We start from the raw sequence: 144179 nt of genomic DNA, 5'->3' as shown, positions 1-144179 counted from the left end.
GAGCATTAAGATTGTGATACACTACGACTTGACCTAAATTGTTAAACAGATATTGACCAACATATATATATATATATATATATATATATATATATATATATATATATATATATATATATATATATATATATATATATATATATATATATATATATATAGTGGTAGGATCAAGAGGGAAGTAACCATTCGGGGGGAAGCGGGGGGAAGCAAAAACTTTTTTTTTCTTTTCGTTTTTTGAAAAAACTTTGTTCACGAACATTATAGATGAGATGAAAATATGAACATTTAGTAGAGACACTTTGTGATAAATGTTTTTATTTTGGCGGGAAAACGCTCGAAGAAGTAATATATAATAATTATCGTGTTTTTCAAGCGTATTTTGAGGTTTTAGCTATTGGGGTTTAGATATTAGGGTTTAGATATTAGGGTTTAGATATTAGGGTTTATAGGGTTTAGATATTTGGGTTTAGAAATTTAGAGTTTAGGGTATAGATTTAGGGTTTAGATTTAGGATTTAGATTGAGTTTTTAACACGAACGGTTTAGAGTTTAGGGTTTAGATTCCATAAACCCAAAACACCAAACCCTAAACCCTAAACCCTAAACTCTAAATCGGGCTAAATTTTACTTCACAAAACATGGAAAAAAACCTTCATATTCTTCACGAACAATATTATCTTGAATGTTATTTTTGTCGATCGTTTTCCCGCCTAAATAATAACATTCATCACGAAGTATCTCTTCTAAATGTTCATATTTTGTGTGATCTTGATGCCGGAAAAAAAAAATTCAAAAAAACGAAAAAAAAATTGCTTCCCCCCGCTTCCCCCCGATTGGTTACTTCCCCATTGATTCTGCCCCTATATAATATATATATATATATATATATATATATATATATATATATATATATATATATATATATATATATATATATATATATATATATATATATATATATATATATATATATATATATATATATATATATATATATATATATATATATATATATATAGGTTCGTGAATCCGAGGCCAACCTTGCACTTGTTCAATGCCATCATATGCATAATTACTACGAAATACAGTATTGTGAGTTTCATTTGCTCCCTTTTAAAATGCTTTTGCAATATATATTTTGGGCTGAGAATAAATGCGCTACTTTTATAACTGTTTTACGAAATAGACACAAGTACTTGAAACTACATTCTATGGTTGAATTATTATACTGGATATCACCCTTTTAGCTTGGTAGCCTAAGAATTTGGGAACAGACCCCCAAATTGATGCTGAAATGACCAGTTCATATCGATTATAAACGATTCACAATAGTTGATTACATCGCGAGGTACTTGACCTCTATATGATACATTTTACAAACATTGCATTCATTTTTGAAAGACAAACTTTCATTACATCGAAAGTTGACGGCATGCATACCATTTCATAATATATCCAACTATAATTGACTTAATAATAATCTTGATGAACTCAACGACTCAAATGCAACGTCTTTTGAAATATGCCATAAACGACTCCATGCAATATCTCTAAAATGAGCAAATACACATCGGAAGATTTCTTTCATACCTGAGAATAAACATGCTTTAAGTGTCAACCAAAAGGTTGGTGAGTTCATTAGTTTATCATAAACATTCATTTCCATCATTTTAATAGACCACAAGATTTCATTTTTATATTACACATAACATGTGTAATAAAATAGTACGCATAACCTGCGAATTAAAAATCATTCATATGGTGAACACCTGGTAACCGACATTAACAAATGCATCTAGAATATCCCCAAATACAGGTACACTCATCTGTATATAAAATCGAAGTACTAAAGCATCCATAACATGGATGGGGTTTATTAGGTCCAATACATCTATCTTTAGGATTCGCGTCAATTTGGGGGTCTGTTTCCAAATTCTTAGGCTACCAAGCTAAAAATGGTGATATCCGGTATAATAATTCAACCATAGAATGTAGTTTCAGTACTTGTGTCTATTTCGTAAAACAGTTATAAAAGCAGCGCATGTATTCTCAGTCCCAAAATATATATTGCAAAAGCATTTAAAAAAGAAGCAAATGAAACTCACTCTACAATATTTTATAGTAAAAACATGCATACGACGATACTGAACAATACAGGGTTGGCCTCGAATTCATGAACCTATATCATTTGTATATATATTAACACACATAATTGTAAGCGAATAAATTTATATATATATATATAAATTTATTAGTTATATTATTTTTATATTAATAACGTATATACTTCATATATTTATTTTTATATATAAATTTTGTTATGTTATAAGTATTAAATATATTTTTATATATATTATTTGTTTGTTAAGATATTTATGATAATAACTTTAAAATAATATTTGTAATGATAATAATGGTAATACTGATTATAAAAATATTAATAGTACTAATATTTGTAAAATGGTACTAATACTAATACTAATACTAATGCTAATACTAATACTAATACTAGTAACTTTTATTATTTTCATATTAGTAATAATAATATATATATTAGTAATAATAAATATAATACTTGATTGATAAAATTTAACAATAATAAATATGTTAATAATAGTTAAAAGAATGATATTAATAATAACAGTTATAATACCTATAATTATGATAATAGTAATAATAATTACAATACTACTAATAATTATAATACATAGTAATAGTAACAATAAATATTAATAACAATAATAATAATAACAAATCTTAATAATAATAACAACAACAACAACAATAATAATAATAATAATAATATTAATAACAATAATAATAATAACAAATCTTAATAATAATAATAATAATAATAATAATAATAATAATAATAATAATAATAATAATAATAATAATAATAATAATAATAATAATAATACTCATTAATAATAATATTAATGACATTAATATTATTTGTCATACAATAATTATAATAACAATAATTTTAGTAATTATATTATAATATTACTAATAATAATAATAATAATAATAATAATAATAATAATAATAATAATAATAATAATAATAATAATAATAAGAATTAGAAAGGCTACCTTTGTGTAATAGGCCCAAAAAAAAAATAACGTCCCTGCACAGGCTCGAACCCTCGACCTCCTGTTCACACCCCACACTCTTAACTGTCCCTCTGATTCTGTTTAACTGTAAAAATATGAAACTTATTTATGTTTAATCTATTATCTCTTTTCCTCTTCTTCTTTAACAATTCCAATCGACTGGAGTACCAAACAATTATCAAGACAATCAAATTAAGTTCTATAATCGAAATAGAAAATGATATAAATAAATGTATCAATTAACTGACATGAGAAAGAAGAAAAAAATATGTATATATATATATATATATATATATATATATATATATATATATATATATATATATATATATATATATATATATATATATATATATATATAAAGATCAGTGTCTGTTCGTTCGAGAAAAAAAATAAAGAAGTCGAATTGTATTTTCGTTTTTCAATCGTTTTTAGACTCTAGTTTCTTCATGAAAGATGTTATAAATGGCTTACATAACACACAACATCCATTAATTCAACCAAAAACATAAACCTGACTTCGAATTTCTTCAAGAACCCATCAGTTGCCTAGCCAATGCCCATCAACATTTCACAGACAAATTTGCAGCTAGGTCTACACCATCTGTCCTACTAGGTTACCCATCTACTCAAAAGGGTTACATTCTTTACAATCTTCTTACACATAAAATCTTTATTACAAGAGATGTAACTTTCAATGAAAAAGTCTTCCCATTCAAGCTCAACCAATCATATCAATCATATCATGACCCTACACCATCTACAAATTTCACCCAAACTCTATCTGATAACACATCCACAACCTATCCAATTCCAGTGCAGCCATCAACCACACCAACTACATCCACCACCTCTACACCCACCAACAACACGCCAGAAAACCAACATCCCACAGCATCAAATGAATCCACATCTACACACACTCAAACAGAATCCCCAAACATAACTCAATCCATACCACAACAAACCATAAATCAACAACCTTTAAACCCTAGAAGATCCAATAGAACACATAACCCACCCATCAAACTTAAAGACTACCAATGTCAAATTCCACACAAATCAATTAATTCCATATCCAAATTTCACTATTCAAAATACATAAATTACACCAACATTCACACACAACTCACCAGAAAACTCATTTGCACAATCAACTCCTTAACTGAACCACACTTATAATCAAGCATCCAAAAATGAGCAATGGAAAGAAGCAATGAACATTGAACTTAAGGCTCTTGAAAATAATGACACTTGGGAGATCACAACTTTACCACCCAACAAATCTGTGGTTGGTAACAAATGGGTTTATAGAATAAAACTCAAAGCTGATGGTTCTGTAGAAAGATATAAGGCAAGATTAGTAGCAAAAGGGTACACTCAACAAGAAGGATTGGATTACAAAGAAACCTTTGCTCCAGTTGCAAAAATGGTCACCATTAGGGCACTTCTTGCCACAGCAGTACACCACAATTGGCATGTTGAACAATTAGATATCAACAATGCCTTTCTCCATGGTGACTTACATGAAGAGGTTTATATGCAGATTCCTCAAGGTTATAATAAACATGTTCCACCCAACTCTGTATGCAAGTTAAATAAATCATTTTATGGACTCAAACAGGCAAATAGACAGTGGTTCAACAAACTCACTGAATTCTTACTTAACTTTGGTTTCAAACAAAGTTATGCTGACACATCTCTCCTTACTTATAATCATGGTTCAAATTTCCTGGCTATAGTCATCTATGTAGATGATCTCATACTCACAGGTAATGACAATGCAATAATTAAAGTAGTCAAACACCAACTTGATGAGACCTTCAACATAAAAGATCTTGGAGCAATTCACTATTACCTGGGAATAGAATTCCTCAGGAACACCAATGGCATCACAATGACCCAACGAAAATATGAAATGTCCCATTCTTATTGATTAAAAATGTTCCATATTAATTGATTTAGTTGCGAGGTTTTGACCCCTATATGAGACGTTTTTCAAAGACTGCATTCATTTTTAAAACAAACCATAACCTTTATTTCATAAATAAAGGTTTAAAAAGCTTTACGTAGATTATCAAATAATGATAATCTAAAATATCTTGTTTACACACGACCATTACATAATGGTTTACAATACAAATATGTTACATCGAAATCAGTTTCTTGAATGCAGTTTTTACACAATATCATACAAACATGGACTCCAAATCTTGTCCTTATTTTAGTATGCAACAGCGGAAGCTCTTAGTATTCACCTGAGAATAAACATGTTTTAAACGTCAACAAAAATGTTGGTGAGTTATAGGTTTAACCTATATATATCAAATCGTAACAATAGACCACAAGATTTCATATTTCAATACACATCCCATACATAGAGATAAAAATCATTCATATGGTGAACACCTGGTAACAGACATTAACAAGATGCATATATAAGAATATCCCCATCATTCCGGGACACCCTTCGGATATGATATAAATTTCGAAGTACTAAAGCATCTGGTACTTTGGATGGGTTTGTTAGGACTAATAGATCTATCTTTAGGATTCGCGTCAATTAGGGTGTCTGTTCCCTAATTCTTAGATTATCAGACTTAATAAAAAGGGGCATATTCGATTTCGATAATTCAACCATAGAATGTAGTTTCACGTACTTGTGTCTATTTTGTAAATCATTTATAAAACCTGCATGTATTCTCATCCCAAAAATATTAGATTTTAAAAGTGGGACTATAACTCACTTTCACAGATTTTTACTTCGTCGGGAAGTAAGACTTGGCCACTGGTTGATTCACGAACCTATAACAATATATACATATATATCAAAGTATGTTCAAAATATATTTACAAAACTTTTAATATATTTTGATGTTTTAAGTTTATTAAGTCAGCTGTCCTCGTTAGTAACCTACAACTAGTTGTCCACAGTTAGATGTACAGAAATAAATCGATAAATATTATCTTGAATCAATCCACAACCCAGTGTATACATATCTCAGTATTGATCACAACCCAAACTATATATATTTTGGAATCAACCTCAACCCTGTATAGCTAACTCCAACATTCACATATAGAGTGTCTATGGTTGTTCCGAAATATATATAGATGTGTCGACATGATAGGTCGAAACATTGTATACGTGTCTATGGTATCTCAAGATTATATAATATACAATACAAGTTGATTAAGTTATGGTTGGAATATATTTGTTACCAATTTTCACGTAGCTAAAATGAGAAAAATTATCCAATCTTGTTTTACCCATAACTTCTTCATTTTAAATCCGTTTTGAGTGAATCAAATTGCTATGGTTTCATATTGAACTCTATTTTATGAATCTAAACAGAAAAAGTATAGTTTTATAGTCAGAAAAATAAGTTACAAGTCGTTTTTGTAAAGGTAGTCATTTCAGTCGAAAGAACGACGTCTAGATGACCATTTTAGAAAACATACTTCCACTTTGAGTTTAACCATAATTTTTGGATATAGTTTCATGTTCATAATAAAAATCATTTTCCCAAAATAACAAATTTTAAATCAAAGTTTATCATAGTTTTTAATTAACTAACCCAAAACAGCCCGCGGTGTTACTACGACGGCGTAAATCCGGTTTTACGGTGTTTTTCGTGTTTCCAGGTTTTAAATCATTAAGTTAGCATATCATATAGATATAGAACATGTGTTTAGTTGATTTTAAAAGTCAAGTTAGAAGGATTAACTTTTATTTGCGAACAAGTTTAGAATTAACTAAACTATGTTCTAGTGATTACAAGTTTAAACCTTCGAATAAGACAGATTTATATGTATGAATCGAATGATGTTATGAACATCATTACTACCTCAAGTTCCTTGGATAAACCTACTGAAAATGAGAAAAATAGATCTAGCTTCAAAGGATCCTTGGATGGCTTGAAAGTTCTTGAAGCAGAATCATGACACGAAAACAATTTCAAGTAAGATTTCCACTCGAAATAAGATTGTTATAGTTATAGAAATTGAATTAAAGTTTGAATATGATTATTACCTTGTATTAGAAAGATAACCTACTGTAAGTAATAAAGGTTTCTTGATCTTGGATGATTACTTGGAATGGATTTAGAAAACTTGGAAGTAAACTTGCAATCTTGGAAGTATTCTTGATTTTATGAAACTAGAACTTTTGGAATTTATGAAGAACACTTAGAACTTGAAGATCGAACTTGAGAGATATCAATTAGATGAAGAAAATTGAAGAATGAAAGTGTTTGTAGGTGTTTTTGGTCGTTGGTGTATGGATTAGATATAAAGGATATGTAATTTTGTTTTCATGTAAATAAGTCATGAATGATTACTCATATTTTTGTAATTTTAAGAGATATTTCATGCTAGTTGCCAAATGATGGTTCCCACATGTGTTAGGTGACTCACATGGGCTGCTAAGAGCTGATCATTGGAGTGTATATATGTTGATGTAGCGTGAGGGTACGAAATAGTATTATTTTTACTAGGAAATACTACAAAATATGACACAAGTTTTATTAATTTACGGATGGGATATACCTAAACCTTGCTACAACACTATAGGCAGTGTACCTAATCGTAGAGTAGTGTAGTTTTTAGTAAGTCCGGTTCGTTCCACAGGGAGCTCGTGAAGTATAACACTATATTTTTTTACACACAATAATTGTAAAAATACAAATATATATATATATATATAAGTAATATTATTATTATAAAGGGGGGTTTTTACCGTTTAATGACCGGTTTGTCGATTTTAAAACTTTAGTCACAGTTAAAACCAAATGTAAAATATTAAAAATAAATACAAGACTTAAATTAAAGCATAAAGTAAATAACGATAATGAAATTGCGAATAATAAAAGTGCGATAAAATAAACTTGCGATAATTAAAAAGTACGATAATTAAAAGTGCAATTAAATAAAATAACAATAAAAATGCGATAATTAGAAGTGCAATTAAATATAAAATAAAAGAAATTAAATATGAAATAAAAGAATTATGCTTATTTAAACTTCCGTAATCATGAAATTTGACGTGTTGATTTTAGTTTTATGCCCATGGGTTAATTGTCCTTTGTCCTGGATTATTTAATATGTCCGTCTGGTTTTTGTCCATAACAGTCCATCAGTCATAAATATAAAGTGCGAGTGTCCTCGTCAAATTATTCTTATACCCGAAGTTAAATATTCCAACTAATTGGGGACTTAAACTGTAACAAGATTTTAATACTTTGTTTAATAATTACACCAGGATGTCGACTGAGTGTAACCCAAGGTTTTAATATTTTGTTATCAATTATACCAAGTGTCATTGTACATAATTTCACCCCTGTTTTAATTATTCTAGTGGCTATTAATCCATTCCCGTATCCGGTTAAATGAACGATTATTCGTACATATAAATACCCCGCCTATCGTGTCCGATTGAGTGTATATGGTAATTTATAGGGACGCCCAATTGTAAATCTTTATATTAATATTAACAAACTATCATTTAGTTAAACAAATATAAAGCCCATTAATAGCCCATAGTCTAATTTCCACAAGTGTCGTTCTTTTGTCCAAACCCCAATTATGGTACAAAGCCCAATTACCCAATTTTAGTAATTAGCCCAACATCATGATTACTTCATTTTAAATAAGCATAATAATAACTTAGCTACGAGACATTAATGTAAAAAGGTTGAACATAACTTACAATGATTAAAAATAGCGTAGCGTTACACGGACAGAATTTCGACTTACACACTCAAACGATCTCTATCATAAATCTTATTATTATCATAATTTAAAATTAAAATTAAGATTATTGTTATATCTTATTAAGTTAACATTATGATAGAGATATAGAATATAGATATTGATAATTGATATAGATATTTGATCGATATATAGATAAAAAAAAAGGATAGAAAAAGTTCTCGTTCAATTGATCGTTACATAGCCTTTTATAGGCGAAATTAGAAATTGAATTTTCATTTACGACCCCTGAACTATGCTCAATTAACAACTTTTTATTATTTAATATTATTCTTATTATGAATTATTTAAATATTATATTTTATTCTTGTGCATAGTTGACTCGTAATTTTTACACCGTTGCGTCGAGCGCTGAAAGTTGGTTCATGCCCAGGTTCCGGATTTTTGAACGTCCTTTCGTACAATTTTATATCTTGTACTTTGCGTTTTGTAACTTGTACTCTTGTCATTTTTAGACGTTCCTCATCAATAATTTGAACCTTTTTGATTGTATCTTGTACTTTTGAGCTTTTTGGACCTTTGTGTCTTCAATTCGTCGTTTTCGCCTTTTGTCTTCGCACTTATTTAATATAAACGAATATTACTTGAAAATGGAACAATTGCAACTAAAATCTTGTATTTCTTGGGGGATAATGCTATGAAATATATGTTCCTTTTTAGCCTTATCAATATTCCCACACTTAAGCGTTGCTTGTCCTCAAGCAATATAGTCTTGAAAAACACTTGAATCACTTCTTTATTCTTCACACTTTGTACATCAGTGATTTCAATACGGCGGTATAAACAATGGTAGTAACGATGTGGTTAAAGGTGGGTGTGTCTTTTATAGTTGCCTCGGGTTTAGGTCAACGACACTGGCAATCAAATAGCCGATTTACTTTTGGTTTCCAAAGCAAAGTGCACATTTGAAAGGCGGTTTACAGTCCCACATGACTATAAAAATTTAGATCCTTTAAGGAAATTGGATCTTTATGAAAATATTTGATCTTTTGAAAATTCAAGCTAGATTTTACCCTAGACAAGTTTTCTGATTTGATCCATCATTGATGTTGCAAAATATATTTGTGGATCATTATTTTGGCTAAAACTTTTAGGCTCGTGTAATCCACTGCTATCCCGGTATCGGAAAGCACACATCCAGTTTACTTGTTCCGTATATTACCTTTCGGTAAACTACCGTCCGGTTGTAAAGGAAAGCGATGAACAAGAAACTGTTAAGGCAATGTCTAATGACATGCATTTGTTCATGGTCTAATTACGTGTCAGATGCTAGTACTATCCTTGGTAGGAGCAATAGTAAAGATCATCCTATGATTTTTCGGTCTGGCACAAGGTCCTGTCTCCGACCATGCTATGCAACCACCGTTCTTACGGTTGACACCCGATTTGGTTCAGGTGACCTAATGAATTCTGTTGAATTCCCAGGATTTTACGTTCAATGGTAATGAACGCATTGAAAATGGATTTTCAGAAAACAAATCGGTTTTAATTTTGATCAAAATATTTTCTCGTTCAAGCTCGAGTTTAGATATCATTGAATTCCATGAGTTTGAATTCTCAATCTTTAAGGTCAATCTCTAGGATTGAGTAATATCAGTCTTAAAAGCTGATTTTTAATCTTTAAGGAGATTATCCTTTCTGGGGATCTGATTCATTAGTCTTATCAAGCTAATTTGCACGGTGCCCTCCCCATTTTACAAGACAGACCCTCTCATGGTTAGGATAAGTCTGACCACTTGGCGACCCTGTTTGATGCTGAGGTCCGTGGATTTCCTGCTGATTTTAGTGATGACTTTTCTAGGTTTTTCGTCAACCTACAGCTGGTCTGGACGACAACTTCATGACCTAAATCAAGAAGCGCGTTTCTTTTTCGGAAGACTTTACTTCCTTTTAATGATGGAATTGATTCATCGTGTAGATCCATCTTTCTTTCAAATGTATTACAGTAAACCGGGTAAAACTGATTAGTATCGTCCAAAGCAAAAGTACCTGCAATAATCTTGTACAAAAATATGTGATATATGTTTTAAATTGAATAACTTGGTACATTCTTCCCACACTTAGTTTCTTTCTTTGCCTTTTTATTTTCTTCTATTTCATTTTAAATGAATTCAAGCGTTTTAGGGTGTTTCTCAATTTATGTCCTTTTCGAGGTAACGATAATTTCGGTATTATCACCTAGTTTTCATCGTTCATAAATATGTATAAACATGATTTTGAGTTCATTTAGTTGAAAATTTTTCAAATTTTCCCAAAATTTGGCAAATAAACCAAGTGTAAACCCGAGAGAATTTATAACCCTTCCCCACACTTGAGATCATGCAATGCCCTCATTTGCATGAAATCAGACTATAATTATAAATTCATGAGGGTGATTAACGTAGAAAAGTGAATAAAAATACCGAGTTTGTAATTACAAAGCTCGTCGAATGATAGATGGCGCCTCATCGTTCATTCCTTCATTTGTTATATCATATTTGTTGTTTTGCGTCTTGTCGTCAAAATTAGTACCTTTTGCTGAACTTTAATGACAGTCTTTGAAAGTGCGTTGTTTTACCCTGTTTTGTACATAAGATAAAATACAAACATATATATATATATATTTTTGAAGTTTGGTTTATAACCCCACTTTTCAAAAATTTATAAAGTATAATATTTTTGGTATACTTTAAATCAATAAAATTAAAAATAATGATAACAAAATTTGTCGCCCCGCCCTCGGGTAAAGTAATTTCGGCTTAATGACCTAGTCTTCAACTCACGACGAATTTTAGAAATCATTTTTTCAACTTAATGAATTAAAGTAAATTTTGTTTTTAAAAACTTAAATTAAAATGCATATTAATTTCATAAAAAACCTACAAAACAAAAATTCAGAATGGAGGGAGAAAACTAGTTCTTTAGTGTCTGCTAGCGAAAAAGACCAATCGGATTCCATTCTCGGAACTACACGAGAACAGAACAAATAACTTTAGACAGCATTATCTTTTTAGAACATTCGAATCTCCCCACACTTAGGTAGCTGTGGTGTTGAAATTGTGATTAACTTCATTGTCAATTTCTCTTGGTCCATAATCAACTTGCCTATCTGTGACTTTTTCTTTAAGCCAGTGTCCGGCTTCTTCCGTAATATCCCATAATTCAACTAGCTTCGCCCTTTCTTTAGGCGACAGATTGGATACTAACCGGTTACATAACTTAAAGTTCCCCTTACTTCTAGCATCAATAGCCCGTTTAAAAAGTTTCTTCATTGAACTGTTAATAATGGGGTCATTTAATTTCGTATCAATAACGGGGTTCTTTGTTATCATGTCATCATTAGGTGTTACTTCATTTTCCCCACACTTAGGCATTTTATTATTATTAAGCACTACCGTTGGAGTTGGTAAAACAACATGGTTCTTACCAATCATTTTTTCTGGTTCAACGGTTTTGGTTGGTGGAGATTTAGACTTTCGAATCATAAAGGTGATAGATTTGTCACCACTTTTAAGTGTCATTCTTCCATTTCCTACATCAAATAACGCCCCGGTGGACGCAAAGAATGGTCGACCTAAAATTAGAGGAATGTTTGGGTCCTCTTCTATGTCAATGACAATGAATTCGACTAGAAAGGTTAAATTACCTACTTGAATGGGTAGGTTGTCAGCAATTCCAACTGGGTGCTTAATGGTTTGATCAAAGAGTCGAACACTCATATCCGTTGGACTTAACTTACCTACACCTAATCTCTTATATAAGGAAAGAGGCATAACACTTACACTTGCACCTAAATCTGCTAGTGCATCATACATGACACAATCACTAAGTAGACAAGGAACAATAAATTCACCCGGATCACCTACCCTAGGTGGAGGTTTTGGTGGAACTGTCTTCACCGGGTTTATATTTACGGCTTTTGTTTCTTGCACTTTCTTATTCTTTTTCTTCTTCTTCTTTCCAGAGGTATCACAATCTTTATTACCTATCACTTGCTCATACTCAACTCCTTTTCTTGGAAACGGGATGGGTGGTTTGTATGGTTCCACCATTGGCTTTACATACTCGGGTGGTGGTGGTGTAACTTCTTCATTGTTACTCTCATCTAAAACCTTCCCATCTTCTGGTGCTGATTTTTCAGAATTCGTTGAAACCATATTAACATTCTCATTCCGAGGATTTACTTTAGTATTACTCGGTAGCTTTCCTTGTTCCCTCTCACTCATCATGCTAGCAAGAGCACCTACGTGTTTTTCTAGATTCAAAATGGAAGCTTGTTGAGTTCTTAATGACTGATCAAACCTCTCGTTCGTTTGGGTTTGAGATGTAATGAATTGTGTTTGAGATTCAATCAGCTTTGCCATCATTTCTTCTAGATTTGGCTTTTTCTCTTCGGGTTGTTGTGGTGGTTTATACAAGCTAGGTCTTTGTTGATTGAAAGTGTTGTTTTGAGTCGGTTGGTTATTCGGACCTTGTTGGTTATACCAGTTATTTTCGGGTCCTTTTGGATTGTAAAGAATGTTTTGATTTCGATTTAAGTTTAGCCTTGGCGGTTGATAATTATTTTGATAATTATTTCCCGGCCTTTGGTTCATATAGGAAACATTCTCTCGTTGTTCCATCGTTGGTTCAATGTGACAATCTTTCAATAAGTGTGGTCCACCGCATTGCTCACAACTGATTCGTATTGCGTGAATATTTTTATTCATCTTTTCCATTCGTCTTTCGAAAGCATCTATTTTTGCGGAAACGGAATCAAAGTCATGGCTAGAATCGGCTCTAGCCGCTTTAGATGATCTAACGATATCTTTTTCTTGGTGCCACTCATGAGAGTGGGAGGCTGTGTTATCAATAATTTTGTAAGCTTCAGTTGCGATTTTCTTCATAATGGAACCACCGGCTGTTATGTCGATGTCTTTTCGTGTAGCAACGTTGACACCTTGGTAGAATATTTGTACTATTTGATAAGTATCTAAACCGTGTTGAGGACATCCTCTCAACATCCTTCCGAATCTTGTCCACGCCTCATATAATGTTTCATTTGGCTTTTGCGCGAACGTAACAATTTCTCCTTGAAGTCTCACGGCTTTGGATGCCGGAAAGAATCGTTTAAGAAATTTTTCAACTAAAACATCCCATGTGTCAATCGCCCCTTCAGGTAACGATTCTAACCAATCTTTGGCTTCTCCCTTTAAAGTCCAGGGAAACAACATGAGATAGATCTGCTCATCTTCCACTTCTCGGATTTTGAATAGTGTACAAATTCTTTTAAACGTACGAAGGTGTTCGTTAGGATCTTCATTCGGTGCACCACTGAATTGGAATTGGTTAGTTACCATGTGTAGGATTTGTCCTTTAATTTCATAATCTGGAGCATTAACTTCTGGTTTAATAATTGCATGACCTTGGCCGGTGCGTTTGGCTCTCATTCGGTCTTCCATACTTAGAGGTTCTAGATTTTCCATGATTGGAAGTGTTGTATCCGAATCACTAGAGGTTTCTGATTTAATGGTTTCTTCCTCAGCAATCTCCGGATTCTCAATTGTGAGGTTGGTTTCAAAAACTGGATTATCGGAAATTTGAGTATTTGGTCGACTAGATGACGATTCTAAAGAAAAATCAACGGCGGCGATATTCGTTAAACGATGTCTTGATCGAGTTACAGGTGGTGAACGTATGACCGGCGACGAACGTCTTGCTCGGTGCATTCACTGAATATCCTATTAGTTTTTAAAAAGGAAAGAAAAATTATAATAAGTTATCCAATTAATAGACTTTTCTGATTTTGCCCACGTTTCGAATAGCCAAAAGATGCAGCAGAGGGGCAGGATTCGTTTGGTCTCAATATAATTGAGTACTGTTTGGCTCCAATAACCCGGTCCACGTACAAATCCAACTATTACTACGAACCAGAAAATTTTGATGTCTATCAATTTAACCACTTAAAATAAATTTTCGTAATTTTAAGAAATTTAGAGAAGAAGTAGAAAAAATTCTAAGTCCTAAAAACTAGAATGGCGAGAAATAAGAGAGAAAAAGATTGCGCGTCGAAAAGTGTTGAAAAATGAAAAAGACGAAGAGTGGTTTGTAAACACGCGGTTAATCCAACCTTATAACTATCACTATCTTAAAATTAAAACTACAAATAGAGATTACTAATTGGAATTGTAATTGATACATAGGTAAACGGCGTCGAAAGATAAATAAAAATAAGAAAGTAGCACGAAAAATAGCGTCGCAAAATTTTAAGGCACCTAAATCTTAGTCTAAAGAAAAAGCACTTAAGGGATTTTACGGCAAAACTAAAAATTCTAGAAGTAAAAATAACTATGGCAAAACTAAACTTAATACTAAAAGTTGCGAATATAGTTTTTTTTTTATAATTTTTTTTTTTTTACGTTTTTTTTTTTTTTTTACGTTTTTGTTTTTTTTTTTTTTTACGTTTTTGTTTTTTTTACTTTTTTGCAAATATAAATTAAAAATATATCGTTTTAGTGCTCCCCGGCAGCGGCGCCAAAAACTTGATGATGTAGCGTGAGGGTACGAAATAGTATTATTTTTACTAGGAAATACTACAAAATATGACACAAGTTTTATTAATTTACGGATGGGATATACCTAAACCTTGCTACAACACTATAGGCAGTGTACCTAATCGTAGAGTAGTGTAGTTTTTAGTAAGTCCGGTTCGTTCCACAGGGAGCTCGTGAAGTATAACACTATATTTTTTTACACACAATAATTGTAAAAATACAATATATATATATATATATATATATATATATATATATATATATATATATATATATAAGTAATATTATTATTATAAAGGGGGTTTTTACCGTTTAATGACCGGTTTGTCGATTTTAAAACTTTAGTCGCAGTTAAAACCAAATGTAAAATATTAAAAATAAATACAAGACTTAAATTAAAGCATAAAGTAAATAACGATAATGAAATTGCGAATAATAAAAGTGCGATAAAATAAACTTGCGATAATTAAAAAGTACGATAATTAAAAGTGCAATTAAATAAAATAACAATAAAAATGCGATAATTAGAAGTGCAATTAAATATAAAATAAAAGAAATTAAATATGAAATAAAAGAATTATGCTTATTTAAACTTCCGTAATCATGATGTTTGACGTGTTGATTTTAGTTTTATGCCCATGGGTTAATTGTCCTTTGTCCTGGATTATTTAATATGTCCGTCTGGTTTTTGTCCATAACAGTCCATCAGTCATAAATATAAAGTGCGAGTGTCCTCGTCAAATTATTCTTATACCCGAAGTTAAATATTCCAACTAATTGGGGACTTAAACTGTAACAAGATTTTAATACTTTGTTTAATAATTACACCAGGATGTCAACTGAGTGTAACCCAAGGTTTTAATATTTTGTTATCAATTATACCAAGTGTCCTTGTACATAATTTCACCCCTGTTTTAATTATTCTAGTGGCTATTAATCCATTCCCGTATCCGGTTAAATGAACGATTATTCGTACATATAAATACCCCGCCCATCGTGTCCGATTGAGTGTATATGGTAATTTATAGGGACGCCCAATTGTAAATCTTTATATTAATATTAACAAACTATCATTTAGTTAAACAAATATAAAGCCCATTAATAGCCCATAGTCTAATTTCCACAAGTGTCGTTCTTTTGTCCAAACCCCAATTATGGTACAAAGCCCAATTACCCAATTTTAGTAATTAGCCCAACATCATGATTACTTCATTTTAAATATGCATAATAATAACTTAGCTACGAGACATTAATGTAAAAAGGTTGAACATAACTTACAATGATTAAAAATAGCGTAGCGTTACACGGACAGAATTTCGACTTACACACTCAAACGATCTCTATCATAAATCTTATTATTATCATAATTTAAAATTAAAATTAAGATTATTGTTATATCTTATTAAGTTAACATTATGATAGAGATATAGAATATAGATATTGATAATTGATATAGATATTTGATCGATATATAGATAAAAAAAAGGATAGAAAAAGTTCTCGTTCAATTGATCGTTACATAGCCTTTTATAGGCGAAATTAGAAATTGAATTTTCATTTACGACCCCTGAACTATGCTCAATTAACAACTTTTTATTATTTAATATTATTCTTATTATGAATTATTTAAATATTATATTTTATTCTTGTGCATAGTTGACTCGTAATTTTTACACCGTTGCGTCGAGCGCTGAAAGTTGGTTCATGCCCCGGTTCCGGATTTTCGAACGTCCTTTCGTACAATTTTATATCTTGTACTATGCGTTTTGTAACTTGTACTCTTGTCATTTTTAGACGTTCCTCATCAATAATTTGAACCTTTTTGATTGTATCTTGTACTTTTGAGCTTTTTGGACCTTTGTGTCTTCAATTCGTCGTTTTCGCCTTTTGTCTTCACACTTATTTAATATAAACGAATATTACTTGAAAATGGAACAATTGCAACTAAAATCTTGTATTTCTTGGGGGATAATGCTATGAAATATATGTTCCTTTTTAGCCTTATCAATATTCCCACACTTAAGCGTTGCTTGTCCTCAAGCAATATAGTCTTGAAAAACACTTGAATCACTTCTTTATTCTTCACACTTTGTACATCAGTGATTTCAATACGGCGGTATAAACAATGGTAGTAACGATGTGGTTAAAGGTGGGTGTGTCTTTTATAGTTGCCTCGGGTTTAGGTCAACGACACTGGCAATCAAATAGCTGATTTACTTTTGGTTTCCAAAGCAAAGTGCACATTTGAAAGGCGGTTTACAGTCCCACATGACTATAAAAATTTAGATCCTTTAAGGAAATTGGATCTTTATGAAAACATTTGATCTTTTGAAAATTCAAGCTAGATTTTACCCTAGACAAGTTTTCTGATTTGATCCATCATTGATGTTGCAAAATATATTTGTGGATCATTATTTTGGCTAAAACTTTTAGGCTCGTGTAATCCACTGCTATCCCGGTATCGGAAAGCACACATCCAGTTTACTTGTTCCGTATATTACCTTTCGGTAAACTACCGTCCGGTTGTAAAGGAAAGCGATGAACAAGAAACTGTTAAGGCAATGTCTAATGACATGCATTTGTTCATGGTCTAATTACGTGTCAGATGCTAGTACTATCCTTGGTAGGAGCAATAGTAAAGATCATCCTATGATTTTTCGGTCTGGCACAAGGTCCTGTCTCCGACCATGCTATGCAACCACCGTTCTTACGGTTGACACCCGATTTGGTTCAGGTGACCTAATGAATTCTGTTGAATTCCCAGGATTTTACGTTCAATGGTAATGAACGCATTGAAAATGGATTTTCAGAAAACAAATCGGTTTTAATTTTGATCAAAATATTTTCTCGTTCAAGCTCGAGTTTAGATATCATTGAATTCCATGAGTTTGAATTCTCAATCTTTAAGGTCAATCTCTAGGATTGAGTAATATCAGTCTTAAAAGCTGATTTTTAATCTTTAAGGAGATTATCCTTTCTGAGGATCTGATTCATTAGTCTTATCAAGCTAATTTGCACGGTGCCCTCCCCATTTTACAAGACAGACCCTCTCATGGTTAGGATAAGTCTGACCACTTGGTGACCCTGTTTGATGCTGAGGTCCGTGGATTTCCTGCTGATTTTAGTGATGACTTTTCTAGGTTTTTCGTCAACCTACAGCTGGTCTGGACGACAACTTCATGACCTAAATCAAGAAGCGCGTTTCTTTTTCGGAAGACTTTACTTCCTTTTAATGATGGAATTGATTCATCGTGTAGATCCATCTTTCTTTCAAATGTATTACAGTAAACCGGGTAAAACTGATTAGTATCATCCAAAGCAAAAGTACCTGCAATAATCTTGTACAAAAATATGTGATATATGTTTTAAATTGAATAACTTGGTACATTCTTCCCACACTTAGTTTCTTTCTTTGCCTTTTTATTTTCTTCTATTTCATTTTAAATGAATTCAAGCGTTTTAGGGTGTTTCTCAATTTATGTCCTTTTCGAGGTAACGATAATTTCGGTATTATCACCTAGTTTTCATCGTTCATAAATATGTATAAACATGATTTTGAGTTCATTTAGTTGAAAATTTTTCAAATTTTCCCAAAATTTGGCAAATAAACCAAGTGTAAACCCGAGAGAATTTATAACCCTTCCCCACACTTGAGATCATGCAATGCCCTCATTTGCATGAAATCAGACTATAATTATAAATTCATGAGGGTGATTAACGTAGAAAAGTGAATAAAAATACCGAGTTTGTAATTACAAAGCTCGTCGAATGATAGATGGCGCCTCATCGTTCATTCCTTCATTTGTTATATCATATTTGTTGTTTTGCGTCTTGTCGTCAAAATTAGTACCTTTTGCTGAACTTTAATGACAGTCTTTGAAAGTGCGTTGTTTTACCCTGTTTTGTACATAAGATAAAATACAAACATATATATATATATATTTTTGAAGTTTGGTTTATAACCCCACTTTTCAAAAATTTATAAAGTATAATATTTTTGGCATACTTTAAATCAATAAAATTAAAAATAATGATAACAAAATTTGTCGCCCCGCCCTCGGGTAAAGTAATTTCGGCTTAATGACCTAGTCTTCAACTCACGACGAATTTTAGAAATCATTTTTTCAACTTAATGAATTAAAGTAAATTTTGTTTTTAAAAACTTAAATTAAAATGCATATTAATTTCATACTTATAATAAAATCATGTTAACTATATATATAACCATATATATGTCATCGTATAGTTTTTACAAGTTTTAACGTTCGTGAATCACCGGTCAACTTGGGTGGTCAATTGTCTATATGAAACTATTTCAATTAATCAAGTCTTAACAAGTTTGATTGCTTAACATGTTGGAAACACTTAATCATGTAAATAACAATTTCATTTAATATATATATAAACATGGAAAAGTTCGGGTCACTATAGTACCTACCCGTTAAATAAATTTCGTCCCGAAATTTTTAGCAGTTGGAGGTGTTGACGTATCTTCTGAAAATAAATGCGGGTATTTCTTCTTCATCTGATCTTCACACTCTCAGGTGAACTCGGGTCCTCTACGAGCATTCCATCGAACCTTAACAATCGGTATCTTGTTTTGTTTAAGTCTCTTAACCTCACGATCCATTATTTCGACGGGTTCTTAAATGAATTGAAGTTTTTCATTGATTTGGATTTCGTCCAACGGAATAGTGAGATCTTCTTTAGCAAAACATTTCTTCAAATTTGAGACGTGGAAAGTGTTATGTACAGCCGCGAGTTGTTGAGGTAGCTCCAGTTGGTAAGCTACTGGTCCGACACGATCTATAATCTTGAATGGTCCAATGTACCTTGGATTTAGTTTCCCCCGTTTACCAAATCGAACAATGCCTTTCTAAGGTGAAACCTTAAGCATGACCATTTCTCCAATTTCAAACTCTATATCTTTTCTTTTACTGTCCGCGTAGCTCTTTTGTCGACTCTGGGCGGTTTTCAATCTTTGTTGAATTTGGATAATTTTCTCGGTAGTTTCTTGTATTATCTCCGGACCCGTAATCTGTCTATCCCCCACTTCACTCCAACAAATCGAAGACCTGCACTTTCTACCATAAAGTGATTCAAACGGCGCCATCTCAATACTTTAATGGTAGCTGTTGTTGTAGAAAAATTCTGCTAACGGTAGATGTCGATCCCAATTGTTTCCGAAATCAATAACACAAGCTCGTAGCATGTCTTCAAGCGTTTGTATCGTCCTTTCACTCTGCCCATCAGTTTGTGGATGATAGGCAGTACTCATGTCTAGACGAGTTCCCAATGCTTGCTGTAATGTCTGCCAGAATCTTGAAATAAATCTGCCATCCCTATCAGAGATAATAGAGATTGGTATTCCATGTCTGGAGACGACTTCCTTCAAATACAGTCATGCTAACTTCTCCATCTTGTCATCTTCTCTTATTGGCAGGAAGTGTGCTGATTTGGTGAGACGATCAACTATTACCCAAATAGTATCAAAACCACTTGCAGTCCTTGGCAATTTAGTGATGAAATCCATGGTAATATTTTCCCATTTCCATTCCGGGATTTCGGGTTATTGAAGTAGACCTGATGGTTTCTGATGCTCAGCTTTGACCTTAGAACACGTCAAACATTCTCCTACGTATTTAGCAACATCGGCTTTCATACCCGGCCAACAAAAATGTTTCTTGAGATCCTTGTACATCTTCCCCGTTCCAGGATGTATTGAGTATCTGGTTTTATGAGCTTCTCTAAGTACCATTTCTCTCATATCTTCAAATTTTGGTACCCAAATCCTTTCAGCCCTATACCGGGTTCCGTCTTCTCGAATATTAAGATGCTTCTCCGATCCTTTGGGTATTTCATCCTTTAAATTTCCCTCTTTTAAAACTCCTTGTTGCGCCTCCTTTATTTGAGTAGTAAGGTTATTGTGAATCATTATATTCATAGATTTTACTCGAATGGGTTCTCTGTCCTTCCTGCTCAAGGCGTCGGCTACCACATTTGCCTTCCCCGGGTGGTAACGAATCTCAAAGTCATAATCATTTAATAATTCAATCCACCTACGCTGCCTCATATTCAGTTGTTTCTGATTAAATATGTGTTGAAGACTTTTGTGGTCGGTATATATAATACTTTTGACCCCATATAAGTAGTGCCTCCAAGTCTTTAATGCAAAAACAACCGCGCCTAATTCCAAATCATGCGTCGTATAATTTTGTTCGTGAATCTTCAATTGTCTAGACGCATAAGCAATCACCTTGTTTCTTTGCATTAATACACAACCGAGACCTTGCTTTGATGCGTCACAATAAATCACAAAATCATCATTCCCTTCAGGCAATGACAAAATAGGTGCCGTAGTTAGCTTTTTCTTCAATAACTGAAACGCCTTCTCTTATTCATCCTTCCATTCAAATTTCTTCCCTTTATGCGTTAATGCAGTTAAGGGTTTTGCTATTTTGGAGAAATCTTGGATGAGTCTTCTGTAGTAACCAGCCAATCCTAAAAATTGACATATATGCTTCGGAGTTTTTTGGGGTTTCCCACTTTTCAACGGTTTCGATCTTTGCCAGGTCCACCTGGATAGCTTCTTTGTTCACTATGTGACCGAGGAATTGAACTTCTTCCAACCAAAATGCACACTTTGAAAACTTAGCGTACAATTTTTCTTTACTCAATACTTCTAGCACTTTTCTCAAATGTTCTTCGTGCTCTTGATCATTCTTTGAGTAAATAAGTATGTCATCGATGAAAATAATGACAAACTTGTCAAGATATAGCCCACACACTCGGTTCATAAGGTCCATGAATACAGCTGGTGCGTTAGTCAATCCAAACAGCATAACCATAAACTCGTAATAACCATAACGCGTCCTAAAAGCAAGTTTTGGAATATCATCCTCCTTTACTCGCATTTGATGATATCCAGAACGTAAATCGATCTTCGAATAAACCGACGAGCCTTCTAGTTGATCAAATAAGTCGTCAATTCTCGGCAGTGGATAACGATTTTTGATGGTAAGTTTGTTCAACTCTCTGTAGTCAATACACAACCTAAATGTACCATCCTTCTTCTTGACAAACAAAACAGGAGCTCCCCATGGTGATGTGCTTGGTCAAATGAAACCACGTTCTAATAGTTCTTGCAGTTGGCTTTGCAGTTCTTTCATCTCGCTGGGTGCGAGTCTATAAGGAGCACGAGCTATTGGTGCAGCTCCTGGTACAAGATCTATTTGAAATTCAACAGATCGATGTGGAGGTAGTCCCGGTAATTCTTTCGGAAATACATCGGGAAATTCTTTTGCGACGGGAACATCATTGATGCTCTTTTCTTCAGTTTGTACTTTCTCGACGTGTGCTAGAACAGCATAGCAACCTTTTCTTATTAGTTTTTGTGCCTTCAAATTACTAATAAGATGTAGCTTCATGTTGCACTTTTCTCCGTACACCATTAAGGGTTCTCCTTCTTCTCGTACAATGCGAATTGCATTTTTATAACATACGATCTCTGCTTTCACCTTCTTCAACCAGTCCATGCCAACTATTACATCAAAACTCCCTAACTCTACTGGTATCAAATCAATCTTAAATATTTCGCTACCCAGTTTAATTTCTCGATTCCGGCATATATTATCTGCTGAAATTAATTTACCGTTTGCTAATTCGAGTAAAAATTTACTATCCAATGGCATCAATGGACAACTTAATTTAGCACAAAAATCTCTACTCATATAGCTTCTATCCGCACCCGAATCAAATAAAATGTAAGCAGATTTATTGTCAATAAGAAACGTACCCGTAACAAGCTCCGGGTCTTCCTGTGCCTCTGCCACATTAATATTGAAAACTCTTCTGCGGCCTTGTCCATTCGTGTTCTCCTGGTTCGTGCAATTTCTAATAATGTGGATCGGTTTTCCAAATTTATAACAAACTACATTGGCATAACTTGCTCCGACACTACTTGCTCTGCCATTACTCGTTCCGACACCATTTGTTCCTTTCGTTCTGTTAACCCCTGGTCCGTAGACCTCACACTTCGCCGCGCTATGACCATTTCTTTTACACTTGTTGCAAAATTTGGTGCAGAACCCCGAGTGATACTTTTCACACCTTTGGCATAGCTGCTTCTGATTGTTGTTGTTGTTGCGGTTGTTATTGTTGTTGGGATGATTGTTGTAGTTGCTGTTGTTGTTGTTGTTGTTGGGTCGTTTGTTGTAGTTGCGATTGATGTTGCGATTGTTGGGATAATTGTTGCGATTATTATTGTAATTGCTGTTGTTGTTGTATTGGTGATTCTTATCACCGTTTTCCTCCCACTTTCTTTTGACTTGCTTCACATTGGCCTCTTCAGCCGTCTGTTCTTTAATTCTTTCCTCAATCTGGTTCACTAGTTTGTGTGATGACCCGTCCTAATCCACCTGGACGAATACATCAACATCTGGTCCCATTGCGAGGTATTTGACCTCTATGTGATACATTTTGTAACATTGCATTCGTTTTAAAAGGTAATTCATAAATGAATATATAAATTCCAGGTTTTTATCATCTGATGATTCCTACGTATAGACAATCACCATTTAAATGGTTTACAATAATACATTTGTTGACAATACAGTCAAAATAAGGTACATGGTAATGGTTTGGTGAATGCAAGTTTCTTGTATATAGCATGTATGACTCCAAGCACATAACTTGTATCACGTATCAGCAAACAGCGGAAGACTTCTAGAAACCTGAGAATAAACATGCTTCAAGTGTCAACACAAAGGTTGGTGAGTTCATAGTTTTAATATTACACATAATCCGTATATCAATGTGGATTACAAAAGTTCAGTTGTTTCATTCAAAACTTTTATCAATATGTTTTAACATTTCAAATCATCTGTATGTAAAGGTTGATCACAAGATCTCAGTTGTTTTATCCAAAACGTTTATCAATAGGTTTTACATAAAAGGTGGACCACAAGATTTCAGTTGTTTCATCCAGAAACGTTTATCAAAATATTCTACAAGATTGAGCACCCTGGTAACTAAGCTTTAACGTTATAATAAGTACCCCTGTTTTAACATACATGCAACCAACATGTACAATACACGCAAACCAGCATGTACTAAACTCAAATAGCATACGTCTGTTTTATAGTTCAGGCTAGGGTTTCTATACCTGGAACAGACGGGGATGTCAAGCCCTATGGATCCATATACAACTACTCGCGCCCACCAGTTCTTATAACTGGCAGTTACTAGTTACCAAAGCTAAGGGATTTTCGGTTCAAACTTAGTGTAGAATTAAGTATGTACTTGTATCCATTGCGTTTAAAATAAAGTGCATGTATTCTCAGCCCAAAAATACATTGAGTAAAAGGGATCATATGAAACTCACACATATAAATATTGTATATCGGTTAATAAAGCATTTGCATGTATTCTCAGCCCAAAAATGTAGAGAGTAAAAGGGATCTTATGAAACTCACACATATAAATATTGTATATCGGTTAATAAAGCATTTGCATGTATTCTCAGCCCAAAAATGTAGAGAGTAAAAGGGATCATATGAAACTCACACATATAAATATTGTATATCGGTTAATAAAGCATTTGCATGTATTCTCAGCCCAAAAATGTAGAGAGTAAAAGGGATCAATGAAACTCACTGTTTAATATTGATATACAATATTGTAGGAAAGTACGTAGACGCATCGGAGATGATAAACACGAGGTTTGATTCACAAAAATACCCCCGAACATTACCCATAATTTCCTTAGCTCTAGCTCGCTTGGAAACCATTTTGAAAGTGACAAGCTCATAACCTCGTCGTAGTATTTTATGTATAATACTACTAATAATAATAAGATTAATAATAATAATATTAATCTTAATAATAATAATAATAATAATAATAATAATAATAATAATAATAATAAATATTATACGGAGTAATATATGTGTTTTACAAAACAGATTTCGATCTAATTTATAGATGTGGTCAGGCCAGGTCTGCCATGCGATCGCATGGCTCCCAAGGCCTTTTCCCATGCGATCGCATGGGGATGTTTTACAGCTCACATTTGTTTAACTTCTTGTTTGTCGACATAATTTTATATTAATATAATATATATAATTTAAATAATTAATTATATATTATATTAAATTCACGTGCATAGTTGACTTGTAATTTTTGTTCCGATAAGTCGTACGTCATCACTCGACTTATGTCCCGGTTCCGGTTTTTCAAATGTCCTTTCGTACGCTAAGAAAACTTGCATTTTACATTTCGTGACTCGTACCTTTGTTAAAATATAGCCTTAAATTATCCATAAACTATGTCACTCAAAGTGTATCTTATACGTTTGAGTGTTTTGGTCATTTACTTCTATAAATCATCGTCTCACTATTTGTTAAAATACATTTTAAAATCGTCTCACTGTAGCAATTCACTGTAGCAATTCACTGTAGCAAAGTCAATTTCACTGTAGCAAATAGTGATTTTCGAAAAAACTGTAGCATTTTGAGTAATGTGGCAATTTGAAAACACTGTAGCAAATTAGTGTTTTACTGGTTCATCTTAAACGCTTTAGTTAACTTATCTAAATATCAATCGAATAAATAAACGAATGTTACTATCGTTTACTAAATAACTTGAAATCATATATATTCAAATAGATATATAAACCAATACGATTAATGTACGGTATCATGTAATTAAAACTTTGTTACGTTTTCAAGTTATAGTATATATATGTATTTATTTACATATAATGGTTTGCGAATCGTTGAGAACAACCGAAGGGTAATTGAATAGTTCAAAATTTTGAGATTCAACTTCATAGGCTTTGCTTATCGTGTCGGAAACGTTAAAGATTAATTTTAAATTTAGTCGAAATTTCCGGGTCACCACAGTTTGTGAGCCATTTTACATGCCTGTTGTATGGAGGCGGGCTCGTGTGAACTTATATCTTCTTGGATTCTTTCCGGTAATCCTTTCACAAACGCGTCGATCTTCTCTTCCTCATCTTCGAATGCTCCCGGACACAATAGGCACAATTCTGTGAATCGTCTTTCATACGTGGTAATATCAAATCCTTGGGTTCGTAACCCTCTAAGTTCTGTCTTGAGCTTATTGACCTCGGTTCTGGGACGGTACTTCTCGTTCATCAAGTGCTTGAATGCTGACCACGGTAGTGCGTACGCATCATCTTGTCCCACTTGCTCTAGATAGGTATTCCACCATGTTAACGCAGAACATGTGAAGGTATGCGTAGCGTACTTCACTTTGTCCTCTTCAGTACACTTACTTATGGCAAACACCGATTCGACCTTCTCGGTCCACCGTTTCAATCCGATCGGTCCTTCGGTTCCATCAAATTCCAAAGGTTTGCAGGCAGTGAATTCTTTGTAGGTGCATCCTACACGATTTCCTGTACTGCTAGATCCAAGGTTGTTGTTGGTATGTAGCGCAGCCTGTACTGCGGCTATGTTTGAAGCTAGAAAAGTACGGAATTCCTCTTCATTCATATTCACGGTGTGTCGAGTAGTCGGTGCCATTTCCTTCAAAATAGTTAAATGGAACAAGTTAATCATACAGAATATTAAGAGTAGTTAATAGTATTTCGTAGCATAATATGAACTCATTTATAAAAGCTTTTTCTTCATATTAACGTTTTATAAGTTTAAATTCGGGTAGTACCTACCCGTTAAGTTCATACTTAGTAGCTAATATACAATTCAACTACTACAATTCTATATGAAAAACTGATTATAATAATATTTCGCGTTCAAACTTTTATACAATATTTTACAAACTTACAATACCGCTTATTTTACATAAAGCATGAAATATAGCACACAATAACTTTGATACAAGATAGTTGTGAAGATAATTCTAGCTAGTACACAAGTCGTTCAGCAAAGGTAATAAAGACACGTAATTCATACGTCTAGAAACAAGTCATGCATTCTGGTTTTACTAGGACTACTTCCCATCCTTGGTCTTGTGGAACATAACCGTTATGGCCGTTGATAAGACAGCGTGTTGTAACGTCGTCAAAGGGATGAGGGTTACGTAATGACCAACAGTCTCGTAATAACCTAAAAACCTCATTTCTTACCCCAATTACCGACTCCGTCACTTGTGGGAACGTTTTGTTTAATAGTTGTAGCCCGATGTTCTTTTTCTCACTTTGGTGAGAAGCGAACATTACTAACCCGTAAGCATAGGATGCTTCTTTATGTTGCATGTTAGCCGCTTTTTCTAAATCATGAAGTCCTATATTCGGATACATTGAGTCAAAATAATTTCTTAACCCGTTGCGTAAAATAGCATTTGGGTTCCCCGCAATATATGTGTTAAAGTAAACACATCGTAACTTATGGGTTTCCCAATGTGATATCCCCCATCTTTCGAACGAGCCTTTTATAAACCAAGGTTCTTCGAATGTCTTACAAACTGATCTCGCCTTAAATAGTTGTGCCGAGGAATTCTGACCGACTCTAGACAAGATTTCATCAATCATGTCTCCGGGTAGGTCTCTTAAAATATTGGGTTGTCTATCCATTTTGTGTTTTTATACTGTAAAATAGACAAGAGTTAGATTCATAAAAAAAATTACTTATTAATACAAGCAATTTTTACATATATCATAAAGCATAAGCACAATATATTACATATATTACACCACACGAATACAACTATCTTATTCCGACTCGCTCGTTTCTTCTTCTTCGGTTTTGGTTCATTTTGCCAAGTTTCTAGGGATATATGATGTTCCCCTAATACGAGCCGTCATTTTTCACATTGGTTTAGAAAAACCTGGTGGTTTAGAGGTTCCCGGGTCATTGTTACAACTTAAGGACTTCGGGGGTTGACGATACATATAAAGTTCATCGGGGTTGAATTTAGATTTCTCTATTTTTATGCCCTTTCCCTTATTATTTTCTTTTGCCTTTTTAAATTCAGTTGGGGTAATTTCTATAACATCATCGGAATTCTCGTCGGAATCCGATTCATCGGAGAATTGGTAATCCTCCCAATATTTTGCTTCCTTGGCGGAAACACCATTGACCATAATTAACCTTGGCCGGTTGGTTGAGGATTTTCTTTTACTTAACCGTTTTATTATTTCCCCCACCGATTCTATTTCCTCCTCCGGTTCCTCCTCTTCCGGTTCTGATTCTTCTTCCGGTTCTGATTCTTCTTCCGGTTCTTCTTCGGGAACTTGTGAATCAGTCCAATATATATTCGACTCTTCGTTATTATAAGGTAAGTCAATGGGATTTGTGCTAGAGGTAGACATCTATCACACAATATCAAACATGTTAAGAGATTAATATATCACATAATATATACATGTTAATAATATATAGTTTCCAACAAAAATGTTAAGCAATCATTTTTAAAGAAAACACGGTCGAAGTCCAGACTCACTAATGCATCCTAACAAACTTGATAAGACACACTAATGCAAATTTCTGGTTCTTTAAGACCAACGCTCGGATACCAACTGAAATGTTCCGTTCTTATTGATTAAAAACGTTCCATATTAATTGATTTCGTTGCGAGGTTTTGACCTCTATATGAGACGTTTTTCAAAGACTGCATTCATTTTTAAAACAAACCATAACCTTTATTTCATAAATAAAGGTTTAAAAAGCTTTACGTAGATTATTAAATAATGATAATCTAAAATATCCTGTTTACACACGACCATTACATAATGGTTTACAATACAAATATGTTACATCGAAATCAGTTTCTTGAATGCAGTTTTTACACAATATCATACAAACATGGACTCCAAATCTTGTCCTTATTTTAGTATGCAACAGCGGAAGCTCTTAGTATTCACCTGAGAATAAACATGTTTTAAACGTCAACAAAAATGTTGGTGAGTTATAGGTTTAACCTATATATATATCAAATCGTAACAATAGACCACAAGATTTCATATTTCAATACACATCCCATACATAGAGATAAAAATCATTCATATGGTGAACACCTGGTAACCGACATTAACAAGATGCATATATAAGAATATCCCCATCATTCTGGGACACCCTTCGGATATGATATAAATTTCGAAGTACTAAAGCATCCGGTACTTTGGATGGGGTTTGTTAGGCCCAATAGATCTATCTTTAGGATTCGCATCAATTAGGGTGTCTGTTCCCTAATTCTTAGATTACCAGACTTAATAAAAAGGGGCATATTCAATTTCGATAATTTTACCATAGAATGTAGTTTCACGTACTTGTGTCTATTTTGTAAATCATTTATAAAACCAGCATGTATTCTCATCCCAAAAATATTAGATTTTAAAAGTGGGACTATAACTCACTTTCACAGATTTTTACTTCGTTGGGAAGTAAGACTTGGCCGCTGGTTGATTCACGAACCTATAACAATATATACATATATATCAAAGTATGTTCAAAATATATTTACAACACTTTTAATATATTTTGATGTTTTAAGTTTATTAAGTCAGCTGTCCTCGTTAGTAACCTACAACTAGTTGTCCACAGTTAGATGTACAGAAATAAATCGATAAATATTATCTTGAATCAATCCACGACCCAGTGTATACGTATCTCAGTATTGATCACAACTCAAACTATATATATTTTGGAATCAACCTCAACCCTGTATAGCTAACTCCAACATTCACATATAGAGTGTCTATGGTTGTTCCGAAATATATATAGATGTTTTGACATGATAGGTCAAAACATTGTATACGTGTCTATGGTATCTCAAGATTACATAATATACAATACAAGTTGATTAAGTTATGGTTAGAATATATTTGTTACCAATTTTCACGTAGCTAAAATGAGAAAAATTATCCAATCTTGTTTTACCCATAACTTCTTCATTTTAAATCCGTTTTGAGTGAATCAAATTGCTATGGTTTCATATTGAACTCTATTTTATGAATCTAAACATAAAAAGTATAGGTTTATAGTCAGAAAAATAAGTTACAAGTCGTTTTTGTAAAGGTAGTCATTTCAGTCGAAAGAACGACGTCTAGATGACCATTTTAGAAAACATACTTCCACTTTGAGTTTAACCATAATTTTTGGATATACTTTCATGTTCATAATAAAAATCATTTTCCCAGAATAACAACTTTTAAATCAAAGTTTATCATAGTTTTTAATTAACTAACCCAAAACAACCCGCGGTGTTACTACGACGGCGTAAATCCGGTTTTACGGTGTTTTTCGTGTTTCCAGGTTTTAAATCATTAAGTTAGCATATCATATAGATATAGAACATGTGTTTAGTTGATTTTAAAAGTCAAGTAAGAAGGATTAACTTTTATTTGCGAACAAGTTTAGAATTAACTAAACTATGTTCTAGTGATTACAAGTTTAAACCTTCGAATAAGATAGCTTTATATGTATGAATCGAATGATGTTATGAACATCATTACTACCTCAAGTTCCTTGGATAAACATACTGGAAATGAGAAAAATAGATCTAGCTTCAAAGGATCCTTGGATGGCTTGAAAGTTCTTAAAGCAGAATCATGACACGAAAACAATTTCAAGTAAGATTTCCACTCGAAATAAGATTGTTATAGTTATAGAAATTGAATTAAAGTTTGAATATGATTATTACCTTGTATTATAAAGATAACCTACTGTAAGTAACAAAGGTTTCTTGATCTTGGATGATTACTTGGAATGGATTTAGAAAACTTGGAAGTAAACTTGCAATCTTGGAAGTATTCTTGATTTTATGAAACTAGAACTTTTGGAATTTATGAAGAACACTTAGAACTTGAAGATCGAACTTGAGAGAGATCAATTAGATGAAGAAAATTGAAGAATGAAAGTGTTTGTAGCTGTTTTTGGTCGTTGGTGTATGGATTAGATATAAAGGATATGTAATTTTGTTTTCATGTAAATAAGTCATGAATGATTACTCATATTTTTGTAATTTTATGAGATATTTCATGCTAGTTGCCAAATGATGGTTCCCACATGTGTTAGGTGACTCACATGGGCTGCTAAGAGCTGATCATTGGAGTGTATATACCAATATTACATACATCTAAAAGCTGTGTATTGTACAAGTACGAATACGGTGCATACGAGTAGAATTGTTGATGAAACTGAACGAGGATGTAATTGTAAGCATTTTTGTTAAGTAGAACTATTTTGATAAGTGTCTTGAAGTCTTTAAAAATTGTATGAATACATATTAAAACACTACATGTATATACATTTTAACTGAGTCGTTAAGTCATCGTTAGTCGTTACATGTAAATGTTGTTTTGAAACTTTAGGTTAACGATCTTGTTGAATGTTGTTAACCCATTGTTTATTATAACAAATGAGATGTTAAATTTTTATATTATCATAATATTATGATATATAATATATCTTAGTATGATATATATACAGTTAAATATCGTTACAACGATAATCGTTACATATATGTCTCGTTTCGAAATCATTAAGTTAGTAGTCTTATTTTTACATATGTATTTCATTGTTAATACACTTAATAATATATTTAATTATCATTTAACATAATTAACCAAGTGTATCAATATCTTAATATGATTCATATGTACCTAGTAAGACGTTGTTATAACGATAATTGTTATATATATCGTTTTCGAGTTTCTTAAATTAATAGTCTCATTTTTATGTATATAACTCATTGTTAAAATACCTAATGAGATACATACTTATAATAAAATCATGTTAACTATATATATAACCATATATATGTCATCGTATAGTTTTTATAAGTTTTAACGTTCGTGAATCACCGGTCAACTTGGGTGGTCAATTGTCTATATGAAACCTATTTCAATTAATCAAGTCTTAACAAGTTTGATTGCTTAACATGTTGGAAACACTTAATCATGTAAATAACAATTTTATTTAATATATATAAACATGGAAAAGTTCGGGTCACTACAAAATATGCCCTTGAGCTTCTAAATTTGGCAGGGGTTTTAGATGACAAACCTTCAAACATCCCACTTGACCCCAACATTAAGCTTTCAAACAATGATGGTGAACTCTTACAAGATGCTACTTTATACAGAACATTGGTAGGTAAATTAATTTACCTAACCATAACCAGGCCAGATCTGGCATATGCTGCACAAGCCCTCAGTCAACATAGTCAACAACCTAGAACAAGCCACCTACAAGCCCTTTACAAAGTGCTCAGTTACATCAAACTTTTCCCAGGCCAAGGTCTACACTTTCCCAGCTCAACCACACTTACACTCCAGGCTTTCTGTGACAGTGATTGGGCTAAATGCACCACTTCTAGAAGATCTATAACAGGCTATTGCATCTATCTGGGATCATGTCTTATCTCCTGGCAATCAAAGAAGCAGAATGTGGTCTCCAGATCTTCCACAGAGGCAGAATATAGGGCACTTGTAGATACTACTTGTGAGATTACATGGTTACAGAGTTTACTGCATGATCTACACATACCAAAAACAACTCATGTTCCAATACTTTGTGACAATGCCTCCTCCGTAGCCCTAGCAGATGTGAATACCCGTCCTAATCCATCCAGACGAAGTCCATATCGATTATAAATGATTCACAACAGTTGATTACATCGCGAGGTACTTGACCTCTATATGATACATTTTATAAACATTGCATTCGTTTTTGAAAAGACAATCTTTCATTACATCAAAAGTTGACGGCGTGCATACCATTTTATAATATATCTAACTATAATTGACTTAATAATATTCTTGATGAACTCAACGACTCGAATGCAACGTCTTTTGAAATATGTCATGAATGACTCCAAGTAATATCCCTAAAATGAGCAAATGCACAGCGGAAGATTTCTTTAATACCTGAGAGCAAACATGCTTTCAAGTGTCAACCAAAAAGTTGGTGAGTTCATTAGTTTATCATAATAATCATTTCAATAAATTTAATAGACCACAAGATTTCATATTTCCATTTCTCATAAACATACGTCCCATGCATAGAGACAAAAATATCATTCATATGGATTGAACACCTGGTAACCGACATTCACAATATGCATATTAGAATATCCCCATCACTCCAGAATCCTCCTTCGGACATGATATAAATTTCGAAGTACTAAAGCATCCGGTACTTTGGATGGGGCTTGTTGGGCCCGATAGATCTATCTTTAGGATTCGCGTCAATTAGGGTGTCTGTTCCCTAATTCTTAGATTACCAGACTAAAAAGGGGCATATTCAGTTTCGATCATTCAACCATAGAACATAATTTTGATTACTTGTGTCTATTTAGTAAAACAGTTATAAAAGTTACGCATGTATTCTCAGCCCAAAAATGTAATGAGTAAAAGGGAGCAAATGAAACTCACTGTATTGTATTTTGTAGTAAAAATACATATAACGACATTGAACAACTAAATAATGCAAGGTTGGCCTCGGATTCACGAACCTATATCAATAATGTATATTAATACATGTAATGGTAATCGAACAAATATATATTTTATATCCTTAAATTATATATCATGTATATATTTATCTGGTTAATATTATATTAAGAATACCTAATTCATTATATATGATTATTTATACAAAATTTGATAATATTATTAATACATACTTATGTGTAATATAAATATATTCTCACATGTATATTATTCACTTGTCATAAAATTAATAATTATAATAAAGTAATTTTTAAATAAAAGGATAGTTTTAATATCATGATAGTTTTAGTAATACTAATAATATAAATGATATTACTAATAATAAATTTATTAATGATAATAAAAATGATAATTTTAATACAGTTGGTAAAATGATAAAAAAAATAATAATATTTGTAACGATATTATTAATGTTAATAATAATTATAGTTTTAATAGTAATTTTTAGTGATCGTATTAGTAACAATACTAATAATGGTGTTTAGAAAATAATTCTATTACTAGTATTAATAATAATGATACTTAGTAATATTTATAATAATAACTATAATACAAATTTTAATAAAAGTGATAGATTTAAGATAATAGTACTTTTAGTAAATAATGATAGTAATGATACTTAGTAATAACAATAATATTAGTTATATTAGTGATAAATAATAGTAGTATAATTAATATTAGTAATAATACTAATTTACATCATAACAACAATAATTATTAATAATGATAATAATGATCAATAACAATAATAATAACATTAATAATAATAATAATAATAATAATAATAATAATAATAATAATAATAATAATAATAATAATAATAATAATAATAATAATAATAATAATAATAATAGAAATGAAATAAAAGATTTATACCCTTTTTTTAGAAGCTTTATTAAAAAGAATGCCCACGACGGGACTCGAACCCTAGACCTCCCGCTCACCGCTAACAACCATAACCACTCATCTGTTTCTGTATTTCTGATTATAACCATAATTAAATTCTATTAAATCCTTGTTTTATGTTTCCTCTTCATCTTCCAAATTCAATCAACTAGACACAAATCAATCTCCATAAATATTGAATTTCCAGCTTATTTTATAACTTGAGTTGAAACAGAAACATTTAGCTTTAGGTGTACTGATTAACAGAAAAACGAAATCATAAAAAAAATACTAATAAAAAGACTGCTGCTGTTATCGGTTTTAAAAAAAAATATATGAACCTCAAATTGATTTTTGAGTTCCAGAGGGTTTTAGACCAAAGTTAAAACATGAAATAGGTTCCAAATTGTTTCTAAAAACTTTATCAAACACCAATTTAACTTAAATCTTACCAGTAAACACGAATTCGACTGAAGAACACTTGTTGACTTTTTTTAATTTGAAACTTTGACCTCAAAATTAGAAGTCGATATGAAAAATTGAACCTTGAAACTTTGCAGAAAGTTTAAATGAACGATTTCTAATAACTTTGCATTTTTACATTTTGAAATTTCGTTCAAATTCGAGTTTTGACAAAATTAATGAAGAACAGAGGTGTTCGTTAATGGAAATAAAATTTGATGAAATTAGTGATTGTAATCTGTTATGAAATAATTGTAATTGATTCAGAAGGGGGGTAAAAACGAGTAAGTCTTCCAATGAAACTGAAAATCGATTGTTTTATCACCAATTGGTGTTCGACATAAAGGATCATCATATACAGAAAGGAAAAAAAAATAAATAACTAAAGGATATAAAAAAAACGTACAAACAAAAGGGAACAAAGCAGATATGTAATGACCATTGATTTCATACGATCCAGATTTGATATCTAATAATATGGGAACAACAGACAAAGTTTAATAAAGCATGATTACGGTATTTTTTCTTTATTTGTATATTTAATCGCCTTCTATATAAATATATACTTCTATATATGTATTTATATATATACATCTGTGTTTTATATAATTATATGTATTTATCTTCATATATCTGTATTTACATATGTTGTTTGTATATATTTTGTACGTATATATCTAGTTTCTATATTATTTTTTTAACTAACATAATCATCTTAATACTATTAGCAATTCTAATAATTATATTATTAATAATATTATTATTAATAATTTCTTATAATAATAAATGAAAATTTATAATAGAATGATATTACTACTACAATAAATGATAATAATAATTTAAAAAAAAAATAGTAATATTCTTATTAGTTACAATAATATTAATGTTATTAATGATGATAATAGTATTAATAATATTATCATAACTTTTATATTTATCAAATTTTATATGCATATATATAATTTATATCAGATTAAATATTATAAATGATACATATATTAATGTTACTATTAAAAATAATACGGAATTTAATGCTCATGTTGTTAATATAACATTTATACTTTATCTTGAAATTACATGTAATATATTAATCTTACTTTTCATTAATTATGTATTACTTATATAATAACATATTCAATCTTTATCATTTATATATTTCATATATATATTACAATATAATAATTATTAATAGCAATTATATATATGTGTATATATATAAATTTATTTTAAATTATACTTAATTATCTTGTATCTTATTTTACATTATTAATTACACACACTTGTTCGTGAATCGTCGGGAATAGTCCAAGGTCAAATGATAGTTGAATATGTAAACATAGTTCCAAGATTTTTGAGACTCAATATTATCGACTTTGTTTATCGTGTCGAAATGAATAAAGATTCAAATTTAAATTTGGTCAGAAATTCTCAGGTAGTCACAGTACCTACCCGTTAAAGAAATTTCGTCCCGAAATTTGAGTGGGGTGGTCTTGGCTAACAATAAAAATGTTTTCATGACGAATATGAGTTGATAAATAGAGTTTTATCATTATTGAGTAATATGGGTAAAACAATTCGATTATTCGAAGAATACGAATGAAGCTATCATAAAATAGTGAAATGAGGAGATTAAGGATTTGTCTTAACTTTTGACGTAGTCACGGTTGATTTTAGAAGATAAGGTGCATCTTAACTTTTGATAGAGACAGGGTTAAATTCCGAAATTCAAGGAATTAAAGAAAATCTTCGAAATCTAAAGAATTTGATTCTTCGGTGAGTAAGGAAAATTAAGATCTCTATAATTAAATGCGATGATCTGCCTTGATTGCTCGATCCGGTATTTCCACTATAAATGAATTCTTTCGTTCCATTACTTCTCACCACTCCTATTTTCTATATTTTAATTCCTACTTTCAAATCATCAGTCAATATGCTTCATCCAGTTTTAATTCTGGATATACTCCTGACTTTCATATCTGTCATCCTTCCTTTTAATCTTAGACCAGAAGAATCTGTTTACTTATACTATTGCCTTGGGTGATACTATTCTTAATTATACCGCGTCTTTATATTGCTATTCGTATTAATATCCACGGTTTGTAATTTCTGTGTTGTTGTCGAGTTTTGTATCTTCCATTATGTTTCGGAGCTCTTTGCCTTTTTATTCTCCTCTCGATTACTAGTAAAATGAGTAATGGTCCAGAATTTGTAAGTATGGAGTTTCGAATGAACTTAATGTTTTAAACAAGAAAGAACGTAATAGCACGATTTGATTTGTCAAATTACCAGAGTCACTGAGAATAGAACTATCAAGAATATACTTTCTTGATATGTTCAGAAGTTAAGCAGAATGAAAGAGTTATATAACATGGCACGTGATGACGTTAGGATCTGTGAATCATCACGTCCCATTAGAAACTCGGCATGGCTTACTGTAATATAATCACGTTGATCAAGTGTCATTATATTATACTAACTCATGCATCAGTTCCCAACATTACTTCAATAACATTCATATTTTAAGCTCGAAAGTTTACAGAATATAGAAACTAACAGTTTCTATATGATGTAACACTGATAGCACGAAGAGATTAATGATTTCAGATAAGATTAGTTATGAAAATATATTCAGAAATATCAAGGATATTTATAATGAAAGATACGATAATATCTCAGAATATCTAAGATCAGAGGATGATAGAAACTATTGTCCGCAAGGGTTTAGAGTAAAGAGCAAGATATTCGCTAAAAACTTTAACAGGCATTGAATCATTTGGATTCTTTGAAGTCAAACTTATTCTTTGTGATTTGTCCACAGTTTCCTTCATAGTTTCGCATAATCCGCTTTTCGGTACTAAATTTTATATTGAGTGTCTCCAATACTCCATTCTTTATCATCAAACTTTTGACGGTTAAGGTCGTTTACGGTTGTCTATGGTTTCTCCTGATTCATTCTGCTTTTTCAACATTTAGAGTATTGATTTGTAGACTGAGTGCTTTTTAGAATTTCAGAATGAAAGATCATAATTCTAAGAGATAAATGTTATACATATAACTGTTATGTAGATATGTTGTGAGTTTTCAAAGTACTGATTGCTGATTCCCGATAATTGGTATGGCAATTATTGTTACAAGATGTAGATGAGTAAATGATGCGGTTTTAATGAACAAATATAATAGTTCTTCAGAGTAACTTAAGTGAATGAGTAATGAAGTTGTTGGTAAGTTTACTGCTAATGTAGTGGAATATAAACAGTTCTTCGGTAATGATAACGAAGGGCAAACATATATATCAAGGTTATAATAAGATTTATTCGAATGAAAGGTCGAAATTAATTTGCTGAAGCTGTGACAAAATTGGCTAATTGGAAAAGGAATTGCAAAGTTATTTTCGGTAATAACAATGCCAAAGGAGCTAGCACAAATACGTGTTAAACGTTTACTCTGGTTCCAAGAGTTTTTCAGGTGCATAACTATATGTATAAATATTTTCTTCCGTAGATGAAGTGCGGTTGGTTTATCCTCTCAATTGAGGTGTTTTCAAGATTTTTGAAAGGTTTGAACGCAGATTGTAATCGTCATGATACAAATGAGGTTTAAGATGAAATCAAGTGGCAAACTTGAAGAATTGTTTAGTTTCATATGTTATAATCAATATTTTAATTCATTTTAATTGTCCAATGTTATTAGTCCACAGTCGATAGTCCACAGTTGACAGTGCAATAATTCATATATAGTTTAATATATAATATTCGAATTAATTAATACGTGTCGTGACCCGTATACGTCTCAGACTCGATCACAACTCAAACTATATATATTATTGTAGAATCAACTTCAACCCTGTATAGAGAACTCGATCATTACTACATATAGAGTGTCTATGGTGATTCCAAATAATATATATAGATGCGTCGATATGATATGTCAAAACCTTGTATACGTGTCCCGATATTTAAAGGGCGTAAAATAAATAAAAGAAAATTAAATAACGATAAATAAAGTGCGTAAAGTAAATAACAGAAATTTAATGACGATAAATAACATTGCGAGAATGTAAATTGCGATAAAATAAATTGCGATAAATAAAATGTAATCAGTTAGCTAGGAACAGTTAGCTAGGATTTTGTTAGCGTGGATTCTTAACAAAATTTCTCAAAGTTAATTTGTTTGTTTCTAACAAATTTTATTTTGTCCAATGTTTTCTTCATTATGCCACTTGTCGGATTCTGATAGGTTAAAATCCAAATATGAAATTGAATGAAAATGGTTATTCTGTGATGAACGGATTCGTATAGCTGTGGTTGCAAGTAGGATAGTAAATGACTGTTGAATCAGATTCAAAGAATGTACAGTGTAACTTATTAATGTGAAATCTAAATATTCCTCAGGTATTACCTACCCGTTAAAAATATTTTCACCATTACCAGTTTGTACGAAAGAATTTTTTTTTTTCAATTACAATCTTTATGAAAATATATATACATATATATTTTCTTCAGACGTAATCATGGATTTAATGAGTTAATATGTTATTAAACTCATTTGATTTTCGTTAGAATAAGAATATATAATCTCTAAAACATTAGAGATTACATATTCGCCATGTTGAACGAAGATAAATGATGCAGAACGTCATGTAGAACGATGATTATGCTCGGGGTACCAATTGTAATGTTGAAGCGTGTGTTGTTGTGGTTTGTGTTGTTGCTGGTGGTACAATTGATGTCGTTGATGTTGTTGAAGCTGGTACATTTTGCACCATATTTTCCTAGGCTACAACTCGAGCGCGAAACTCATTGACTTTATTACTCCGGGATGATTGTCGGTATGAACGAGCGAATGAATAAGGTTTTGAATCTGACTTGTGATATAGTCGTGGCGAGATACTCTGGAAATGAGAGAAAAGATGGTGTTTCGAACAGGTTCACCGGTAAGTGCTTCAGGTTCTTCGCCAATAGGGCAATGTGGCGGATGGAAAGGATCACCTTCTTCTTGTCTCCAATGATTGAGGAGGCTACGAACCCATCCCCAATTCATCTAGAATAGATGATGACTGATTGGTTGATCCATTCCGGTCACACTGCTTTCGGACCTTGAGTGGGATTCCATTTCGGAATCCGAGTGACTTGAAGTAATGACGAATTCCATTTCGTACGATTGAATAAAGAATTTTTAAATATGAAATGATTTTCTAGCTAACGGATGATATTCTTAATTGCATAGAATATCCATATATATAGAACAAAAGGTTTCGTAGATTACGGAGGAATTTACGGGATACGCCAGGTAAGGTTTATAGTAACAGATACGCTAAGATATGAATCTTGTCTATACACTATTCATGCAATCAATGCAGCAAGACGTGTCTAGACTAAGAATGATAAGCAGATAATTTTCGACACAAAATGATAAGCAAAACTTTTTGACATGCAGAACAGGTCGAAGTCCAGACTCACTAATGCATCCTAACAACTACTAGTTAGACACACTAATGCAATTCCTGGTTCGCTACGACTACCGCTCTGATACCAACTGTGAATACCCGTCCTAATCTATCCGGACGAAGTCCATATTGATTATAAACGATTCACAACAGTTGATTACATAGCGAGGTACTTGACCTCTATATGATACATTTTACAAACATTGCATTCGTTTTTGAAAAGACAATCTTTCATTACATCAAAAGTTGAAGGCGTGCATACCATTTTATAATATATCTAACTATAATTGACTTAATAATATTCTTGACGAACTCAACGACTCGAATGCAACGTCTTTTGAAATATGTCATGAATGACTCCAAGTAATATCCTTAAAATGAGCAAATGCACAGCGGAAGATTTCTTTAATACCTGAGAACAAACATGCTTTCAAGTGTCAACCAAAAGGTTGGTGAGTTCATTTGTTTATCATAATAATCATTTCAATAAATTTAATAGACCACAAGATTTCATATTTCCATTTCTCATAAACATACGTCCCATGCATAGAGACAAAAATATCATTTATATGGATTGAACACCTGGTAACCGACATTCACAATATGCATATTAGAATATCCACATCACTCCAGGATCCTCCTTCGGACATGATATAAATTTCGAAGTACTAAAGCATCCGGTACTTTGGATGGGGCTTGTTGGGCCCGATAGATCTATCTTTAGGATTCGCGTCAATTAGGGTGTCTGTTCCCTAATTCTTAGATTACCAGACTAAAAAGGGCCATATTCAGTTTCGATCATTCAACCATAGAACGTAATTTCGATTACTTGTGTCTATTTCGTAAAACAGTTATAAAAGTTGCGCATGTATTCTCAGCCCAAAAATGTAATGAGTAAAAGGGAGCAAATGAAACTCACTGTATTGTATTTTGTAGTAAAAATACATATAACTACATTGAACAACTAAATAATGCAAGGTTGGCCTCGGATTCACGAACCTATATCAATCATGTATATTAATAAATGTAATGGTAATCGAACAAATATATATTTTATATCCTTAAATTATATATCATGTATATATTTATCTGGTTAATATTATATTAAGAATACCTAATTCATTATATATGATTATTTATACAAAATTTGATAATATTATTAATACATACTTATGTGTAATATAAATATATTCTCACATGTATATTATTCACTTGTCATAAAATTAATAATTATAATAAAGTAATTTTTAAATAAAAGGATAGTTTTAATATCATGATAGTTTTAGTAATACTAATAATATAAATGATATTACTAATAATAAATTTATTAATGATAATAAAAATGATACTTTTAATACAGTTGGTAAAATGATAAAAAATAATAATAATAATATTTGTAACGATATTAGTAATGTTAATAATAATTATAGTTTTAATAGTAATTTTTAGTGATCGTATTAGTAACAATACTAATAATGGTGTTTAGACAATAATTATATTACTAGTATTAATAATAATGATACTTAGTAATATTTATAATAATAACGATAATACAAATTTTAATAAAAGTGATAGGTTTAAGATAATAGTACTTTTAGTAAATAATGATAGTAATGATACTTAGTAATAACAATAATATTAGTTATATTAGTGATAAATAATAGTAGTATAATTAATATTAGTAATAATACTAATTTACATCATAACAACAATAATTATTAATAATGATAATAATGATCAATAACAATAATAATAACATTAATAATAATAATAATAATAATAATAATAATAATAATAATAATAATAATAATAATAATAATAATAATAATAATAATAATAATAATAATAATAATAATAATAGAAATGAAATAAAAGATTTATACCCTTTTTTTTAGAAGCTTTATTAAAAAGAATGCCCACGACGGGACTCGAACCCTAGACCTCCCGCTCACCGCTAACACCCATAACCACTCATCTGTTTCTGTATTTCTGATTATAACCATAATTTAATTCTATTAAATCCTTGTTTTCTATTTCCTCTTCATCTTCCAAATTCAATCAACCAGACACAAATCAATCTCCATAAATATTGAATTTCCAGCTTATTTTATAACTTGAGTTGAAACAGAAACATTTAGCTTTAGGTGTATTGATTAACAGAAAAACGAAATCATAAAAAAAATACTAATAAAAAGACTGCTGCTGTTAGCGGTTTTAAAAAAAATATATATGAACCTCAAATTGATTTTCGAGTTCCAGAGGGTTTTAGACCAAAGTTAAAACATGAAATAGGTTCCAAATTGTTTCTAAAAACTTTATCAAACACCAATGTAACTTAAATCTTACCAGTAAACACGAATTCGACTGAAGAACACTTGTTGACTTTTTTTAATTCGAAACTTTGACCTCAAAATTAAAAGTCGATATGAAAAATTGAACCTTGAAACTTTGCAGAAAGTTTAAATGAACGATTCCTAATAACTTTTCATTTTTACATTTTGAAATTTCGTTCAAATTCGAGTTTTGACAAAATTAATGAAGAACAGAGGTGTTCGTTAATGGAAATAAAATTTGATGAAATTAGTGATTGTAATCTGTTATGAAATAATTGTAATTGATTCAGAAGGGGGTGAAAATGAGTAAGTCTTCCAATGAAACTGAAAATCGATTGTTTTATCACCAATTGGTGTTCGACATAAAGGATCATCATATACAGAAAGGAAAAAAAAATAACTAAAGGAAATAAAAAAAAACGTACAAACAAAAGGGAACAAAGCAGATATGTAATGACCATTGATTTCGTACGATCCAGATTTGATATCTAATAATATGGGAACAACAGACAAAGTTTAATAAAGCATGATAAGGATGTAAAACAGATTACGGTATTTTTTTTCTTTATTTGTATATTTAATCGCCTTCTATATAAATATATACTTCTATATATGTATTTATATATATACATCTGTGTTTTATATAATTATATGTATTTATCTTCATAAATATGTATTTACATATGTTGTTTGTATATATTTTGTACGTATATATCTAGTTTCTATATTATTTTTTTTTAACTAACATAATCATCTTAATACTATTAGCAATTCTAATAATTATATTATTAATAATATTATTATTAATAATTTCTTATAATAATAAATGAAAATTTATAATAGAATGATATTGCTACTACAATAAATGATAATAATAATTTAAAAAAAAAAATAGTAATATTCTTATTAGTTACAATAATATTAATGTTATTAATGATGATAATAGTATTAATAATATTATCATAACTTTTATATTTATCAAATTTTATATGCATATATATAATTTATATCAGATTAAATATTATAAATGATACATATATTAATGTTACTATTAAAAATAATACGGAATTTAATGCTCATGTTGTTAATATAACATTTATACTTTATCTTGAAATTACATGTAATATATTAATCTTACTTTTCATTAATTATGTATTACTTATATAATAACATATTCAATCTTTATCATTTATATATTTCATATTTCATATATATATTATAATATAATAATTATTAATAGCAATTATATATATGTGTATATATATAAATTTATTTTAAATTATACTTAATTATCTTGTATCTTATTTTACATTATTAATATTAATTACACACTTGTTCGTGAATCGTCGGGAATAGTCCAAGGTCAAATGATAGTTGAATATGTAAACATAGTTCTAAGATTTTTGAGACTCAATATTATCGACTTTGTTTATCGTGTCGAAATGAATAAAGATTCAAATTTAAATTTGGTCGGAAATTCTCGGGTCGTCACAGCAGCTAATCCAGTTCAGCATGCCAGGACAAAGCACATTGAAATTGATTGTCACTTTGTAAGGGACAAAGTCAAAGCAGGTCAAATAGCTACCCATTTCATTTCTTCTCAATCACAAGTAGCTGATGTATTCACCAAACCACTCAGCAAATTGCCATTTCATAAATGCATCTCCAAGTTTGGCATATGTGATCCATACACATTGCCAACTTGTGAGGGGATAAAGAGATGACTAAAGTCAACAATGCAGTCAAACCTATGGTCAACATGGTCTCCTCTCAATATCTCCAAAGGCACAAATACCTAATGGCTTGTAATTATATTTAGTATAAGGTAGTTAGTGGATGGTTAGTTAGTTAGAGAAGTTGTTAATTAGTTAATTGTATTTTTGTCTTCTAGTATGGCATATATATAGGCGTATTTTGTACGGTTCATGTAAGCTTTTCAGTTCAATGAAATCCTATTCAATTTGATCTCTCAATCTTATAGAAATGTTAATATAAATACAAATATACAATATAAGCTCGAAAAGACTTTACTAAGTAAATACAATTACATTATTGCATAGTTTTAAACATTGAATCATAATCTAGTTTTTTGGGTGGGTTTAAGAGTACCTAAGTTTTTTAACGTACAACATTAGTCATCTCAACTGATCTCATATCCATGAAAACAACTTTATCTTTATGATTAATTTAACATTGAAACGAAAGTTTTAATGTAATAGTTATGACATAAACAAAGTAAAAACCTATAGAATGAAGTGACATCAAGTAATCAAGGAATGTACATAACAAAGTAAGGTATATTTATTAACACCAGTCTAATGACACTTGTATACAATGCCTTCAATTCAGTTACATGACATGCGCAATACACATATACTATCCATAGTTGCAATTACAAAACATACATAGATTAATTTACTACTCCTTAATATATTCACATACTAACATAACATATATGTTTGCTATTTTTAACTATATAATTTAATAGTTATATATACAGCTATATGTATGAAATACAACAGCAAAAACAGTATAATAGCAAGAGTAATACCCATGATATTCTACTACGAATATCTACGATTACGTTACTATACGTACATACATAATATTACTATACTATGCACAGAAAATTAATACTTACTTCGTCATATTACAAGTGTTCAGTTACTTTTTGCACACATTTTTAGAAAATCTCTCTAACTTCATTCTCCATCAATTAAAAAATTTCTGTCCAGAATAAAATCTTCTCATTGCTTGAAATACGAAGTAAATGCTTGTAATCAGACATTCCTAAATGAAAATGTGAACACTTCTTATGAGAAGAAAAAAAGTACAATATATGATTATTTGAAACTATATAATTAAAAATTTGTATATTACATATAAACACTATCAACCCACGAATATCTGCAAATTACAATGCATGCATATGTTACATTACTATAATCAGCACAGTTCAACTACTGTTCATAACGATTAATTATTCGATTAGTAGAAGTTGGTATACCCCTCTATCCCATATTAATATATCCAGACCTATATTATGGTTAAGTTATACTACGTATTATGTTACTAAATTTAATTTTTTTAATTAATCGGCATTTAAACAAATTATGTATTTAAGATTTAATTTTTTTTTTTGCTTAAAATAAACAAAATAAATACTAAAATTATCTGATTACCAAATGATAACAAGTTAAAAAATTATAAATGAAAATATATATTAAACATAAATTATCAGATGAAATAGACTTATATTAACCAAGGAATTTAATTTCAGTACCAATAAACACTGTTATCGAACTAGAAACTTATCGATGAAATCACTAGATTATGAAAGAAAACTATACAAGAATATTTATCAAGATAATGTTATTATAATTTACCGATTTCACGTCTCTAAATCACCCTTAACGGTTGAAAATGTAAATGAAAACTGTCATATGAACTAACCAGGTTCAACTCGGTGAAAATTTTAGTTTGAATCATTCTAAAAAATCATCTATCCTAAAATCGAAATTTCATAGATTTGAATAGTTGGATTGATTTTTGCTCTTGTACCAATTTTTAGTTCGAATATTTTATCGTTAAAATACTCAAAGTTGAACAATTTATTTGTAACCTATTTTTGATCCTTATTGATGAAATCAATAGATTATGAATGAAAACTATACAAGAATATTTGTCATGATATGGTTATTATAATTTATCGATTTCACGTCTTTAAGTCATTCTTAACGGTTGAAATTATAAACGAAAACTATCAGATGGACTAACCAGGTTCAACTCGGTGAAACGTTTAGTTTGAATTATGCAAAAAATTCATCGATCCGAAAATTGAAATTTCATGATTCCTGCTCTTGTACCGATTTTTCGAACGAATATTTTATTGTTAAAAAACTCAAAGTTGAACAAATTATTTGTATGCTTTTTTGGGATGAGAAAGAACGCGATCATATGATTAGAGCAAGTTTTTCTAACTTTTGTTTAACGAAATTAAATTACATTGGACGATATATTTGTTTTTGTTTATGACTATTTAAATTGAATAATAGATTATTATTTTTTTCGACACATGTAACCTTCCTTTAAAGATTGACATATGAATCGAAGCAATCTCCAAATTTGACACTTGTTATTTTAACATTATATTTTATATAGATAGATAGATAGATAGATAGATAGATAGATAGATAGATAGATAGATAGATAGATAGATAATGAGTTTGGGTTAATTTAATAAAACATAATAAAACGTTGAATAATTCATATTTAAAATATTTTAAAACATCGAATTTCTCGTTTTAAATGGTAATAATTTGTTGGTAATTATTTTTAATGAAAAAAGTTATTGAACTATGATGTACGGAGTAATATTTTACATTAATAAATAAAAATATATAAGAGTTTAATAACTGTTCTAAATATAACTTTTCAAAAGGCAAACACATTAAATTTAACTTAAATAGGGTATTCAAAGAAAATAAAAGTTTTTTTTTTTTTTACATCAGTTTGGGATATCCAGGGGGACTAAACCACCTACGAGTTCATCTCCCGTAGTTGCATAACCCGCCGCCAACTACTGCCCCAGAGGTAACCCGTACAAATCCGAGGGCATGGCCGGTAAAACCCACATCCCTGTTGCCCACCACTAAGCTAAAGGCGACCTGGTGGATACTTCAGGTCAGGGAGAACATTGAGTGCAATATTGTAGCATAGCAGAGTAGAACTCCTGACCTCTCATTAAAAGAGGCAGACCATTACAAGTTGAACTAAAACTCAATATTAAAGAAAGTTTCTTTCTATCTGAAGTAACTTAAATGACTAATCCTTAATCCTAATAAAAGAAATACGGAGTAGCTTTTTAACCGCCAAGTATCGATATATGAAACCGGGTTTAGATAGATAGTTGTCGAAATTTTATTCCCATGCAATGTAGGTTTGATGTAGCAGCCTTAATTAATTTGCTTAACCTAAACAATGGTTAAAAGATAATTTTAACTTTGAATGATTTATCACATATTTTTTATTTTATTCAACACCACTTATATTAAGTATAATTTAACGTGTTAAGTGATAAATAATTTAACATTCACAATGAACCATTCCATTAAGAAACAATTAAACACAACCTTCTTCGATATAATATTTTTTTTCGAAAAGCCAAATTTCATTAACACAAAAAGGCCAAGGGGGCCCAGCCCAATACACACGATACAGGAGGCTGCACAAGATTGCAGTTCACAACATACATGCACACAAAAACAGAAAACACGAGATACAAAGGTGTTGCGGAGAATGCAATAGAAAAATTACAGAAACATCATTAGGACTTTAGGAGCATGAATATGCAATTAAACAACACAAGTCCAGGGATCATGAATCCAAGATAGCCAATCCATCTTGCGGTTCTTGATACGATTTGAGATCCACTTGAAAGATTTAAGTTGGATTTCCATTAGGGCCGATGCGCTACTCCAACAACGATTCTTGAAAACTTTTTGATTACGATTACTCCATAATAACTACACACAAGACCACTCCAATGCTTGCCAAATACTCGAGTTTAAGGGGGATATAGTACGATTACATTTCCCGCAAAAGGCGTCGCTTAAGCTAAGATTTGCAACCGCACCCAAACCTCACCACTTGTATACTTTTTCCCAAATATCCAATGAGTGTCGACAAAAGAACATAATATGGTCGATTGTTTCCACATCATCATCGCATAGAGGACATCTAACGGAGTCAAGATCTATACCTCTTTTATCAAGTTCGGTACGAACCGGAATTCGTCTTTTTAGAAACCTCCAAATGAAAATCTCCACTTTTATCGGAACAAAATGGTTAATGAGTGTTTCTTCTCTTGAATTAGAGCTCTAAAGAAGGCGATCATCAATAATCCTAGCAAGTTTTGTTGTTGTAAACATCCCATTTGAGGCTAAGTTCCAATTCCACGTATCCCTGTCCCTGTCATGTTTAACATACATATTCAAGTCAAGATTAAGCTGCACGAGGTCGTGTAGTGCTCTGCCCGTGGGGGGGCCGTAACCAACTCCAGTTTAGATCACGATTTTGCTCGAACCAATTAACCCGACTCTGCACCGTGCACTTCTGATCAGACTCCAAGTGATAAAGCCACTTGTACTTTTCTTTGATGGGTTTAGAAAACAACCATGAGTCTTCCCAAAATTTAGTGTCTGCCCCATTCCTAATCAGCTTCGCAAACGAGCTAACAAAAGGAACGCCCAACTTCTCGATGTCATATCCTGCACGCAAAATGTTAGACCAAACGCCACTCTTCCCTTTCGGGCGATTTAAGCCCGAGGGGGGAGTAGCCCGTTAGAACCATGTATGCTTTTTAAAACCGCCACCCAAAGTGAGTTTGACTCGATTTTTGCTCTCCAAAATCATTTCCCCAAGAGTGCAAGGTTTTTACCTCGCAAAGACCCGATATTGAGCCCTCCTTCACCGTAAGGTAAAAGAGTCTCGTCCCATTTAACCCAAGATAATTTAGACCCCTCACCCGTCCCACCCTAAAAGAATTTCCTTCTAATACTCTCAAGATTATCAATAACACTCAAGGGAGTACGAAAGAGCGAGAAATAGTATAGCGGTAAACTACTTAGGACCGATTTAATTAGCGTTAACCTTCCACCATAGGTGTAGTGACCTGAACTTTTCCATGTTTATATTTATATATATATTAAATGAAATTGTTATTTACATGATTAAGTGTTTCCAACATGTTAGGCAATCAAACTTGTTAAGACTTGATTAGACAATTGACCACCCAAGTTGACCGGTGATTCACGAACGTTAAAACTTGTAAAAACTATACGATGACATATATATGGTTATATATATAGTTAACATGATTTTATTATAAGTATGTATCTCATTAGGTATTTTAACAATGAGTTATATACATAAAAATGAGACTATTAATTTAAGAAACTCGAAAACGATATATATAACGATTATCGTTATAACAACGTCTTACTAGGTACATATGAATCATATTAAGATATTGATACACTTGGTTAATTATGTTAAATGATAAGTAAATATATTATTAAGTGTATTAACAATGAAATACATATGTAAAAATAAGACTACTAACTTAATGATTTCGAAACGAGACATATATGTAACGATTATCGTTGTAACGACATTTAACTGTATATATATCATACTAAGATATATTATATATCATAATATCATGATAATATAACAATTTAACATCTCATTTGTTATAATAAACAATGGGTTAACAACATTCAACAAGATCGTTAATCTAAAGGTTTCAAAACAACATTTACATGTAACGACTAACGATGACTTAACGACTCAGTTAAAGTGTATATACATGTAGTGTTTTAATATGTATTCATACACTTTTGAAAGACTTCAAGACACTTATCAAAATACTTATACTTAACAAAAATGCTTACAATTACATCCTCGTTCAGTTTCATCAACAATTCTACTCGTATGCACCCGTATTCGTACTCGTACAATACACAGCTTTTAGTTGTATGTACTATTGGTATATACACTCCAATGATCAGCTCTTAGCAGCCCATGTGAGTCACCTAACACATGTGGGAACCATAATTTGGCAACTAGCATGAAATATCTCATAAAATTACAAAAATATGAGTAATCATTCATGACTTATTTACATGAAAACAAAATTACATATCCTTTATATCTAATCCATACACCAACGACCAAAAACACCTACAAACACTTTCATTCTTTAATTTTATTCATCTAATTAATCTCTCTCAAGTTCTATCTTAAAGTTCTAAGTGTTCTTCATAAATTCCAAAAGTTCTAGTTTCATAAAATCAAGAATACTTCCAAGATTGCAAGTTTACTTCCAAGTTTTCTAAATCCATTCCAAGTAATCATCCAAGATCAAGAAATCTTTATTACTTACAGTAGGTTATATTTATAATACAAGGTAATAATCATATTAAAACTTTAATTCAATTTCTATAACTATAACAATCTTATTTCGAGTGGAAATCTTACTTGAAATTGTTTTCATGTCATGATTCTGCTTCAAGAACTTTCAAGCCATCCAAGGATCCTTTGAAGCTAGATCCATTTTTCTTATTTCCAGTAGGTTTATCCAAGGAACTTGAGGTAGTAATGATGTTCATAACATCATTCGATTCATACATAAAGCTATCTTATTCGAAGGTTTAAACTTGTAATCACTAGAACATAGTTTAGTTAATTCTAAACTTGTTCGCAAATAAAAGTTAATCCTTCTAAATTGACTTTTAAAATCAACTAAACGCATGTTCTATATCTATATGATATGCTAACTTAATGATTTAAAACCTGGAAACACGAAAAAAACCGTAAAACCGGATTTACGCCGTCGTAGTAACACCGCGGGCTGTTTTGGGTTAGTTAATTAAAAAATATGATAAACTTTGATATAAAAGTTGTTATTCTGGGAAAATGATTTTTATTATGAACATGAAACTATATCCAAAAATTATGGTTAAACTCAAAGTGGAAGTATGTTTTCTAAAATGGTCATCTAGACGTCGTTCTTTCGACTGAAATGACTACCTTTACAAAAACGACTTGTAACTTATTTTTCCGACTATAAACCTATACTTTTTCTGTTTAGATTCATAAAATAGAGTTCAATATGAAACCATAGAAATTTGATTCACTCAAAACGGATTTAAAATGAAGAAGTTATGGGTAAAACAAGATTGGATAATTTTTCTCATTTTAGCTACGTGAAAATTGGTAACAAATCTATTCCAACCATAACTTAATCAACTTGTATTGTATATTATGTAATCTTGAGATACCATAGACACGTATACAATGTTTCGACCTATCATGTCGACACATCTATATATATTTCGGAACAACCATAGACACTCTATATGTGAATGTTGGAGTTAGCTATACAGGGTTGAGGTTGATTCCAAAATATATATAGTTTGAGTTGTGATCAATACTGAGATACGTATACACTGGGTCGTGGATTGATTCAAGATAATATTTATCGATTTATTTTTGTACATCTAACTGTAGACAACTAGTTGTAGGTTACTAACGAGGACAGCTGACTTAATAAACTTAAAACATCAAAATATATTAAAAGTGTTGTAAATATATTTTGAACATACTTTGATATATATGTATATATTGTTATAGGTTCGTGAATCAACCAGTGGCCAAGTCTTACTTCCCGACGAAGTAAAAATCTGTGAAAGTGAGTTATAGTCTCACTTTTAAAATCTAATATTTTTGGGATGAGAATACATGCAGGTTTTATAAATGATTTACAAAATAGACACAAGTACGTGAAACTACATTCTATGGTTGAATTATCGAAATCGAATATGCCCCTTTTTATTAAGTCTGGTAATCTAAGAATTAGGGAACAGACACCCTAATTGACGTGAATCCTAAAGATAGATCTATTGGGCCTAACAAACCCCATCCAAAGTACCGGATGCTTTAGTACTTCGAAATTTATATCATATCCGAAGGGTGTCCCGAAATGATGGGGATATTCTTATATATGCATCTTGTTAATGTCGGTTACCAGGTGTTCACCATATGAATGATTTTTATCTCTATGTATGGGATGTGTATTGAAATATGAAATCTTGTGGTCTATTGTTACGATTTGATATATATAGGTTAAACCTATAATTCACCAACATTTTTGTTGACGTTTAAAGCATGTTTATTCTCAGGTGACTACTAAGAGCTTCCTGATAAGGCTAAAAAAGAACATATATTTCATAGCAATATCCCTCCTAAATAATAGGTTTTCATTTGTAATTGTATTATATTTTCATTGTAATTGTTTAAATAAATAAGTGCGAAGACAAAAGGCGAAAACGAAGATTTGAAGACACAAACGTCCAAAAAGCTCAAATGTTCAAGATACAATTCAAAAGGTTCAATTTATTGATGAGAAATGTCTTAAAATGACAAGGGTACAAGTTGCGGAACGCAAAGTACACGATATAAAATAATACGCAAGGACGTTCGAAAATCCGGAACCGGGACATGAGTCAACTCTCAACGCTCGACGCAACGGACTAAAAATTACAAGTCAACTATGCACATAAATATAATATAATATTTAAATAATTCTTAAAATTATTTATATATTATATTTATTTATATATTATGTCGGCAAAGCTAAGATCCAAATTGATGTGAGCTGGAAAATCAAACTCCACGACTCGCGGAGTTTGAAGGCCAAAAACTCCACGACTCTAGGAGTTTGAAAAATCAGAAATCCTTATAAAAGGCCATGCATTCTGCCGAGTTTAATAATAAAAATAATAATAATAATACTCTGTAATAAATATATATATATATATATATATATATATATATATATATATAATATATATATAGTATAGGGTAGTTTTATATTAGATTAGTTCGGGTTATGTAAAGGTTATTTTACGGGTTTTTGAAGTCGAAATTCTGTCCGTGTAACACTACGCGATAAATACTCAATGTAAGTTATGTTCTCCTTTTTAAATTAATGTCTCGTACTTAAGTTATTATTATGCTTATTTGAGCCAAAGTAATCATGATGTTGGACTAAATATTAAAGACGGGGTAATTGGGCTTTGTACCATAATTGGGGTTTGGACAAAAGAACGATACTTGTGGAAATTAGACTATGGGCTATTAATGGGCTTTATATTTGTTTAACTAAATGATAGTTTGTTAATTTTAATATAAAGATTTACAATTAGACGTCCCTATAAATAACCATATACACTCGATCGAACATGATGGGCGGGATATTTATATGTACGAATAATCGTTCATTTAACCGGACACGGGAATGGATTAATAGTCTATGGAATTATTAAAACAGGGGTGAAATTATGTACAAGGACACTTGGCGTAATTGTTAAAAAAGTATTAAACCTTGGATTACACGCAGTCGATAACCTGGTGTAATTATTAAACAAAGTATTAAAACCTTGTTACTGTTTAAGTCCCCAATTAGTTGGAATATTTGACTTCGGACATAAGGATAATTTGACGAGGACACTCGCACTTTATATTTGTGACTGATGGACCGTTATGGACAAAAACCAGATGGACTTATCAAATAATCCAGGACAAAGGACAATTAACCCATGTGAATAAACTAAAAATCAACACGTCAAACATCATGATTACGGAAGTTTAAATAAGCATAATATATTTTATTTCATTTTTCCTCGTACTTTTATTTATTGTCATTTTAATTATTGTTATTTATTTTATATTGTTATTTAAATATCGTCATTTACTATACGCTTCGTTTAAAAAATAAAATCGACAAACCGGTCATTAAACGGTAAACCCCCCTTTTATATATTATTATATATAATTATATATATTTTGTACAAATATAGTTAATTAAAATATAGTGTGAAATAAGCCAGCTCCCTATGGAACGAACCGGACTTACTAAAAACTATACTACTCTACGATTAGGTACACTGCCTATAGTGTTGTAGCAAGGTTTAGGTATATCCCATCTGTAAATAAATAATTAAAACTTGTGTAATTTGTATCGCTTTTCGTATCAAAAATATATAGTATTTCACATACACCTCGCAAGACATCAAGTTTTTGGCGCTGCTGCCGGGGAATCGGTGAAACGCTATATTTTTAATTTATTTTTGTATAAATATATTTATATATCATTTTAGAAAAACAATATAAAATTAAAAAAAAAAACTTAAAATGCAAACTCCACGACTCGCGGAGTTTGCAGGCTTAAAACTCCACGACTCGCGGAGCCACCCTGACAGACGCACCCAGAACCCTAATTTGGCATTTATTACGAGTATAATTTAATTATTATTATTAAAACTTAATTAGGTTTATATTTAATATTAATATTTAGTTTTAGTTTTTAAATTAATTTGTATTTTAAATATTAATTAGTATTATTAAATATATATATAAATTAATACTTTTATAAAATAAATAATATAAAAATAATATTTTTATAAAAATAAATAATTTTTATAACTTTAAGTTTATTTTTATATTTTGTATCTTTTCATTTGTTTTAGCGTAATATTTGTATATTTTTCGTTCGTAGCTAGTTTTAAGACATAGTTTTTGCCGTAGCTTATTTTTATTTTCTAGATTTTTAGGCTTTGCCGTAAAATCCCTTAAGTGCTTTTTCTTTAGATTAAGATTTAGGCGCTTTGGAATTTTGCGACGCCGTTTTTCGCTTTAGTTTTAAATAGATTTTAGTGCCTTTAAGTAATTGCCGTTTTCTGAATAAAATTGCATTTACCTTTAGACCTTTAGGCGCAACTTTTTAGATATAATTTTTAGACTTTTAAGTTTCGACGTTTTTCTTTCTTATTTTTATTTTTCTACATTTTTCGACGCGCTCTTTTTCTTTCTTATTTCTCGACATTCTAGTTTTAGGACATAGATTTTTATTCTATTTCTTATCTAAAATTTCTTTAAATTACCAAAATTTATTTTAAGTGGTTAAATTGATAGACATCCAAATTTTCTGCTTCGTAGTAATAGTTGGATTTGTTAGTGGCTGAGTTGTGAGCTTTCGATTTAAAGGGTTCTGGCTCCCTGCTGCATCTATTGGCTATTCGAAACGTGGGCAAAAGCAGAAAAGTCTATTAATTGGACAACTTATATAAGTTTTTCTATTTTTATAACTAATAGGATAATTAAAATTTGGTAATAAGCGCATTATGAAAAGTCTCGAAGATATTTTAGAAACTCTTTATGAAATACAAAATCAATACTCTCAACCGAGTGTTGATGACAATTCATTCAGTCAATCTTGGATCACGAATGACGAAACAATAACTGGTTGTGAAATCTGTGGAGATTATCACTCAACATGGGAATGTTATTATTACGTTCCTATGGAAAATTATGCACCCATGGAACCTGAATGGAACGATTATGAAGAATACAATTCAAATTGGGATTATTCCCAAGAATATTTCCAAACTCAACAACCAGTAGACGAGGAAAATTACGTGTCTGAAAATTTATTAGACAAAATGAAAATCAAACTCGAAGAACTCAATGCTCAAAATGAACAAATGAGAGAGTTTGTAAACCGGCAAGCTGAAACTCTATCAGACTACACACCTGTTGATCTGAGGAGTCGTGTGCAAGAAAATCTCATATCATCGAATTTTGATGAATTCGAGAGCTCCGAAATCACCAACTATCCCGATGATACTTTTTATTCAGTCTTACCAATTTCACAACATATCGACACATTAGCCTCTACCGACGAAATCATCGATCCATCAATGGATAAAGAAGAAGTAAGGGTGACAAATTGGTACTCTTGGGAATACGATAACGTTGAAAATTTTACCCCCGAGGCCAAACCGAACTTCACCATTCCACAACCTTCCAACCCAATATTCTCAATAGACGAGTCATCCACCGGAAATGAACTACGAGCTGTAATAGATAATGACACCTCGAATTTCACCCAATTGGGTAATAGAGGTGAAAACTTTGATCCTAAGAATAAAAGGGAGGAAATATTAGGAATTGTCCACCCTATAGAAATAAGTATGTCGGTGTATATCGATCCATTTGACCAAGAACCAGAAAAGAGACATATCCATTTACTAAAAGCTACACTTAAAAAAGAATTAAGTAGTGATATTCGGGTGGGTCTAAACTTTAAACCCATTGATATATTTTATACCACCCGAGATGTAAATAACTGGCTCACTATTTTAATTCGTGGAACTTATTCTACCGACTTCACATGTCGTCAGCTAAGTGTGGGGAAGTCTAACCCCACTTAACGTTAAATTAGGGGTTCGGGGTAGTGCATAACTCGTTAATAAAAATGCATGATGAGTTAGGGTAAAGACGTATTTTCAAAAATTAACAAACAGTCCAGAAAAGCAACCGTTTTTGAAGAAAAATATGTGTGATAAAACAAGAAGGAATGAACGATGAGGCGCGCCATCTATCATTCGACGAGCTTTTTAATTACAAACTGGGTATTTTTAATTACTTTTCTACACTAATCACCCTCATAAATTTATAATTATAGTATGATTTCATGCAAATGAGGGCATTGCATGATCTTAAGTGTGGGGAAGGGTTATAAATTCTCTCGGGTTTGCACTTAGTTTATTTGCCAAATTTTGTGAAAATTTTAAAAATTTTCAAATAAATGAATTCAAAATCATGTTTATACATATTTATGAACGATAAAACTAGGTGTTAATGCCGAAATTATCATTACCTCGGAAAGGACATAAATTGAGAAACAACTAAAACGCTTGAATTTATTTATTAGGATATAAAAAGAAGCATGAAAAAAGCCAAGTGTGGGGAGAATGTACCTAGTTATTCAATTAAAAACTATCTAGCACATGTTTCTGTAAAGTTTATTGCAGGTGCTTTTGTTTTGGACTAAATTAACTATTTTACCCGATGAAAGAAAAGAAAAGATGGATCTACACGATGAATCAATTCCATCATTAAAAGGAAGTAAAGTCTTCTGAAAAAGACACGCGCTTCTTGATTTAGGTCAAGAAGTTGTCGTCCAGACCAGCTGTAGGTTGACGAAAAATCTAGAAAAGTCATCACTAAAATCAGCAGGAAATCCACGGACCTCAGCATCAAACAGGGTCGCCAAGTGGTCAGATTTATCCTAACCATGAGAAGGATTTATCTCGTATAATGGGGGACACCGAGCAAATTAGCTTGATAAGACTAATGAATAGATCCCCAGAAAGGATAATCTCCTTAAAGATTAAAAATCAGCTTTTAAGACTGATATTACTCAATCCTTGAGATTGACCTTAAAGATTGAGAATTCAAACTCATGGAATTCAATGATATCTAAACTCGAGCTTGAACGAGAAAATATTTTGATCAAAATTACAAACCGATTTATTTTCTGAAAAACCATTTTCAATGCGTTCATTACCATTGAACGTAAAATCCTAGGAATTCACCTGGAATTTATTAGGTCACATGAACCAAATCGGGTGTCAACCGTAAGAACGGTGGTTGCATAGCATGGTCGGAGACAGGACCTTGTGCCAGACCGAAAAAATTATAGGATGATCTTTACTATTTCTCCTACAAAGGATAGTACTAGCATCCGACACGTTTGTGGACCATAATCAAATACATGTCATTAGACATTGCCTTAACAGTTTCTTGTTCATCGCTTTTCTTTACAATCGGACGGTAGTTTACCGAAAGGTAATATACGGAGCAAGTATACTAGACGTGTTGCTTTCCTAATACAAGGTTAGCAAGTGGGTGACACAAAACCATAAGTTTTGAGCTAAAATTTTCAAATCTGAAACCCACAAAACCCACAAAAATATTTTGCAACACCGGTGAAGGGTTATTCCGGAAAACTTATCTAGGGTAAAAGCTAGATTGAATTTTCAAAGATCAAATGTTTTCATAAAGATCCAATTTCCTTAAGGATCTACATTTTCATAGTCATGTGGGACTGTAAACCGCCTTTCAAATGTGCACTTTGCTTTGAAAACCGAAAGTAAATCGGCTATTTGATTGCAAGTGTCGTTGACCTAAACCCGAGGCAACTGTGGATGACACACCCACCTTTAACCATGGTTCTATCGTTACTATCATTGTTTATATCACCATATCAAAATCAGTGATGTACAAAGTGTGATGAATAAAAAAGTGACTCATGTATGTTTTTATTTCAAGTTATGTATTGCTTGAGGACAAGCAACGTTTAAGTGTGGGGATGTTTGATAAGGCTAAAAATGAAAATATATTTCATAGCAATATCCCTCCTAAATAATAGGTTTTCATTTGTAATTGTATTATATTTTCATTGTAATTGTTTAAATAAATAAGTGCGAAGACAAAAGGCGAAAACGAAGATTTGAAGACACAAACGTCCAAAAAGCTCAAATGTTTAAGATACAATTCAAAAGGTTCAATTTATTGATGAGAAACGTCTAAAAATGACAAGAGTACAAGTTGCGGAACGCAAAGTACACGATATAAAATAATACGCAAGGACGTTCGAAAATTCAGAACCGGGACATGAGTCAACTCTCAACGCTCGACGCAACGGACTAAAAATTACAAGTCAACTATGCACATAAATATAATATAATATTTAAATAATTCTTAAAATTATTTATATATTATATTTATTTATATATTATGTCGGCAAAGCTAAGATCTAAATTGATGTGAGCTGGAAAATCAAACTCCACGACTCGCGGAGTTTGAAGGCCAAAAACTCCACGACTCGCGGAGTTTGAAAAATCAGAAATCCCTATAAAAGGCCATGCATTCTGCCGAGTTTAATAATAAAAATAATAATAATAATACTCTGTAATAAATAAATAAATATATATATATATAATATATATAGTATAGGGTAGTTTTATATTAGATTAGTTCGGGTTATGTAAAGGTTATTTTACGGGTTTTTGAAGTCGAAATTCTGTCCGTGTAACACTACGCGATAAATACTCAATGTAAGTTATGTTCTCCTTTTTAAATTAATGTCTCATACTTAAGTTATTATTATGCTTATTTGAGCCAAAGTAATCATGATGTTGGACTAAATATTAAAGACGGGGTAATTGGGATTTGTACCATAATTGGGGTTTGGACAAAAGAACGACACTTGTGGAAATTAGACTATGGGCTATTAACGGGCTTTATATTTGTTTAACTAAATGAAAGTTTGTTAATTTTAATATAAAGATTTACAATTAGACGTCCCTATAAATAACCATATACACTCGATCGGACACGATGGGCGGGATATTTATATGTACGAATAATCGTTCATTTAACCGGACACGGGAATGGATTAATAGTCTATGGAATTATTAAAACAGGGGTGAAATTATGTACAAGGACACTTGGCGTAATTGTTAACAAAGTATTAAACCTTGGATTACACGCAGTCGATAACCTGGTGTAATTATTAAACAAAGTATTAAAACCTTGTTACAGTTTAAGTCCCCAATTAGTTGGAATATTTGACTTCGGACATAAGGATAATTTGACGAGGACACTCGCTCTTTATATTTGTGACTGATGGACCGTTATGGACAAAAACCAGATGGACTTATCAAATAATCCAGGACAAAGGACAATTAACCCATGGGAATAAACTAAAAATCAACACGTCAAACATCATGATAACGGAAGTTTAAATAAGCATAATATATTTTATTTCATTTTTCCTCGTACTTTTATTTATTGTCATTTTAATTATTTTTATTTATTTTATATTGTTATTTAAATATCGTCATTTACTATACGCTTCGTTTAAAAAATAAAATCGACAAACCGGTCATTAAACGGTAAACCCCCCTTTTATATATTATTATATATAATTATATATATTTTGTACAAATATAGTTAATTAAAATATAGTGTGAAATAAGCCAGCTCCCTGTGGAACGAACCGAACTTACTAAAAACTATACTACTCTACGATTAGGTACACTGCCTATAGTATTGTAGCAAGGTTTAGATATCCCATCTGTAAATAAATAATTAAAACTTGTGTAATTTGTATCGCTTTTCGTATCAAAAATATATAGTATTTCACGTACACCTCGCACGACATCACTTCCGCTGTTGCATACTAAAATAAGGACAAGATTTGGAGTCCATGTTTGTATGATATTGTGTAAAAACTGCATTCAAGAAACTGATTTCGATGTAACGTATTTGTATTGTAAACCATTATGTAATGGTCGTGTGTAAACAGGATATTTTAGATTATCATTTTTTGATAATCTACGTAAAGCTTTTTAAACCTTTATTTATGAAATAAAGGTTATGGTTTGTTTTAAAAATGAATGCAGTCTTTGAAAAACGTCTCATATAGAGGTCAAAACCTCGCAACGAAATCAATTAATATAGAACGTTTTTAATCAATAAGAACGGGACATTTCAGTTGGTATCCGAGCGTTGGTCTTAGAGAACCAGAAAATTTGCATTAGTGTGTCTTATCGAGTTTGTTAGGATGCATTAGTGAGTCTGGACTTCGACCGTGTTTTCTTTAAAAATGATTGCTTAACATTTTTGTTGTAAACTATATATTATTAACATGTATATATTATGTGATATATTAATCTCTTAACGTGTTTGATATTGTGTGATAGATGTGTACCTCTAGCACAAATCCCATTGACTCACTTAATAATAACGAAGAGTCGAATATATATTGGACTGATTCACAAGTTCCCGAAGAAGAACCGGAAGAAGAATCAGAACCGGAAGAGGAGGAACCGGAGGAGGAAATAGAAACGGTGGGGGAAATAATAAAATGGTTAAGTAAAAGAAAATCCTCAACCAACCGACCAAGGTTAATTATGGTCAATGGTGTTTCCGCCAAGGAAGCAAAATATTGGGAGGATTACCAATTCTCCGATGAATCGGATTCCGACAAGAATTCCGATGATGTTATATAAATTACCCCAACTGAATTTAAAAAGGCAAAAGAAAATAATAAGGGAAAGGGCATAAAAATAGAGAAATCTAATTCCAACCCCGATAAACTTTATATGTATCGTCAACCCCCGAAGCCCTTAAGTTGTAACAATGACCCGGGAACCTCTAAACCACCAGGTTTTTCTAAACCGTTGTGGAAAACGACAGCTCGTATTAGGGGAACATCATATATCCCTAGAAACTTGGCAAAACGAACCAAAACCGAAGAAGAAGAAACTAGCGAGTCAGAATAAGATAGTTGTATTCGTGTGGTGTAATATATGTAATATAGTGTGCTTATGCTTTATGATATATGTAAAAATTGCTTGTATTAATAAGTATTTTTTTTATGAATCTAACTCTTGTCTATTTTACAGTATAAAAACACAAAATGGATAGACAACCCAATATTTTAAGAGACCTACCCGGAGACATGATTGATGAAATCTTGTCTAGAGTCGGTCAGAATTCTTCGGCACAACTATTTACGGCAAAATCAGTTTGTAAGACATTCGAAGAACGTTCCAAGAATGTCTTGGTTTATAAGAGACTTTCGTTTGAAAGATGGGGGATATCACATTGGGAAACCCATAAGTTACGATGTGTTTACTTTGACGCATATATTGCGGGGAACCCAAATGCTATTTTACGCAACGGGTTAAGAAATTATTTTGATTCAATGTATCCGAAAATAGGACTTCATGATTTAGAAAAAGCGGCTAACATGCAACATAAAGAAGCATGCTATGCTTACGGGTTAGTAATGTTCGCTTCTCACCAAAGTGAGAAAAAGAACATCGGGCTACAACTATTAAACAAAACGTTCCCACAAGTGACGGAGTCGGTAATTGGGGTAAGAAATGAGGTTTTTAGGTTATTACGAGACTGTTGGTCATTACGTAACCCTCGTCCCTTTGATGACGTTACAACACGCTGTCTTATCAACGGCCATAACGGTTATGTTCCACAAGACCAAGGATGGGAAGTAGTCCTAGTAAAACCAGAATGCATGACTTGTTTCTAGACGTATGAATTACGTGTCTTTATTGCCTTTGCTGAACGACTTGTGTACTAGCTAGAATTATCTTCACAACTATCTTGAATCAAAGTTATTGTGTGCTATATTTCATGCTTTATGTAAAATAAGCGGTATTGTAAGTTTGTAAAATATTGTATAAAAGTTTGAACGCGAAATATTATTATAATCAGTTTTTCATATAGAATTGTAGTAGTTGAATTGTATATTAGCTACTAAGTATGAACTTAACGGGTAGGTACTACCCAAATTTAAACTTATAAAACGCTAATATGAAGAAAAAGCTTTTATAAATGAGTTCATATTATGCTACGAAATACTATTAACTACTCTTAATATTCTGTATGATTAACTTGTTCCATTTGACTATTTTGAAGGAAATGGCACCGACTACTCGACACACCGTGAATATGAATGAAGAGGAATTCCGTACTTTTCTAGCTTCAAACATAGTCGCAGTACAGGCTGCGCTACATACCAACAATAACCTTGGATCTAGCAGTACAGAAAATCGTGTAGGATGCACCTACAAAGAATTCACTGCCTGCAAACCTTTGGAATTTGATGGAACCGAAGGACCGATCGGATTGAAATGGTGGACCGAGAAGGTCAAATCGGTGTTTGCCATAAGTAAGTGTACTGAAGAGGACAAAGTGAAGTACGCTACGCATACCTTCACAGGTTCTGCGTTAACATGGTGGAATACCTATCTAGAGCAAGTGGGATAAGATGATGCGTACGCACTACCGTGGTCAGCATTCAAGCACTTGATGAACGAGAAGTACCGTCCCAGAACCGAGGTCAATAAGCTCAAGACAGAACTTAGAGGGTTATGAACCCAAGGATTTGATATTACCGCGTATGAAAGACGATTCACAGAATTGTGCCTATTGTGTCCGGGAGTTTTTGAAGATGAGGAATAGAAGATCGACGCGTTTGTGAAAGGATTACCAGAAAGAATCCAAGAAGATATAAGTTCACACGAGCCCGCCTCCATACAACAGGCATGTAGAATGGCTCACAAACTAGTGAACCAGATTGAGAAAAGAATTAAAGAACAGATGGCTGAAGAGGCCAATGTGAAGCAAGTCAAAAGAAAGTGGGAGGAAAACGGTGATAAGAATCACCAATACAACAACAACAGAAATTACAATAACAATCGCAACAATTATCCCAACAATCACAACATCAATCGCAACTACAACAAACGGCCCAACAACAACAACAACAACAACAGCAACTACAACAATCATCCCAACAACAATAACAACCGCAACAACAACAACAATCAGAAGCAGCTATGCCAAAGGTGTGAAAAGTATCACTCGGGGTTCTGCACCAAATTTTACAACAAGTGTAAAAGAAATGGTCATAGCGCGGCGAAGTGTGAGGTCTACGGACCAGGGGTTAATAGAACGAAATGAACAAATGGTGTCGGAACGAGTAATGGCGGAGCAAGTAGTGTCGGAGCAAGTTATGCCAATGTAGTTTGTTATAAATGTGGAAAACCAGGCCACATTATTAGAAATTGCCCGAACCAGGAGAACACGAATGGACAAGGCCGTGGAAGAGTTTTCAATATTAATGCGGCAGAGGCACAGGAAGACCCGGAGCTTGTTACGGGTACGTTTCTTATTGACAATAAATCTGCTTACGTTTTATTTGATTCGGGTGCGGATAGAAGCTATATGAGTAGAGATTTTTGTGCTAAATTAAGTTGTCCATTGACGCCGTTGGATAGTAAATTTTTACTCGAATTAGCAAACGGTAAATTAATTTCAGCAGATAATATATGCCGGAATCGAGAAATTAAACTGGGTAGCGAAATATTTAAGATTGATTTGATACCAGTAGAGTTAGGGAGTTTTGATGTAATAGTTGGCATGGACTGGCTAAGAAGGTGAAAGCAGAGATCGTATGTTATAAAAATGCAATTCGCATTGTACGAGAAGAAGGAGAACCCTTAATGGTGTACGGAGAAAAAGGCAACATGAAGCTACATCTTATTAGTAATTTGAAGGCACAAAAACTAATAAGAAAAGGTTGCTATGCTGTTCTAGCACACATCGAGAAAGTACAAACTGAAGAAAAGAGCATCAATGATGTTCCCGTCGCAAAAGAATTTCCCATGTATTTCCGAAAGAATTACCGGGACTACCTCCACATCGATCTGTTGAATTTCAAATAGATCTTGTACCAGGAGCTGCACCAATAGCTCGTGCTCCTTATAGACTCGCACCCAGCGAGATGAAAGAACTGCAAAGCCAACTGCAAGAACTATTAGAACGTGGTTTCATTCGACCAAGCACATCACCATGGGGAGCTCCTGTTTTGTTTGTCAAGAAGAAGGATGGTACATTTAGGTTGTGTATTGACTACAGAGAGTTGAACAAACTTACCATCAAAAACCGTTATCCACTGCCGAGAATTGACGACTTATTTGATCAGCTACAAGGCTCGTCGGTTTATTCGAAGATCGATTTACGTTCTGGATATCATCAAATGCGAGTAAAGGAGGATGATATTCCAAAAACTGCTTTTAGGACGCGTTATGGTCATTACGAGTTTATGGTTATGCCGTTTGGATTGACTAACGCACCAGCTGTGTTCATGGACCTTATGAACCGAGTGTGTGGGCCATATCTTGACAAGTTTGTCATTGTTTTCATCGATGACATACTTATTTACTCAAAGAATGATCAAGAGCACGAAGAACATTTGAGAAAAGTGCTAGAAGTATTGAGGAAAGAAAAACTGTACGCTAAGTTTTCAAAGTGTGCATTTTGGTTGGAAGAAGTTCAATTCCTCGGTCACATAGTGAACAAAGAAGGTATCCAGGTGGACCCGGCAAAGATCGAAACCGTTGAAAAGTGGGAAATCCCAAAAACTCCGAAGCATATACGTCAATTTTTAGGATTGGCTGGTTACTACAGAAGATTCATCCAAGATTTCTCCAAAATAGCAAAACCCTTGACTACATTAACGCATAAAGGGAAGAAATTTGAATGGAAGGATGAACAAGAGAAGGCGTTTCAATTATTGAAGAAAAAGCTAACTACGGCACCTATATTGTCATTGCTTGAATTGAATGATGATTTTGTGATTTATTGTGACGCATCAAAGCAAGGTCTCGGTTGTGTATTAATGCAACGGACGAAGGTGATTGCTTATGCGTCTAGACAATTGAAGATTCACGAGCAAAATTATACGACGCATGATTTGGAATTAGGCGCGGTTGTTTTTGCATTAAAGACTTGGAGGCACTACTTATATGGGGTCAAAAGTATTATATATACCGACCACAAAAGTCTTCAACACATATTTAATCAGAAACAACTTAATATGAGGCAGCGTAGGTGGATTGAATTGTTGAATGATTACAACTTTGAGATTCGTTACCACCCGGGGAAGGCAAATGTGGTAGCCGATGCCTTGAGCAGAAAGGACAGAGAACCCATTCGAGTAAAATCTATGAATATAATGATTCACACTAACCTTACTACTCAAATAAAGGAGGCGCAACAAGGAGTTTTAAAAGAGGGAAATTTAAAGGATGAAATACCCAAAGGATCGGAGAAGCATCTTAATATTCGAGAAGACGGAACCCGGTATAGGGCTGAAAGAATTTGGGTACCAAAATTTGGATATATGAGAGAAATGGTACTTAGAGAAGCTCATAAAACCAGATACTCAATACATCCTGGAACGGGGAAGATGTACAAGGATCTTAAGAAAAATTTTTGGTGGCCAGGTATGAAAGCCGATATTGCTAAATATGTAGGAGAATGTTTGACGTGTTCTAAGGTCAAAGTTGAACATCAGAAACCATCAGGTCTACTACAACAACCTGAAATCCCGGAATGGAAATGGGAAAACATTACCATGGCTTTCATTACTAAATTGCCAAGGACTGCAAGTGGTTATGATACTATTTGGGTAATAGTTGATCGTCTCACCAAGTCAGCACACTTCCTGCCAATAAGAGAAGATGACAAGATGGAGAAGTTAGCATGACTGTATTTGAAGGAAGTCGTCTCCAGACATGGAATACCAATCTCTATTATCTCTGATAGGGATGGCAGATTTATTTCAAGATTCTGGCAGACATTACAGCAAGCATTGGGAACTCGTCTAGACATGAGTACTGCCTATCATCCACAAACTGATGGGCAGAGCGAAAGAACGATACAAACGCTTGAAGACATGCTACGAGCTTGTGTTATTGATTTCGGAAACAGTTGGAATAGACATCTACCGTTAGCAGAATTTTCCTACAACAACAGCTACCATTCAAGCATTGAGATGGCGCCGTTTGAAGCACTTTATGGTAGAAAGTGCAGGTCTCTAATTTGTTGGAGTGAAGTGGGGGATAGACAGATTACGGGTCCGGAGATAATACAAGAAACTACCGAGAAAATCATCCAAATTCAACAAAGATTGAAAACCGCCCAGAGTCGACAAAAGAGCTACGCGGACAGTAAAAGAAAAGATATAGAGTTCGAAATTGGGGAAATGGTCATGCTTAAGGTTTCACCTTGGAAAGGCGTTGTTCGATTTGGTAAACGGGGGAAACTAAATCCAAGGTACATTGGACCATTCAAGATTATAGATCGTGTCGGACCAGTAGCTTACCAACTGGAGCTACCTCAACAACTCGCGACTGTACATAACACTTTCCACGTCTCAAATTTGAAGAAATGTTTTGCTAAAGAAGATCTCACAATTCCGTTGGACGAAATCCAAATCAATGAAAAACTTCAATTCATTGAAGAACCTGTCGAAATAATGGATTGTGAGGTTAAGAGACTTAAACAAAACAAGATACCGATTGTTAAGGTTCGATGGAATGCTCGTAGAGGACCCGAGTTCACCTGGGAGCGTGAAGATCAGATGAAGAAGAAATACCCGCATTTATTTCCAGAAGATACGTCAACACCTCCAATTGCTTAAAATTTCGGGACGAAATTTATTTAACGGGTAGGTACTGTAGTGACCCGAACTTTTCCATGTTTATATATATATATTAAATGAAATTGTTATTTACATGATTAAGTGTTTTCAACATGTTAAGCAATCAAACTTGTTAAGACTTGATTAGACAATTGACCACCCAAGTTGATCGGTGATTCACGAACGTTAAATCTTGTAAAAACTATACGATGACATATATATGGTTATATATATAGTTAACATGATTTTATTATAAGTATGTATCTCATTAGGTATTTTAACAATGAGTTATATACATAAAAATGAGACTATTAATTTAAGAAACTCGAAAACGATATATATAACGATTATCGTTATAACAACGTCTTACTAGGTACATATGAATCATATTAAGATATTGATACACTTGGTTAATTATGTTAAATGATAAGTAAATATATTATTAAGTGTATTAACAATGAAATACATATGTAAAAATAAGACTACTAACTTAATGATTTCGAAACGAGACTTATATTAACCAAGGAATTTAATTTCAGTACCAATAAACACTGTTATCGAACTAGAAACTTATCGATGAAATCACTAGATTATGAAAGAAAACTATACAAGAATATTTATCATGATAATGTTATTATAATTTACCGATTTCACGTCTCTAAATCACCCTTAACGGTTGAAAATGTAAATGAAAACTGTCATATGAACTAACCAGGTTCAACTCGGTGAAAAGTTTAGTTTGAATCATTCTAAAAAATCAACTATCCTAAAATCGAAATTTCATAGATTTGAATAGTTGGATCGATTTTTGCTCTTGTACCAATTTTTAGTTCGAATATTTTATCGTTAAAATACTCAAAGTTGAACAATTTATTTGTAACCTATTTTTGATCCTTATTGATGAAATCAATAGATTATGAATGAAAACTATACAAGAATATTTGTCATGATATGGTTATTATAATTTATCGATTTCACGTCTTTAAGTCATTCTTAACGGTTGAAATTATAAACGAAAACTATCAGATGGACTAACCAGGTTCAACTCGGTGAAACGTTTAGTTTGAATTATGCAAAAAATTCATCGATCCAAAAATTGAAATTTCATGATTCCTGCTCTTGTACCGATTTTTTGAACGAATATTTTATTGTTAAAAAACTCAAAGTTGAACAAATTATTTGTATTCTTTTTTTGGGATGAGAGAGAACGCGATCATATGATTAGAGCAAGTTTTTCTAACTTTTGTTTAACGAAATTAAATTACATTGGACGATCGATTTGTTTTTGTTTATGACTATTTAAATTGAATAATAGATTATTATTTTTTTCGACACATGTAACCTTCCTTTAAAGATTGACATATGAATCGAAGCAATCTCCAAATTTGACACTTGTTATTTTAACATTATATTTTATATAGATAGATAGATAGATAGATAGATAGATAGATAGATAGATAGATAGATAGATAGATAATGAGTTTCGGTTAATTTAATAAAACATAATAAAACGTTGAATAATTCATATTTAAAATATTTTAAAACATCGAATTTCTCGTTTTAAATGGTAATAATTTGTTGGTAATTATTTTTAATGAAAAAAGTTATTGAACTATGATGTACGGAGTAATATTTTACATTAATAAATAAAAATATATAAGAGTTTAATAACTGTTCTAAATATAACTTTTCAAAAGGCAAACACATTAAATTTAACTTAAATAGGGTATTCAAAGAAAATAAAAGTTTTTTTTTTTTTTTTTTTTTTTTACATCAGTTTGGGATATCCAGGGGGACTAAACCACCTACGAGTTCATCTCCCGTAGTTGCATAACCCGCCCCCAACTACTGTCCCAGAGGTAACCCGGACAAATCCGAGGGCATGGCCGGTAAAACCCACATCCCTGTTGCCCACCACTAAGCGAAAGGCGACCTGGTGGATACTTCAGGTCAGGGAGAACATTGAGTGCAATATTGTAGCATAGCAGAGTAGAACTCCTGACCTCTCATTAAAAGAGGCAGACCATTACCAGTTGAACTAAAACTCAATATTAAAGAAAGTTTCTTTCTATCTGAAGTAACTTAAATGACTAATCCTTAATCCTAATAAAAGAAATACGGAGTAGCTTTTTAACCGCCAAGTATCGATATATGAAACCGGGTTTAGATAGATAGTTGTCGAAATTTTATTCCCATGCAATGTAGGTTTGATGTAGCAGCCTTAATTAATTTGCTTAACCTAAACAATGGTTAAAAGATAATTTTAACTTTGAATGATTTATCACATATTTTTTATTTTATTCAACACCACTTATATTAAGTATAAGTAAACGTGTTAAGTGATAAATAATTTAACATTCACAATGAACCATTCCATTAAGAAACAATTAAACACAACCTTACTCGATATAATATTTTTTTCGAAAAGCCAAATTTCATTAACACAAAAAGGCCAAGGGGGCCCAGCGCAATACACACGATACAGGAGGCTGCACAAGATTGCAGTTCACAACATACATGCACACAAAAACAGAAAACACGAGATACAAAGGTGTTGCGGAGAATGCAACAGAAAAATTACAGAAACATCATTAGGAGCAAGGTTGTAAAAGTCGCGAGTCGGGGACGCATCGGTCGAGATCTAAAAAGGATGCGTCGGCCGAGTCGGGGGACGCGTCGGGAACGCATCGGTCGTTGACCAACGTTGACTTTATTAATAATTTCTTAAATATATATTTATATATATGTAAAATAATTGATTATCTACCATAAATTTCTTAAATAAGAACTTGAATTTAAAAACAATCAAACTTCAAACTCAATTAATGTTACCGAGTACATAATCAGTAAGGACACAGAGAAAAGAGCGGCCCAAAATATGAAAACAAACCCTAATTTTAAAATATATCAGATCTTGACGAAAATTTTACTGACTTTGACCGTTTTTGACCGTCTTTGACAGAATTTGACCGAACTTTTAGCTCTGACCGTCTTTTGAGTCGTTTTCAGAAAAAACGGGACGGAGAACCCAAAAAAATGACGCATCGGCCGACGCGTCGGTCAAGTCGGACGACTTTTACAGCAATGATTAGGAGCATGAATATGCAATTAAACAACACAAGTCCAGGGATCATGAATCCAGGATAGCCAATCCATCTTGCGGTTCTTGATACGATTTGAGATCCACTCGAAAGATTTAAGTTGGATTTCCATTAGGGCCGATGCGCTACTCCAACAACGATTCTTGAAAACTTTTTGATTACGATTACTCCATAATAACTACGCACAAGACCACTCCAATGCTTGCCAAATACTCGAGTTTAAGGGGGATAGAGTACGATTACATTTCCTGCGAAAGGCGTCGCTTAAGCTAAGATTTGCAACCGCACCCAAACCTCACCACTTGTATAATTTTTCCCAAATATCCAATGAGTGTCGACAAAAGAACATAATATGGTCGATTGTTTCCACATCATCATCGCATAGAGGACATCTAACGGAGTCAAGATCCATACCTCTTTTATCAAGTTCGGTATGAACCGGAATTCGTCTTTTTAGAAACCTCCAAATGAAAATCTCCACTTTTATCGGAACAAAATGGTTAATGAGTGTTTCTTCTCTTGAATTAGAGCTCTAAAGAAGGCGATCATCAATAATCCTAGCAAGTTTTGTTGTTGTAAACATCCCATTTGAGGCTAAGTTCCAATTCCACGTATCCCTGTCCCTGTCATGTTTAACATACATATTCAAGTCAAGATTAAGCTGCACGAGGTCGTGTAGTGCTCTGCCCGTGGGGGGGCCGTAACCAACTCCAGTTTAGATCGCGATTTTGCTCGAACCAATTAACCCGACTCTGCACCGTGCACTTCTGATCGGACTCCAAGTGATAAAGCCACTTGTACTTTTCTTTGATGGGTTTAGAAAACAACCATGAGTCTTCCCAAAATTTAGTGTCTGCCCCATTCCCAATCAGCTTCGCAAACGAGCTAACAAAAGGAACGCCCAACTTCTCGATGTCATATCCTGCACGCAAAATGTTAGACCAAACGCCACTCTTCCCTTTCGGGCGGTTTAAGCCCGAGGGGGGAGTAGCCCGTTAGAACCATGTATGCTTTTTAAAACCGCCACCCAAAGTGAGTTTGACTCGATTTTTGCTCTCCAAAATCATTTCCCCAAGAGTGCAAGGTTTTTACCTCGCAAAGTCCCGATATTGAGCCCTCCTTCACCGTAAGGTAAAAGAGTCTCGTCCCATTTAACCCAAGATAATTTAGACCCCTCACCCGTACCGCCCTAAAAGGATTTCCTTCTAATACTCTCAAGATTATCAATAACACTCAAGGGAGTACGAAAGAGCGAGAAATAGTATAGCGGTAAACTACTTAGGACCGATTTAATTAGCATTAACCTTCCACCATAGGTGTAGTGACCCGAACTTTTCCAAATTATATATATATTAAATGAAATTGTTATTTACATGATTAAGTGTTTCCAACATGTTAAACAATCAAACTTGTTAAGACTTGATTAGACAATTGACCACCCAAGTTTACCGGTGATTCACGAACGTTAAAACTTGTAAAAACTATACGATGACATATATATGGTTATATATATAGTTAACATGATTTTATTATAAGTATGTATCTCATTAGGTATTTTAACAATGAGTTATATACATAAAAATGAGACTATTAATTTAAGAAACTCGAAAACGATATATATAACGATTACCGTTATAAGAACGTCTTACTAGGTACATATGAATCATATTAAGATATTGATACACTTGGTTAATTATGTTAAATGATAAGTAAATATATTATTAAGTGTATTAACAATGAAATACATATGTAAAAATAAGACTACTAACTTAATGATTTCGAAACGAGACATATATGTAACGATTATCGTTGTAACGACATTTAACTGTATATATATCATACTAAGATATATTATATATCATAATATCATGATAATATAACAATTTAACATCTCATTTGTTATAATAAACAATGGGTTAACAACATTCAACAAGATCGTTAATCTAAAGGTTTCAAAACAACATTTACATGTAACGACTAACGATGACTTAACGACTCAGTTAAAATGTATATACATGTAGTGTTTTAATATGTATTCATACACTTTTTAAAGACTTCAAGACACTTATCAAAATACTTCTACTTAACAAAAATGCTTACAATTACATCCTCGTTCAGTTTCATCAACAATTCTACCCGTATGCACCCGTATTCGTACTCGTACAATACACAGCTTTTAGATGTATGTACTATTGGTATATACACTCCAATGATCAGCTCTTAGAAGCCAATGTGAGTCACCTAACAAATGTGGGAATCATCATTTGGAAACTAGCATGAAATATCTCATAAAATTACAAAAATATGAGTAATCATTCATGACTTATTTACATGAAAACAAAATTACATATCCTTTATATCTAATCCATACACCAACGAACAAAAACACCTATAAACACTTTCATTCTTCAATTTTCTTCATATAATTGATCTCTCTCAAGTTCTATCTTCAAGTTCTAAGTGTTCTTCATAAATTCCAAAAGTTCTAGTTTCATAAAATCAAGAATACTTCCAAGATTGCAAGTTTACTTCCAAGTTTTCTAAATCCATTCCAAGTAATCATCCAAGATCAAGAAACTTTTGTTACTTACAGTAGGTTATCTTTCTAATACAAGGTAATAATCATATTCAAACTTTAATTCAATTTCTATAACTATAACAATCTTATTTCGAGTGGAAATCTTACTTGAAATTGTTTTCGTGTCATGATTCTGCTTCAAGAACTTTCAAGCCATCCAAGGATCCTTTGAAGCTAGATCCATTTTTCTTATTTCCAGTAGGTTTATTCAAGGAACTTGAGGTAGTAATGATGTTCATAACATCATTCGATTCATACATATAAAGCTATCTTATTCGAAGGTTTAAACTTGTAAGCACTAGAACATAGTTTAGTTAATTCTAAACTTGTTCGCAAATAAAAGTTAATCCTTTTAACTTGACTTTTAAAATCAACTAAACACATGTTCTATATCTATATGATATGCTAACTTAATGATTTAAAACCTGGAAACACGAAAAACACCGTAAAACCGGATTTACGCCGTCGTAGTAACACCGCGGGCTATTTTGGGTTAGTTAATTAAAACCTATGATAAACTTTGATTTAAAAGTTTTTATTCTGGGAAAATGATTTTTATTATGAACATGAAACTATATCCAAAAATTATGGTTAAACTCAAAGTGGAAGTATGTTTTCTAAAATGGTCATCTAGACGTCGTTCTTTCGACTGAAATGACTACCTTTACAAAAACGACTTGTAACTTATTTTTTCGACTATAAACCTATACTTTTTCTGTTTAGATTCATAAAATAGAGTTCAATATGAAACCATAGCAATTTGATTCACTCAAAACGGATTTAAAATGAAGAAGTTATGGGTAAAACAAGATTGGATAATTTTTCTCATTTTAGCTACGTGAAAATTGGTAACAAATCTATTCCAACCATAACTTAATCAACTTGTATTGTATATTATGTAATCTTGAGATACCATAGACACGTATACAATGTTTCGACCTATCATGTCGACACATCTATATATATTTCGGAACAACCATAGACACTCTATATGTGAATGTTGGAGTTAGCTATACAGGGTTGAGGTTGATTCCAAAATATATATAGTTTGAGTTGTGATCAATACTGATATACGTATACACTGGGTCGTGGATTGATTCAAGATAATATTTATCGATTTATTTCTGTACATCTAACTGTGGACAACTAGTTGTAGGTTACTAACGAGGACAGCTGACTTAATAAACTTAAAACATCAAAATATATTAAAAGTGTTGTAAATATATTTTGAACATACTTTGATATATATGTATATATTGTTATAGGTTCGTGAATCAACCAGTGGCCAAGTCTTACTTCCCGACGAAGTAAAAATCTGTGAAAGTGAGTTATAGTCCCACTTTAAAAATCTAATATTTTTGGGATGAGAATACATGCAGGTTTTATAAATGATTTACAAAATAGACACAAGTACGTGAAACTACATTCTATGGTTGAATTATCGAAATCGAATATGCCCCTTTTTATTAAGTCTGGTAATCTAAGAATTAGGGAACAGACACCCTAATTGAAGCGAATCCTAAAGATAGATCTATTGGGCCTAACAAACCCCATCCAAAGTACCAGATGCTTTAGTACTTCGAAATTTATATCATATCCGAAGGGTGTCCCGGAATGATGGGGATATTCTTATATATGCATCTTGTTAATGTCGGTTACCAGGTGTTCACCATATGAATGATTTTTATCTCTATGTATGGGATGTGTATTGAAATATGAAATCTTGTGGTCTATTGTTACGATTTGATATATATAGGTTAAACCTATAACTCACCAACATTTTTGTTGACGTTTAAAGCATGTTTATTCTCAGGTGAATACTAAGAGCTTCCGCTGTTGCATACTAAAATAAGGACAAGATTTGGAGTCCATGTTTGTATGATATTGTGTAAAAACTGCATTCAAGAAACTGATTTCGATGTAACGTATTTGTATTGTAAACCATTATGTAATGGTCGTGTGTAAACAGGATATTTTAGATTATCATTATTTGATAATCTACGTAAAGCTTTTTAAACCTTTATTTATGAAATAAAGGTTATGGTTTGTTTTAAAAATGAATGCAGTCTTTGAAAAACGTCTCATATAGAGGTCAAAACCTCGCAACGAAATCAATTAATATGGAACGTTTTTAATCAATAAGAACGGGACATTTCAATAGGAAATCGTCCGGGCTTTCCATTCCGCGAGTCTTGTGTTGAATTTTTCAATCACGGGTTTCCAATTCTCTACCCTATTCATGTTTCGTCCAACGGGGAGACCTAGATACGATAACGGGAATTCACCGACTTTACACCCCACTTTACTAGCCAAATATTCAACTTCACCATTCGACACCCCTAAACCAAATAATGAACTTTTGTGATAGTTTATTGCAAGTCCCGACACATTCTCGAACACTTAAGTAACTTCATGAGGTTACCAAAGTTATGTCTATTCCATTCACCAAGAAAGATAGTATCATCCGCATATTGCAAGTGCGAGATTAAAATATTTTCCGCGCCAATTTCCACCCCTTAAACAAACCACAAGCAGTCGCTTTTTTAGTGAGATAGTTCAATCCTTCCGCTGCGATTATAAAGAGGAACGGGGACAAGGGATCTCCTTGTCTTACTCCTCTCCCGATGGAGAACTCGTTTGTAGGCAATCCGTTAACTAAGATCGAGATTGTTGCCGACTTAAGACGTGCGAAAATCCATTTCCTCCATTTCACCCCGAAACCCATTCTTTTCATCATCTCTAAGAGGAAATCCCAGCACAAACTATCGAAACGCCTTTTGGAAGTCCACAATATGTTCCCGTGGTTACCACTATATTAACCATTCCATTAAGAACCGTTTTGATAGTATGATGATGTGTATGGCCGAGAGTGAACCGATCACGGTTAATATCATTAATTATAGCAAAATCCCGTGTCCATCGATTATGAAGAAGAATCAACAAAAGCAAAAAAAGAAAAATTAGTTTAAGGTGCTGAAATGACAAGGTTTGGGTGTTCATTAAGGACATCTGATTTCTTATTTTTCGGTTTCATGTAGCGTAGCAATCTTTTTTATTCGTAATTCGTTGTAATCGGTTTCTTTTAGTTTTTTGTTGTGTTTCGGTGTACGGTTTGGTGATGTTCGATATATATAGTTCTTTAGGTTACTGCTTTTCGAGTACGAGTCTCATCAAGGTTTTCTATTGTACTTTTTATTGAATTCGTTTTTTTCTCGAAAATATTTTCTGATGTTATAAAAGGCTCTCTTATTTTTGAAAAAAAAAAATACAGTCTATATTAAAAAGCTTGTAAATCGTTAAATGAAAAGTTCAAACCGAAATTTGACCAACAATTTTTCTATTTGAAGTAAAATAATTACTTGTCATCCGTGTCTTTCTAGATGTTCTACATTTTCTTTTTGTATATTTTAGCGTTTAATTAAATGGTGTAATAGAGTAAATACGGATATATTGTTGTCACCGACACATCCTTATGAGTTGTGACGAAACTACTAATTCTAATTAAATTAAGATTAAGAGCTACTTCTAGCTAAATTAGCTCTAAACCAACTTTGCTTTCAACTTGGTTTACATCTAATGATCCACACGTAAGTACATTAATAAGCTTTTTTTTTTTTTTTTTTGGGATTTAATAAAAGACTTGGTCATGGTCTTTACAAGGAAACCAAAACTTTGAATTACAATTTCTGTAAATATATATAGGAATTCAATAAGTTAGTTGTTTGTGTCTTGAAAGACTTGGTCATGGTCTTTATCCAGACTAATTAATAATTCTGTACGATGATACATTATTGATTTTGATGGAGTGACATACCAAATGCGATGTCGAAACTATGTTGTAAAATTAGCAAAGCACATTTAATAAAAGATAACATGTCAAAAATATAATCCTTGTATTATAAAATAACAATGACATTAGATCAAATTAAACAAAAATATCAACTAATATATCTCTTAAACACAAACACATTGACACAAGTACTCTTGACCTAATCTTAGTACATATCCTAATCCTAATTCACGAAAATATGTAAATGGTTAATATGCTTCTATCTTATCTTATACATCATATAAAGCACAAGGACACTGCCACGTGTCATTTTGCTAATCACCTTCTAATTATTAAATCCACGTGTTAATTAAGGATTAGTGGAATAATTAGGCCTAATACTTCTGAAATCACGACAAGTGTCAATCATCCATTCGTCATTCTAATTAATCTTCAACTCACGCGGCCGAAACAAACCCCTAATTCATCTGCAGAAATCAAAAATCGACATTATCTCTCTCTCTCTCTCTCTCTCTTCAAAATTGAGCAAACCCAGATCCTTTGGTCCGTCGATTATGGCCTCATGTCGCCTTTATAGAGAACGGCGGTACCACCAATTAATCGTTAACAATTTACTCTTCATAACGGTATAGTATAAATTTTATATATTTTTGGGTTCTATTCGAAATTCATCTTCAACTCAGTTAGGGTTCATAATTTATGTTCCTATTAACGTGACAAAATCGAAACCAATAAAGTTGTTAATCTGCAAATGTATCACGATGAGTGGCAGGTATCCGTTCATCTATGCATTCGATTTCAATAAATTCAACATTGTTCATCAAAAAAACAACGGTGTTGTGCCTTAACCACCCACTACACATGTTAATTTTTACCATCGTGACTTTAATTTCAGTAAAATTTCGTTCGATTACATACACTCCAGTTATTGATCTGATCTTTCACGTATGTCAAATTCAAAAATAGTCAATTCATAGTCTTTTTCAGTTTATTTGTTTATACTTATGTGATACATTTTTTCATAATCAATTTTCAGTTATTTTCATCGAAACACTTTATTTTCTGGAGATTATGTTTCGTGATTTCATAATTTTAATCACTTTTCTGTATGTGTATGTGTTTGTTAGTGTTTGGATCATCGGTTTTGTAAAGGTATTAAGATTTTCAATTGTTATGTTATTTCTTTTATCTATATTATCATGTATATTGTATGTATTTTTTTAAAGGTTTCATATTATAACTGATACCATATGATTTTCTACAGAAGGTATACGATGTGATTTATACTTGTGGCGATATATTTATTAAACAGTTGTATCAAAGAATGACAATTGGGTAGAGGTAAGATATCCTTCTCTTTTAAGAGATTTATTTCATTTTTTAGTAATGCCTAATTTTAAATTACTCTGTAAGTTTAATACAAGCTGGTAAAACATATGTTTCATATAGTATATTTGTTTGGTAGCGGCAAAAATGGACATGCTAAAAGTTTTGGGTAACGGGTCAACCAGTTATAATTAAACATGCTGAAATAGAGTACTTTTCATTACGCAATATGCAATATTGACATATATGGGTTGATGATTCTACTATATGGGTTGATCATGACTTTGTGAAGCTAGGATATTCTCCAAGTATAAATTACTATTTACAATGGAATTACTGAATAATGAACCCCAATTTGTGAAGCTAGGATATTCTCTATGTGTTGTAGATCAACTTACATCTTGTTAAACAATTGATTTTGGAAGATGATAGAGTTTCTTGAATAGAGAGTTAGGTGGATGAAAATCTTTGTGTGTAAATGTGAGATTTCTTGAGTTATGTGTATCAAGTTATTTTATATTAATCTAATGAATGGTTTGAGTAAGGGTGCCGGTTGGGCCATTGAAAATGTATTTGGGCTTTGCAAAACGTTTAAAGAATATGATTGATCCGTGATTTGGCCCGTTAAATAAATTGTATCTGTTTTTGAGTTACGAATAAAAATGTTATGCAATATAAGTAGCATCACAAATTTAGTTATGGCTGGTATAACCAAAAAAATAAAACAAAGATTATAAACGCATATTTAAAAATTGTATAGTTTAAGATATATATTTATATTTATAACATAATAAAGAGAATATATAATTATGGTAAATAAGTATGAAACATTTAGTAAGTTTCATAAATGTATTTGTGATGACACAGTGTTGTAAATTTTGTTACTGGTGTAACTTTTTAAGTGATTAAGGAATATTGTTAGCATGGTTTAATAATAACTACAACAACAACAATAACAATACCCAATCCCATATGCGTGGGGTATGGGGAGGTTGAATGTAGATAATCATTCATCTATCCTAGAATAAAGAGAAATCATTTCTCCACCCCGAGTTAAACACTCACAAGAGCGAAGAAAGTCCTCCCTCTCTCTATTCGACGGGTAAAGAGATTGCTTTCAAGGGGACCTCCGGCCATGAAGAATGAGAAAAAGCAATATAAAAAAAAACATGAAATAAATAGATAAATATATAAAAAAGTAATAATAAATAGGAAAATAAAAAATAAACAAAATAAACAGAGACGCCATGAAATGGTAGAATCAAATTTTTATGGGTTTTACATCGTGCCTGGAGTTCAATTTAGGCTCTAAGCGGCAGTCAAGTCGCCAATAAATAGACGCTTGCTAAGCCTATAATATACTGAAACACATAAGGTATAAACACATAAGGTTTAATAATAACTGTATTATGTAATTTTTAAATAAAATGAAAAGACTATAATATAATGAAAACCATTCTTTAAATTAAATAGTTCAAAGGAAATAAATGATAACTTCAAAACACCAACAAATGAAAATGATAATCAAACATATTGTCAAAAAAAGCATGGAGTAGAAAAAACAGATCAACTAAAATGAAAAATTTAAACATCGCCAAGGTTGATAGACTTCTTAGCTTTGTTGGTGCTGCAATTGACTGAAAGTGGACTTTCTTTGGGTTCTTGCTTCACAACTTTTTTCGGTAGGGTGAATCTTGTGTTAAGTGAAAGATCGATAGCATGATTTTTCTCAGTTGGCAGGGATGACGATCCACACTATACAGAAACAAGATAAACTTGTTAGTAGACTGACTAATGTCTATTGATTTAGTTTGTGTACTTTATAGTTGTCATTCATGTGTAATTGAATGAAGAAATGTATAACAAATAAATAAAAGCTTGTGAAAATGTTGTATATGCAAGGATTAATATAGAAAAAGTGTAGTAAAACCTTTGCAGACATTGAAAGTTCACTGATGTCTTCTTTTATTGAGAGAGTGCTTATCTTTGATTTGTCAATCTGCAAAATAAGATAACGTGTAAATGTAGATATCTGATAAAAACTGTATAAATGTTTTTGATTTGTTTCAGAAATAGAACGGATAAAGGTATAGCGTAATAACGTAAAAATGTTAATTAATTTTCAACCTTGAGTTGTTCATTGTATTTCTCAATAAATGCAGCTTCAGTGGTCGCATCCTTAACAGTGTAATTTGATGTTGAGTATTTCTTGTTATAGCCGCTAACCTCTAACTTGAAAAGCAGTGTATTATCTAAAAGGGCATCTAACTCAACAGGGAAATCTTGATCTTCTAGCAATGACTTTGTTAAAGTATACGCTGATTCTTTGACATACTTTAAAACCTGACTCTCGAAAAGAGTAAGAGTTGCAACTCCGTTTTCATCCGCAACACGAACACTGACTTTGAACCTAATATATGCAGTTTGGTACACTTAGATAGGCATGAATATATTTTATGTAATTTATAAAAGACATTAAAGGTTGATTGGCGTAGGATGTTACGTACCTGACCACAACATGAGGATTTTCACATGCCGAACATTTACGTTTCAATGCAAGTTGTTCATCTACGTCGATGGTCAAATCAACTTCCTTACTGATGGTGTTTGCTTTTTTGTGGCACTTTTTACATGCAATGTATGACCATTGTTCATCAGGCTCAATTGCAATGATTTCAGCGTGTACAATAAAAATCCCAGTCTGTTGTCAAAATCAGATGAAGGTGTGTGCTTACTTACAAACACTTATATATTAAACATAATTTCTTTGATAAAGGAATCTAAGTGCATAATATTCGGTATAACGTACATTTTCGAAGGACAAGTCACAACATTGAACACACAAGGCACTGGTAAACCAATCATCAAGTGATTTAACAGGTGGTGTCAGTGCTAGTGTCAAAGAAGGTCCTAATGTCTGTTCTGAATCATCTTTGTTGCACATTGCTTCAAGACTACATATTTGTGGTACAGAGTAAGTGACAATCCAAGTTAACTTATGAGGAGTTTTTAATTTGTGAAAGTGTACAAACCTTTGTTTGAATTCTTTGATAGCTGGAAGGTCAGTGTCAATATAAATTCTGCTGAAATTCCAATCTGTACCTACAGTCAAATGATCTTTCGAAAATACAATGAAAAATTAATGTCAGAAAACTTGCATTCTCAAAACAAAATGGTGTGTTAGTATGGAATGGCTTAATAGTTATTTTTAATTTTTTTTTTACTTACTTCCATATTTTGCAGTAGGGCCAAATTGAATAATGAGCACAACACACTGATTGTCTGGGATATCTTTCATCAAAGTTAGAAACTTGGTCATGTACTTGGAAAATAAAGTGCAGCCAACAATTTGTCCACTATTAATTGTAAAATAAAAAAGATATGTTAGTGAGGATATTTATTATACTAAAATATACATTGGATGTGATGGATATGATTGATTAAAAGTGGTTGATAATACTCCAGATTTTTTAATTCCAGGTTGATATATTGAGACTTTTCTTCAGCACTGCCACCATAAGACTTAGGTTCGCGATTATCAAAATGGACTCTTCCAATTACATCTGCATAGTGAAAGATATTTTTATGTCAGTTGAATAATATTTATTAATGAAACAACATATGAGGATGTTTAGTAACATCTATAGAATCATAAATTAAGGATTGAATTAAGGACCTGCAGTTGCCTTCTCTGGTAGTCGGCAAGTTATTAGATCAGAAAAATGGATGAACTTGAAACCATCACTGCCATTCCATTCTGTTGAAGGAACTGAAATCAAAGCAGATTTATTGATAATCATGACCTTCGATTGATGAAGCCAATGAGCAAGCTTGTTTTTATTAGGATTGTTACAAACAAAGGCGTTTTTGATCAAATATTGGTCCTGTTCTTTTAAAAGCTATTCATATTTATCCTTGTTCTGATTTCTAACAACAATGCCAATACGATCACCCTAAAAAAGATGAGTAAATCAGTATTTACTAAATAGGAATCTACCATTTGCAATATAACTAATCAAATAATAAAAATTAAAAGTATAATAAACTAAAAACAAAAGAAAGTACCAGTTCATCAACTGCTGTTATATCAAGAAAAGGCAAACCATTGTCTAAAGCCGCCCTTGTCATGGTTTCAATGCTCAAGATTTTAAGGCGGATATTGATGTTTGGATTCCTTTGATTAATAGATCCAACCATAACCATTCTGGATTCCATTGTCTTTGAAAGAATGCATTGTATTATGAAACTGTGTTGAAAAAATGAAATACTGAAGTTGGATTTATAGATGGATGTCTGCAGATAAATTGTAAAAAAAAAACTGATTTGCTCTTTTTTAAGGAATGAATTTCGTGATAGCAGTTAACTAAGGAAACAGTTATAGACAATTGATTATTTTGAATTTTTGCTTAATGTATAAAACTATAGTAATTTATATTTTACAAAAATAACAACTCAATATTGGCTTTAATATAGTACAGTTTGTTGACTTTTTACAAAAATTAAAGATAATACTGTAAAATGGGAAACAAATTTGTTATTGTACTATATCATTTGCAAATTTGTATAAAAAAAATACAGATTTTCATTCCAATAAGCATTAATAATCCGAAATTTGGTAATCTTAGATTTTTTTATAAAATTTGATACAGATATTAAGTAGTTAAATGTGAATCAAACAACATATTTTTTCTCTTTGACATATAAATCATATATTTTGAAATAAGGAAACATGTTGAAATGGATAGAACAGTTTTGCAGGCATAAACAATTAAACATTTATTCAAAAATGGTAAAATGTATAAACAACACGACTAAATAAAGTTAAATCGAATATAAGTAACCCTAAAATTTGTGCAATGCGATTTGAAAGAACTGTAAATTTAAAAAGAATTCATAATTTACCGTGAAGATCAAAAATACCAATCTCCATTTGTATTTGATAATCATCATTATCAATATCATTAACGGCATTGATAAAATAAGAATTAGGGTAAAACTTACAAACATGTTGCATATTGAAGATCGAAAAATCGTTGCAGATCTGATAGCCTTTGACAAAATTGATGTTAAACATCCGAATGAAGACCAAAATTAGGGTTCATTATTCAGTAATTCTTTAACATCGGGTTACGATTGAACCCAGAATTGCTTAACCACTTTGCCGAATTATTCATCATTTTTCAGTAGTTAATACATCATTTTATTCAGCAAATTGAGTCTGAAATTATGGTATGTGAGTGGCGATGAAAGGATTTTGAATTTTTCTGATGAATCGAAGAAGAACATGACGGATAGAGGGGTGAAGCGGATTAGGATTGTGTAGTTTTTTGTTCGTTTTTTTCCATTAAAAACTGAGATGTTAATCAGGACACGTGGCATTTGATTAGGGTAGTATTAGTGGATTAATCCCACTAATGGTTGATTAACATGTGGATTACCTTAATTAATGGGTGATTAGTGGAGCGACACCTAGGATTAACCCTTGTGCTTTATATGATGTAATAGATAGTTATACTTATAGTTACTATATTATTAACTTTAAATGGTTTAAAAACTAACTAATTTATGTTTATATTGACAATTAGGAATGACAATGGATCGGATATAGTTTAGGTGACGTCATATCCATATTTATATCCATTTAGTTTTTGTTCATCCATATTCATATCCATATCCATTTAATTTCAGTTCATCCATCTATATCCATATCTAGTGGATTAAGCGGTTAATGGATATACATTGGTTATACAAAATTTTTTATAATATTTCCTCATATGTAATAGACTTTTTTGCTCCGTTGGTCCTTCAATTATACATGAAATTGCAATCAGAGTCCCTCAAGTTTTTTTTGGATTTTCGAGTCCTTTTTATTTGCAAAATTTTGCAATCCGAGTCCCTCCGTCTAACTTCCGTCTAAATTGGCCATTAACCTTTGACATGTGCCATGCATGTGAGGGTAAAATCGTCTTTTTACTCTTTTCTTTGACTTTTTTGCTTCGTTGGTCCTTCGTTTATACACAAAATTGCAATCCGAGTCCCTCAACTTTTTAATTCGAATTTTTATCTTTTTTTTATCTTTAAATCATACTTTTTATCTAACTTTGACTTTTTATCATCGTCATCTCTCATCTTCTTCTTCTAACTTTCTCCGGCGCTTCGCATCGCCGTCAAGGAATGGGTAGGGTTTGTCCGATTTAAAACGCTTGTAAGTTCATGTTCTTCGTCATCTTGTTTGTTCACCATTGTAATGACCCGGATTTTTTCGATCGATCTATACTTATAAGATTAATATTTACATAAATTAAACCTTACCAACATGATAAGCAACCCAAATTGTTGAGACTTATGTTTTTGAAAAGAGATTTACACAACGTTTGACCGTCTAGTTTGACCGATGATATCACGAACTATATAACATATGATAATTATACGTTTGTGTATATATATGTATATATACATATTTAACATGATCTAAGGATGTTTTAATATCTCATTTTGTATTAATAACAATAAGTTATAAGTATATTTTGAAACTACTAACTTAAGTTTTCAAAACGATAACTTTAAGTAACGTTTTTTGATATAAATACTTATAACCTATAATGTTTATACATATATCGTATATGTAATGTATTTAATCACTTTTTAAGGACTTAAATACATAAAACAATATAAGTATATTCACAAAAGATAATTATATTTGAATCCTCGTTCCGTTTTCACAGGATTTCTATACGTATATCTAGAGTATATGTACTCGTATCATACCTAGCTTCTATACGTATTTACTATTGGTATATACACATCAAATCACCACCTAACCAGCCCTTGTTCATGCCTTATGTATAAGGTAATTACTTTTGTATTATTGTATGACTAATTAACAAGATTACAAACTTGAAAATTGTCTTTGTCTCCCCCCCATTCACGTTTTTAAAGGGGTTAAGAGTACTCCATTTTTGATTCATTTTTACCTCAAATCTCTAGCTAAATACACACACACTTATGAACCCTAAACACCTTAACCATCTCAGCTCACAACCATGAAGATCTAGCTTCAAAAACATCACTTAATCACCATAAGAAAAACCTTACAAAAACACTTCAAGAATCCTTTCAAGAACACAAGTTTACTTCCAATCTTTCATCCAACTCCATCACTCTTTTGGTTCTAGATTTTTACTTCTCTTTTACAGCAATCTTGTCCAAGTAACTTGAGGTAGTAACTTTGTTCATAACCTTATTCGATTCATATATATATATAGCTATCTTATTTTGTGGTATAAAATTTTAACAACAAGAACATAGTTTGAATGTTTTCAAACTTGTTTGCAAACTAAATAGATCCTTCTCACTTAACTTTTAAAATACTTCAAGACCTGTAATATATCATAAATATATGCTAATTTAACAAGGTATAACTTGGTTTTTCAAAGAACACCTTAAAAACTGAATTTACGACGTCGGAGTGCAACCGGGGGCTGTTTTGGGTTGGATAATTAAAAACCATCTTAAACTTTGAATTGGAGGTTTATTTTCTGGAAAAATTATTTTTACTATGAATATGATAACACATAAAAATTTCATGATTTAACTCAAAGTATAAGTATTTTTAGAAAAATAATCATTTAAGGTTGTTTACATGATGGAAAATGATTAACTTCATAAGTTTCACTAAAGTTTGACCTATGACCTGTGATTTTGAATACAAACTAAGGTATTTACAGTTCATAGTCTTAAAGAGGGACTCGATCCAAGGAAGTGGCAAGTTGAATCAACGAAAACGGAGTTGTAACGAAGAAACTATGACCAAAACGAGATCGGATATCTAAGACTAGTTTAGCTACGAAAATAATTGGAGAAAATTAAATAAATCACATCTTTTTAAAATAACATGATATTTTATATATATGTACTCATAATTTAATTTTATATGGTTCAGGATCACCCGTAAAAAATACGAGAAGATTAATCATAAGATCCCATGATTGTACGCAACACGTCATTTGACAACACCGGTACTTTATGTACGCAACACGTCATTTGACAACACCGGTACCGTGGGTCAAGATTAATCTCGACCAATACATATACGATGGGGGTTTTTATTTATTTCATTGGGGGTTTATTAAACACCTAAAAATGAACCATTAAAATTGAATTACTAACATCGGACTGCTAACTACGGACTAAGGAATTATTAAAAGTATTAAAAGTATTATAAGTATATATATGTGACGTTTGTTTAAAAAGAAAAGGTATTGATATATTATATATGGATAGGTTCGTGATATCAATCGGAGACCAAGTCAAAATTACATATCTTCAAGACGAAAGTGAGTATATAGTCCCATTTTTAAACTCTAAGTATTTCGGGATGAGAATACATGTATTTTATGTTTTACGTTATGGACACAAGTAACTGAAATATATATTCTACGTTGAGTTGTACCACTGGCATACTTCCCTGTAGCTTGGTAACTGTTATTTACAGCGGTATTGTAAACGCGAATCCTGTTGATAGATCTATCGGGCCTGACAACCCCAACCGGACTGGACGACCAGTATTCAACGGTTGCACAGTACTTCGTTTTGTGACTACACTTGGTACGGTGTAGTAAGATTTCATAATAAAGGGAATATGCGACGTGATTAAATGTTAAGTATGGTTACCAAGTGCTCAACCACTTAGAATATTTTTATTAAAATGTTTACATATGAAATCTTGTGGTCTATATTTATACCGCTGCCGGCATTAAACCTATATCTCACCAACTTTATGTTGACGTTTTAAACATGTCTATTCTCAGGTGATAACTAAAAGCTTCCGCTGCAACATGTTGAATTTAAGCAAGATCTTGAGTATGCATATTTGTGTCAAAAATAAAACTGCATATCCGAGGAATTGTAATGTAAAATATGCTAGAAATCGTATTGTTATCATCACATATAAAGTTTGTAAGTCTAAGATTATCGCTAAACGATAATCATCTTTATATTGTCTAAAGCTTGTATTAACATAAGAGTTATGGTTTGTAATGTAAAATAAATGCAGTTGTTCTTTTAAAAATGTCGCATATAGAGGTCAATACCTCGCAATGAAATCATACGTTATCTAACTCGTTCTTATGGTTAAGGACGGGTTATGACATGTGGTATCAGAGCAGTGGTCTTAGCGAACCAGGTTTGCATTAGTGTGTCTAACTGATAAGTCGTTAGGATACATTAGTAAGTCTGGACTTTGACCGGATCTGATTTAACAACCATTGCTTATCATTGTTGGTTAAAATTTATATGTAAATATTATGGAGTACTAATGGGTTAGTTGTTGTGTGATAGATGTCGGGCTCAAAACTTATTATCACATTCAGCGACTCCGAATCAGAATCTTCAGATGGTGTTTCAGTCATTAACCTATCCGATGACGAAAATAATATCTTTGGGGAAGACTCACAAATTCCGGATGAACCAACAATAAAGAACCCGGAAAGTGAACCCGAGGAGGAAAGTGAACACGAGGAAGAAATACAAGAAATTACGAAAGACAAGTTCGAACTAGGAAAGAAACGAAAGGCTAATGAATTAGAAAATTCAAATCCCGAGTTTAGTAAGGATGATGTGGCACCAACTCCACTAGACACTACCACCCCTATTCCCGCTATTCCTATTCATTCTATCCCGGCATCTAGTTCTTCAGTCCCACAGCCAAAATATAGGCAGACAGCTAGGATAAGCGTTAGGCGATTCATTGAACCTAAACGTCTTAGAAAATAGACCAAACGATGCGCTGCCGTATTAAACAATGGGATCATATAATGTTTTGTATAATATTATTAGTGTGGTTTGCTTAATGTTCGATGTAAGATAAGCATATGTAAAATAGTGAAGTGTGAAATGCAATAATTTTCCATGGTTAAGTATTATTTAGATGGTAGTAATTGATTCTGTACTAAGCTATTAAGTATGGACATTAACGGGTAGGTACTACCCTAGATATAATTATAAAACGCTAATAAGAAGAAAAGGCTTTTATAATAATACCTGGTTCATATTATTAATAAGCTATAATGTACTGTAAATATACATTACATCTATAATATTCCATGTGAATAATTATTTTCTTTTCATTCTTATAGAAGAATATGGCGCGATTGAACCGAATGACGGAACAAGAAATCCAGGAACTCATCAATCAGCGAGTGAACGACAGAATGTTATGGGTCGAGGCTGCAAGAGGTGCTGCAGTTAACCCAAATCCTCGTGTGGGGTGCACTTACAAAACTTTTCAAGCTTGCAAGCCCTCAGAATTCAGTGGAACAGAAGGACCGATCGGTTTAACCCGGTGGATAGAAAAGATGGAGACTGTGTTTAAAATCAGTGGTTGTGTTGAAAAGGACATGACCAAGTATGCATCGTGCACTTTACAAGATAGTGCACTCACGTGGTGGAAAAATTTTGTGAAGGCTGTAGGAGGAGATGTAGCTTATGATACTCCATGGGAAGAATTCAAAACAATGTTAATCAACGAATATTGTCCAAGGAACGAGGTTAGGAAGTTGGAAGATGAATTACGAAGTCTGAAGGTTATTGGTACTGAAATCACCAACTACAATCAGCGATTCATGGAATTAGTTTTGCTATGTCCTGAATTGGTTCCAACCGAAGAACGGAAGATTGAAATGTACAAAGATGGTTTGCCCAAAAAGGTCAAGGCAAATGTTACAGCATCGAAACCTAAGACAATTCATGAAGCTATAACCATGGCAAACGAGCTAATGGATCAGGTCATCATGGATAAGAAAGTATCCAATACTGATGTGAAGGTATCAGGTAACAAAAGAAAGTGGAATGGAAATTATGATCGAGGTAACCAACAACAATCTTTTAAGAAACAAGAAATCACGCAAGGTGCGGGTAGTGGTTTAAGCTTTGGTTATAAAGGACAAAATCCTTTATGCAACCGATGCCACAAACATCACTCTGGTTACTGTAATGTGGTATGCAACAAATGTAATCGAAAGGGTCATCTTGCTGAAGATTGTAGGGCTCTCGTTACAAATACAAATGGTACCAAGACTCCTGCCACTAATGCAAATAGAACTGTTTTGGCTACTGTTACTTGTTATGGATGTGGGAAACAGGGTCATTATAAGAGCCAGTGCCCGAATCCAGAGAAGAATATCGGACCTGCACGAGGGAGAGCATTTGTTATTAATGCTAGAGAGGCGTGTGAAGACCCGGAGCTTGTTACGGGTACGTTTACCATTAATAACTTATCCGCATCTATTATATTTGATACTGGTGCCGATAGAAGTTACGTGAGTAGAGGCTTTTACGCTAAATTGAATTGTTCATCATTACCTCTAGATGCTAAGTACATGATTGAGTTAGTTAATGGTAAACTAATTAAAGCCGATAAAATTTGTCGTGATTGTAAAATAAATTTAGCCGGAGAAACGTTTAAAATTGACTTGATACCCGTAGAATTAGGAAGTTTTGATGTAATAGTCGGCATGGACTGGATGTCCAAAGTAGGAGCTGAGGTTGTGTGTGCCAAGAAGGCAATTCGCATTCCTTGTAAGGATAAAATGCCGGTGATGATTTATGGAGAGAAGGGTAACTCAAAGTTAAAACTCATTAGCTGTTTGAAAGCCAAGAAGTGTTTAGAAAAGGGATGTTATGCTATTCTAGCACATGTTAATAAAGTCGAAAAGAAAGAAAAAGAGAAGTGCATCAACGACGTGCCTGTGGCAAGAGATTTTCCTGAAGTTTTTCAGGAAGAGTTGCCGGGATTACCTCCATTTAGATCTGTAGAATTTCAAATAGATTTAGTACCAGGAGCTGCACCAGTGGCTCGTGCGCCATATAGACTTGCACCGTCCGAGTTAAAAGAACTTCAGAGTCAGTTAAAAGAATTACTGGATCGTGGATTCATACGACCAAGTACTTCACCGTGGGGAGCTCCGATTCTATTTGTTAAAAAGAAAGATGGATCTTTTAGGATGTGTATAGATTATCGTGAATTAAATAAGTTAACTATCAAGAATCGGTATCCACTACCGAGAATTGACGACTTATTTGATCAACTGCAAGGATCATGTGTGTACTCAAAAATTGACCTAAGATCGGGCTATCATCAATTACGCGTCAAAGAAGAAGATATACCAAAAACTGCTTTTCGGACACGTTACGGTCATTACGAATTTTTGGTCATGCCGTTTGGATTGACGAATGCGCCAGCTGTATTCATGGACCTCATGAATCGAGTTTGTAGTCCATATTTAGATAAGTTTGTTATTGTTTTCATTGATGACATTCTTATCTATTCCAAGAGTGAGCAAGAGCATGAGCAGCATTTAAGGTTAATATTAGAGTTGTTGAGAAAAGAACAGCTATACGCTAAATTTTCTAAGTGTGCTTTCTGGTTGAAAGAAGTGCAATTTCTTGGCCACGTTGTTAGTAGCAAAGGAATTCAGGTTGATCCAGCAAAAATTGAAGCCATTGAAAAATGGGAGACTCCTAAGACACCAATGCAGATACGCCAATTTTTGGGTTTAGCCGGTTATTATAGAAGGTTTATTCAAGATTTTTCCCGAATAGCTAAGCCGTTGACAGCGTTAACGCAAAAAGGGAAGAAATATGAATGGACTTCTGAGCAGGAGAGTGCATTTCAATTACTGAAAAAGAAGTTGACTACGGCGCCTATTTTATCGTTACCAGAAGGGAACGATGATTTTGAAATATATTGTGACGCTTCGCGACAAGGTTTTGGTTGCGTTCTTATGCAACGGAAGAAAGTTATTGCATACGCATCCCGACAATTGAAGATTCACGAGCGGAATTATACGACGCATGATCTAGAACTGGGAGCAGTCGTGTTTGCATTGAAGATATGGAGACACTACTTGTATGGGGTTAAATGCACTGTGTTTACTGATCATAAAAGCCTTCAACATATTTTTGATCAGAAACAGCTGAACATGAGGCAACGTAGGTGGGTCGAGTTAATAAACGACTATGATTGTGAAATTCGTTATCATCCCGGGAAAGCGAATGTGGTGGCTGACGTACTAAGCAGAAAGGAACGAGAACCAATTCGAGTACGAGCGATGAACATAAAAATGCGCATGAATCTCAACTCACAAATCAAAGAAGTTCAACGAGAAGCACTTACTAAAGAAAATATAGGAAATGAAATAATGAAGAAGTATGAGAAGCAACTCGTTATGCGGGAAGATGGAATTCGATATTTTGCAAATCGTATTTGGGTACCGAAGTTGGGTGGATTAAGGAAGTTGATATTGAACGAGGCACATAAGACAAGATATTCGATACATCCTGGAGTTGGAAAGATGTACCAAGATCTTAAGACACATTATTGGTGGCCTAATTTAAAGACAGACGTTGCAACATATGTTGGGGAGTGTTTAACTTGTTCCAAAGTCAAAGCAGAACACCAGAAGCCGTCAGGATTACTTCAACAACCAGAAATCCCAGAATGGAAATGGGACGGTATTACCATGGATTTCATCACGAAGTTACCAAAGACTGCCTGGGGATATGACACCATTTGGGTAATTGTTGATCGTCTTACCAAATCTGCACATTTCTTGCCTATAAAGGAAACGGATAGAATGGAGAAATTATTACGATTATATATAAAGGAAATAGTTTCAAGGCATGGAATACCTATTTCCATTATATCTGATCGTGATAGTAGATTTACCTCAAAGTTCTGGCAATCACTACAGGAGGCACTAGGAACTCGTTTGGATATGAGTACCGCATATCATCCGCAAACCGACGGGCAGAGTGAAAGAACAATTCAGACTCTTGAAGACATGCTCAGGGCATGTGTGATCGATTTTGGAAACGGATGGGATAAATATCTACCATTAGCAGAATTCTCGTATAATAATAGTTATCATGCGAGCATTAAAGCTGCGCCATTCGAAGCATTGTACGGAAGGAAGTGTAGATCTCCTATTTGTTGGAATGAAGTAGGAGATCGACAATTAACTGGTGTCACGACCGGGAAAATTTCGACTAATTTTAAACCAAACTCTCGATACGATATTGTATTTTCAACACGAAAAGCAAAGTCTGATAGGTTGAGTCTCGAAAATTTTTGAAACTGTTTCATAAATTAATTTGACCTGTGACTGTTCCCGACGACTCACGATATGACTGCTTGTAAATAGACATGCATCTATATATATAAATGTATATAATAATATGAAATATTATATACTGTAATTGTTAGAATTAATTATTTTAAAATAATAATAATATATAATAATTACTATTTAAGAAGTATTTACATGATTAAATAAAGTATATAAAATATATATTTTGTGGTTTCGAATTTATTTAGGAAACGATAGTAACACCCAGTTATCATTCGAATGACATTACACGAGTTAAAAATGAACTGTATAAATTTTAGTTTTTACTTAAAAAGATATCTAGAAGCTATTCAATTAATTTTAAAAATATTTAATTTTTAGTTGGGACGAAGCTCGAATGACAGATCAAAATCTACGATTGATATTAAGCAAGTTAAATCCGAACTTATATGATCCTAAAATAAATGGTTAGCCAAAAATGAGATTTACAAATTATAAGCTTATTAAAAATATGTTTAGAAACTATATGTTAAATTTTAATTTTTTTTTTATTTTACTTAGCGGTTGGTAGTGACTAATTAATGTCATTTTTATTTAACAGTTAATACTAGAATTTATACCATAATGACTAAAATAAATAAAGATATTTACTGTAAAAATTTGGGATTTTTCTGAGAACTTTTATCCGCCACTGTTTAATAACGGAAGACGAAACCCAGTCCGTGTAAATGTGTTGGTAGAACACTCCAAATAAAGGAGGTTGCTTCATCATTGGATTCTGTTTCCAATTTTTCTTCATGCACGATCTTTTCACAATCTTTAAAGTAATACTATATTATATTATTATTATTATTATTATTATTATTATTAATTATTATTATTTATATCATAATTTCTATATATCTATGTGTATATATATATTTATATACAAGAATGCAGAAAAGATATATGAGATACACTCATCACCTCCCTCACTTCACCTTCTCCCTCACAACCACAGCCGCCCCGCCACTTTCCACCACTATTACCAAACCGCCACCACCACCCTTCATCTCCACCATCACCGAGGAGAACCACAACCTTTAATCACCATGAAACCGCCAACTTTCACTCTTTCTCACTCCCTCCCTTCAATCGATTACAACCGACACCCTAGTCTCACCTCCAACGACTTTCAACCCCACCACCTACAACCGCCTCCGTCAGCTATTTTTTTTCTGATTCAGGCCGTCGAGAACCACCAAAGAACGTTACTGTGTTGCTGCTATTTCTTGTTCTTATTTACGGAAACAACTATCTTTCTATTTCTGTTTTCACAGTTAACCACAACCAACATAATCCATCGAACACCACCTTCTTAATTGTTGATTTCCCCGCTGCTACAATTTGAATTAAACCTTGCTCGCTACATAACCTCCTATTTCTGTTATAAACCATTTATAACGATGATGAGTTATATTTTTTTTGGATTCTATTTTTTTTCTAAACAACGATGATAGGATTGGTGATGATGATTTACGGTTATGGTTAAGATTATCATGATGATGACGATATTATATGATGATGATGATATGAATTAGTTGATGAATGATACATAATATGATAAGTATTACGATAGTAATAATAAATCGATGATGATGCTAATGAATATAGATGAAGATGTTGAAAAGTAATCAAATGGGTTTTGAAGAAGATGAATAAGAAATATTTGTTTAAGTAATTAGGAATTCAGTTTATTCCAGAAAAGCACAAATGGAGGAACGGTTATGAGGGTGTTTGGTTAACGAGTGGTGTTGAGTTCGAATCTTGGCTACAATGATTTATTTTTCTTTTTCAACTAATACTTACACCAGTGGGCTAAGAGTTGGGCCGTGTATATGTTATTGGGCCGTAAAATATGTTCTAGTAACGGGCCGAGACATAGCTGAGACCCAGGTACATTTGCTGTTGAAAATAAATTAATGATGCTGAAGGAGAAACAGAAATATAGTGTATAGACATTAAAGTGGTGATATTTAATAGAAAGCAGAATTGGGTGAATTGGTTTGAGTGTCGTTTGTGTTTACGAGTGGTCATGAGTTCAAACCTTGTCTGCGGCATATCGTTTTTGAAAAAGCTTTTAAGGTAGTATCTATATTATTATTATTATCTTTAATATTAGTATTTTATCATTTTTATTACTAATATTATTATTTTTACTATTATTATTATTATCATTAAGATTATTATTACTATTATCATTATTATCATTACTTTCATATTAACAATATTATTATTACAAATAAATATTTATATATAAGAGTATATGTATACTATTACAAATGATTATATATTATACAAAACAAAATATTGATTTTTACTATAATATTAATCATACATATATATAAAACTATATAAATATTAAAAATTTTATATATATATATATACATATATATATATATATATATATATATATATATATACAAATTAAATACATAAGATATATAATTTAAAATATAATATATAAATTGTCTGATTACGATTATATGTATTAATATATATACCTAATATAGGTTCGTGAATCCGAGGCCAACCTTATACGTGTTCAATGGTGTTATATGTATTTTTACTACAAAATACATTAGGTGAGTATATAGTCCCACTTTTAAACTCTAAGTATTTTGGGATGAGAATACATGTATTTTATGTTTTACGTTATGGACACAAGTAACTGAAAAATATATTCTACGTTGAGTTGTACCACTGGCATACTTTCCTGTAGCTTGGTAACTATTATTTACAGCGGTATTGTAAACGCGAATCCTGTTGATAGATCTATCGGGCCTGACAACCCCAACCGGACTGGACGACCAGTATTCAACGGTTGCACAGTACTTCGTTTCGTGACTACACTTGGTACGGTGTAGTAAGATTTCATAATAAAGGGAATATGCGACGTGATTAAATGTTAAGTATGGTTACCAAGTGCTCAACTACTTAGAATATTTTTATTAAAATGTTTAAACATGAAATCTTGTGGTCCATTGTTATAACGCTGCTAGCATCAAACCTATATATCTCACCAACTTTATGTTGACCTTTTAAAGCATGTTTATTCTCATGTACGAATTAAGTCTTCCGCTGTGCATTAGCTCATACTAAAGACATTACTTGGAGTCGATCATCGCAATGGAACCAAATGTTGAAGACCTTGTCTAGGTGGATAAGGACGGGTCTTTACAGGTGGTATCAGAGCGTTGGTCTTAGCGAACCAGGCCTTGCATTAGTGTGTCTAACGGGTAGTTGTTAAGATACAATAGTGAGTCTGGAATTTGACCGTATCTACCTGCCAAAAAGTTTTGCTTATCATTTCTAGTCGGAAACCATCTGCTTATCATCCTTAGGGAATTGCCTGCTTATCATTCATAAGTTTAGACACGTCTTACTGCATTTAGTGCATCGATAGTGTATAGACAAAATTCATATCTTGGCGCATCTGTAGACTTGCCTGACATATGCCGTAGGTTCCTCTGTAGTTTATGAAATCTTTAGTATTATATATATAGATATTCTATGAAGTTAGAATATCATCCTATAATCGAAAATCATTTCACATCGAAGATCCCTTCCATCCACCAAATTGTCCTCTTGGCGATGAACCTGAATTACTTATCAGCGAACATGTTCGAGAAACCATTTTCTCTCTTATTTCTCGAGTATCTCGTCACGATTATATACTATCCTACATTTTGGATCTTGTTCATTCGCTTACTCCAACTGTCAATCATCCCGATGTACTAGCAGAAATTAACGAACTTCGCGCTCGTGTGACGACTTTGGAGAACCTGGTGCGAAGGTTACGAACACCAGCAGCAGCACCAGCAACATAATCAGTACCACCATCATCGACGTCGACAGTACCCTTATCATCCCTAAACCATAACCGCGCCGTAACTCTCAACATCACAATCTGTACCTCGAATATCAACATCACACGCCTCAATATTACCATCTGTATTTAGAGTATGATCTTCGTTCTACATATCGTTCTACATCGATTAATCTCGTTCTACGTATTGTTCTACCTCATTTACCTTCGTTCGACATGGTGATTATGAAATCTCTAATGTTTTAGAGATCATGTAATCCAGTATTAACAATAAATCAGATGAGTTTAATATCTTATTGACTCATTAAATCCATGATTACATCCGATGAAAATATATATACAAGTATATTTTCATAAATATTGTAATTAAAAATTCTTTTGTACAAACTGTTAATGATGAAAATATTTTAACGGGTGGGTAGTACCCGAGAAATATTTAGAATTCACATTAATGAGTTACACTGTACATTCTTCGAATCTGATTCAACGATCATTTACTATCCTACTTACAATCACCGATAAAGGTATCCGTTAACCTCAGATTAACCATTTTCATTTAAATTTCATATTTGGAATTTTTACTTATCCGAATCCAACAAGTGGCATAACGAAGAAAACATTGGACAAAATAAAATTTGTTAGAAACAAACGGATTAACTAATTGAAATTTGGTTAGGATTCCACGCTAACTGTTCCGGCTAACTGTTCCCAGCTAACTGATTAACATTTAATTTATCGCAATTTACATTCTCGCAATTTAAATTATCGTCATTTAATTTCTGTTATTTACTTTTACGCACTATAAATAACGGGACACGTATGCAAGGTTTCGACTTATCATATTGACCCATCTATATATATATATATATATTTTGGAACAACCGTAGACACTCTATATGTGAAGGTGGGAGTTGGCTATACAGGGTCGGAGTTGATTCTAAAATATATATATACTTTGAGTTGTGATCGACACCGAGACCGGTACACGGGTCACGATACGTATTATTTAATTCGAATATTATATATTAAATTATATATGAATCATTGAACCATCGGACTATTGAACTGCTAACTTTGGACAATTAAAATGAATTAAAATAAAATATTGATTATAACATATGAAACTAAATAATTCTTCAAGCTTGCCACTTGATTTCATCTTAAACCTCATTTGTATCTCGACAATTACAATGCGTGTTCAAATCTTTCATGATTCTTGAAAACCCCTCAATGGAGAGGATGAACCAACCGCGTTTCATCTACGGAAGAAAAGACTTATGCTCCTGTAAGACTCTCGGAGACTGAGTCAACATTTAACATGCAGCAGTGTTAATTTCTTTAGTGTTATTATTACCCAAAATAACTTTGCAATCCCTTTTCAAATTAGCCAATTTTGTCACAGCTCCAGCAAGTTAACCTCGATTTCTCAGAAAGGTTAGTTTCGATATATATACACGTTATTCTTTCGCTGTCGTTACCGGAGAATCTTTTATATTCCATCATCAGCGTTTAACCATCTAAAAACACAATTCTCCTGAAACCACCTCAGTTTGATAACCGATGACCCAGATCCGTTAACTTTGAGAATGCTGACGAAGTAGCATGTTGTAGATGGTCTTAATAGCCAAAAGTTGATGATAAAGAACGGAGTATTGGAAACACTCAATAGAAAATTTAGTACCAAAAAGCGGATTATGCGAAACTATGAAGTAAGCCGTGGACAAATCACAAAGAATAAGTTTGACTTCAAAGAATTTAAAAGATTCAGTGCCTGCTGAAATCCTTAGTACATACCCTACTCCTTACTTTAAAACCTTTGCTGACACTATTCATCATCATCATCCTTCGGCATTAGAAGTTCCAAGATATTATCATATCTTTCATTATAAATATCCTCAATGTTTCCGAAGATATTTTTATAACTATTCTTATCGGAAATCATCTATCTTCTCGTGCTATCTGTATCACATCATAAAAGAAACTGTGTTAGTTTCTAAAATCTGAAACCTCCGAATTTAAAATATGAATGTTTTGAAGTAGTGTTAGGAACTGATGCATGAATTCGTATAATATAATGAAACTTGATCAACTTCATTATATTACAGTAAGTCATGTTAAGTTTCTAATGGAATATGATGATTCACAGTACCATCATCATGTGCCATGTTACACGACTTTTTCATTCTACTTAATTTCTAAGCATATCACGGAAATATTTCCTTGATAATTCTGTTCTTCCGTAACTCCGATAATCTGCTAATAAATCGTGAGATTACATTTTCCTTCTGATTAGAAGATTTTTTTTAAATTCCTTGAATTCCGAAAAAAAAAAATCCACCATGACTGCATTAAAAGTTAAGACGAAACTTTTCACTCTTTTATAATAGCTTCACTCGTACGCTTCGTATGATCGAATTGTTTTATCTATATTACTCAATGATGATAAAACTCTATTTATCAATTATGGATATACTTTTATTGTTAGTCATGACCACCTCCATCAAATTTCGGGGACGAAATTTATTTAACGGGTAGGTACTGTCACGACCGGGAAAATTTCGACTAATTTTAAACCAAACTCTCGATACGATATTGTATTTTCAACACGAAAAGCAAAGTCTGATAGGTTGAGTCTCGAAAATTTTTGAAACTGTTTCATAAATTAATTTAACCTGTGACTGTTCCCGACGACTCACGATATGACTGCTTGTAAATAGACATGCATCTATATATATAAATGTATATAATAATATGAAATATTATATACTGTAATTGTTAGAATTAATTATTTTAAAATAATAATAATATATAATAATTACTATTTAAGAAGTATTTACATGATTAAATAAAGTATATAAAATATATATTTTGTGGTTTCGAATTTATTTAGGAAATGATAGTAACACCCAGTTATCATTCGAATGACATTACACGAGTTAAAAATGAACTGTATAAATTTTAGTTTTTACTTAAAAAGATATCTAGAAGCTATTCAATTAATTTTAAAAATATTTAATTTTTAGTTGGGACGAAGCTCGAATGACAGATCAAAATCTACGATTGATATTAAGCAAGTTAAATCCGAACTTATATGATCCTAAAATAAATGGTTAGCCAAAAATGAGATTTACAAATTATAAGCTTATTAAAAATATGTTTAGAAACTATATGTTAAATTTTAATTTTTTTTTATATTTTACTTAGCGGTTGGTAGTGACTAATTAATGTCATTTTTATTTAACAGTTAATACTCGAATTTATACCATAATGACTAAAATAAATAAAGATATTTACTGTAAAAATTTGGGATTTTTCTGAGAACTTTTATCCGCCACTGTTTAATAACGGAAGACGAAACCCAGTCCGTGTAAATGTGTCGGTAGAACACTCCAAATAAAGGAGGTTGCTTCATCATTGGATTCTGTTTCCAATTTTTCTTCATGCACGATCTTTTCACAATCTTTAAAGTAATACTATATTATATTATTATTATTATTATTATTATTATTATTATTATTATTATTATTATTATTATTATTATTATTATTATTAATTATTATTATTTATATCATAATTTCTATATATCTATGTGTATATATATATTTATATACAAGAATGCAGAAAAGATATATGAGATACACTCATCACCTCCCTCACTTCACCTTCTCCCTCACAACCACAGCCGCCCCGCCACTTTCCACCACTATTACCAAACCGCCACCACCACCCTTCATCTCCACCATCACCGAGGAGAACCACAACCTTTAATCACCATGAAACCGCCAACTTTCACTCTTTCTCACTCCCTCCCTTCAATCCATTACAACCGACACCCTAGTCTCACCTCCAACGACTTTCAACCCCACCACCTACAACCGCCTCCGTCAGCTATTTTTTTTCTGATTCAGGCCGTCGAGAACCACCAAAGAACGTTACTGTGTTGCTGCTATTTCTTGTTCTTATTTACGGAAACAACTATCTTTCTATTTCTGTTTTCACAGTTAACCACAACCAACATAATCCATCGAACACCACCTTCTTAATTGTTGATTTCCCCGCTGCTACAATTTGAATTAAACCTTGCTCGCTACATAACCTCCTATTTCTGTTATAAACCATTTATAACGATGATGAGTTATATTTTTTTTGGATTCTATTTTTTTTCTAAACAACGATGATAGGATTGGTGATGATGATTTACGGTTATGGTTAAGATTATCATGATGATGACGATATTATATGATGATGATGATATGAATTAGTTGATGAATGATACATAATATGATAAGTATTACGATAGTAATAATAAATCGATGATGATGCTAATGAATATAGATGAAGATGTTGAAAAGTAATCAAATGGGTTTTGAAGAAGATGAATAAGAAATATTTGTTTAAGTAATTAGGAATTCAGTTTATTCCAGAAAAGCACAAATGGAGGAACGGTTATGAGGGTGTTTGGTTAACGAGTGGTGTTGAGTTCAAATCTTGGCTACAATGATTTATTTTTCTTTTTCAACTAATACTTACACCAGTGGGCTAAGAGTTGGGCCGTGTATATGTTATTGGGCCGTAAAATATGTTCTAGTAACGGGCCGAGACATAGCTGAGACCCAGGTACATTTGCTGTTGAAAATAAATTAATGATGCTGAAGGAGAAACAGAAATATAGTGTATAGACATTAAAGTGGTGATATTTAATAGAAAGCAGAATTGGGTGAATTGGTTTGAGTGTCGTTTGTGTTTACGAGTGGTCATGAGTTCAAACCTTGTCTGCGGCATATCGTTTTTGAAAAAGCTTTTAAGGTAGTATCTATATTATTATTATTATCTTTAATATTAGTATTTTATCATTTTTATTACTAATATTATTATTTTTACTATTATTATTATTATCATTAAGATTATTATTACTATTATCATTATTATCATTACTTTCATATTAACAATATTATTATTACAAATAAATATTTATATATAAGAGTATATGTATACTATTACAAATGATTATATATTATACAAAACAAAATATTGATTTTTACTATAATATTAATCATACATATATATAAAACTATATAAATATTAAAAATTTTATATATATATATATACATATATATATATATATATATATATATATATATATATATATATATATATATATATATATATATACAAATTAAATACATAAGATATATAATTTAAAATATAATATATAAATTGTCTGATTACGATTATATGTATTAATATATATACCTAATATAGGTTCGTGAATCCGAGGCCAACCTTATACGTGTTCAATGGTGTTATATGTATTTTTACTACAAAATACATTAGGTGAGTATATAGTCCCACTTTTAAACTCTAAGTATTTTGGGATGAGAATACATGTATTTTATGTTTTACGTTATGGACACAAGTAACTGAAAAATATATTCTACGTTGAGTTGTACCACTGGCATACTTTCCTGTAGCTTGGTAACTATTATTTACAGCGGTATTGTAAACGCGAATCCTGTTGATAGATCTATCGGGCCTGACAACCCCAACCGGACTGGACGACCAGTATTCAACGGTTGCACAGTACTTCGTTTCGTGACTACACTTGGTACGGTGTAGTAAGATTTCATAATAAAGGGAATATGCGACGTGATTAAATGTTAAGTATGGTTACCAAGTGCTCAACTACTTAGAATATTTTTATTAAAATGTTTAAACATGAAATCTTGTGGTCCATTGTTATAACGCTGCTAGCATCAAACCTATATATCTCACCAACTTTATGTTGACCTTTTAAAGCATGTTTATTCTCATGTACGAATTAAGTCTTCCGCTGTGCATTAGCTCATACTAAAGACATTACTTGGAGTCGATCATCGCAATGGAACCAAATGTTGAAGACCTTGTCCAGGTGGATAAGGACGGGTCTTTACAACTGGTCCCGAGATCATACATGAAACTACTGAAAAGATAGTACAAATCAAGGAGAGATTGAGAACGGCCCGTAGTCGCCAAAAGAGCTACGCCGATGTCCGAAGGAAACCATTAGAGTTTCAGATTGGTGACATGGTTATGCTAAAGGTGTCACCTTGGAAAGGTGTAATACGTTTCGGTAAAAGAGGTAAACTGAACCCAAGATATGTAGGCCCGTTCAAGATCATCGAACGCATTGGACCGGTAGCTTATCGACTCGAGTTACCGCAACAACTCGCCGGAGTACATAATACATTTCACGTCTCGAACCTTAAAAAGTGTCTTGCAAAGGAAGACCTCACCATTCCTCTTGAAAAAATTCAAGTTGACGAGAAACTACAATTCATAGAAGAACCAATCGAGATCATGGACCGTGAAGTTAAACGGCTCAAGCAGAGCAACATACCGATCGTTAAAGTTCGTTGGAATGCACGAAGAGGTCCCGAGTTTACTTGGGAGCGAGAGGATCAAATGAAACAAAAATACCCGCATTTGTTTCCCGATGACGCAAAATAGGTACGATTTTAAAATTTCGGGACGAAATTTATTTAACGGGTAGGTACTGTAATGACCCGGATTTTTTCGATCGATCTATACTTATAAGATTAATATTTACATAAATTAAACCTTACCAACATGATAAGCAACCCAAATTGTTGAGACTTATGTTTTTGAAAAGAGATTTACACAACGTTTGACCGTCTAGTTTGACCGATGATATCACGAACTATATAACATATGATAATTATACGTTTGTGTATATATATGTATATATACATATTTAACATGATCTAAGGATGTTTTAATATCTCATTTTGTATTAATAACAATAAGTTATAAGTATATTTTGAAACTACTAACTTAAGTTTTCAAAACGATAACTTTAAGTAACGTTTTTTGATATAAATACTTATAACCTATAATGTTTATACATATATCGTATATGTAATGTATTTAATCACTTTTTAAGGACTTAAATACATAAAACAATATAAGTATATTCACAAAAGATAATTATATTTGAATCCTCGTTCCGTTTTCACAGGATTTCTATACGTATATCTAGAGTATATGTACTCGTATCATACCTAGCTTCTATACGTATTTACTATTGGTATATACACATCAAATCACCACCTAACCAGCCCTTGTTCATGCCTTATGTATAAGGTAATTACTTTTGTATTATTGTATGACTAATTAACAAGATTACAAACTTGAAAATTGTCTTTGTCTCCCCCCCATTCACGTTTTTAAAGGGGTTAAGAGTACTCCATTTTTGATTCATTTTTACCTCAAATATCTAGCTAAATACACACACACTTATGAACCCTAAACACATTAACCATCTCAGCTCCCAACCATGAAGATCTAGCTTCAAAAACATCACTTAATCACCATAAGAAAAACCTTACAAAAACACTTCAAGAATCCTTTCAAGAACACAAGTTTACTTCCAATCTTTCATCCAACTCCATCACTCTTTTGGTTCTAGATTTTTACTTCTCTTTTATAGCAATCTTGTCCAAGTAACTTGAGGTAGTAACTTTGTTCATAACCTTATTCGATTCATATATATATAGCTATCTTATTTTGTGGTATAAAATTTTAACAACAAGAACATAGTTTGAATGTTTTCAAACTTGTTTGCAAACTAAATAGATCCTTCTCACTTAACTTTTAAAATACTTCAATACCTGTAATATATCATAAATATATGCTAATTTAACAAGGTATAACTTGGTTTTTCAAAGAACACCTTAAAAACTGAATTTACGACGTCGGAGTGCAACCGGGGGCTGTTTTGGGTTGGATAATTAAAAACCATCTTAAACTTTGAATTGGAGGTTTATTTTCTGGAAAAATGATTTTTACTATGAATATGATAACACATAAAAATTTCATGATTTAACTCAAAGTATAAGTATTTTTAGAAAAATAATTATTTAAGGTTGTTTACATGATGGAAAATGATTAACTTCATAAGTTTCACTAAAGTTTGACCTATGACCTGTGATTTCGAATACAAACTAAGGTATTTACAGTTCATAGTCTTAAAGAGGGACTCGATCCAAGGAAGTGGCAAGTTGAATCAACGAAAACGGAGTTGTAACGAAGAAACTATGACCAAAACGAGATCGGATATCTAAGACTAGTTTAGCTACGAAAATAATTGGAGAAAATTAAAAAAATCACATCTTTTTAAAATAACATGATATTTTATATATATGTACTCATAATTTAATTTTATATGGTTCAGGATCACCCGTAAAAAATACGAGAAGATTAATCATAAGATCCCATGATTGTACGCAACACGTCATTTGACAACACCGGTACTTTATGTACGCAACACGTCATTTGACAACACCGGTACCGTGGGTCAAGATTAATCTCGACTAATACATATACGATGGGGGTTTTTATTTATTTCATTGGGGGTTTATTAAACACCTAAAAATGAACCATTAAAATTGAATTACTAACATCGGACTGCTAACTACGGACTAAGGAATTATTAAAAGTATTAAAAGTATTATAAGTATATATATGTGACGTTTGTTTAAAAAGAAAAGGTATTGATATATTATATATGGATAGGTTCGTGATATCAATCGGAGACCAAGTCAAAATTACATATCTTCAAGACGAAAGTGAGTATATAGTCCCATTTTTAAACTCTAAGTATTTCGGGATGAGAATACATGTATTTTATGTTTTACGTTATGGACACAAGTAACTGAAAAATATATTCTACGTTGAGTTGTACCACTGGCATACTTCCCTGTAGCTTGGTAACTGTTATTTACAGCGGTATTGTAAACGCGAATCCTGTTGATAGATCTATCGGGCCTGACAACCCCAACCGGACTGGACGACCAGTATTCAACGGTTGCACAGTACTTCGTTTTGTGACTACACTTGGTACGGTGTAGTAAGATTTCATAATAAAGGGAATATGCGACGTGATTAAATGTTAAGTATGGTTACCAAGTGCTCAACCACTTAGAATATTTTTATTAAAATGTTTACATATGAAATCTTGTGGTCTATATTTATACCGCTGCCGGCATTAAACCTATATCTCACCAACTTTATGTTGACGTTTTAAACATGTCTATTCTCAGGTGATAACTAAAAGCTTCCGCTGCAACATGTTGAATTTAAGCAAGATCTTGAGTATGCATATTTGTGTCAAAAATAAAACTGCATATCCGAGGAATTGTAATGTAAAATATGCTAGAAATCGTATTGTTATCATCACATATAAAGTTTGTAAGTCTAAGATTATCGCTAAACGATAATCATCTTTATATTGTCTAAAGCTTGTATTAACATAAGAGTTATGGTTTGTAATGTAAAATAAATGCAGTTGTTCTTTTAAAAATGTCGCATATAGAGGTCAATACCTCGCAATGAAATCATACGTTATCTAACTCGTTCTTATGGTTAAGGACGGGTTATGACAACCATCGTCATCATCTTCATCGAATGATCGTCAAATCATCATCAACAGATTTGAAGTTCATTCGGATTCGAAATCAGGAAGCAAAATTTTTTTCCTAGGTGGTTTATCCGTAAATTTTATTTTTATTCGATTTATCTAATAATTAAACAATTTCGGTATATAACTAAATAAAGAATAAATATTCCAAATAATGTGTAAATTATATTTTCGATTCTAATAATTATTATAAGTTAATTACATTATGTAAAAATTATTTTTACTACTTTAAAGGCTAGCCGATTCAATAATAAATACATAATAATTATTTAATTGATCAAACAAATTTATAAAAGTTATGTTTTCATCAGATCTATTATATTACAAATTTTCATTAGTTAATGATAATAAAAATTGATTTTTAACTATTTAATCTTTATTTATCCTAGTTTCGGTTAATAAATAATAATAATAATTAATAAATTGTAATATAATTATATAAATTAAGTTTTGATCAGAAAAATACTTATAAACATGTTATTAAAATGATAAAACTTTGATAAATTAATTCTCAATATTTGTAATTATTAACTAATAATTAAACCGTATAGATATAATATTATTAAATTTTAGTTTTTAATTGTTAATAAATACAAATTCGACTTTAAAAATTATAAAAATAATTTTTCATCATATTTTGATACAAAATACTAATTGTAAACCATTAACGTAAAAAGTATGAATTAAAGATATAAAAAAAAAAAGATAAAAATTCGAATTAAAAAGTTGAGGGACTTGGATTGCAATTTTGTGTATAAACGAAGGATCAGCGAAGCAAAAAAGTCAAAGAAAAGAGTAAAAAGAAGATTTTACCCTCACATGCATGGAACATGTCATAGGTTAATGGCCAATTTAGACGGAAGTTAGAAGGAGGGACTCGGATTGCAAAATTTTGCAATTTTAAGGACTCGAAAATCCAAAAAAAATACTTGAGGGACTCGGATTGTAATTTCGTGTATAATTGAAGGACCAACGGAGCAAAAAAGTCTATGTAATAAAAACAAAACGTAATATAAAAAAGATATATATAATGTGACATAAATTTGCAAGAACATGTATTATTTGTCAAAGATATAACATAAATTGGTAAATTTACTATTAAACATAAAATACGACAAATTAAATGTGTAATTCAAATGTTCATCTTATTAATTATACGTGTTAAGTTGTAATATATAATAATTTAATAATTATATGGTTATAAGTAAAATGTATGTGAAATGGTAAATGTATTTGTAATAGTAAATGTGCTTACATATATCCATATTTATGTATTTATATATGTATTTCGGGTGATAATAGATATATTCATGGAGAAAAATTTTCACTCGTATCTATATCCGTATCCATTTAAGTTCATCTATATCCGTATCCATATCCATTTTAATTATCCATATCCATCATGAAGCGGGTGAATAGGATGGATATCCGCTGGATCGGGTGGTCATTGTCATCCATATTGACAATATATTTAGATAACTATTAGTTACTTAGAATTGAATAAATGAGATCAGGCCACAATGATCCCTATGGAAGAGAAATTTCTCAAGATTTTTAGCTCGTAATAAAGATAGGGTCCCGTTCGAGTGATATAGTCAAAACGGACGGTTTTATTTGTGTGGTGTTATTAGGTCGCAAAACGTCAGAATTAGTTACCAAAAGAGAGTACTGGTTTTATTATTTATATTTAGCTGGGTTTCCTAGCTAAAGTTCACTTACTTGTCTTCCTTTTAATGAGTAAGTGGTAAATATAACTTAGGTTCGTATTTTTGTATGTTTGCTCAGTAACGTGGGATAAAAATGCCTAAATAGTTACCCTAGTGACAAGTGGTGATAGATTAAGATTAACTAAAGGTAATATAAACTAGAAAGATAAAAAGGGATAGGTATGAAGAATATAATACTGATGGGGAGCTATTACAAGAATTTAACTTTCTAGAATAAACACTAAACCTCAATCAACCGGGCTATGAACCTAATTGATTTGTCATTAAGAGTTTAGGCTTTCAAGATTCTGGCTAAGACGGATATCCCTACTCCCAACGTTATTCTTCGAAGGTTTAAACGACCTTATGGAGAAAATCTGATGCGTGTGGAACAATACATCAATTACCCTCAAATTTATACAAGATTCAAACACTACAAATAAGCACACACAACTAACGAGCACTTATAACCTGATTATTATAGCACTTTTTATGTAAGTATTCGTTTCAAGTTCGTCCCGAGAGCGGTGTATGGTAAGCCGTTTTCCCTATAGGCATGCCGTTTTCCCTATAGGCAGGCCGTATGGCAAGCCATATGGCCTGCTCTGGTTTGCTGATTTTATTGGATCGTAACTTGATTTTCTTGATCGTAGCTTGGTTTCTCGTCTTTCACCGTTGTCGCTCTAGAATCTTCGTTTTAGCTCCGATTCTCTTGATTCTTTTTGCATCGCCTTCGTAATCACTTGATCTACAAAACTAACCGAAAAGGCAATTATTTTGCTGACAAAGTTTGGAACTTTATGGTTTTCGGACTCAATATCGAGAGTAAAAACGTGATTTTTAAGCCGATATCATCGAGCAAGCTCGAACTGCACTCATGCCTCTCGCACATCAAGTTGACCGCCAGACTAGAGCTTCATAACATGTTGACGAAGACTTCCGAACTGAGGGTTCGGTCAATACAAGAGACTATTTTGTCTCATTTCCACCGAAAGAAAGGAGAAAGGTAATAGTATAGACAAAAAAAAAATCAGGCTTTAAATCCTTCTATCATAAAAGAAGAAATTGATACTACATATTAAATTCACATATTAGAAGACAAATTACCAAATACCTTCACTGAAAAAACATTCGTTGATAGATGAGACAATTGTGTTAAGACAAATTACACGACTCATATGTCTAACGCTGTTGGAAAGTTAAGCATCATTGAAAATTATTTGACTGAGGTAATTATTATTCTATCGTCATACTCAAGTTTTACAACAAAAAAAGTATAAACACATACTCTATTCATAATATTCAAAATTTGACATGCAAAAAACAAATTTAAATTTACAACACAAGATATCGCAATTATTCTTTAAATACTAATCGAATGCGTGCAACTGCTTTATAGATAATCAAATAAATACTCATAGTTAGACAAACAACATTGACATTATTGAAAATTCGGGAGTACTTCCATAGACTACTGACATTAAGTAGTCATTTAGCAGGCTCCTCTCGAAGCTTGACAATCTCATATTTGTCGTTAACATATTTCTATAATTATATCCGGGACTTAAACAAACAACTTACTATATACAACTTTTGATGTTATATGTATATTATTAAATATAATTACGACATTTAGATTTTGTCTACGAGACTACAACCTTAATACATTTAACTCAAAAATGAGTCCCCAATTCAGTTACATACCATAAATACAATATTATGTTAACAAACAAACTATTTTTAAAACCCCGCAAATTTACGGAATATAACCTAGTAGTTATATATTTTTCAAGCTTAAATGTTCACAAAGTGTCTTTTTAAAATGTTAATATTTTTATCCGATCTTAATGTTTGTGAATTTTTTTTCTAAACAAAAAATAAATAAATAAAAAAAATTTACTTCCCACTGCCACATTCCAGAATTCCCATCACTCAGGTTTGCTGCACCATTTAACTGGTGTGTCATACCTATCTGAATGCGTGTTTTTGGCAGTTTTGTGATTTATGTAAATATTAAGGGGTAGTTTGGTCTTTTCATATTTGGACGTGTTTTATACTCATGAATGGTCTGGAAACCTTATTGTTCCAGATCTAGAGTGTGTTTTTAGAAGGAGAAACCCTAATCTTGAGAGAGAAACTCAAGATTGTTGAAGAAGGTGTTGATAATAACCCAATTTGGAGCTATCTAGCTCAGTTTTAGCGTTAAGGTAAACCCTAATTTGAACTCTCATGCTCGTTTTTGGTGTTAAGTTGGGGTTTGAGAAGGCTAAGCTGTGTAAACCTATTTCTTGAGATAATTTGGGGTTTCGGATGTATGTTTGGGTATGTTAACCCTTATGTTTTGGTCTAAAGTTTTGATGAAGAATTTGTTAGATTTTGTAGTGTATTTTGAAGATAAATGCTTGTGTTCTTGGATTTATGTCAAGAGAATGTGTTTTGTATGTGTCAAATCAAGTATTGAGTTAAATGTGGTCACTTAGTGTTTTGAATATGTCATGAAATTTAAATGAGCTATTAAATTTGTAAGTTATGCTAGAGATGTTAAGTACACACTAAGTGTTTGTTGTAATGTCTCAAAGAAGGTGGAATTGTGACTAATGAACCTTGGTTACAAGTGAAAAGGTGTGCTTATTAACCATGGCACGTTTATAGAAAAGCTTATGTTAAGAAAGTCTTTGACTTAATAAAATGATCTTATTTGACTTAGAGTGTGTGTATTGATAGAAATTAGTTGTATAGGTGCTAATCGAGAAAAGGATATTGAAGGTGCTAAGGAATCAGTTCAAGGCTAAGGTGAGTTATTTGGGGGTAATTTGGGCTGGTCAATGGGTTGGATGGCTAAGGCCTATTATGTGATGGAATGTAAATAATATAAGGGGCTAGTTCTGAGAAGACTACGCACTTGTATAGTGAAAAATGATGATGATCCAAGTGGCTAGTTTCGAGAGGGCTATACACTTGGTAATGAGTAATGTTGAATGACGCAAGGGGCTAGTTCCGAGATGACTATGCACTTGTTAGGCTTGAGATAATGGAAAATTGCAATGGGTAGTTCCGAGAGGACTAACACTTGTGTTGTCAGAAATGAGGGTGACTTGGGTGTGACGATCGCTCCAAATCCATATGGACAATACGTCATTCATTGATTTCATTGCGAGGTATTTGACCTCTATATGATACGTTTTGTAAACATTGCATTTTTTTTAAAAAGGCACACCATAAATGAATATTTAAATCAAAGGTTTTCGACATCTGATGATTTCTACATATAGACAATCACCGTAAATAATAGTTTACAATAGTACTTCCGTTGACAATGCAGTCAAAATAAGATACATGGTGATGATTTGGTGAATGCAACGTTTCCTTGAAAAGTATGTCAAGTAAGACTCTATGCACATAGCTTGTCTAACATATAAGCAATAGCGGAAGACTTCTAGTAAACCTGAGAATAAACATGCTAACAAGTGTCAACACAAAGGTTGGTGAGTTCATAGTTTTATTGTTTCGTATAATCTGTATGTAAAGGTGAATCACAAGTTTTCTGTTGTTTCATCCAGAAACGTTTATCAAAATATTCTACGAAATTGAGCACCCTGGTAACTAAACTTAACGTATATATATTTTATACCCTTTGTATAATCATCTTAATAATACACGCAAACCAACGTGTACGCTTCTCAAATAGCATACGTCCGTTAAAAGGCTAGTGCTCTAGCTCGGACGGGAATATCAAGCCCTATGGATCCATATACAACTACTCGCGCCCACCAGTTCTTATAACCGGCAGTTACTAGTTACCAAAGCTAAGGGATTTTCGGTTCAAACTCAGTGTAGAATTTAGTATGTACTTGTGTCCATTGCGTTTAAAATAAATTGCATGTATTCTCAGCCCAAAAATATATTGCAAAAGCAATTAAAAAGGGTTCAATGAAACTCACCTTAGCAGCATATAAAGTCGTTCACCAAAATGTGATCGAAACTCGGATTACCAAATAACCGTAGATCTCAACCTAGAGAACATATGTTGGTCAATAAATGTCTATCAAGCTAGGTCAGGTCATAGTGTATAACAATCCTAATGCTCGAGATCGACATACAAAAGTTATCCAAAGTCGTTTCAAAAAGTCAATTTTGACAATAGTTCAACAAAACGAGACATACCTTATATAAGGATTCATTTACTCGGTTGGTAATATTCAAAAATCCAATTTATCAATCTCGTAAACAAGTTGTTTAAATCTTAATTATAGATTCAAAAGCAATTTCAATTAACGTTAATCATAATTCAGTTGATCATATCTTTTAATCCGTTCATCGAAATTATTCGATATCTAAATGAAAAGTTATTGATTTTTCGCCAGCTTTCCAAAAACATGTATATCATATACCTTTTACCAGTAATATATGTATTTAATTCGTGATTCATTATACACTGTTTAACGATGAAATTTAGCATACATGCATGCATAAATATATATACTCGAGCACTAGACATGGATACACAATTAATGTATAAAAAATAAAATATGAGTGCTTACGTATCAATATTGAGATTCAATATTGTAGGAAAGTACGTAGACGCAACAGAGATGATAAACACTAGATTTGATTCACAAATATACCCTCGAACATTACCCATAACCTCCTTGGCAATAACCCATAATTTCCTTAGCTCTATCCCGTTCAAAAACCCATTTTGAAGGTGACACGCTCATAACCTCGTCGTAGTATTTTAGGTATATATACTACTAATAATAATATTATAATAAGATTAATAATAATAATAATAATAATAATAATAATAATAATAATAATAATAATAATAATAATAATAATAATAATAATAATATAAAAATAATAATAATACAGAGGAATGAATCGAGCTTTTATAGTATGTGGCCTGCTACAGTACCTCATGCGATCGCATGAGTTTTCAGTGTTTTTGCCATGCGATCGCATGGCCGCCTTATCCTGTTTTTGTTTGCTAGTTCGTCGACATCAAATAGTGTTACTGTAGCAAATAGTGTTTTACTGTAGCAAAATACGGTTTCACTGTAGCAAATAGTGCTTTACTGTAGAAAATATTGTTTTACTGTAGCAAAGTCATTTTACTGTAGCAAATAGTGTTTTACGGTAGGAAAGTCGTTTTTACTTGTACATATATATATATATATATATATATATATATATATATATATATATATATATATATATATATATATATATATATACATACATACATATAATTGTTCATGAATCGTCGAGAGCAGTCAAATGTAATTTAATACATGAAACAGTTCTAAAATTTTGTGATTCAACTTCATAGACTTTGCTTATTGTGTCGGAAACATTAAATCATTTAAAGATAAAGTTTAAATTTGGTCAGAAATTTCCGGGTCATAACATTGGGCCTCCCGGATTAAATCCGTGCAAGAGGGTGTCGATCAAGTTCATGAGTTGGGCGGTAGATAATTAATGTGTCTACAATAATACTATGAGGCCCAAGTGCCTAAGAGACCCCTTATGTGATAATTGTATTTATGATGCCAATTTACAACCACTTAACTCACTAAGCATGTAGCTTGTGTAAATGTTGTATGTTTAGTATGTTCGATCAAGCATCGCGAAGGTAAAGCACCAGTGAGGGATTAGGGGAGCATTGGTATAGAGTAAGTGGTATGCAAGTTCTCTTTTGATTATGGCTCATGAAACCGCTTGTGAGACGCTTGAGTCAAGTTGTATTTTGAATGCTAGTAAATTGACGATTTGAACTATGAAACTTGTATTGAATGTTTAGTTGTGGATTTCATTTAATGTATGTGTGATGTTATGAATGTTAGAAACGCTTGGCATTAAGCTAAGTTGCATATTTGAATGCTATATGATAGATTTGTGTCAATTGTTGTTGTTTTGGGCAAATAAAAACTGGACAAATGAATTTACTAAGGTTAAAACTAAGGTATCAGGTCAGGTGCGTTGCACCATTGATATGATGCGCCGCACCATAATATGGAAAAAACTTATGACTTGGAAAATTGGAAATTTATCTTTGTGGTGCGCCGCTTTTCCTCTCTAGACCGTTGTGCCAGTGAAGTGGTGCGCCACACTATAGTTAAAAAATATCTTTTGTCTTTTGTTTTATGGCCGTCTCACCCACATTCCCTCATAAAATCTACTTCACTCTTGATTAAAACAATATATATATATATACTTCTTGAGATAAGATTTTTTCTATTAGGGTTTTCCGGTGAGACAAAGCATTTTAATCATATGTATGAAACTTAATCGAGTTATTGTATGGTCGTTTTCAACTTTCACACCAATCATCGAAGATATGTTGTTAATTAGTAAAGTTTAAACTTGAAAATCACTAAGCTAACTTGTAAGAACAAATTTTTTTTTTTTTTTTTTTTTTTTTTTTTTTTTTTTTTTTTTTTTTGCATACACACATTTATTTATTTATCATACTAAATTTCAACTCTGTTTGAGATCATACGTTTACATGTACGGACATACAATTTTTTTTTTTTGCAAAGCTTATTATAGGTACATACAGGGTTAAAGTCAAAAATAGGCTACAAACTTACACAAATGTACCGATGTCGCCCACAAACTCATTTCCGTCCTACTGTCGCCTACAAACTTATAAAAAATGTGCTAATATAAACAAAATACTTTTTTTAACCGTCAACCAAAATGGTTGATACGTGGCTTCTAAGTAGTCATGACACGTCGATAATACATCGAAACAGAATTGAAAGTATATGGGCGACATCGGGACACAACTGAAAGTATATGGGCGACATCGGGACACAACTGAAAGTATATGGATGACATCGGGACATATAAGATGAATAAAAAAAGTTAAATAATTAACTTTACCGGTTCAGTAGGTAAACGGTAACAAAATGTTAACATCAACACATTTTTTATAAGTTTGTAGGCGACAGTAGGACGGAAATGAGTTTGTAGGCGACATCGGTATATTTGTGTAAGTTTGTAGCCTATTTTTGGCTTTATCCCGTACATACACTATAACTTCACATATGATGTTTCAATTCCTTGATTATATATACTCTATTCATCCCATGAAAACTCTTTACGTTACTATTTTGATTTGTATTAAAATTATTGTCTCCCTAAATGACAATTAAAAATCATTAATATTTCAGTTATGTCCCATATATTATTTAAAATTTAACATTAAATATATCAATTAATTTATTACTTACTATTTATAACAACATTAAACACTTTTATGGGACAAAGTAAATATATTAATAAACAAAATACAATATGGAATAAAATTAATTAAAACTTTTTTGAAGAAATAAATAATAATATAATATAATAATAATAATAAATAGGGAGTATATATTGTGTGAGTTTGATTTTCAAAAAAATAGAGATATCATATTCAATTCAATATCATGGCTCACCGCCCTTCGACACCTAAAAAAAAATCATTTACTTCTACCATCTCTATACCTTTATGTTAATTCCAATTAACACAGCTCTAGTACTCTTCTCCAAAGAATTTACTAATTACAGTAATTGCTTAACGGTTCATAAACTTAAATCCTAATTATTACAAAAGCAAATTATGTCAACTTAAAAACCTGTGTTATCTACGTTCATTTGTTATTTCGGCCCATGCTAACTAGTCTTGGTGAAAGGTGCACACCAGGACTAGGTCTTGGTGAAGGAATTGGATCATTATTATTATTATTTCTCCAAACATTTGATGTAACTTTTCTTGGTGAAAGATTCACTTTTTCAAGTGCTTGAAATTGTAGTTTTGGTGGGTACTCTCGTACACAACCGATCCTAGATGTCCATCTTTTCGATTTCGCCCTTTGTAGTTTTTGAGTTTCCATTTTCTCGAAATTATCTTTTAGTGTTTCTTGGATTTTTGTACATGGTTTTTCCCTAGTTGAACTCGACTCGGATTTCTCAACAAGATTAGTAGCATTGAGGAATGGATCATCGTCGTCTAAAGGACATTTCTGCATGCATGCATATAATGTATGTAATCATAATAAATAAATAATCTTAATCTACACTATTAAATAAGATACTAAATAGCTTGATTAATATTCGATACTTTCTTCTATAATCTTACGTACCTTGACATTGCTCAAATCAACTCGATGCTCTTGAAGAAAGCAAAGGAACACCTTGAAGTTTTCTTCGGTTGGGAGATAATGACCGCTATAGGGCCATACTGCCTGTAAAATATTACACGTATTTAAACATTTAATACATCGTATATCTGAGTAAAATTTTTTGCCTAACAAGTCATGTTTACAATTGAAACTAGTGCAAATGCTATTGATATGTACCTTAAGGACTCCATCGTTAACAACCATCCGTCCGGCCGATGTGGTGGCAGCACCGGCTAAAAAACTGGAGTGCTGAAATAAACCCTTTATCTTTTGCCCAACATATAATGTTCTTGATGTGCTAAGTACAAAGATCCATTTAGTACCATCAATGGTTTGCAAGAATTTTCGACTTTTCTTGTACATTAGTTTTCCACCCTCAATAATCACCTCGAACTCTTCCCTTTCTTTCTGCGTAAAAGTAATATTTCACCAAATTATTGTGTAATATTTATTACATAAGCAAACCAAAAAAAAAAAAATATTTGATGATTGAGACATACTGGTCCAAGATATTTAATGCATTGATAATGAAGTAAGTTTCTTGGGCATGATTCAATACTTATTTCTCTACCATCTCCAACGTCCAACCTGCAAATATTATGAACATGTATGTATATAGTATAAAGCTCATATACATTGATACAGTACTGATAACAAACTTTACGATAAGAATAGGGCTGTAATTTTGTAAATGAGTCCGAGCTACTCATGAGTACTCAGACTCGACTCGTTAAAATCTCAATTCGAGTTGAGCTTAAACAAGCTTGAGCCCGAACGTAAACATATATTGACTATACGAGATTAAGCTCGAACAAGTTCCCGAGCATAAACAAGCATTATATTTTATAAAATTCTTTTAATTTTTTAAATTTTATATTATATGGAGTATATATATTTAAATTCAATATAACACCATATATTTAAATATAATTAACATAAATATAAACGAGTCAGATTTCGAGTCAGACTTGAAGTTTTATAATTTCAAACAAGCTGAACTCGAACTTAATGTATTATATAAGCTTGTAATGAGCTGAGAGCGAACTATGAATTATAAATGAGCCGAACTCGAGCTCGACTTGAAGGTATAGCATATATGTTCCCCTTTAAGTTAAGATTACCAATAAAAGAAGGGTTGTGAGCTTTGACTTCTAAACCAAACATTGTAATATAACTGTAGATTGTGCCCATAACGATGGCGTGGATCAATCTGCAAATAAATGTCGAAATCGTGATGAAAAAAATGAAGAGATAATATATGTTAACAAGGTACGTAAATAGTACGGAGTACTAAAATAATACTTAAAAGGTTATTAAGTTTTGAGGTTTACTTACCGCTTCAAGCCAATGGCACATGGCTAGTTTTTGCGCGTTTTTATCTTTGCATAAGCCCTTCGCTACCTAAATATGAAATAATAATTTTGGACTTTAACATATTTTAAATAAAAGATAATGATAAAAATGTAAATAGATGTCAATAGTCAAACTAACAATATCAATTTCATTGAAAGTGTTAGTAACAGTCATGCAATTATGAATTTGTCAATTCTTTTTATTTATTTGATTTAAATCAATCCTCCTTCTATTAAATTTAAAACTTATAACCGGAGACTTGTAATACTCCGACATCTTTAGCATACTTTACTTCCAAGATTGACTTGAAATGTATAAGATATTCAAATTGACCACCCAACTTTATGATTTGACCAAGTCTTATAAATGAATAAATTAGTCTACCTAGTATGGGATTGTACGTACGTACCTTGGCCACCATGGTTCGAGCTCGTCCCCATCGTGAGACCGCACTCTCATGTTGGTCATTGCAAGATAAAGCGTCGAATTCTAAGGCTTTCCACCTATATATATACACACGTACATAACATTTAAAATATTGAAAAATTTGTATACCATGTTTATACTTTTCTTGTTATTAAGATTTTTAGTTTAAATTAAAGCTTCAAACTTTAATCATTAAAGTAAGTGTTGTAACGTTTTGATTAATATTTAAGATGAATAGCAAGACGTTAAAAAATAAACAAATTACCATAATTCTTCAACAACAACAGCACAATCTGCAAGATTTCTTCTAGTTCGATAACTCTTGTAGAATTTCTGAATAGTAAGAGCTGCATGATCAAGTTCTTTAAGTGGCCTTGGGTTACAAACAAACTCATAGAAACCGACACCATTGATTCTTGACAAATTTTGTTGATCAAGAACAAGATTATTCTTGAAATCAAAGCATCTCTCTAAGGGCACCAAGTTCTCGGGTTTAGATGAACCAATAACGACGTTTTTTGATCCAAAAAATCTAGTAATTAGTTCACAAAACCATGTGAAGATCAAGCAGTTAGACAAGAATGTAACTCCCATGAGGGATTAAAAACACATAAATATAAATATATAATATAATAATAATACAGATAAATATGAAAAAATCAACAATGTTAGAACGAGGATGGTTTGGTTGGTAGAAGAATCGAGAATGGGGTGTATATATATATAAGTGTATGAATGAAAGAAAAATAATATGGGAAAGTGATGCATTGTAACCGTCAAAGACGCATGCAGTTAAAATTTGGTTTGTTAAATTCTCATGCATGACTCGATGTTCAACAAAAAAAAAAAAGTTCTCACGCATGGAAACTAATCATCATTTTTATTAGTATAATGGAGTAATTACCAATTAAAACGACCTGGAGTAAACGTTACATAACCTGTCTCAACTACTATTCTCGAGGAAATTCGAACCAATCCGAAAACATGGCAGGTAAAACTCCCCCCTTCTTTTTATGTGTGTATACCTTATAAAATCTGCAATTTTCTCACGTGAAATTACCAATATTTTAAAACAATTTGGGTTAATTTTAAAGATATATGTGGAAAAATACTTTTTTTTATAAATAATTTTCTAGAAATTTATTATTTTTTTACGGGAGTTGCTTAAAATAATAAAAAATGTTAGGATTATTTTTACGGTAAAAAATGAATTGTCGAAAACATCGTATGACAGAGTATATACAACTCAATCTTTCAAGTGAGGTATTACGAGCTCAAAAGCATAAATCTATAAATGCTTCACCCAAAAAATTATGTATGTCGATGTATGTATTTAAAATTAGAACTTGCTACTGGTATACATTTCGATACCACGCTCTAAGAAAATCACTTAGTGATTTAGATTCTTTGTCAAAATTTTGAAAATTCTCATAAAAAGAAAAAAAAAAAAAAATTGTACGTTGGTTTTTTTTTTCGTGATTAATAATATTCCTTGCTTTTCAAAAAAAAAAAAAAAAAAAACATTCCCTAGACCTATACACATCCACTCTCGCTCACCTAAAATACGTGCATCATCTCCTACACCTAAACTCAATATTCTTCGTTTTCATTTAAAAAGAATCTTTGCAAAAGCCCAAATTATAATTTTCATTTAAAAGTAACTATCAATATAATTTTAAATAATAAAAGAAATACATGTACGGAGTATTATTTTAGTTAAACTGCATGAATCAACGATAAAATAAACTTTTCTCAAAAATTACATCATCATTAGTAATTATAATAATTATAATAACTATATATATATATATATATATATATATATATATATATATATATATATATATATATATATATATATATATATATATATATATATATATATATATATATATATATATATATATATATATATATATATATATATATATATATATAGTGGTAGGATCAAGAGGGAAGTAACCAATCGGGGGGAAGCGGGAGGAAGCAAAAACTATTTTTTTTTTCGTTTTTTGAAAAAAACTTTGTTAACGAACATTATAGATGGGATGAAAATATGAACATTTAGTAGAGACACTTTGTGATAAATGTTTTTATTTTGGCGGAAAAACGCTCGAATAAGTAATATATAACAATTATCGTGTTTTTCGAGCGTATGTTGAGGTTTTAGCTATTGGGGTTTAGATATTAGGGTTTAGATATTATGGTTTATAGGGTTTAGATATTATGGTTTAGAAATTTAGGGTTTAGGGTTTAGATTTAGGGTTTAGATTTAGGATTTAGATTGAGTTTTTAACACGAACTGTTTAGAGTTTAGGGTTTAGGGTTTAGGGTTTAGGGTTTGGTGTTTTGAGTTTATGGAATAAACCCAAAACACCAAACCCTAAACCCTAAACTCTAAATCGGGCTAAATTTTTCTTCACAAAACATAAAAAAAAAGCGTTCATATTCTTCACGAACAATATTATCTTGAATGTTATTTTTATCGATTGTTTTCCCGCCTAAATAATACATTCATCATGAAGTGTCTCTTCTAAATGTTCATATTTTCGTGTGATCTTGATGCCGGAAAAAAAAAATTCCAAAAAAAAACGAAAAAAAAAAAATTTTGCTTCCCCCCGCATCCCCCGATTGGTTACTTCCCCATTGATCCTGCCTATATATATATATATATATATATATATATATATATATATATATATATATATATATATATATATATATATTAGCTCAAGCTTGAATTGTCGTCACATGTTAAAAACAAAAAACAAAACGGCACCCACCAAAATTACTCCCATATACAATTTTCACCCCTCTTTATGGGTATAAAACGTAAGTTCATTAGGGATAGAAAACGTAAATTCATTATTTAATTAAAAAAACATAAAACAAAATCCACCTTCTTTTTCAACAGACTTTATCTTTCTATTCGTCGCGAGTTATTTTTCACCGCTAGCACCATTTAACTCGAAATAATTTTACGAACATAACGCAGCTAACTATAATCGAAATGGACATTTCTTCCCTAAAAAGAAAATTTTTTAAGGAAAAAAAAATACAAAATTTGAAATTTTGCTTATCCCCATTTTTACCCGTTTTAAATTTATCAATGGATCTCGCTCCTCTCTCTCTCTATATATATATATATATATATATATACATATATATATTTACGAACATAATGCAACTAACTATAATCGAAACGGACATTTCTTCCCTACAAAGAAAATTTTTAAAGAAAAAAAATATGAAAAATTTGAAGTTTTGCTTATCCCGTTTGTACCCGTTTTAAATTTATCCATGGATCTCGCCCATATATATATATATATATATATATATATATATATATATATATATATATATATATATATATATATATATAGTGGTAGGATCAAGAGGGAAGTAACCAATCGGGGGAAGCGGGGGGAAGCAAAATAAATTTTTTTTTCTTTTTTTTAAAAAAACTTTGTTCACGAACATTATAGATTGGATGAAAATAAGAACATTTAAAAAAGATACTTCATGATGAATGTTATTATTTTGGCGGAAAAACGCTCGAAGAAGTAATATATAACAATTATCGTATTTTTTCAGCGTATGTTGAAATTTTGGACATTAGGACTTAGATATTAGGGTTTAGATATTAGTGTTTATAGGGTTTAGATATTAGGGTTTAGAAATTTAGGGTTTAGGGTTTAGATTTAGGATTTAGATTGAGTTTTTAACACGAACGGTTTAGAGTTTAGGGTTTAGGGTTTAAGGTTTAGGGTTTGGTGTTTTGGGTTTATGGAATAAACCCAAAACACCAAACCCTAAACCCTAAACCCTAAACCCTAAACTCTAAATCAGGCTAAATTTTACTTCACAAAATATGGAAAAAAAAACGTTAACATTCTTTACGAACAATATTATCTTGAATGTTATTTTTGTTGATTGTTTTCCCGCCAAAATAATAACATTCATCACGAAGTGTCTTTTCTAAATGTTCTTATTTTCATCCAATCTATAATGTTCATGAACAAAGTTTTTTTAAAAAACGAAAAAAAAAAAATTGGTTCCTTCCGCTTCCCCCCGATTGGTTATTTCCCCATTGATCCTATATATATATATATATATATATATATATAGAAGTTGACTATTAATTTAGGACGGACCAAAGAAAAAAGATTGACTATCAATATGGGAAGAGTGGGTGTAGGTAGAAGGGTGCACATGACAACTTAACTCAAGGAAATATCAAGACGACAAAAAGAGTTTCAATTTTTAAAACAAGAGAATTACATATCAATTTTTTGGTCAAACTTCCTCTTACATTTCATTAATTTTTTTTAACGTTAAATTAACCAATTATTAACTGTTTTTCTTAACGCTTCAATTAACCAACCTTACTTTTTTTAACTTTATTTTTCACTTTTATTTTTCATTTATTTATTTTTTAAACGTTCACCTAAAAGACTGTTAACCGTTTTTTCTAAAAGTTTGGTTTATCGATCGTTAACCGATCAAAACCACACATCGACCGTTAACCGTTCGAAGCTAAATTAGGTAACAAATGTAAATGTTATAAATTTTTTCTGGCCAAACTAAATCTCTTGGCAAAACTTACCGCATGTAAGTTAATTACTAATGAAAGCAACATATCTAAACACGACGCAACAACGCGCGTCGGACCAATTTCTCGTTTAGTATGTACTTCGTAATAAATAAAACTAAGTCATTATAAGAATAAATAAGTAAATATAACTATTTACAATAGAAATGATCCTTAGATAGTCAATTTTTAACCATACATCCTCAAATCTATACTATCATATAAATCTCTAAAATGATAATGTTATATATAAGGATTATTCAAGTTAAAAAAACTACAAAATAAAAAAATAAAAAAAATCTAAGCCCTCATGATATTATCATTAAAATAATTAATTGTATTTAATAAAAATATTAACATGTTAATTGTATAATATATGAAGCATTACGTACAACCTTATAATAAAACACCTCATGACCATATGTAGAAGCATTATGTACAACTTTATGGTAAAACACTCACATGACCATATGTACAAACTTTAAAACAAATTATACAATCCTTTACAAAACACTCCATTAACACATGTACAAACTTTGAAATATATTGTACAACCTTCATATAATAATTGTATTTTAATTTTTAAAAAAATTTCAACATGCATTTGTTATTACTAATAATTATTATAGAAAATATAAATACTCATTTTTAAAGCAAACTTTAATTACGTTACATATGTATGCGAAATACATGTCTCAATAAAAGGTTGTAATTTATGCTTTTATAACAAGAAAAATAATAATTGTGATGAAAATTGGAAGAAGGTGGTAGGAGAATAAATGTAGTTCATTTATTCTGACCAAATTAAGTATATCAATATGTTTGTAAAAACGACAATTTTTTAGTCAAAATCCTTGGTTACACGGTTCATTAAACTAAATGACTTTTGTATTTACATGCATTTAATACCTAAAACATATCACTAAATTATTTATTTAAATTAACTCGTGATTTCACAGATTATTTCACTAGTATTTTTTAAATTATTAACACTTTAATGCACATTTATTTATGTCTATATGGCCAAAACTGATGATGCAAAAATCACCTACAACCGAGAATGGACATGAGTAGCCAGGGGCGGATGGGCCTTAGGCCCAGTGGTAGCCCAGAATATCATTCAAAAAAGTCCACCAAGTATAAATATATTTGGGCTTTATAAGAGTGTACCATTGGATTTTTATTTTGTGCACCTTTCAAGCCCAATCTAAAATTCTGGAAGGCCTTTTATATCTTTAATCTTTAAACTGATCCATACCCAACACAAATTCAATTGGGTACGAGTGTACGTACGTCTTCTGACACTCGACGTCGTTCTTGAGTTCTTCACTTCTTCATCTGATCATCTCATCGACTCGACGACTCATCTCATGTTTTCAACTCTAGGTATTTTATTTTCAACTCATATTTTATAATTATAAATTATCCTTTGAGAATTATAGTAGTAATGTAAATATGTAATGTGTTTAACCCCAATAATTTTAGGGTTTATTAAATTATCAAAACTTTTTAAATCAATTAAGAAAAAAAATAGTTTAATTATTAAAATTCTTTGGCGTTCATATGTATAAAGGAAGAAAAAAGAGGAGTTAGTTTAGGCTTCTTAATTTGATGTTTTTGTGTTTTGTTCAATTGTTGGCAAAGACTGTTGCAACTTGCAACCTCAAGTCCTCAATGGCTCAACAACATGTTTTTTTTTTTCTTATTTAGGTGTTGACTTGTTGCAATTGTGCAATATTTAGGCCTAACAAATACATTGGCTTGTGAAACTGAATGAAGCTTGTGAAATCTGAATTACGAAACCGAATAGGTGACGGTTTTTGAACGACTGTTTAATTGGCGCTATAGAAAAAGAAGGACTTCTCAAGGTTAACGATGAAGCCGTAATGAAGCGTTTTCAAAAGATGGAAGACCGTAGAGGACAACTCAATTAGCTAGCAGTTAAGTTGTTTTTTTTTTGTAATGAAATACTATTATTGTTAATATTACTATTGTTGTTTTTTTAGTTGTTTTTTTGTAATGAATTAGGTCGCATTAATGTTAGAAAGTGTGTAATTGTCATTGTGGCTCTACATAATTTATTCAAGTAAAATTATTCAAAGTTGCATTCATAAAGAACCTCCTGTTATATATTCTTTAGAATTAAGTATACTAAAACTAAAATGAGTAAATGCAGGACACGTTTGAAATTCTACTCAAGCCATGGAGATTTTCACGATTCTTTATGTGTTACTTTTTTACCAGGTACAGAGTTCACGTAATATTCAACGAATATTTATGAATGATTTTAGTAAAAATTTGATAGTAAAACTTTTACTCATAGATGGTAAGTTTAACACATACTGATATGGTTTTTCTTCACTATGGTTTGCATCTATAAATCATTTGATAAGTAAATTTTAATGTCTACTATGTTTTAGGTTGTCAACAAAAAAATGATGTAAAAATATTAGCAATGGGAAGAATGCATAAATTTCAGAGAGTTAAGGTAGTATTACATTCATTATATTAAAGTTAGCAAGATGGACGACTTGGGTGGGTTAGGCGTTAGGCAAGGTTTATGGTGCGTGTTCAGAACATGTTACAAAATACAGAATAAGTTTGTTGTTACAAGGTAATGGCAAAAGTTACAAAATACATATGAGTGAGTATTTATAGTATCACACATAACCCCTTACAAGTTTGCAAATACTTATTTAATCGAGAAAATCACAACCTTTTAACTATTTTTTAAACATATGTGGATCGATAGCATGTACTTATTCATGTTAGCACATATTTTATTTTTCAAATTGGATTTTTGTGTTGTAATAGTGTTACATTTGAATATCATTATTATTCATGTTATTATCTCCTTACAAAATCTCGCGAATTCGCGGGTCTTTGACTAGTTGTTAGTCTTTAATTAATAGTAATTATTAATTAATTATTAACTAATAGTATTATATATATGTGCAACCACTCGCTCTAAATTCAAGATCCGTCACTGCGAGTAGCACTGAAATTCTAAAAAACATAAATAGTTTGACCAACTCAGTTTGACCTATATAGTCAAAGTGTATTATAAATCGACTTGACTTCCTTATTACTGTATTATATATTATATATTATATATTATATATTATATATTATATATTATATATGCGAAAAGAAAGAAAAAAGATTACATAAATATTTCTTGCAATCTGTTAACTTTCCGTTATGTTCGTCTTAACATTTGACTTCAAGTAAAAAAAGAAGGTGGTTGTCTTTGTTTTGTAGTTTGTATTATTTATTTTGTTTCGAATGTTTCAAAGTACATTATGCCGTGTGTTTCCTTCTCGGTATTAAAATATTACATATAGTTTTTATATTAGTAGTTATAGTTACTTAAGACTCAAGAGATCAACCTTATCAAGTTTCGTAGTTAAAGTAACCGAAGCAAGGTATATATATATATATATATATATATATATATATATATATATATATATATATATATATATATATATATATATATATATATAGATCGATGAGTTCAATTAAGAACCATAGAAAATGAAAGAACTAAAAGAACCATTTTTAACCATTAGATATAATAGATGGATGGGTGTGATTAAATCTAAATATTAACAATTTAAAAATATAAATGAAAATACAAAAAGGGTAATTATGGAAAACTCGGTAGAACTGGACGACTAATAGATACAATTCACAAGCGGTTTAGAACCCTAACCGTGTTTGCAGTTAACAAAGATCGTGGGTGGTTTCATACATCAAATTAAAGATGGGGAAAATGTCGATAACTGCAAACATATTCATCATTCACAAACACAGAGTGCTCGATTTAGAGGAAAACAATTTGTGCATAAAATTGCTAACAGTTAACGGTAAGCTCTGTCTAATTGTTATTTCTGATTGATGATAATAATGATTTTACGATTGAGTTGCTGAATTTTTTGTTTTTATTACAGTGTTAATGAAATGGAAGATGCTAACGAAAACACCCAAATCGATGCAGGTATCTAAATTAGAAAATACTTCGCATTCTATTAATTCAATTATTGTTTACAGTTGCAGAATATTTACATTATAATGTGAATGTTTTTTTGCTTTGTTATGTCAGTAAGCATGGATAATAAGTTATGGGTATGTTCATATGTATACCGCGTTTGTTCAAATGTTAATGTTGAAAGATGCATGTAAACAGTGTTAACAATTTTGATTTTAAAACTTGTAATACGGCTATGGTTTGTGTATATGGTAACATGAGCATTTGATAATGTGATATATGTTAATAAGAATCTGTTAAGAATGTGGTAACATGTGCCTATGTTCATATGCAACTGATAACCACGTGTGGTAATAAATTTATTATTACAGTAGCAGATTAATTGTAAATGGTAACATGAGGATTTGATAATCTAATATATGTTCACATGAACCTGTAAATAATGTGGTAAAATGTGATTATTTACATATTAACCTGTACCGAATGCGGCTATGTTCGTTAACAGATTTTGTTCATATGTTAATGTTACACCAAGAGGTTAAATGTAAATGATAACATGATGATTGGACTAGGTTAAGCAGGTTAACTGAACCTGTTAACATCAGAATTTGGTAATGTTAAGTGTATTTGTTAGGTTGAATATTTGTTATAGTAAAATATGTGCATATTACCCTGTTAAGAATATTGTTATGTTCATCTGTTAGATGTTTATGTTCATATGGTAACAGTGTTAACGTATGTGCTTTTAAAATTTTATATATGGCTATGTTAAGTGTCTATGTTATCATGCGAATTGGATTTATTTATTTATTTATTTATTTTTTTTTTTGTTGGATGGTTGCTAAAGTTAGGCCATATGTAGTAACTTGTGTTAACAATAGATGTTCATAAAATGATAAGAATATGTTCGTTTAAGACCTTCATATTTGTTCATCACAGTTAACATAGTTGTGAACTTAAGGCGGTAAGAAAATAATGCAGTGGTTTTTTAGTTGTAATTGTGCACAATTTTATCAGATTGTTACTATGTTTACTTGTGTAGTTGTGCATATGAGAAGTAAATTGGTGATGATATATGAGCAGTTGTGAATGTTGATGCTTGCATTTAAGCTTTTTTTCTGTCTGCTTCTTTTGATTCTGCTGTTGCTCTTTAAACTTCTGCTCTTTAAGCGTCTTCTCTTTTTTTTTCCTCTCACAATTGCGTGAATCGTGATCAGCCTGGTATTCACCACATTTTTGCACTCCCGAAATTGCTTTTTCCGTTTGTTCGCATACTTTTCATCTTGTCCAACCATACGCTTGCGGCGTGAACCTTTGTTGTTTATGTTTCTGGGAGGCCTAACTTGGATTTCGTCAGGAATGGTCACATCTAACAACTCGCATATCTCCTCTTCTGTGTTTTTCTCAGCCGATTGAGATGCAATATCCACTAAAACATCATCTTTATTTTTTTTAACAAATTCAGCAAACTCAAATAACTGTTGGGGAATTTTTTTTAGTCTGCTAACAATGACCTTAACGTCTGAAATAACTTGCGAGCACATTATTGAGGTTTCATCGTTTTGCATTCCATATCCATGCCTTTTATCCAAAAGACGTGTTGTTAGTATGTCCCTTCTCCATCGCCTCTTGATATATATTTCTGGGATTTCCTCGACTCGAATATTGTTGAAAACACAAAAAATGTGACGACATAACCAACCATGGCGACCAAAGTGATTACAGCTACATACAATGTTACCATCCTTGTTAAGAACAACCTGTAGGGAAAATAACACCATAAGACATAAAGCTATTCATTTAACATGTTTTTTTTTATTTTTTATTTTTTTTATCATTTAACATGTTAATTATAGTGTGCTTGTGGTATTCATGTTAGCAGTAGGTAATTAAAAAAAATTAAAATACTGGTTGAACGAAATAAAAATACCTGATGTCGAGAAACAACTTTAGTTTTCATGTTAACATCTTGAATCTCATATACCTCAGCAACATCATCAGATGTAACCACCTTGTGGGAGTAAAAATATAGACCTCTGTATATTTCTTTCTGCACCTTTTCAAAAATGGCTAATGTGTAGACACTCGCAGCGTGTCCCTCGATTTTTAACTCGGTAACCAAACATGGCGTTGTTTTCTTTGTTTGGTAATCAAGAACATGGTGTTCATGTCTCTGTTTATCCATAGCACTCTCAAAGTTTAACATGAACTGAACAAGGGTAAGATCTGGATCTGTAAAAATTCGAAAGAATGCGTTTGAACTCTCTGCCCTTGATGTTGTCTTCATCAAACGACACATTAGCAGGTGAGAAAAATAACCAGGCACCCATCTATCCCTAATCTTGAATTTGTCAGCAAGCCATGTGTTTTCTTCAAGATTGAACTCGCTTATCAACGACTGCCATTGACTCTCAAACTTTTCCTTTGTAAGTAACACATCCCACACAAGTTTATGTATCCGCTTCCTCAGATCAGTGTTCTTCAAGAGCTCCCCACATACCTTATCATTAAAATAAACCAATATGTCAAATACCAACGAAATGATACATATAAAACGTAAATAAATCAACATTACATATTACCTTTTTAGGTAATTTCTTCATCACATGCCACATACATAGTCTGTGTGTTGACTCAGTAAACACGTTTGTAATAGCTTCCTTCATGGCTGGGTCCTGGTCCGTAAGAACCAATTGGGGTTGATTTGGATGGGCTGTTAAGAATGCTTTAAGCAACCATTCATAACTTTCAATAGTTTCATGCTTAAGAAGACCACCACCAAATGTTACACACTTGTTGTGGTGATCCATACCAGTAAATGGAACAAAAACCATATTGTACCTAATAATTTACATGAACAATATATACATAATGTGTAAGTAACTCATGTTAACGTATATATAAAACAATCAGTATGAAATAACAGTATGCTAAATTTTTTTTTTGACCTGATAACATATCAAAATGGTAACAACTGAACATGTTAATCGCATACACCAACTAAATGTGCACTCACACGCATAAGACATCATACACTAACGTTGGTTATACAAATATGTAAAATATATCCCAAACCTGTTGGTTCGGTACATTGCATCAAAAGCTAGCACATCTCCAAACCATCTCAAGTATAGAAGCGATGATACTCCGTAATACAGAAAAAAAAATTAATTTTAATCGATATAGAAGCGATCGATGGATGTGCAACTGATCTGGAATAAAAATGTTGAAATTTTTTTGAGATATGGATGCTAATGGTGTCAAAATACATGATGAATAACTGAAAAAAACCAGACTCGAGAATAACCGCTGCTACATTAAATTTAAATTTGATTTTTTATTAAAATCGAAAATCATTGTTATATATGTAAATTACCTGTTTACCCTCATGAATTATAGTTCTTCCAGTTCTTCCATTTATATTGGTTCTCAATTGAACTTTATATATATATATATATATATATATATATATATATATATATATATATATATATATATATATATATATATATTGGACTAAATACATATAAAACAAATATTTTTTAATTTACTTCTACACTGCCAATAAAAAAAAACAAAAAAACAAAAAAAAAACTTCTATAGTACTTGTACACGCAAGATCTAGTATATAGTCAAAGCTTCAAATGGAAACCAACAAATTGACAAAAACTATAGAAACTGTTCAACTATAAGCTTTTAAATGTAATTTAATCCACTTACTTATGAATATTGATATCGATATTATCGATATGGAATAAAATTAACCAAAATTTTAGTTTTAGAAAAACTCATAGTAGAGATGATTTGCGTATCGAGGAGAATGAGTGGCAGACTATATCCGTCATTGATTTCCATGATCAAAGGTCTAGGTTCACAACTCTTGTATGTATCTGACAACGCATATATTATTTGTGCTTAATGACTTGTTTATTGGCCTGATGATAACGCATTAACTGCTGTTATGACATATATAGTTATCATGTTATCAATAGTAATAACATAACATATTATTTTAATAAATCCCAAACATTAATCCGTCTACATGTATATATATTGAACTATATACGTATAAAACAAATATTTTATAATTTACTTTCATACGACCGTTCAAAAAAAATAATAAAAAATAATAATAAAATAAATTACTTCTATAGCACTTATACACGCAAGATCTAGTATATAGTCAAAGCATCAATCAGAAATCAACAAATTGACAAAAACTATAGAAACTATTCAACTATAAACTTTTAAATGTAAGTTAATTCACTTACTTATGAATATCGATATCGATATGGATAAAACTAACCGAAATTTTAGTTTTAGAAAAACTCATAGTATAGATGATTTGCGTATCGAGGAGAATGAGTGGTAGACTATCTCCGTCGTTGATTTCCATAATCAAGGGTCTAGGTTCACAACTCTTGTATGTATCCGACAACGCATATATTATTTGTGAGATGTGTTATGACATATATAGCTATCATGTTATCAATAATAATCATAATCATAACATATATTATATTAAATCCCAAACATTAATCCGTGTATATATATATATATATATATATATATATATATATATATATATATATATATATATATATATATATATATAGAGGATCCAGTGAGAACTTTTTTAGTGTGAGAACTCTAGGAACTTCAAAAACACTCTAAATACATTGAAATACGAGCAAAAAAAGTGCACGGGCGAGTAAAAAAAAGAATACGAGCAAAAAACAAAAGCACGGACGAACAAAAATTTCATAGTCAAGTATATAGTCAAAATGTAGAACACATTTTTGTTCGAATATCAGCATTTTTGTTCGACTACCCGTATGTAATACATGTTTTTGTTCGACTATCAAAAATGTAGAACGCAAAATTGTGCGCCCGCCTTTTTTTTTGTTCGAATATCACTTTTTTTGTTCGCACTTGTCCCATTTTTGCTCGAATTGCTCTCTTTTTTTGTTCGCCTTTGTCCCATTTTTGCTCGAATTTCCCTTTTTTTGCTCGAATTTCAGTGTATTTTTGAGTTCTCAGTGTTCTTACACAAAAAAGTTCTCATTTGATCCCTCTATTATATATGACGTTAAAAAAAAAAAAAAAAAAAAAAAAAAAAAAAAAAAAAAAAGATTACTTCTGTAGTACTCATACACGCAAGATCTAGTATATAGTCAAAGTTTCAAATAGAAACTAACAAATTGACAAAAACTATAGAAACTTTTAACTATAAACTATCAAATGTAACTTAATTCACTTACCTATGAATATCAATATTATCGATATGGAATAAAATTAACTGAAATTTCAGTTTTAGATAAACTCATAGTATAGGTTATTTGCGTATCGAGGACAATGAGTGGTAGACTATCTCCGTCATTGATTTCCATGATCAAGGGTACAGGTTCACAACTCTTGTATGTATCTGACAATACATATATTATTTGTGATTATTGACTTGTTTATTGGCCTGGTGATAACGCATTAGCTGATGTTATGAGATATATAGTTATCCTGTTATCAATAATAATAACATAACATATTTTATTAAATCCTAAATATTAATCTGTCATTTTTATGGAGTCAACAAAATATAGCTATCGGACAATCTCTAGCTTGGATGTTAATCATAGATAAAAACAATATGATTCTCCTTTACTTTAACATTCTGAAATAACACGGATGCAAGTAAATTCGTCTGTTTGCCACTTGAAAATACGGTTGCAAGTATGTACAATAATTTAGAACATAGAAGTGATTGACCGTTTATGATTTGATGATTGAAAACTTATCTTAGAGGGCATTCTACGTGACAAAAAGGCCACGTCAATTCTTTCTTTGACTATTCTATGTTACTTATGTTTATTTAATTAATTAATTAATTATTATTATTATTATTATTATTATTATTATTATTATTATTATTATTATTATTATTATTATTATTATTATTATTATTATTATTATTATTATTATTATTATTATTATTATTATTATTATTATTATTATTATTATATTATTATTATTATTATTATTATTATTATTATTATTATTATTATTATTATTATTATTATTATTATTATTATTATTATTATTGATTATGATTTGAAAACAATATTTGATCATCATAATTTTTATTAAAGGCAAATGGAATCTAATGTAGTAGGGTGGTGCATATATATTAACAAAAAAAAAAAAAACTTAGTTTAAGCGTCACTGGTAAGAACATTAGTAGCTTAACTAATGGCTATTTGTTATTTTTGGTTTAGTTTGCCCGGTCGTCTTAAATTTGCAGCTATCCAATCTTCACTCTAGATTATCGTGATATAAATAATTAGTACTTCGTATTATTATGTATTATGTGTTACAGAAAAGGGGACATGTTTATATTTTTTTCTTAGTTATTTTGTGTCTCAATTAATTATGCCCATATAAAGTAAATAAATATAGTTGTTTTACGACCACTAATATATTAAAATTAACTAAATAGTGGGTCAAGTCTCAAGTTCGATAATTTGGTAGTACGTTAACATTTTAGTTTGCTCTATAAAAATTTTGAAGAAATACTACACGTTCATCTAGATTCTAGTGAATCGAGAATTTAAAGAAATAAATGAATACGGAAATAAAAAAAGGTAAAAACAAAAACAAAACTTAAGCCCAACGTACTGTAACAACTGAAGGCCCAATAAAAGTCAGTAAGTATTTGGGCTAGAACTCTACAAACTTAAAGCTTTAATTCCTGAAAGCCCAAATATCTAAGATATTGAAAAATAGAAGTTCAATTTACAGACATTAAATCAATGATTTTTCCCCTGTTTTTGGCGTATAAACAAGTCCAATTTTTATATTATATAGTCATATAAATAAAGTCTATATTGTGCATATCATGGTATAGTCTATATTCCATTCTAGTAAATTTGTACATTACTGCGTACATGTATATTAACAGTATTTCATAATTAGTTGATTGACTAGCACACGATAGCTCAAGCTTTGGTGCGACTTATGACCTTTGATTAAACCGTTTATGAAGTAATTAGTCACTAGTTTGACGTGTCATATGTGTACGTGTCGCTACTTAATAGTGGTCTTACATTCGTTTAAGGTTTAATTGACAATTTGACATGATGCCGCTTTAAAGTGTCATACATGGTTACCTTTTTATAGCTTTTTCTCTTTAAGGAAAGGCAATAGGATCTTGGAGCTAAGAAATGGCCTGTTTATTTTGATTGTCAGCGTATATTTTATGGTTACCTTTTTATCGTTTTTAACCGGAACTGTTAATTTGCATTTTGAAAGTGATCATCTGAAGTGAATTAATCCAATAGTGTGTTATCGATATGGATGAATAGGGGCGTCTTAAAAGGGTGTACGAGTGCGGGCAGTCGCACAAGGCTCAAAATGTTGATAGGGCCCAAAATTTACGAATGACCAATATTTTATTTTGTTTAAATGGTGGAACTAAAAATACATCAATTCTAAAACAGTTGCGAAATTAAAAGAAAAGTTGAAGTTCAACTTAAAGATTATGAAGACAAAAGATATGTGCAAATCCCATTAATTGCAGACGCATTAAGTATAATGAAATGACACTATTTAAGAATAAAACACTTTGTTTATGTTTTTTTTATAATTCTTTGTTTCTTGATTAATTTTAATAATTTCAAATTTTTAGGTATAAGGAAAAGTTAATTTTTTTGAAGTTATATAAAACTTTATAAATATAATGCATTTGATAAGTTTCTTTTATTTTATAAACCATTTTATAAATTATAACACAACTTAATTATTTAACCAATAAATAATTAAATATAAATTATCCAAATAATTTATCCCAAGTGATAATATTTCAGAAACCCGATTTTCTAAAATCCAAGTGTCGCGTATTTATTTAACGAACCAATCGTTAAGTTTAAATACGTATAAGGTGTCGGTAAGCTTGTTATTGGGTATGACCCGACTTGGATCATAATATATTAGCCACATTAATTTAATACGTCTCTCGGGCATATTTTATATCTCGAACAGAGCTTTCAAAATTAACAAGACGACCAATGGACAATGAATCTACCATCACTAACAACATCATGAACTTAACTGTAAACCAAATTAGTTTTGAGTTGAACTATATATTTCCACTCAAGTTTGGCTCAAACAATCATCAAACATGTCATCACCTTTGGTGTGACTGGCCTCAACATGGTTAATAGAGGGCTAATTATTTCACCAGCCGGCTCATCTTGTTTATGCCGTTTAGAGCATAGAAGTAATGATGCTGGTTTGGTGACGTTTGGCAATAATTTAAAGTGATTAGATATGAATAATTGTGGCATATAAATGTTGTCCTTTTCGTAGTGAACTAGGTTAAGTTAAATAATACCAATTAAAAGATCTCCATGCATGCATTGCCACAAATGTTGTCCTTTTCGTAGTGAACTAGGTTAAGTTAAATAATACCAATTAAAAGATCTCCATGCATGCATACTTTAATATCAATTCCTATTCCATTATTTTAAAAGTGGCCATAAATTTGTTGACACATCAATATCATTTTTTTTTTTTTCAAAAAACACCACAAGATATATACATGATTTCCATGTCACGTATCATTTTCATATTTATTAATCCATTTTGGTACAGTTGAGTCTAACCTACTTTTATACTAAAAATTAAGTGCCAAATGCACAAATACAAATTGATTAGCTACCTGTCCTGATGTTAAGTATAATAAGATAAATCACTCTCAATCGGGTTTTGGCCTTTCTTTTTTTGATTGCTGTTAAGCATCACGACTTGAGATCATCCGGTATACTTTCATAATATAGGGATCTGTCTAAATGATCATTGCAAACATGAACATGTTTTATAAGCAATCTCGAATAAACTTTGAGTTACTATTTTGAGTTGTCACGTGTATAAAATTAACTTTCTTATTCTTATTTATCATTATTCATTAGTCATTAGTAAAGTACGGAGTATTAAATATATTGTTTTGACCATTCTACCCTTAGCAGTTGTAACTACTCGTATTAACTAGTTGTGGAGCCCCCGTTTCGCGCCGGAGGCTCCGTTTTGAATGCGAGTTAAAAAAAAATCTTGATCTATTTTTTAAAAAAGAATTTTTTTCGACATCTAACATTGAAGGGTTGTTCCTTTTGTGAAAGTTGCTTCTTTTAGCGTTTGTTTTTTTTTTTAAAAGTTAATTGATCTATTTTGTAAAAAAGAATGTTTTTCGACATCTTTTGGTAGCGTTGAAGGGTTGTTCCTTTTATGAAAGTTGCCTCCTTTATCGTTGAGGAAGAAAAGGGAAAAAAAAAAAAAAGGTTAGTTGATTTTTTTGATAAAAAAGAATTTTTTTCGACATCTTTTGATAACATTGAAGGGTTGGTTCTTTTATGAGAGTTGTTTCTTTTATCGTTGGAGACCAAAAAAAAAGTGAAATGATGAAAATACACCTGATTACTATTGATGAATAGTACCAAAGGGTTTTGTCTATTAGATATATAGATACTTTAGAATGTGACATGTACACTTAACCACCATAACCACTTATAATTTTAAATTAGAGAGATGATCCGTACACTTAATTTTTAGCTCGAACATATTTAACAGAATTGTACTGTACAACATCATAAAATATATTTGATTGTGTATGACAAAAAATTAGTTGTGTACAAATCACTCTCCGAAAGGAAAAGAAAGGTGAGTAACGCCAAGGGGAATTCCAGCCCCGATTAGAATGATCTTCGGTAAATCATCAAAAGTTATTTTATTAATACACTATTACATAGATTTATAATGTTATAATAACTCTTTAAAGAAACATATTTTTAGTACTGTATGAATAAGTTCTTTTGATCGGCTATTTCATATTTGTAATAGCAACTTAAATCGCATGTTGCTCTTACATTCATTTATAACTCAATGTGTGCTACGATGATGGTAGCACTTAATTGAACTTGATCCATATATACTTGTGATAGTGAGATCTCTAATCAATGAATTACTTTTATATGTAAAATTTAGTTCTGTTGAATAGAGATTTTGTGAATTTAAAGTCTGGATCCAAGTTCCAACCTAAGTTAAGTAGAAAAAATAGATCTATGATATACTCCGTAAATATGAACCGGCAATGTCCCATTATGACTTGCATGATGTCCCAATGAAATTCGGCAAATGGATCAACACATACATTGTACACTCCGTTTGAATATAAATATTTCACCTTTTATGCTATCTTTTTACTAAACAAAAACATGTCAATTTACTACCTTACATGTTCCAACAGCCTCATATTTAAGTATCACTATAATAAAAATGAACATATTTGGGTTGATGGTTTACAGGGTGATTCGAAACCAGGAAGAAATCTTGGTTATTTTTGCGACCTTCCTTTGGACATTATGGAAGGTGCGCAATGTTATTGTGTTTGGGCCTTCTTCTATGCGGAAAAGTGATCTTTTTAATTTTATACGTGAAATGTCCCTTAATTGGTGTTGCATTAGAGGTTGTATTAGATGGAACTTATGGATTTTATACATGAAATACGTGAAATGTATTAGCTGGAACTTATGGCTTTTTAAGCAAGTGTAATTTTTCCCTAGCAACTTCCTATGGTTCTTTTAATAAAATTTTATTGTTAAAAAAAATGCACATATTTTAAAAATTACAATTATTTTTTTCGAAGGTCGTTAAATTATAGAAAAAAAGAAAAAGAAAAAACCCAATGTTAAACTAAAGACAGCTTATAAGTACAATTATTATATTATTAATTGAAGTAAATATATTCTTTTTCCACTTGAATCACTTTTAATTAATTGAAAGTATGTTATGATGGGGTATATCCAGTGTTGTAAATCTCGTTATTTCTCTCCGATATCTCGTTTTTGGAAGACAACCGAGACGAGATGTCTATCTCCCGAGATTTATCGGTCAACAGGGTCAAACCTGGTCAAATCCACGATATCGCAGATTTTCTCGCTTATTTCTCGAATTTTCTCGTAAAATCTCGGATTTCTCGCTCACTTCTCGGGTTTATATGTAAAAATGTATATAAATATACATATATCTATTTTATTTTATATATTTATATTAAAAAACTAAAAAGTCAACGTAAGTCAACGTCCGAGATCTTCTCGAGATTTTTACGAGATGCCCAGATCTCCCCAAAAATGTCAAAACGAGAACTCCCCGAGGTCCGAGTTCTCCAACCTTGGGTATATCATGGAGTATGCAACAGAAATATATGCCGTTACTTTCTTTTTTTAAAGGCTAAATTTATTATAGCAGTTAGAAATATATTATAAATAAAAATAAACCTAACTACAAACACACCCACAACTTTACTCGTCCCACGACAAACAACTCAAAAGCTATCACTCCCGAAAATGCTTAAAAATTGCAATATAAGACCAAAGACAATTACCACAGACTACTACCCCAACCTAGTGGGCATAAACCGGTTTCGGTTCCCAAAAAAAACTGTTTCAAAAGCACCGGTTCCGGTTCTCCAGGTCGATTTTTTTCGAACTAGGTTTTTTGGGGTTCTAAAGGTTCTTTTTGGACATTTTTTCGGACTCGAACTTTTTTCAGATTCGACTTATACCGGTTATATTATACCGGTTTGATTTTAATAACATTTAAACAACAATAAATAAACAATATAATCATAAGTTATAACGCTTAAATAATTATACGTAATATTAAACAATACAATCATAAGTTATAACGCTTAAACAACTATAAATAATATAAATGGTTATCAACACTTTTATTTAAACAATACAATTATACAAAAGCTAATACATTTCGAGCTTCGGTATGACCGTCACTCGAAAATGTATTAGTGACTAACGTATATCAAGGGGGCATTGTCATTTCCCATTATACTTTAATCGTCTTGAACATGAACTTGTTCGTATTGATCACTTTGATCGTCGTCTAAGAAGTGATCTGACATTCACACAATACTTTCTTCAACATCAAATGGATCGTATTCACATTCTTCTAATTCGGTCAGGTCTCGATCGTTGAAGGTGATATCCCGGCTTGTTGTACTTTTCTCATTATAAAATATTTAAAGTCTTCGCTTGATGGATATTCTAATGATGTTACATTTTGTAATTTATATATCATGTCTAAATAATTCTTCAAACATACACATACTTCCACGGCTTCAAGGGGTAAGTCTTAACCTCTTTTCGATATAATTCGACCACAAACATAAAAGGCCGATTCACAAGCTACCATCGAAGATTGAATGGTGAATAAGTCACAATCCATAGCGGCTAATATTGGATAGGTATCTTCTTTATAATTACACCAAGCTAATATTTCAAAGTTGTGAAATTGTTCAGGATTGATGGAGGATAATAAAACGTTTGTACCCTTATAGTTTCCCAACTCGCTTGTATGTGTCGATGTTTCTTGACGCTTTCTAGCGTCTTCACGTAATTGGTTATAAAGGGTTATATTAAGGTCTCATATCCTTCGAGAAGACAATCCGACCGCAAATTGATCAACAATTTGGTTTGCTTATTGACCATATTGTGTTGCATAAGTTGTGAATAGTTCTTCAAAGGTTTTGTTGAAGTCGTAAATGTGGTAACTAATATAGATGTGCACGTTACCTTCGGGACCATACGTACAATCCAAATTTTGTAGTATTATTGTTATCAAACACCCTACGAAAATTTAGTCATGGGTCAAGTGCGGCCGCACAACAAAAATCGGGGGTAATTGTAACAACTCGTCTCACATCGGATTGAAAATGAAAATTTGAGTCCGTTATAAGCTTAAATTTGTTGCTAAATTATATCTCATACCATGATTTTAGTTAAAAAGTTGGAGATACCCGGATAGTCCACTGCTTTAGCTAGTGAAGGGCGATAGTCTATCAGTTATGACGGGCACATGACTAGTGCATTTCTTGGGGCCGATTTGAGACTCAAATCGGCCCAGAAGATGCAGGAGCCGTGTATCCATCACAATCACAAGACTATCACCCCTCACAAGCTAAAGCAACGGACTAACCGGGTATCTCCATGTTTCAACTAAAACCATGGTAGGAGACATTAGTTAGCCACAACATTAAACTTATAAGGGACTCAAATTTTCATTCACAATCCGATGTGGGTCAGGTTGTTAAAAGCTACTCCATTTAAACTTCTGACGTCCTCGTCAGGCCGAACATTATCCCAGGATCACTCATGCCTACGGTAGATGTGGGATTCGCCTAAACCCATCGTCCACAATAAGGTTTGCCCCACTATTTAAACAACACATGAGTGTCTAGTCCCACATCAACCGTGGACATGAGTGATCTTGGGATCATGATTTGGGCTGACGAGGACATCAGTAGTGTAGTGACCCGAACTTTTCCATGTTTATATATATTAATTGAGATTGATATTTACATGATTAAATGTTTCCAACATGTTAAGCAATCAAACTTGTTAAGACTTGATTAATTGAAATATGTTTCATATAGACAATTGACCACCCAAGTTGACCGGTGATTCACGAACGTTAAAACTTGTAAAAACTATATGATGACATATATATGGATATATATATAGTTAACATGATACTATGATAAGTAAACATATCATTAAGTATATTAACAATGAACTACATATGTAAAAACAAGACTACTAACTTAATGATTTTTAAACGAGACATATATGTAACGATTATCGTTGTAAAGACATTTAATGTATATATATATATCATATTAAGAGATATTCATACATGATAATATCATGATAATATAATAATTTAAAATCTCATTTGATATTATAAACATTGGGTTAACAACATTTAACAAGATCGTTAACCTAAAGGTTTCAAAACAACACTTACATGTAACGACTAACGATGACTTAACGACTCAGTTAAAATGTATATATATGTAGTGTTTTAATATGTATTTATACACTTTTGAAAGACTTCAATACACTTATCAAAATACTTCTACTTAACAAAAATGCTTACAATTACATCCTCGTTCAGTTTCATCAACAATTCTACTCGTATGCACCCGTATTCGTACTCGTACAATACACAGCTTTTAGATGTATGTACTATTGGTATATACACTCCAATGATCAGCTCTTAGCAGCCCATGTGAGTCACCTAACACATGTGGGAACCATCATTTGGAAACTAGCATGAAATATCTCATAAAATTACAAAAATATGAGTAATCATTCATGACTTATTTACATGAAAACAAAATTACATATCCTTTATATCTAATCCATACACCAACGACCAAAAACACCTACAAACACTTTCATTCTTCAATTTTCTTCATCTAATTGATCTCTCTCAAGTTCTATCTTCAAGTTCTAAGTGTTCTTCATATATTCTACAAGTTCTAGTTACATAAAATCAAGAATACTTTCAAGTTTGCTAGCTCACTTCCAATCTTGTAAGTTGATCATCCAACCTCAAGAAATCTTTGTTTCTTACAATAGGTTATCATTCTAATACAAGATAATAATCATATTCAAACTTTGGTTCAATTTCTATAACTATAACAATCTTATTTCAAGTGATGATCTTACTTGAACTTGTTTTCGTGTCATGATTCTGCTTCAAGAACTTCGAGCCATCCAAGGATCCGTTGAAGCTAGATCCATTTTTCTCTTTTCCAGTAGGTTTATCCAAGGAACTTAAGGTAGTAATGATGTTCATAACATTATTCGATTCATACATATAAAGCTATCTTATTCGAAGGTTTAAACTTGTAATCACTAGAATATAGTTTAGTTAATTCTAAACTTGTTCGCAAACAAAAGTTAATCCTTCTCACTTGACTTTTAAAATCAACTAAACACATGTTCTATATCTATATGATATGCTAACTTAATGATTTAAAACCTGGAAACACGAAAAACACCGTAAAACCGGATTTACGCCGTCGTAGTAACACCGCGGGCTGTTTTGGGTTAGTTAATTAAAAACTATGATAAACTTTGACTTAAAAGTTGTTATTCTGAGAAAATGATTTTTATTATGAACATGAAACTATATCCAAAAATTATGGTTAAACTCAAAGTGGAAGTATGTTTTCTAAAATGGTCATCTAGACGTCGTTCTTTCGACTGAAATGACTACCTTTACAAAAATGACTTGTAACTTATTTTTCCGACTATAAACCTATACTTTTTCTGTTTAGATTCATAAAATAGAGTTCAATATGAAACCATAGCAATTTGATTCACTCAAAACGGATTTAAAATGAAGAAGTTATGGGTAAAACAAGATTGGATAATTTTTCTCATTTTAGCTACGTGAAAATTGGTAACAAATCTATTACAACCAAAACTTAATCAACTTGTATTGTATATTATGTAATCTTGAGATACCATAGACACGTATACAATGTTTCGACCTATCATGTCGACACATCTATATATATTTCGGAACAACCATAGACACTCTATATGTGAATGTTGGAGTTAGCTATACAGGGTTGAGGTTGATTCCAAAATATATATAGTTTGAGTTATGATCAATACTGAGATACGTATACACTGGGTCGTGGATTGATTCAAGATAATATTTATCGATTTATTTCTGTACATCTAACTGTGGACAACTAGTTGTAGGTTACTAACGAGGACAGCTGACTTAATAAACTTAAAACATCAAAATATATTAAAAGTGTTGTAAATATATTTTGAACATACTTTGATATATATGTATATATTGTTATAGGTTCGTGAATCAACCAGTGGCCAAGTCTTACTTCCCGACGAAGTAAAAATCTGTGAAAGTGAGTTATAGTCCCACTTTTAAAATCTAATATTTTTGGGATGAGAATACATGCAGGTTTTATAAATGATTTACAAAATAGACACAAGTACGTGAAACTACATTCTATGGTTGAATTATCGAAATCGAATATGCCCCTTTTTATTAAGTCTGGTAATCTAAGAATTAGGGAACAGACACCCTAATTGACGCGAATCCTAAAGATAGATCTATTGGGCCTAACAAACCCCATCCAAAGTACCGGATGCTTTAGTACTTCGAAATTTATATCATATCCGAAGGGTGTCCCGGAATGATGGGGATATTCTTATATATGCATCTTGTTAATGTCGGTTACCAGGTGTTCACCATATGAATGATTTTTATCTCTATGTATGGGATGTGTATTGAAATATGAAATCTTGTGGTCTATTGTTACGATTTGATATATATAGGTTAAACCTATAACTCACCAACATTTTTGTTGACGTTTAAAGCATGTTTATTCTCAGGTGAATACTAAGAGCTTCCGCTATTGCATACTAAAATAAGGACAAGATTTGGAGTCCATGTTTGTATGATATTGTGTAAAAACTGCATTCAAGAAACTGATTTTGATGTAACATATTTGTATTGTAAACCATTATGTAATGGTCGTGTGTAAACAGGATATTTTAGATTATCATTATTTGATAATCTACGTAAAGCTTTTTAAACCTTTATTTATGAAATAAAGGTTATGGTTTGTTTTAAAAATGAATGCAGTCTTTGAAAAACGTCTCATATAGAGGTCAAAACCTCGCAACGAAATCAATTAATATGGAACGTTTTTAATCAATTAGAACGGGACATTTCAGTTGGTATCCGAGCGTTGGTCTTAGAGAACCAGAATTTTGCATTAGTGTGTCTTATCGAGTTTGTTAGGATGCATTAGTGAGTCTGGACTTCGACCGTGTTTACTTGAAAAATGATTGCTTAACAAATTTTGTTGGAAACTATATATTTTTAACATGTGAATATTATGTGATATATTAATCTCTTAACGCGTTTGATATTATGTGATAGATGTCTACCTCTAGAACAAGTCCCATTGACTCACCTAATAATAATGAAGAGTCAAATGTAAATTGGAATGATTCGTGGACTGATTCACAAGTTCCCGAAGAGGAACCGGAAGAAGAGTCGGAACCGGAAGAAGAATCGGAACCGGAAGAAGAATCGGAACCGGATGAAGAAATAGAACCGGTGGGGGAAATAATAAAATGGTTAAGTAAAAGAAAATCCTCAACCAACCGGCCAAGGTTAATTATGGTCAATGGTGTTTCCGCCAAGGAAGCAAAATATTGGGAGGATTACCAATTCTCCGATGAATCGGATTCCGACGAGAATTCCGATGATGTTATAGAAATTACCCCAACTGAATTTAAAAAGGCAAAAGAAAATAATAAGGGAAAGGGCATAAAAATAGAAAAATCTAATTCCAACCCCGATGAACTTTATATGTATCGTCAACCCCCGAAGTCCTTAAGTTGTAACAATGACCCGGGAACCTCTAAAGCACCAGGTTTTTCTAAACCAATGTGGAAAATGATGGCTCGTATTAGGGGAACATCATATATCCCTAGAAACTTGGCAAAACGAACCAAAACCGAAGAAGAAGAAACAAGCGAGTCGGAATAAGATAGTTGTATTCGTGTGGTGTAATATATGTAATATAGTGTGCTTATGCTTTATGATATATGTAAAAATTGCTTGTATTAATAAGTATTTTTTTTTATGAATCTAACTCTTGTCTATTTTACAGTATAAAAACACAAAATGGATAGACAACCCAATATTTTAAGAGACCTACCCGGAGACATGATTGATGAAATCTTGTCTAGAGTCGGTCAGAATTCTTCGGCACAACTATTTAAGGCGAGATCAGTTTGTAAGACATTCGAAGAACGTTCCAAGAATGCCTTGGTTTATAAAAGGCTTTCGTTCGAAAGATGGGGGATATCATATTGGGAAATCCATAAGTTACGATGTGTTTACTTTGACGCATATATTGCGGGGAACCCAAATGCTATTTTACGCAACGGGTTAAGAAATTATTTTGACTCAGTATATCCGAATATAGGACTTCGTGATTTAGAAAAAGCGGCTAACATGCAACATAAAGAAGCATGTTATGCTTATGGTTTAGTAATGTTCGCTTCTCACCAAAGTGAGAACAAGAACATCGGGCTACAACTATTAAACAAAACGTTCCCACAAGTGACGGAGTCGGTAATTGAGGTAAGAAATGAGGTTTTTAGGTTATTACGAGATTGTTGGTCATTACGTAACCCTCGTCCCTTTGACGACGTTACAACACGCTGTCTTATCAACGGCCATAACGGTTATGTTCCACAAGACCAAGGATGGGAAGTAGTCCTAGTAAAACCAGAATGCATGACTTGTTTCTGGACGTATGAATTACGTGTCT

General features: G+C 31.8%; 3 protein-coding genes across 3 annotated transcripts; all 3 read right to left on the bottom strand.

Moving 5' to 3' along the window:
• Positions 1-79827: 79827 nt before the first annotated feature.
• On the bottom strand, positions 79828-82043 carry LOC139866694 (uncharacterized). The gene is made up of 9 exons (XM_071854989.1): positions 81920-82043; positions 81704-81806; positions 81472-81599; positions 81276-81345; positions 81053-81197; positions 80751-80944; positions 80371-80653; positions 80174-80242; positions 79828-79998 (listed from the first exon to the last, which is right to left on the bottom strand). Exons 1-9 carry the CDS (start codon positions 82041-82043, stop codon positions 79828-79830), a joined length of 1287 nt encoding a protein of 428 aa, XP_071711090.1.
• A 99-nt stretch (positions 82044-82142) lies between these two features.
• LOC139866693 (IQ domain-containing protein IQM5-like) lies at positions 82143-117959 on the bottom strand. The gene is made up of 12 exons (XM_071854988.1): positions 117631-117959; positions 117349-117442; positions 116922-116987; positions 116708-116796; positions 116087-116174; positions 115764-115994; positions 115548-115649; positions 115083-115427; positions 99886-99999; positions 93336-93449; positions 82309-82536; positions 82143-82196 (listed from the first exon to the last, which is right to left on the bottom strand). Exons 1-12 carry the CDS (start codon positions 117957-117959, stop codon positions 82143-82145), a joined length of 1854 nt encoding a protein of 617 aa, XP_071711089.1.
• A 9001-nt stretch (positions 117960-126960) lies between these two features.
• On the bottom strand, positions 126961-134283 carry LOC139866692 (protein FAR1-RELATED SEQUENCE 5-like). Its single transcript, XM_071854986.1, has 6 exons — positions 134128-134283; positions 129499-129505; positions 129023-129092; positions 128530-128788; positions 127878-128447; positions 126961-127707 (listed from the first exon to the last, which is right to left on the bottom strand). Exons 1-6 carry the CDS (start codon positions 134281-134283, stop codon positions 126961-126963), a joined length of 1809 nt encoding a protein of 602 aa, XP_071711087.1.
• Between the last annotated feature and the right edge of the window lie 9896 nt (positions 134284-144179).

The sequence above is a fragment of the Rutidosis leptorrhynchoides genome, chromosome 9, assembly GCF_046630445.1.
Source record: "Rutidosis leptorrhynchoides isolate AG116_Rl617_1_P2 chromosome 9, CSIRO_AGI_Rlap_v1, whole genome shotgun sequence".
NCBI lineage: Eukaryota > Viridiplantae > Streptophyta > Magnoliopsida > Asterales > Asteraceae > Rutidosis > Rutidosis leptorrhynchoides.
This window is presented reverse-complemented; position numbering and strand designations above follow the sequence as displayed.

Excerpts from the sequence above, each read along its gene's own strand:
- LOC139866694 (XM_071854989.1), bottom strand. The coding sequence starts at position 82,043 with ATGATTATCAATAAATCTGCTTTGATTTCAGTTCCTTCAACAGAATGG. Across the intron at positions 80,654-80,750 it reads AATCCTCATGTTGTGGTCAG|GTTCAAAGTCAGTGTTCGTG; the intron begins GTACGTAACATC and ends TGCATATATTAG. Across the intron at positions 79,999-80,173 it reads AACTTTCAATGTCTGCAAAG|TGTGGATCGTCATCCCTGCC; the intron begins GTTTTACTACAC and ends GTTTCTGTATAG.
- LOC139866693 (XM_071854988.1), bottom strand. The coding sequence starts at position 117,959 with ATGGGAGTTACATTCTTGTCTAACTGCTTGATCTTCACATGGTTTTGT. Across the intron at positions 117,443-117,630 it reads GTTGTTGTTGAAGAATTATG|GTGGAAAGCCTTAGAATTCG; the intron begins GTAATTTGTTTA and ends GTATATATATAG. Across the intron at positions 82,537-93,335 it reads GAGAAGGTGAAGTGAGGGAG|ACATCCATCTATAAATCCAA; the intron begins GTGATGAGTGTA and ends ATTTATCTGCAG.
- LOC139866692 (XM_071854986.1), bottom strand. The coding sequence starts at position 134,283 with ATGCCACAATTATTCATATCTAATCACTTTAAATTATTGCCAAACGTC. Across the intron at positions 128,789-129,022 it reads GCAATGTACCGAACCAACAG|GTACAATATGGTTTTTGTTC; the intron begins GTTTGGGATATA and ends GTAAATTATTAG. Across the intron at positions 128,448-128,529 it reads TGAAGAAATTACCTAAAAAG|GTATGTGGGGAGCTCTTGAA; the intron begins GTAATATGTAAT and ends TTTAATGATAAG.